Source organism: Bufo gargarizans, chromosome 1 (genome assembly GCF_014858855.1).
Source record: "Bufo gargarizans isolate SCDJY-AF-19 chromosome 1, ASM1485885v1, whole genome shotgun sequence".
Lineage (NCBI taxonomy): Eukaryota > Metazoa > Chordata > Amphibia > Anura > Bufonidae > Bufo > Bufo gargarizans.
In genome coordinates, this window is record NC_058080.1 from 714537995 (window position 1) to 714682173 (window position 144179).

The window sequence follows — 144179 nt, forward strand, 5'->3', positions numbered from 1 at the left end:
GAGTCTGGGAAAGCTGGGTTATAGCCAGTATGGATGTCACTACTTCTCCCGCAGGGTTCGTCACCCAGCTTTCCCAGACAGCAGAAGAGCCATTCTGCCTGATGATGTCATTTTACATCATTCCTGTAGTATCGGATAACAAGGGGCTGTAATGGCTGCCAGATCTAACAGTCTGTGTCCATCCTTCTCTGCAGATGATCACGCTTATGCGTCGGTGGGCGATTTCAACGTGTATCAATAGCAGAGGAGGTGAGTATCCAGTGAGCCGTCCTCACCAGTTGTATGCAGAGATGTGACCTGGCCATAGGTGTAGGAATATTGTGTGACCACCTGACTGTCCCCCCCCAACATGCCCAATCCCATGGAGATGAGCGGCACCACATGTACCTGCCACCTGCTCATCCACTATCTGCGAATGGACTTGGATTTTTAATAACAATGATTGACAGGCACTGCTACGGTAATGGCCACTTTAGACAATCTCTACTTCTTAGAAGGGTCCTTTTATAATAAGCTGATCACAAAGTGTCTCCTTGCTAGGACCGCCAGTAATCAGCTGTAATTCAGAGAGTGAGGGTTTTCCTGCAGCACTCCCACAGGGGAAATTAGGTATTACACAGCGCCATTCACATCAACAGGTTGGCTGTGTAATGCAGGATAGGGACAGGTCCTCCAGCCCGAGAGACGCTCTTTGTCTTAGAATCCTGACCAGATGACCCACCATTAACCCCTTTAAGCATCTGTCAAAAGAGGTTTGCTCAAATATGCAAATGAGATGTTTGGAGCACTAAGAGCAGGCCCTAGCCTCTTGGTGCACCCTAATTCCGTTTCTCTTCACGTTAAGCACCTCCTTTTCCTTGGAGATAGACAGGGCCAGGCGTCTGAATCCTGCCCTCACCTGGGGACATAACATTATGGGAATTTCAGTGCATGCATGGTACAATTCATCTCTCCAGAACGAGATGCTGTACTGTGTACACACCGAATATCTAGACATGGTGGAGGCACAAGATTATGGTGCCATACGAGAGCAGGATTCAGAAACCTGGTACTGTCACTTACCACAGGAAAGCAGGGGACCTGTGCAGAGGGAAGGAACATGTGTGCACTGAGGGGGTTAAGGCCCGCCCCTGGTGCACCAGACAGCTCATTTGCATACTTGACTAAAATTATTATTTTTCCCTGAATGCATCGATGGATTTCCCAAGAAAGATAATTATTTGTCTCTGCAGACATGCCATGCCACTGTGCTTAGTTTTGATAGGTAAAGACTCGCTGATAGGCTGCCAGTCTGGATGGGCACTCCAGATATCAGACAGGCTGCAGTTTTGGGTCTAGTGACCTAGTCAACTTTTATTACTTCAACCAGCCTTTGATCTGGGTCGGTGGTCTTAAACCTGTACTTTTTAAGCTGCAGCAAATTAACCAGCATGCCCTAGCTGCCGGCAGTTTAGTGCTGTAGACCAGAAATCCGCAACCTCCAGCACTCCATCTGCTGTGAAACTACAACGCCAAGCATGAACACTTACTTGGATTCCCATGGTAGTGAATGGAGCATGCTGGGAGTTGTAGTTTCAGAAGAGCTGGAGTGACGGAAGTTTTCACCCCTGCTATAGACCATTCAAACTCAATGTAGTGCCCAGCTGCCTAATGCTCCCGTGCATTTAGCGTTACAGTTAGGGCACTTTCACACTAGCGGTTTTCTTTTCCGGCATAGCGTTCCATCCTAGGGGCTCTATACCGGAAAAGAACTGATCAGTTTTATCCCCATGCATTCTGAATGGAGTGTAAGGGTACTTTCACACTAGCAGCAGGACGGATCCGACAGGCTGTTCACCCTGTCGGATCCGCCCTGCCGCTATTTCACCGTGCCGCCGGACCACTGCTCCGTCACCATTGACTATAATGGGGACGGGGACTGAGCTCCGGCCCAGCACGGCAGTTCGCGGTGAGAGGCCGCTGGACTAAAAAGTCAGACATGCAGTACTTTTAGTCTGGCGGCCTTTCGCCGCGCACTGCAGTGTTTGCACCGGAGCTCCGCCTCCATCCCCATTATAGTCAATGGGGATGGAGCGGCAGTCCAGCGGCACGGCAGGACGGATCCGACTGGGTGAACAGCCTGTCGGATCCGTCCTGCCGCTAGTGTGAAAAAAGCCTAATCCATTTAGGATGCATCAGTTATGTCTTCAGTTCAGTCAGTTCAAAGACGGATCCGGCATTTTAATGCATTTGTAAGACTGATCTGGATCCCGATCAGTTGGCATAGGTTTTGACGGATCCGGCAGGCAGTTCCGGCGACGAAACTGCTTGCCGGATCTCTCTGCCACAAGTGTCAAAATACCCTTAAAACTTCAGTATTTTGAGTCCGCAACCAATCTGCATTTTTTTTGCAAATCACGCGCAACCCTATTTATTTCTATGGGTCTGCATTTAGCGAATTTATGTGATGCACACGGAAGGTATCCCTAATTGGCAGATCAGCGGTTTGCAGACCGCAAAACAGATACACTTATGTGCATAAGGCCTAGCAGGTTCAAAATTCTGTCCTCATTTAAGGGGTCCGAGATTTTGATATTGATTGCCTTTCCTCAGATTAGGTAATCCGTATAAGCTTGGCAGTGGTCTGACTCCCGGCACCCCTGCTGATCCGCAGTTGGAAGAGACCACAGCGCTCAGAAGAGTACTGCAGCCTCGTCCTAGGCCAGTAACATCACATTCGTCAGTCACATGGCCTAAGGGCAGCTCAGTCCGATTCAAGTGAATAGGGAGGAGCTGCAGTACCAAGTACAACCACCATAGAATGGACAGCGCTGTGCTTGGTAAACTGGCAGGAGGGCACGCCGCAGCCTTCTGAGACAAGGGATCGGTGGGGATGCGGGTGTCAGAAACCCCTACATAGACATAGATTTAACCCCTTCAGGACCTCCTGTGGGTGGTCCGGGTGGTTTAAAGCCTGCGCCATAGTATGTTTATAGGGCGGCCTTTAGCTGACTGCCTGAGATTGCACGGCTGAATGTCACAGAGAGAGAAGACAGGAGTCGCCACTTGTGTTCTCACCACTCACTGAGAGACGGTGACCGATCACATGATCGCCAGGATCTACCTGTACAAACTGTCACTGGAACGGGGCATATGTCAACCTGTAACTGGGTCTTTTGTGCATCCCCAGTTAAAGTGGAAAAGTATAGTGTAAAAAAATATATTATAAATTCTCCCAATATTTTTTCTGACGTCTGAGGGACGGGGAATAATAAATTAATAACTATGCAGTTAAAAAAAACACAAAAAAAAAAAAAAAAAAAAAACACACAAAAACTTCACAAGCATTCTTTAGTACCAGTGGTCCAGACCCAATTACCTGAAACTGGATGTGTAATATATCAAAACTTATTGTAGACACTGATCAACACAAATAAAAAGTCTAGGGTAATGTTATATTAAAGGGGATATCCAATCAGCTGTTAGAAGAGGTGGGGCCCTCCATGAGCCTCTTCCTTGGTCAGTGACATCACTGTACATCAGTCACGTAGCCTAGTCACAGCTCCGCCCAATTCAAGTCAATGGGGCTGAGCTGCAATACCAAACCCAGCCACTATACAATGTACGGCGCTGTGCTTGGAAAGTTAACGGGAGCCCGCAGCGCTCACCAGAACACCCAGTGGGGGTGCTGGGATTCGGCCCTCCGGCGATGTGATAATGATGACCTATCCTGAGGATAAGTAATCATTATCTTTTCAGTTATAACCCCTTTAACAGAAAAGATATAGCTAAAATGTAAAAAAAAAAGAAATTATAATGTATAAGCCTAAAAATTATAAAATGAAGCATACACACATTGTGTAAAAAAATGATATGCAAATAAGCCTGAATTCTCCCCCCCCCCCCCCCCCCCCAATAAATAAAGTTATAACCATTAAACAAATGTGTGAAAAAGGGCTAAACTGTTCCTGGCCCCGAAGAACAAAATTATTATTCTGGCAAGGCAGCAAAGAAAGAGAAAGATCCCAGTTGGAGAGGGTCCTCATATACTGGGACTGTGGGAGGAGCTGTTGTCATGGTTACTGTTCTTCATTCTTTTTCTTTGCTGCTATGTGGTTCAGTAAAGAAAGGGTTAATGCAATATGAGCCTCCGTGTCTTGATATAAAATTATTATTCTGGTCATGAACTGCTTAAAAGATATCATGCTGGCAATATGCAACCACCACTAGAGGGAGGTAACTGCATAATTTTATACATTGACCTCCAATAACAGCGGTGTATGCAGTAAGCTCCCCCTAGTGGTGGCTGCAGGCATTCAAAATTTTATCATCCAACTATGGGGGAGATTTATCAAGACTGGCATTCCCATATGCCAACCTGGTTCCCTGTGCACTGGAGAGAAATGTGCCTACTGTACGAAGAGGCAGAGGTCTCTTCATAAAATTAGGTGCATCTTCTAACTCTGGAAACTCAAACCTACGCCAGCTAGGAGTTAGCGTGGACTCAAGCTATAATTTACTCCAGTTTCTAGCACAAGGGCCCTGTTCTTTTCTCAACACTTTAAAAAAAAAGTGGTGAGCAGTTCCAAAAGTTGCAAATATGGTTTGAGCCATAATTTGTGGATTTTTAATACAATAATAGTGACGTAAATAGATTGATAAATCTCGACGTATGTCTATGCGGAGCTTGGTATCAGAAAAAAATAACTAACCAATATAAAAAGGTATCAGATCTCTATCGGGTGCACCCTTACACCCACACCCAAAACCACCACTTTTTTTTTTAGACAACTTTTTGGCGCAGACACATTAGTAATCTGAGCCGTTAGGCATGGTTGGGGGATAACCCGTTCTAATCTATTCTCTCTTTTCCAGGTTACGCTTCTCTGAGGGAGGATGAAGACCCTGGAGTTTTTAGGTTTAACACTTTAGCTAGTTATTTATATTGAGGCTGTAGGACCTCCAATAAAAATGTGTGGACACGTCCTTCTCCTGGCTTGGACTGTATATGAAACATGCTGTATCTGTACAAGAGATAATGGACCACCTCCCCCACCAAGTTCTTCCCAGTATGAAGGACATTCATTTCACTTTGTGTAAAGGCCTCCATGTACATTGTGTACATAAAACCTATAGATCAGTGATGTGCAAACAGAGGCCTGTCTGTATGACCACCACCAACCAAGGACAGGACAAGCTATGTTCTCCAGGCTCTTCATCCCATTCACTTGTATAGGATCAATATCAGATCAGTGGTGATCTGATCCTCGGCTCCCCAACCGATCTGATATTGATGGCCTATCTGATCGATACCCTGATTGCATAAAACCACTTTGACAACATGGCGATTTTCGGTTTCCATTTTTTTTTTTCTACTCTCAGCCTTCCCAGAACTATAACTTTTTTTTTTTCCATATCCATAGCTATATGAGGGCTTGTGTTTTGCAGGACAATTTGAACATTCTAATGGCACCATTCACTGTTGCAAACAATGTAGTGTAAACTGGGGGGGGGGAAAAATCCAAATCGGGTGAAATATTTTCAGCTATCTTACATTTAATTTTTTTTCCCTTATGGCATTCGTTATGCAACAAAACTGACTCTGTTCCATTCATTCTCGGGGTTAGTACGATTACAAGGATCCCACATTTGTATAGTTTTTCTTGTGTTTTAATACTGAAAAAAAAAATAGGCTGTTTTACAGGCTAGGGCAGTGATAGGCAAACTGCGGCTCTCCAGCTGTTGCAAAACTACAACTCCCACCATGCCCTGCTGTAGGCTAAAAGCTGTAGGCAGTCTTTGCATGCTGGGAGTTGTAGTTCTGCAACAGCTGGAGAGCCGCAGTTTGCCTATCACTGGGCTAGGGCATCGCTAAAGCCCACCCATTAGTGCCGGTGACATCACCGGGCTCACTGCTAGGTTAAAGCTGCTAGATTTCCCCTTCGTCACCATACGAAATGTATCACCGTATATCCAAAAAAAAAGCCCTTGACCTGTGCGATTTAGCTGCTAGGTGGAAGCCTCCACCTAGCAGTGTAAAAACAAAAACAAAAAAAACCTTGTCCTGCGTGATCCAGTGCAGGGCAAGGTAGGAGAATCGGAGCATGGAATGCTCATATAAGGGGGGCTGGAGGGGTGAAAATGGGGATAAGTACTTTATTACACAGGCCCAATTGAGCAAGTGATTGTCGGAAGGGAGGCGTAACTCAGGATCAGTAATGTATGTACACAGTGACTGCACCAGCAGAATAGTGAGTGCAGCTCTGGAGCATAATACAGGATGTAGCTCAGGATCAGTACAGGATAAGTAATGTATTTACTAAGTGATTTAAGTTTTTATGCAGATGAATTCTATATGTAATATAATATAAACAAAAATGTTAAAAGTTTGTTATATGCATTTCAAAAGGCATTCTAAAACAAAGATGGACACTTCCATGGTATCAGACACCACTCTTTTTAGCCAGGAATGATAATGTGAAAATTTTTAAATAAAATTTAAAAAATAAAAAATGTTAAAAAAAATTACAAAAAAAAAATTAAACATGTACCATACAATGCAGTTTATTATATTAGAGGGGTTGTCCAGCCACCTAAAACGTTTAAAAACTGTTTACAATGGTATAAAATAAAGTAGTAATACGCACCATACCGATCCCACACCAGCAGATGGCTGCAGACACTTCTAGGGGGAAGCATACGGTTTTATTATATAAAAATGAACCAATACAGAAACAAACTAGAGTTGAGGATAAACATTTATTCTAAGTACAGCGACGTGCTGCCACAACTCCCCCTAGTGGTAATGACATGACATAACTATTATAGTAGTTATATTCTTGTATATAGGAGCAGTATTATAGTAGTTATATTCTTGTCATAGGAGGCAGTATTATAGTAGTTATATTCTTGTACATAGGAGGCAGTATTATAGTAGTTATATTCTTGTATATAGGAGCAGTATTATAGTAGTTATATTCTTGTACATAGGAGCAGTATTATAGTAGTTATATTCTTGTATACAGGAGCAGTATTATAGTAGCTATATTCTTGTACACAAGAAACCGGATTAATAATGGCAGAGATCTTGTATGGACCAATAAATCTCGGACCTAACTTCCAGGATGACACCTTCAACTTAATGTTCTTAGTGGACAACCACACCAAATCACCCACCTTCATGTCCGGACCAGACACACGTTTTTTGTCAGCCATACGTTTATACCCATCGCCCATCTTTTTTTAATTGATTTGAATTTTCCGCCAGATAGATGACCAGGAAGAAGCAAATCTCTCATCAGGTATACCAGAGGAACTATTCCTAGAGAACGTACCAAACTAAGGGTGAAACCCATATGCACCAAAAAAATGGTGACTTATCAGTGGACTCCTGACGACGGTTATTCAAAGCAAAATTCAGCCAAAGACAAAAATGAGGACCACTCAGAAACATAGAATGTGTCGGCAGATAAGAACCATTTGGCCCATCTAGTCTGCCTATCTAGTCACTCCTCCTGATTCTCTGTGACAAAACATCTCAAATATGTCTCCAGATTCTGGTTAGTGCGTTTAGTTTGTCTGTTCGACTGAGGGTGAAAAGCCGAGGAGAAGGACACACGAATCCCGAGGCGAGTACAGAAAGCCTTCCAGTATCTGGACACAAATTGAGTCCCTCTATCAGACACATCAGAGGGAATGCCATGTAATTTCACAATGTTATCAACAAAAGTCCGAGCCAAAGTTTTGGCATTGGGTAAACCAGAAAATGGAACAAAGTGTGGCATCTTATTGAAGCATTCGACCACCACCAAAATCACAGTTCTCCCCGAAGAACTGGGCAAATCAGTGATAAAGTCCATAGACAAGTGCGTCCAGGGACAGGATGGGATGGACAAAGGAAGAAGAGATACTGAGGGCCGAGTATGAGTCACCTTGGCACGTGCACAGGTCTCACAAGCTGCCACATAGCCCTCAACACTCTTCCGTAAACCCAGCCACCAAAATCTCTGAGAAATAAGATCAGCAGTGGATCTGCTCCCAGGGTGTCCAGCAAAGACAGTATCATGAAGTTCCTTAAACACCTTGTGACAAAGCTCAGAAGGAACAAACAACCTCCCTGGGGGACAGGAATCAGGTGCCTCTCCCTGAACTCCCAACACCTCCAGTTCAGGATAGAGGGCGGATACAACCACCCCACCAGCCAAAAGTGGACCAGGATCCTCAGTATCACCCCCCCCCCCCCCCCAACGACCCCATGGAAGCTACGCGACAAGGCATCCGCCTTGACATTCTTGACCCCAGGGCGAAAAGTGACAATGAAATTAAATCTGGTAAAAAAACAAAGACCATCTGGCCTGCCTTGGGTTCAAACGTTTAGCCGACTCCAGGTAAGCCAGATTTTTATGATCGGTAAATACAGTAATGGGATGAATTGCTCCTTCTAACCAATGACGCCATTCCTCAAAGGCCAACTTAATGGCCAGCAACTCTCTATTGCCAACATCATAATTTCTCTCGGCAGAAGAGTTTTATTGAGAAAAAAAAAAAAAAGCACAAGGGCGCCATTTGCCAGGAGAAGAACCCTGCGACAGAACTGCACCAACTCCCACTTCTGATGCGTCCACCGCAACAATAAATGGCTGAGACACATCAGGCTGCACCAAAATGGGAGCAGAAGAAAAACATTTCTTCCGACCAGACAGAGAAATCCACCCCTTTCTTAGTCATGTCAGTGAGAGGTTTGACAACAATGGAATAATTCAAGATACATTTTCTGTAGTAATTGGTAAACCCCAAAAACCTCATAAGCGCTTTTTGATTCTCGGGCAGATCCCATTCCAAGACAACACAGACTTTTTCGGAATCCATGCGGAAGCCCGAATCGGAAAGCAGGTAACCCAGAAAAGGAATCTCTTGAACAGCAAACACACATTTTTCTATCTTGGCATATAACTTATTCTCCCAGAGGATCAGCAAGACTTGTCTCAAATGATCCTGATGACTCTCCATATCGGGCGAGTAAATCAATATGTCATCCAGGTATATGACAACAAACCTTCCCACCAAATGATGAAAAATGTCATTGATTAAAAAATACTGCCGGGGCATTGGTCAAACCAAAAGGCATGACCAAGTTCTTAAAATGAACCACAGGAGTATTAAAAGCTGTCTTCCATTCATCCCCCTCTCTGATTCTTACCAGATTATATGCCCCTCTTAGGTCTAATTTAGAAAACACCTTAGCTCCAACAATCTGGTTGAACAAATCTGTGATCAGGGGAAGGGGATAAGGCTCACGGATAGTGATGTGATTCAACTCTCGGAAATCTAGACACGGTCTCAATGTCCCATCTTTTTTTTTCTTTACAAAAAAGAACCCCGCCGCCATAGGTGACTTAGATGGTCTGATGTGTCCCTTTACCAAACTCTCAGTAATATACTTTCACATAGCAACTCTTTTGGGTTCAGAAAGGTTATACAACCAAGACTTTGGCAACTTAGCTCCAGGAATCAGATTGACAGGGCAATCATATTATCTATGAGGGGGCAACTCCTGATCCACACTCTCAGTGAACACATCAGAAAAATCTGAGAGAAACGGGGGTAACATCTTTGTGGATATCCCAGCAAGAGATGTGACGAGACAGTTGTCCATACAGAAATCACTCCAGCCCTTGATCTGTCTCACTTGCCAATCAATGGTAGGGTTAGGTTTGGTCAACCATGGCAACCCTAGCACCAGAGAAGCCGGCAGACCCTTCATTATAAAACAAGAAATGCCCTCAACATGAGAATCCCCCACCCTTAACTGGATATCCTGCACCATGTGAGTCAACGATTTTTGAGAAAGGGGAGCAAAATCAATAGCAAACACTGAGATCTCTTTTTCCAGTGCATTAGATTTAAAACCATGCATCAGGACAAACTGGTAACCCGCAAGGTTAACCCCTGCCCCGCTGTCCAAAAATACCTCCACATCAATATTTTTGGAATCTAGCGCCACCCTGGCAGGCAGGAGAAAACGGGTACTACTGGTAAAAGACAAGAGCATGTTCTCAGATTCCTCAACTACTCTGCCAAGAGTTAGAGAACAAAACTTATTAGTTAGGGCTCTTTCACATCTGCGTTCTTTTCTTCCGGCATAGAGTTCCGTCGTCGGGGCTCTATGCCGGAAGAATCCTGATCAGTTTTATCCTAATGCATTCTGAATGGAGTGAAATCCGTTCAGGATGCATCAGGATGTCTTCCGTTCCGGAACGGAACGTTTTTTGGCCGCAGCAAATAGCACAGCATGCTGCGCTTTTTGCTCCGGCCAAAAATCCGGAACACTTGCCGCAAGGCCGGATCCGGAATGAATGCCCATTGAAAGGCATTGATCCGGATCCAGCCTTAAGCTAAACGTCGTTTCGGCGCATTGCCGGATGCGACGTTTAGCTTTTTCTCAATGGTTACCATGGCTGCCGGGACGCTAAAGTCCTGGCAGCCATGGTAAAGTGTAGCGGGGAGCGGGGGAGCAGTATACTTACCATCCGTGCGGCTCCCAGGGCGCTCCAGAGTGACGTCAGGGCGCCCCACGCGCATGGATGACGTGATCGCATAGCACGTCATCCATGCGCATGGGGCGCTCTGACGTCACTCTGGAGTGCCCCGGGAGCCGCACGGACTGTAAGTATACTGCTCCCCCGCTCCTACTATGGCAACCAGGACTTTAATAGCGTCCTGGGTGCCATAGTAACACTGAAAGCATTTTGAAGACGGATCCGTCTTCAAATGCTTTCAGTACACTTGCGTTTTTCCGGATCCGGCGTGTAATTCCGGCAAGTGGAGTACACGCCGGATCCGGACAACGCAAGTGTGAAAGAGGCCTAACTCATTTTTCTTTTTTATTCTCGCCTTGATATTTTACATATAGGGACAAACATTAACAAAATGACCCTCTCCACCACAAAAACAAACAAAGTCTCTTTCTAGCCCTGAAGTTCTAATCACCAGGGTCTGGAGAGACCCGTCCCAATTGCATAGGCTCATCTCCAAACATGGGCTCAGGTGTCTCAGGGGACCGACCTCGCTTCAGGCAATACGTCCCGAGAGAACAGAGTCTTGCACCTTTCCCTCAGACGTCTATCAATTCGTACCGCAAGAGACATGGCAGCTTCTAATGAAACAGGATTTTCATGGAGTGCTAGGGCATCTTTTAGTGTCTCAGATAGCCTCTGACAGAACTGACTCCAGAGAGCAGGGTTATTCCATTCAGAATCAGTTGCCCACCTCCTGAATTCAGAGCAATAGGACTCAGCAGACCGATTTCCTTGTTGCAAGCCGCGCAACATAGATTCAGCCAGAGAAACTCGATCTGGGTCATCATAAATAAGTCCTAGGGCTCTGAAACAATCCTCCACTGACCGGAGGGATTGGGTTCCGGTCGGCAAAGAAAAAGGCCCAGGATTGAGCGTCACCTTTCAATAAAGAAATAACAATCCTCACCGTTTGACTCTCGTCACCAGAGAAGAGAGGGCGTAAGCAAAAATAAAGTTTACAAGCCTCCCTGAACCGAATGAAGTTGTCAGTTCCTCCGAAAAAAAAAAAAAAGAAAAAAAAAAAAAAAAAAAAAATCGGTCCAGGAGGGCGATCTTAGGTTCAGAGCAGGTCTGGACCCCACAGGCGGAGACAGACGCCTGACACCTTACAACAGATTCACAGAGGTCTGCTACCTCCAGCGACAACCCCTGGATGCGATCCTCCAGTGCAGAGACTGGATCCCTGACAACACAGAGCAGGGGAAACCGTAACGGTATATGGCGGCTAATAATGTCACGAGTAGTACGGGGAAGGAAGGACAACCAAAGGGAACCACAACAAAACAACAGACTAGGCCCCAAACCTAGGGAAAAGAGGTCACCTCCTAGCAATCCCTGAATATCTCTCCCTAAGCTGCTAACAACATGTGCAAATCTCAAAAAGGTAGAAATGCACATGCACCGGAACCTGAGACTGCTGAAACACAGCACCAAACCCTCAGCTTAGGGAACAGGGAAAGAGGCAAGCGGCTCCTTCCAAACTGAAGGAGCTAGTTTCTCCCTGAGGCCTAGTCAGAACAGACACAACAGGAAAGGGGAAAGTATTTAGCTTGAGAAGCAACTGGAACAGGAGAACCACCACACAAGCAGAGCGCTCCACAGAAGAGCTATCAGCCGCAGGGAAACAAGTGAGAGGTGGAACATATAAAGAGCCACCTGACTGATAATGAGCAGCATCTGCAAAGGGGTGGAAACCTGTCAGCAACAATGAAAACAAGAGAGATCTGTCAGATAGATTCCTGACAATTATAGTAGTTTTATTCTCGTACATAGGAGGCAGTATTATAGTAGTTATATTGTTGTACATAGGTGGTAGCATTATATAAATAATAAAAAAAAAAAAGTGGATTTGGGTTTCTTCTTTTATTCCCCACCACAAAAATTCATCCGTTATCTTTGAAATTGGGACGTTCCCAGAGGTGGAGTTTTGAATGCCCTGATTTTACCAACCTAAATGTTGGTAAGTATTCATATAATTCTCTCACAAACACATTGGTCAACAGTAGCCAAAAGTGGCTAAAGGGGTTGTGTCACCACAGACATTGGCGGTAGCTTGCTAGGATATGCCACCAATGTCAAGATAGATGCAGGTCGCACCCCTGGGACCCGCACCTCTCTCTAGAATGGGGTCCCCAAAATCAACAAGTGCACTGTGCATGTTGTGTGCTCTCCATTCACTTCTATGGGAATTCTGAAAATAGAGTGCAATTTGCAGAAGTCCCAAAGAAATGAATGGATGGCAGCTGCACATGCGCAACACACACTCATTCACTTTGGGACCCCGTTCTAAAGATAGGTGTGGGTTCCACACCTATAGGACATTGATGGCAAATCCTAGGAATATGCCACCAATGTCTGAGGTGAGACTACCCCTTTAATGGTGCCATAAAAAAAATTAAAACAAAACATAACTTTGTTTTGAGCACCAGAGGGCAGTGTAGCACTACAAAGTGTAGGTTGCAGAGCCAAATCCATTTACCCAACTGCATAGATGCAAAGAGGGAGATTTAGTTTTAGGGGAATTACTTTCACATCTGCGTTTTTGCTGGATCCGGCAGGGCTCAGCAAAAACGCTTCCATTACTGATAATACAGCCGTCTGCATCCGTTATGAATGGTTCCGGTTGTATTACCTTTAACATACCCAAGACGGATCCGTCATGAACTCCATTGAAAGTCAATTGGGGACGGATTCATTTTCTATGGTGTCAGAGTCAAACGGATCTGTCCCCTTTGACTTGCATTGTGGGTCATGACGGATCCATCTTGCTCTGCATCCCAGGACAGAAAGAAAACCGCAGCTTGCTGTGAAACGCTAGTGTGAAAGTCAGTTTTTCTTAGAGTGTGCGTTGCCATTATTTGCGCCAAATTTTTCAAAATTGCACGTTGTTTTGCCACCTCTTCTAAAATGACACTTTTGTCTAGAAATGTTACTCCTCTTTCTACAAGACGCAAATTGATGTGGACAATATCGTGCCAGAATTAGTGACATTTGTGTGCTAGAAAACCGGTGTACAGGGCTTCACAGATTGCCCCCGCCATGCCCTAGATTTTATGCTCTGTTAAAGGGGTTATTTAGGAAATGACAATGATTACCTAGGATATTCCTCAGGATAGGTCATTATTATCAAATCAGGGGGGTGCGCAGCCCGCTCCCGCCAGCTGTCCAAGCACAGCGCTGTACATTGTATAGTGGCTGTGCTTGGTATTGCAGCTCAGCCCTATTCACTTCAATGGGGCTGAGCTGCAACTAGGCCATGTGACCGATGTACGGTGACGTCACTTGCGGAGCACCAGCCTCTAACAGCTGATCGGCGGGGTCCCAGCCAATCTGATATTGAGGACCTATCCTGGGTATAGATTATTATTTCAAGGATAACGCCTTTAAATCCTTTGATCCAACTACTTCCACTACCACCGAGTTCTAGCAATCAGCTGATGTCATATTCCCATGTATTAGGGCTCATTCACACGAACGCTTGCTGCCCGATACCGTATTGCGGTCCGCAAATCCGGAGATACGAAACACTACAGAAGCACTATGGAGTGCTCTCTGGGGTTCTATTCCGTGCCTCCGCACCGCAAAAAGATAGAGCACGTTCTATCTTTTTGCGGAACTGACAGATCGCAGACCCATTCAAGTGAATTGGTCTGCATTCCCCACGCAGCTGCCCCACGGACGGTGCCCATGCATTGCGGACCACAGCACGGTCGTGTGAACAAGCCCTTAGACATCGGTGTCACATCCTAGTCAGACACCACCAATATCACAAGTTGCCGCAATCGCTGACAGTCACAAGAAATCAAATCTTGATGAATTTTTCTGGACTGTAGGGCTTGCAGTGTCACCCAGTTCATGCTCACAATTTGCGCTGCAGGCTTAGGCTACTTTCACACTAGCGTTCGTCGGTCCGCTCGTGAGCTCCGTTTGAAGGGGCTCACGAGCGGACCCGAACGCAGCCGTCCAGCCCTGATGCAGTCTGAATGGAGCGGATCCGCTCAGACTGCATCAGTCTGGCGGCGTTCAGCCTTCGCTCCGCTCGCCTCCGCACGGACAGGCGGACAGCTGAACGCTGCTTGCAGCGTTCGGGTGTCCGCCTGGCCGTGCGGATCCGTCCAGACTTACAATGTAAGTCAATGGGGACGGATCCGTTTGAAGATGCCACAAATGGCTCAATCTTCAGGCGGATCCGTCCCCCATTGACTTTACATTGAAAGTCTGGACGGATCCGTCCGAGGCTATTTTCACACTTAGCTGTTATATGCTAAAATAATGCAGACGGATCCGTTCTGAACGGAGCCTCCGTCTGCATTATTATGATCGGATCCGTTCAGAACGGATCCGATCGAACGCTAGTGTGAAAGTAGCCTTAACTACACGGCGATCATTGGTTGCGCAACGTTTTCAAAGTCACAATTTTTTTTTTATTTGATGGTTGCAAGCGTCTTTTTGGCATAGATTGCGATGTAAGTGGCATGCGATTGCGGATCACACACGTCTCACGCACATGACTTCCTGCTAAGCCACCCCATAAAATAGTCGCATGAGAAGATGCGGATGAACTGTCCCCCATGCTTTGCTGCGCAACTTCTACATTAAATGCTGCTGCTGCACGACCAAAGCTGGCGTGGTCTAAGGGCTCATGCACACGAACACATGCAGCCTGTCCTGCGGTCCGCAATGCACGGGCACCGGCCGTGTGTCAGCTGTTTGCGGACCCATTCACTTTAATGGGTCCGCAATTCACAATAGACCGTCCGCACCGCAAAAATAAATAAATGGACATGCCTTATGTTTTTGTGGTGCGGAGGCACACACCAAAATCCCAAGGAAGCGCTGCTCCATGCTTCCGCACCGCATCTTGCAGATTCATTCAAGTGCAGTTTGCGGGCCCGCAAATAGTAAGGTGGCCCACCATGTGAAGATTTCGGCATTTTGGGACATACAGTACCATAGCAGATTTACCACAAACCATCAAGGTTTTCCTGTAGGAGATGAAAAAGTTGCTAGTGACCTATACACCCGTCGGCGCCACACGTTCCTTCCTATACACCGGGGAAGCTGTACGACCAAGTGTCACTGCAGATTAAAAATGTGCATTTGCTGAGCTGCATATAATATACACCAGAGGTCAGTAACCTCCAGCCGTTGTCAAACTACAACTCCCAGTGTAAGGCCCCTTGCAGACGAGCGTGTCCGGATTAGGTCCGTATGCGTCCCGATGCATTGTGCCTAACCCGCGCGAGTGGGTACGCAATTGCAGTCAGTTTTGACTAAAATTGCGTTCAGTTTTTATCAAGCAGCTGCAATGTGTTTTGCACGCGCGAGATAAAAAAAACAACTGTGGTACCCAGACCCGAACTTCTTCACTGAAGTTCGGGTTTGGGTTAGGTGTTGTGTAGATTGTATTATTTTCCCTTATAACATGGTTATAAGGGAAAATAATAGCATTCTGAATGCATTGTACAATAGCGCTGGAGGGGTTAAAAAAAATAAAAATATCATAATTTAACTCTCCTTAATCCACTTGTTCACGCAGCCGGCATCTCTTCTGTCTTCATCTGTGAGCAATAGGACCTTTGATGACATCACTACGCTCATCACATGATCAATCACAATTTTTTTTTTGACAAAGATAAATCATTTCAGAACTTTTTCCACCTTTAATGTGACCTATAAACTGTACAACTCAATTGAAAGACAAAATGAAATCTTTTAGGTGGAGGGAAGAAAACGCTGTTTGAGAAGGCAGCGGCGCTCCAGTAGCACCGCTGCCTTCTCACTGTTTACCGCCGGTCCATTCTAGTGAACAGAGCTTAGCCCCGCCCACGCTAGTTGATACTAGTCGTGACGTCACTGGGCCGGCGGTAAACAGTGAGAAGGCCGCTGTGCTACTGGAGCGCCACTGCCTTCTCAAACAGCTGATCGGCGGGGGTCCCGGGTGTCAGACCCCCGCCGATCAGATGCTGATGTTCTATCCAGAGGATAGATCATCAGTTAAATGAAAGTGCAGAACCCCTTTAAGCTATAGGGGGATTATGAACAGTTCCAAGTACCAGTCAATATTGGCACAAAACCTTCAGGTTTCTGCTAGAAAGATGAACATGAAGAGGAACGTCATCTTTCAGCATGACAACGACCCAAAGCATACATCCAAATCAACAAAGGAATGGCTTCACCAGAAGATTAAAGTTTTGGAATGGCGCAGCCAGAACCCAGACCTGAATCCAATTGAAAATCTGCGGGGTGATCTGAAGAGGGCTGTGCCCAGGAGATGCCCTCGCAATCTGACAGATTTGGAGTGTTTTTACAAAGAAGAGTGGGCAAATATTGCCAAGTCAAAATGTGCCATGCTGATAGACTCATACCCAAAAAGACTGAGTGCTGTAATAACATCAAAAGGTGATTCAACAAAGTATTAGTTTCAGGGTGTGCACACTTATGCAAACATATTATGTTATTTTTATATTTTTTCTTCCTTCTACCTAAAAGATTTCAGTTTGTTTTTTAATTGAGTGGTACAGTTTATAGGTCACATTAAAGGTGGAAAAAGTTCTGAAATGATTTATCTTTGGCTAATTTTTTTACATCACAGAAACCTGACATACAGAAAGGAACGGGCTGGTGTCCCGGGGGAGGGAAATAAACTTACCCTATATCACCCTACTGTACCCCTCAGCCCAGAGAAGAATCCCAATGGTGGAGACTCTGTCCACGTTCCTCAGCTAGATAGGCCTAAATTACCCTAAAGGTGTATATGGGGGGGTGTAGAACAGCTGGAGTGCCGAAGGTTGCTGATCTTTGATATAAACTATATCGAGAAAAGTATTAGGACACGACGCTTAATTATTTAATTCAGGCGTTTTATTCAGTCCCATTGCCACAGGTGTACAAAATCCAGCCCCTCGCCAGGCACAGCAATGAGAGCTCTGCCGTTTCCCAGCCTGGAGGTGGTTAAACCGTGTCTCATCTTGCCTTAGTACATTAGTAAGTGCCTTGTATTAAAGGGGTTGTTTCATCTCGCTGTTACTGTTATTGTCCATATTGCCTCCTTTGCTGGCTGGATTCATTTTTCCCCCCATCACATTATGCACTGTTCGTTTCCATGGTTACGACCACCCTGCAATCCATCAGCAGTGGCCGTGCTCGCACACTATAGGAAAAAGTGCTGGCTTCTCTGGTGGGAGCACACATAGGCTGGTGCTTTTTTTTTTTCTATAGCGTGCAAGCATGACCACCGCTGGATTGCATGGTGGTCGTAACCATGGACACAAGCAAGCCGTGTATGATGCGATGGAAAAAAAATGAATCCAGTCGGCAAAGGAGGCAATATGGACAATCACAATACATTAGTAAGAGCCTTGTATTAACTTTCTCTACATAATCAATGCCATTTGGCTGAAGTGACACAACCCCCTTTACTGCTTCAGCACACCAAGACATGTTGAACAATTATACGCTTTCAATTTTGTGGGAACAGTTTAAGAAAAACCCTTCTCAGTTCCATCATGACTGCGCCCAAAGCAAGGTCCATAAAGACATAAAAATTAGCAAAACGGAGTGGCTCTACTACTCCGTAGGATAGAGAGGTGCTCAATATCTAGGTGTGAACTCCAAACACCAGAAAGTAAAAAATTTAAGTAATATTGGAGATATGGCACTTAATATCTGGAAAGTTTGCTCAAACAAGTCACTTTATTGATGCAATAACTTTTTAAAAGAATAATTAAAATGTCATACAAAGTACGTAATTTGTACAGAAATTAAATAACATAATGATAAAACGTCACAATTGACAGTATAAAAAAATCACTTAGTGTATATATATATATATATATACACACACACACACACACATCAGACAGCGAATGGGTGCTTGTCTGTAATCTTATTGAATGGATCCAGAAAGTTAAATTCCCAACACTAGAGCACTGAATGTGTTATTGCTCAGTAGTTTTCAATTGAGAAATTAATCGAATGTCACCATTAATTCGGTATATAATAATCGCCGATTATCATTCTTGTGGTGCAGTCGCAGGATTTTCGGATTTAATTGTAGAAGTTATTCCGAATATACATATGTCACAGTTCATGGAACTTATCGGGTTAAAGTTCAGAAGTTGTTAGCTCTAGGTGGCGTCCCACCTTTTTTTCAAGCTATTTAAATCCCTTACCTCCACTTCTCAATACGGTTTGTTCAGTCACCGTTTCCTCAACGTCCCAAATATTCGATTTCTCCTTACTTGTAAATCAGAGTGCATCACTCTGAGGAGTTTTCGAGCTTGGTGTAGGACGAGTTGGTCACTTAGGAGGTTATTGGTAAGGGAGGTGTAGCTGTAGATCTCCTTGCGTACGCCAAAAATGGTGGTTATGTGGGGTCCAGATTCCTTCCAGACGCGTTTCGAAGTCCCAAGGGGTGCTGACTTCTTCCCCACTGAGGAAGTCAGCACCCCTTGGGACTTCGAAACGCGTCTGGAAGGAATCTGGACCCCACAACTACTGAGCAATAACACATTCAGTGCTCTAGTGTTGGGAATTTAACTTTCTGGATCCATTCAATCAGATTACAGACAAGCACCCATTCGCTGTCTGATGTGTGTGTGTGTGTGTGTATATATATATATACACACACACACACACTAAGTGATTTTTTATACTGTCAATTGTGACGTTTTATCATTATGTTATTTAATTTCTGTACAAATTACGTACTTTGTATGACATTTTAATTATTCTTTTAAAAAGTTATTGCATCAATAAAGTGACTTGTTTGAGCAAACTTTCCAGATATTAAGTGCCATATCTCCATAAAGACATGGTTGGGGGGAGTTCGGTGGAAGAATCTGACAGGCCAGACACAGCCCTGACCTCAACCCCTTCCAACACCTCTGGGATGAGCTAGACAGTCAGAAAGACTGACTGAGGCTTCTCTCACCCCTAGTCACTAGAGCCCTCCGACATGGCCCTCTGTGGCCGACCGAGGGTGAGAGAAGCAGTTCCTTCCCCCCCCCCCCCCCCTTTTGCAGGAATCGGGGGGCATGGCGTACAGCTTAGCGGAGCTGGGGGGGGGGGGGGGTCGTGGCCAGTGATGTCCAGCCTTATGTGGTGAAGCCGGTGGCCACCCTAAGGCCGTCTCCTCCATCAGTGTCTGACCTCACAAATGCTCTTCTGGATGAATGGGCAGAAATCCCCATAGACACCCTCCAAAATCCTAGAGAGGAGCCAAACTCCATATTAATGTCTATGGGTAAAGACTTAAATTGTATGTGCCCGTACACTGGGGGAGATTTGTCAAAACCAGTTGCCCATAGCAACCAATCAGGTTCCACCTTTCATTTCTCACAGCTCCTTTGAAAAATGTAAAAGATCGAGCTGATTGGTTGCTATGGGCAACTCAGCCAGTTTAGAGACACCCCCCCCCCCACTGTGTACACAGACGTGACTGATACGACATACACATGTAATATGCACGGAGCATACACCACATCCTACAGCCAAGCTCAAAACATAACAGTAGCCGATCCTAGCCCTAAGAGCTTACAGTCTACACAACCTGTGATGTAATACAGTCACTTGGGTCTTATGATCGCTCTAAACGTCCGCAGTGTCACTGTGCTCTGTCTGTAGTACAACCCCCACCATGTACATAACACCCCAGGAACCAATCCTCTCCTGCTGCGGTAGTGCGTACCAACAAGCAGCGCCTAACCAGGACGTTTGTTCCTCGCCGCTGCCCGTACTCGCAGAAGACGTCATCCCCTAGTTTGCGATTGGTGCAGGATCCTTATCACGTGACCTCCCTCCTCCCCCCTCCAGGCAGTGCTCAAGATTATGTCGTGTTTACGGGCTCTTCCACAGATACGTCCGCAGCCTCGGCACCCGTAACCGAGCTCCCCGGGATGGCTGAGGCGGCGAGGCCCCGCAAGTCCAAGAGCAGGACGAAGCATGACAAGGTATGCTGTCCGAGAAGTGACCGCTGACTGACAGGACCCCCTGTCACCTGACCGCACCTAAAAGACCGCTACCTGCATAGGGGCGGAGCTTTACCCTCTGACCAATCAGCTCTTTTAGCTGGAACACCCTGTCAATTAACCAATCGCCTTCGGGGGTATTTTAACCCTTTCTCTGCCTTGACTATTTTTGGGTCCCTATAGAATTGATGGCTATAATTGGTAGATTGGGGCTAACCATTTCCACTCCCCCCCTCCCCCTATTGGATTCCTATAATCCATTAGAGGGGGTTACCCATAGTATCCAATCACCTTCCTGCTCTTATTTTCCTAAGGCCTAGTGGAAAATGAAAGCAGCGATTGGATTGGTTGCTATGGGAGACTAACCACTTTTCTGGGGTTTGAGGGTGGCGTCAGTGGTCTTGCAGTCTGTCAGAAATATTGCCCACTCCTTGGGCAGAAAGTGAAGGTCAGGGCATATGGAGGCAATTGAAGGGAGGGGGACAGTGAAGTTTTTTTTACCCCCCTCTTAGGGAGGAGGAATCGCTGCAAAGAGCGGAGTAGAGTTGCCCTTTAAGTGGCCATAGGCAGGACATAACTGTTCTCCTATAGATGATTTTAGGGCAGGGATGCCCAACCTGCGGCCCTCCAGCTGTTTCAAAATTACAACTCCCAGCATGCCTGGACAGCCTACATTTATCGGTCCACAGCAGGGCATTGTGGGAGTTGTAGTTTTATACAGCTGGAGGGCCGCAGGTTGGGCATCCCTGTTTTAGAGGTTTCAGCAGCTCCATGTGGTATAGAGGAAGTGTATGCTCAGGTAGCGCTGGGGATATCAAAGACCGGGGTAAAATGGCGGTCTTTCATAATTGACCCCCATACTTTTTATCATGCTGTTTTTTTTTTGTTTTTATTTTACCCAAAAGCATCCAAAAACTCCTGTCTTCCTGAGTGTTTTTGTTGCTTTTTATTAGACGTTTTAGGGCTCATTCACACGACCGTATGTGTTTTGCAGTCCGCAAAACACAGATCCGCAAAAACTACAGATGGCGTCCGCGTGACATCTGTATTGCAATGCCTGTCCTTGTTTGCAAAATGGACAATTCTATTCATGCCTATTCTATTTTTTTTTACTGGAAGCGACTTGCGGACATACGGAAACAGAATGCACACAAGTCATTTCCGTTTTTTTGCGGCCCCGTTGATATGAATGGTTCAGCATATGGGCTGCAAAAAAAAAAAAAAAATGACAAAAAGTGACGAGCCCTAAGGTGATGTTTGCCCATATAGTGTGTTTTACCGCCTGACGTGTTAATGGTGTTTCTCTACGGTTTTGTCAAGCAGGGCAGAGTAACCAGTGGAGGTCTATGGGACAATATGGTGGGCGATGAGAAGGAAAAAAAACGCCAGAGCGTGCTGTGATTTTCAAAAAGTACAATTGACACAAAAAACACAGTAAAATGTCACTGCAAAAAAGCTTTTTGTCCTGTGATTGATAATTCCCATAGACTTCATGTAACATCTGGAGCTAGTGACTTTTGGCTAAAATACACCAGCAAAAAATACACCAAAAACTGCAAAATGTCTACAAAAAAAAACGTAAAAAGAACCTGTAGTGAAAGTTCTGTACTGTTGTCCTTTGTGTTTCCATTTCTTGCCTTTTTTAGGGACAGTTCACATCTAATCTGTCAGAAGAACAGAAAAAAAAACAGGATTCTGGAAAAAAAAGCCATTTCCATCTGAGATCCGTTTTTTTTTCCATTTAAAAAAACGGATCTGAGACGGAAATGGCTGAAACGGATGCTAAATATGCAACAGGTTCTGGTTTTTTTTCCAGAATCCAGTTTTTTTTCCTGTTCTTCTGACAGATCAGAAAAAACTGAAAACGAAAGGGAGATGTGAACTCTCCCTTAGGCCTATTGCACACGGCCGTTTTTTTTTCCCGTTTACTGGCCGTTTTTTGCGTTCCGTATACGGTCCGTATACGGAACCATTCATTTCAATGGTTCCGCAAAAAAAACGGAATGTACTCCGTATGCATTCCGTTTCCGTATTTCCGTTTTTCCGTTCCGTTTTAACATAGAACATGTCCTATTATTGCCCGCAAATCACAGTCCGTGGCTCCATTCAAGTCAATGGATCCGCAAAAAAAACGGAACACATACGGAAATGCATCCGTATGTCTTCCGTTTCCGTTCCGTTTTTTCCTGAACCATCTATTGAAAATGTTATGCCCAGCCCAATTTTTTCTATGTAATTACTGTATACTGTATATGCCATATGGAAAAACGGAACGGAAAAACGGAACAGAAACGGAAACACAACGGAATCAAAAAACGGAACAACGGATCCATGAAAAACGGACCGCAAAACACTGAAAAATCCATACGGTCGTGTGCAATAGGCCTTAAAGGGATTTTCTGGGAGTTTAATATTGATGACCTGTCCGTCTGTCCTGTTGCCCTGCTGATTAGCTGTAGAAAGAGGCAATACTCCACTAGCGCTTAGATCTCTTCCTAGGACAGTCACGTCATGTTCATCAGTCACATGGCCTAGGGGCAGCTCAGTCCTATTCAAGTGAATGGGACTAAGCTGCAATACCTGGCCCAGCCATTATACAATGTACGGCGCTGTGCTTGATAAGCTGTGAGGAGACAGCGCTGCAGCCTCTTCAGCTGATCGGAGGGGGTGCGGGGAGTTGGACCCCCACTATCCTGAGGGTAGGCCATCCATACTGCACTCAAAAAACTTCTTTAAAGCCTGGCCCCTCAAACGCATCTTAAAGGGGTTGTGTCACTTCAGCAAATAGCATGTATCATGTAGAGCCTTGTATTAGTGTCCTCTACATCAGTGTTCCTCAGCTCCAGTCCTCAGGGCCCACCTGCCGGTCATGTTTTCTGGATTTCCTTAGTATTGAGCAGGTGATATCATTAGTGTCAGTGCCTCAGGACTTTCCACAGGTGTTCATTCATGGAATATTCTAAAATCCTGACCGGTAGGTGGGCCCTGAGGACTGGAGTTGAGGAACACTGATGTAGAAGAGGACGATAATACAAGGCACTTACTAATATACTGTTATCCATATTGCTTCCTCTGCTGGCTGGATTCATTTTTCCATCACATTATACACTGCTTGTTTCCATGGTTACGACCACCCTTCAATCCATCAGCGGTGGTCGTGCTTGCACAGTATAGAAAAAAGTGGTGGACTATGTGCACTCTTGCAATCCCAGACACCAGAGAGGCCGGCACTTTTTTCCTATAGTGTCCAAGCACGACCACCGCTGATGGATTGAAGGGTTGTTGTAACCATAGAAACAAGTAGTGTATAATGTGATGGAAAATTGAATCCAGCCTGCAGAGGAAGCAATATGGACAATCACAATACATTAGTAAGTGGCTTGTGTTAGATATCTCTACATGATAAATGCCATTTGCTGATTGAGACAACGCCTTTAATTACTCACACCTCATCTGTGAAATAAAGGTTCTAATCATACTTGCTTGGATCGGTCACTTGAGAAACCCACCATGTGATGCTCCTCTTCTGAACATCCTGCTTTCGCCGACGTCCCTTTCTTTACCAGGTCTCCAGTCTATTCCCTGGTCACAGACGAGGTCAGAACTATTCCCCTTCCTGGCGCGTGCGCAGATGAGGTGGATTCAGGCGCATGTGCCAGAGATTGGAATAGTTCTGACCTTGTCCACAATACCTCCACATCCATCAACCGGACCAGAACTAGTAAAGGACGTAAGGTCGGCAGATGCTGAGTTTTCAGAAAAGGAACAACACGTTACTGGGTTCCCAAATGGCCGATCAACACAACTTTGGGACAATACGTTTATTACACAGGCACGATATGTGTAAGGCTAGTTTCACACTAGCGCCAAAATGATCTGGCAAGATGTTCTGGTAGAGGAACAGTCTGCGGGAGAGGATCGCATCGTGGAAGGGGCCGGAGCATTGACTATAATGGGACCCGCTAAGGATCCAGTCAGTTTCCGGCATTAGCTCCGAGATTCGCCTGGACAAACACAGTTTTTTAGTCTCTCCGAATCTCGCCACTAATGGTGGATACAGGCCGGGTCCCATTATAGTCAGTGGGCTTCGGTGGGGAAAGTAGTCTCCGGCTATGCCAGATACCCAGAACTCCGGAAGGCTGTTCCTCTGCCGGATCATTTTAGTGATGGTATGAAGCTAAGTAAGGCGGCTTTCCAGGGCCTGCTGGGTCAGGGAAACTCCTTTCACATCTCAGCTTGTTGTCAGTGAATGGAAACATTTCTGTTTGTACCCAAGGACTAAAAACCCATCACATCTGGTTGGATGTAGACGCTAGATGTGTTCATAGGGTTACATCAGCCTGGATAGAGGCCCCTCTGACCCCCTAGGCATGGATCCGCCATCTAGGGGCTGCTATTCCGTTCAATGGTGTCCACATATATATACTGTATGGACAGTGTGTTTTCTGGGAGCCTATGGGCGACAAAGACCCCTGTAGGTATTTGGGGCCCGACAGGTGTCAGTGGTGTCTGACAGAATGCATCATGATGAGATGTAAAGAGACCACGATGATGAAATACATTGTCACAACCCCTCAGCTGTGGACATGCTTTCATCCTCATAATGTAAAGACTGACGAGGCAGAAGTGGTGAACTGAAACAGAAAGTATATTAGAGAATTCCTCACACAATGATATGACTGGAACGCCCCCTCTAAGGCCTCGTTCACACTTCAGTGTTTGGTCAGTGATTTCCATCAGTGATTTGTGAGCCAAAACCAGGTGCAACTGTAAACACAGAACAGGAGCAGATCTTTCCCTTCTACCTCATGTCTGTGGAGGCTCCACTTCTGGTTTTGGCTCACAAATCACTGATGGAAATCACTGACCAAACACTGAAGTGTGAACGAGGCCTAAGGCCTCCTGCACACGACCGTATGTATTTTGCGGTCCTCAAATTGCAGATCCGAAAAATAAAGATACTGTCTGTGTTGTATCTTCATTTTTTGCAGACCCATTGACTTCAATGGGTCCGTGGTCCGCATTTTGCAGTCAAGTATAGGACATGTTCAGACATACGGATGTGGGAAGCACACGGATCATCCGTACGTCCAAAATGTGGACCACGGATCTGTTAAAGATCTTTTGTCTCTGTTTCACACGGTCCCATTTGGCGATTTTATGGATTTCCAATCGGTCGCTGATCTGGATCTGAGGGATTCGCCCCCTGAGAATCCTGTCAGGTCACATGATTAGCAGGTTTGTTGGGGCGTCTTCAGCCCGATCAGTGACCTCATGTACCCTGCACCTGCTCATCTACCTGACTGTGTGATTCGTCACCCGTCAACGTGAGCAGCCTGCCCCGGTGATTCAGCCGCACGCTCCACGTTCAGTGCTATAGTAATTACATTCCTGTGACACATGGCGGGTGTATTCACACACACCGTGCTCTAATCCTACCATTATTTTACCTCTCAGCGCACTGGGAAAGGTGGGTGATGACCAAGATGGCCAACATTACCCCCCTCTCCTATGTCCTCAAGCTTTCCTAGACTGCTAAAATCACATTTGTAGACAGGGGTATGGAAGTAGGAGACTGGTGATTGCGTGACTAGGGGCATTTGCCTTTCAGGTGTCTGGGAAAGCTGGGTGCCAACCAATATGGCCACCATTATGCCCGCCAAAAACATCTATATACACTCTGATATGAGAATAGGAGATGATTTCTGCATACCTTGATTATTCAGGTGTTTGGGAAAGGTGGGTGACAACCAATATGGCCACCATTACATCTGTAGGAGACCCATTGCTTCATAGCTAGGCACATTTGCCATTCAGGGGTCTGAGAAAGCTGGGGGGCATCCAATATGGCAACCATTAAACCCCGTGGGCTTTGTCTCTTCTCTTTCCTAGAGTCCTGAAGGGCAGACACACCTCTTTACTAAGTGATATGAAATTACAACATAACTTGGGCATTCAGGTGCCTGGGAAAGTTGGGGAACAGTCAGTATGGCCAATACTCCCTACTCCTATGGGCCTTGTTACTAGGCTTTCCATATCTCCATACACAGGGGTATGGCAGCAGGACGTTGTTTACTGCATAACGTGGCCTTTCAGGTGACTGGGAAAGCTGGGTGATGATTAACATGGCCACCATTATATCATTTAGCTTTCCTAGTGTCCCCAATGCCAAATGCATCTGTATACACAGGGCTATATGCGTTAGTAACCATTCAGGTGACTGGGAAAGCTGGGTGACCTCTCCTATAATATTGATCATCCATAAATACTGGTCATCACTCAGCTTTCTAAGGTCTCCTGCCTCATGTAGGAGCGGATGTCTGAGTGCCCCCACAACCTATTCTTTATTCAAGATTGGGCAGTTGAAACTCAATATGTCCGTCCCTTCCTCTCCCCTGACAGCTGGCATCAGGCAAGAGTCTGCAGGCCGCAATGCACATTAAATGGTTAACTTGACATTGATTTGGCTAGCATACATCTATTGCGCGCTCTCTTGGTTATTTTCAGAAGTCTCATAGCTGTGAATGGAGAAGACTCCATGCATGAGCGGCACATTGTCCATTTAGGGCAGGGCCGCATCCTTTAGATAAGAGCAGGTCCCACACCTATCGGAGATGGCATATGCCAAAAATGTCCAGATGGGAATAGCCTTTTAATTCACCCAACCTAAAATGATAGTGAGGTAACTCTGCTCATTCTGTCTAAGTCTATACAGCAAAGCTGACAAACGAGCTGTGGAAGTCAGGAAGTGTCAGCATATTGTGTGCACTCCTGTGGTCAAAAAACTAAACTAAAATTAAAAATAAATAATGTTTAAAAAAAAAAGGTTCTAGAAAATATGTTTAGAAATGAAACCTCGCTCTGTTGTTTTCGGGGGATGTTTTCCCTTTAGTTTCAGTGACGGTAAATCTCTTCTGTTTCCTCTGTTGCTGGAGGCGCCGAGTCACAAGTCAGTCAGCACTGGCAGGGATCTGGACAGATACGTGTGAGAAGTCGTGGTAGCCCAGGGTCACATTCTCATCCGGGATAGATAAACCTCAGCATGGTGCTGTGCACGCCCCCTGCTAGAGAGGATACAGCAGAGAGCTCTAACCTCTGAAAAATACAACTCCCATGAAGCAGACTGTCAGGACATGCTGTGAGTTGTAGTTTTCTCACAGCTTAGGCTGGGCCACGGGCATACACAGATCTCATAGCAAAATCTATTGCTGAGCCTGCTCTCCCCCCACTCCCCAAAAGGCAATTCACCCTAGAAGCCATGGCTGATCAGGTCATTGGTACATGAAATGCCGGGTGATTTCAGCTCTGAAGTCACAGAATTCAGTACATGTCGTGTATTTACAAGGTGACTCAGCTTTTCACATAGTTAATTCTTTATGTAAACAGTGAAACTGTGAAATTGCGAGCATTGATATCAGTAATTCCTGCTTCAGGCGTTTCAGATTACTTCCCTGGTAGGTCCCGCCACCAACAATAACCCTTTGCCCCCCGTAGCGGCTCCGTCCGCAGTGCCCCCCGTAGCGGCTCCGTCCGCAGTGCCCCCCGTAGCGGCTCCGTCCGCAGTGCCGTAGCGGCTCCGTCCGCAGTGCCCCCTGTAGCGGCTCCGTCCGCAGTGCCCCCTGTAGCGGCTCCGTCCGCAGTGCCCCCCGTAGCGGCTCCGTCCGCAGTGCCCACCGTAGCGGCTCCGTCCGCAGTGCCCACCGTAGCGGCTCCGTCCGCAGTGCCCACCGTAGCGGCTCCGTCCGCAGTGCCCACCGTAGCGGCTCCGTCCGCAGTGCCCACCGTAGCGGCTCCGTCCGCAATGCCCCCTAACGGTGCCGGCCGCTGTGCCCCGTAGCGGCTTTGTCCGCAGTGCCCCTTAACGGCGCCGTCCGCAGCGCCCGCATAACGGTGACATCTTGACAGCCATAGCCACGGAGCCCCATGGTTTATTAGCATGTGACATATTTTAGGTTTCATGACGTATATCAGCGGCGTCATCACATAGGACGGCCATCATACACACGGTGACATCCGCCTGGTAGTAACCTAGCATTAATCGTCCTGGTAAGAGTAGACCGAGCCGCCACTTGTGAGGAGACAGCCGACAATAATTATGGTGCTTTCATCGTTACCATGGAAACACCTAATAGAAAGACAAGCCGGCCGTACTCCCATAATGCTTCGCTCCCCTCACCCCCCACCACACACTCTGAATTTCACCTTCATTACTATTGGTATCTGGGTTCGGATGTTTAATCTGCAGAAATGTCCCTCTGCTTATCAACTACATCTCCCAGCATTGCCCTGCCAGCTAGGAGTTGTAGTATCATAGCAACATATTAGGGGGATCAAAACTGGTGTGAAGGAAAACTGGCTGAGTTGCCCATAGCAAGCAATCAGATCGTTCCTTTTATTTTTCAAAGGAGCTCTGAGAAATGAAAGGTGGAATCTGATTGGTTGCTATGGACAACTCAGCCAGTTTTCCTTCACACCAGTTTTAATAAATCTCCCCCAGTGATTTTTTGGGTGTATCAGCACAGAAAACGCGCCTTGAATACACATGAAAATGCATCATGTGAATAAGTAGAAGAAAATTTTGACCGCTTTGATTTGAAATCCGCATTGCCACACATGTATTCTACACGGATCACACGCCGAGTTATCCCAGGCAATAACATGCTTCAGAATACACACGCAAAACTGCAACAACAAAAAAAACTGCAGCGCTGCTTTATTTATGTACATCTACTAGAAGTTATGAATGAATTGCCAGCAGCTTGTAGTAAAGGTACAGAGGGGTGTTATCAGTTGGGGGGGGGGGGGGGTGTCCCTGCACAGTCTGACCCCAGCAGACACACCCATTCCTGGTAACACCAAGCAGTACCTTTACTGCATAATGGCAATTTATTTTTAACCACCAACAGGAATAATAGAGGAATTTCACAACATAGAGCCATGAGAATAGATGCTCCAGAATTGGTACTACTCGAGTAATGCAGGTAGTTAAAGGGGTTCTGCAGACTTTTTCATATTGATGACCTATCCTCAGGATAGGTCATCAGTATCAGATCGGCGGTGGTCCGACCCCCGCCGATCAGCTGTATGATGAGACGGCGCTCGCTGTGCGCACGTGCCGTCTCCCTTCTCTCTTCCTGTCCTCTGCTGCTGTCCCATAGACATACAGCAGCAGAGCAGGAAGAGAGAAGGGAGACGGCACGTGCGCACAGCGAGCGCCGTCTCCTCATACAGCTGATCGGTGAGGGTCCCGGGTGTCAGACCCCCGCCGATCTGATATTGATGACCTATCCTGGAATTCCTGCCACACTATTCGAGCAGTGCCGACCTTTTTTGGACATGCGCTATCCTGAGGATAGGTAATCAATATGAAAAAACCCGGAGAACCTCTTTTAATAAACTAGCTGTCACAAGAGTTGACGGGACCTCTTTTAATCGGTTAGTTATATGCAGAACTATTATTTCTAGAAGAGATGATGTGAAACCAGAAGAATCTTAAATGCAGCTCTGGATGTGAGTGGAGTATAAGTCATGATTTAATTTAACCTGTTATTTGCACAGCTGTTTTTTTGTAGATTTCATCTTGAACACTTCACGTTAATTGTATATATATTTTTTCCAGACAAAGAAGAAGCAGCAAAGCCTCGTGGACGTAAGAGCAGAGAAGACTCTGGTGTTGGAGGAAGAGAGCGACATCCATAATGTACTGGACTCCTCCTCCCAGAGAACGGACAGCAATCTTCCTGATAGTTTCATAGAAATCCAGCTGAACGATGAAACCTGCGGAGCTGATAACAAACGACTAAGCAGCTTGTCTGAGGCGGATGTCCTCGCCGTCAGTGGAGGCGCCTCGGAGGACAAGAAGGAAACCGAAAATCATGACTGTCGAGAGCTAGAGTCTGGAGGAGCAAACCTTTCCTGCCCTTCACAAAGCTGTGAGTTGCAGCCCGAAAAGACAAAATGTCCTGAAGTTACAAGCCCCTCCATAGAGGAACAGCACCCGGCTGAGGACGTCGAAGTCCACCCTGCTGTCCTGTCTCTGAAGGAACCAGATGTAATGGACACCCAGCATTTTGTGGAAGCCAAGGAGAAATTGCATCTTTCCAAGGTGAAATCCATATACCCAGAGCTGCCAGTGCAGGTTCTTGACCACAAGAGAGATATGGCGACCATCAAACCTCTGGTTCCTAATGAGAGGCTGTATCCTGAGCTCCCGCAGCAGCACAAGCCCATCCCTTTCTCCAGGGAGCAACTCAAGATATTTGAGCCTTGTTCCTGGATAGAGAATGTGGACTCCTTCACCGAGGAGTTTGAGAGGATCGCCCACCAGGACAGGCATGAGTTCCATGAACTTCTCATGAATTACGGCCGATGCAGGAAGCAGCTCCTTCTGGCCGAAGCCAAGCTCCAGATCATGATCTCCGACTGGAAGAATATTAAGAGCAAAGTCTGGGACTTTAAGGAGGAGCACATGACTGTACAGGTGATTCATACAAATCTTGATTGCTTGAAAGGAGGGAGACTCCTGCTGCAGCCACTTGCCTTACAGTGAGGAGGAGGAGGGGGGACATGGCTGATCTCCACAGATAGATGATTTCTTGGTGTATTTCTCAGCTTTGGTTGGAACATGATTCCCACCTAGTGCTTTATAGCCAGAATCTCCTAATCATCTGGGGTGCAAAAAGATTTATCTAACGCCAGATTAACAGGAATTTATCTGATAGGGCAGTACTTGGCAGGTCATGGTGCCAAAGGTGAAGTCTCACACACATTGGGGTAGATTTACTATTGCAAATGTGCCAGTTTCTGGTTCACGGGCCATGCACCACATAGAGGCTTAGTAGTGGAGAAGGTGATGCATTAGATGCACCAAAATTCAGGCGTACAATTCTACCACGGAGTAAGCCATCTAGTAGGTGGTAAAACTTCTCCAGATTTATCATCCTGCATCAGCTACTTTACTTTTTAGATTCTAGTCTAACTTTGCAAATCTACCCGATCCAGCTTTTGTTTCCTCTACCGTTGGTTTGTAGTATCCTACAACCCGGGAACCAATGATGGGGAGCTATTCCTTTAACCACCTGTTTTGCCCCAGCTCAGTTCGGGCAGTGGAAAAAGTACTTAGCTGTTCTTCTTGAGCTGGGCTTGGGCAGAAGTGGAGGGGGGTGGGCTGCTTTAGCTGCTGATATCTCCTGATTGGTAGCAGCTAGAAACATGCAACTGGTCTTGTTGGAAATATATATAAAATAGTCCCAAATACGTTGCCTGTATCTTTGTGCTGCAGGTCCCAAAGTGAAGTGGGTTCTTCAACATGTAAACATGGTCTTGTTTGAAAGCTGGTATTCCAGACTGACAGCATTAGCCCAAGATAAGCAGGAGATATCACTGTTAGAAATCGAGTCAGGAATAATTGCTTTTACTTTCAGCTGCATTCACTGCATCCCGATTTCTAACCGTGATCTCTTCCCATGTACTGAAGATATTGCTGTCATTCTGGTATTGTTTGAAAGCTGAGAATACCCGTATCTCTAGCTGCTACCAAACCAGAGATATGAGCAGCCAAAGCAGCTGACGCTGTCCCCTTCAGTCTGGAGGAGGAGGAGGAGGAGGAGGAGGAGGAGGAGGAGCAGTTGCAGAGCTGACAGGCTGCAGGAGGAAAGGAAAAATAGTAAAATAAGATATAGAAATGTGCCATTATCATCAGTGTACTGACCCACATAATAAAATTGTGTTGTTTTTACCACACAGTGAACGCCATAAATAAATTCCACAAAATAATGTTAAAATTGCAGTTTTTTTAATATTTCTCCCTAAAAATAATATAATAAAAATTACGGTATTTACTACACTATATATACCCCAAAATGGTTCCTAAAAAACCTACAACTCATCCCGCAAAATTAAAAAAATTATTTAGAAGGAAAAAATAAAAAAGTTATGACTGCTGGAACACAAAGGGGGAAAATATTATTGGTTCTTAAGGCTAAAATTAATGATGTAACTAGGGCTGAAACGATTATTCGAATAACTCGATTAAATCGAGTCAAAAAATTCATCGATGCAGTTTCCCTGCATCGAGGAATCGTTTACATCACGTGATCACGGAGCGGGAGTGAAATTAAGCGTCTCACTCACCGCTTCCGTGTCCTCCGGAGGCCAGAGAGGCAGGACTGAGCCGGCACAGCGGAGGGAGGAGGGGGAGGAGGAGGGAGTCTCTCCCTCCCCACTGTGCGCGGCTGCCGCTGAAGACCAATGAGGACAGAGTAGGAGGAGGAGGGGAGGGACTGTGGCCACTGCGCCACCAATGAATGTGCCGGCCATATCCCACAGGGTCCCCCTCCTCCCCCCCATCATTGGTGGCAGTGTCAGTTCCGATCGGAGCCCCAGCAGTGTAATGCTGGGGCTCCGATCGGTTACCATGGCAGCCAGGACGCTACTGAAGTCCTGGCTGCCATGGTATGTTAGTGAGCAGAGAGCAGCGCATTATACTCACGTGCGCTGTGGCCGCCGGTCGCTCCTTCTTCTGTCTGTGCGGCGGATTGCTAATGCTTACAGCATTAGCAATGCGCCGCACAGACCTATGAGAAGGAGCGACCGGCGGCCACAGCGCACGTGAGTATAATGCGCTGCTCTCTGCTCACTAACATACCATGGCAGCCAGGACTTCAGTAGCGTGACTCCTGGCTGCCATGGTAACCGATCGGAGCCCCAGCATTACACTGCTGGGGCTCCGATCGGAACTGCAAACTGCCACCAATGATGGGGGGGAGGAGGGGGACCCTGTGGCCACTGCCACCAATGATTAATACTGGGGAGGGAGGGGGGGGGTTGCGTTACCAGAGGGGGCAGGCAGATCAGAGGCTGGGGGGAGGGGGGGAGGCAGATCAGAGGCTGGGGGGAGGGGGGGAGGCAGATCAGAGGCTGGGGAGAAGCAGATCAGAGGCTGGGGGCAGGCAGATCAGAGGCTGGGGGGAGGGGGGAGGCAGATCAGAGGCTGGGGGGGAGGCAGATCAGAGGCTGGGGGGGAGGCAGATCAGAGGCTGGGGGGGGAGGCAGATCAGAGGCTGGGGGGGGAGGCAGATCAGAGGCTGGGGGGGGAGGCAGATCAGAGGCTGGGGGGAGGCAGATCAGAGGCTGGGGGCAAGCAGATCAGAGGCTGGGGAGAGGCAGATGGAGAGAGAGAGTGGTTAATGGAGGCTGCAAGCACCACCTTGGCATGTATAAAGTTATTGGTTTAGAGAGGGGTTAATGAAGGCACCTCCAAGGTGCTTTCATTAACCTCTTCAAACCAATAACTTTATACATGCCTAATGCCAAGGTGCTTCCATTAACCCCTCCAAACCCAATGGGCATGTATAAAGTTATTGGTTTGGAGGGGTTAATGGAAGCACCTTGGCATTAGGCATGTATAAAGTTATTAACCCCTTCAAACCAATAACTTTATACATACCTAATTACGTACGTTATTTTAAGTAGCTTTTTCTTATTAGATTACTCGATGAATCGAGAAATATAATCGATAGAATACTCGATTACAAAAATATTCGTTTACTGCAGCCCTAGATGTAACTAAGGGGTTCAAAATGCAATAGTGTCCCCTGAGTTATGCGCCAACAAGATTTACTGCAGACACATATAAAAAATCTACAATAAAAAAAAGTTACATTTTTGGGAGGGTTTTTCCAATTTTAATGTGACTGTTAGGAGGTTAAACATTGGGGCAGATTTATTAGTACTAGACAGCTGGTGCTGGATGAAACCTTAGAATATTTAGGTGCTCCTGTCTGACTTTACACCATCTCTTGGTTTGCTTACTTTAGACCTGTTTTTGCACCCAAATTTAGGTGCAGTGGGGCACATTTTAAGCTGTACTCATTTCCTCTAAGCCATGCCCCTTTGTTTCATGAGGTAAAGGTTAAGGACACATAAACTCTGTAAGATATCTCTGTGTCTGTCCTCACAGCTATAAAAATGTACGGTTAAAACATGCTTATGGTGTATCCAGATTGCTAGAAGAAGGGGGTCCCTAGTGCTCCCATAGATTTTAGTGGGGCTGTAATGCACATGGATCAGATGTTGCCAGCTGCTCATTTTCCCTGTAGTAGCCCCTACAGGTAAATTGTGGTATTACACGTGTCTAGTAAATGGTTGTCCTATCTGGACATATATGGCATATCCTCTGGATGTCTGATAGGTGTTGATCCCACCTCAAGAATGGGACCCTATCAGGAATGCAGAATACGCTGCCCATGTCTCTCTGGGACTGCTGAAAATAGACAAGCCCGCTAGCTAAGCTATTTAAGGAAGTCCCATTGCAGGGCATGGAGAGATCCGTTCATGCATGGTGTCCTCTTCATTCCAGACAGGGTTCGTTCTTGAGTTAAGAGCGGGTCCCAGAGGTGGGTCCTGCACCTATCAGGCATTTATAGCATATCCTGTGGATATGTCACAAATGTCCAGATGGGGACAATGCTTTCAATACATGGATGGACCAGGTTCACCAGAATAAGGCCTCATGCACACGACCATTGTTTTGGTCCGCATCCGAGCTGCAGTTTTTGTGGTTTGGATGCGGACCCATTCACTTCAATGGGGCCGCAAAAGATGCGTTGCTCCGTTCCGTGGTCCGCAAAAAAAATATAACCTGTCCTATTCTTGTCCGTTTTGCAGACAAGAATAGACAGTTATATCAATGGCTGTCCGTGCCGTTCCGCAAATTGCGGAACGCACACGGACGCCATCCGTGTTTTGCCGTTCTCAGTTTGCGGACCGCAAAACACACAACGGTCGTGTGCATGAGGCCTAAGAGAGGCTCTCCATAGGTTGTCATAATAATAAATAACGTCTTTACAGGTAATTAGAGGCCCCTCCAACTCACACACAGCCCACTACGATCAGTGGCACAGGAAGCCAGTAATCCTTTCTATATGTTTTTTGTGGAGAACATACACCCTCCAAGCAGGTTTCACATCTGCCCAAATTCGATCCCGGTCCCAGTTCCGCTGAGCCCCCGTGCTGTCAGATTGCCTCATCCCTGCCAGTCTGGTCACAGCCTCAGTTTGGCCGCATCCATGGAAAAAATTGCATTTTGGGTTTGTGTCCTTCTAGCTGAACATTGGATGCCCTTCAGGCTGATGAGGTCCCTGCACACTCAGCACATTTCTCTCCATTATACTTTCTGGGCTTAGTGTTTTTTGCCAGTCACCGGGTCGATGTTCACATTACCCGCATCTTTGGCATGGAGTCCTTAACCGTCATCATAGGCACTGCCAGGCAGCAGATCCAAGGCTCCGACTATGAGGAAGGAACATCTTCTTGTGTATTATCCGACCAAGACGTAACACTTAAAACTAGTGTCAATATCCAAGTTTTCCAAGCTTTGCCACCCTTTTCATAATCTGCACTAGGGTTGTCACAATACCATAAAAAAGTATCGGCAAAAAAATAAAAAACAAAAAAGCTGCGTGCATTCCGCATTTTATGGAACGTACGGCCCATTATAGAACAGTCCTATTTTTGGGGGGAACAAGGTGACTCAAAAATGGCGAATCCTTCTTCCTTCTCCCTTGTGCTACTGAGGAGAACATGGCGGGCACTGAGAGCAGCGCACGCTATGTTCTGTAGTATCGTAAGAGGCAAATCCCAGTATCAAATCGATACCAGTACAAAAGTATCGATTGGGTATCGATAATTCGATACCCGATGCAACCCTAATCTGCACACATACCCAACTTTCCGGTCGAGAATGGTGGGCATCCCAGAGGTCAGACATTCACCTGATCTGCCTCATAAGGTGCCCACCTATAACCACATGTCACACAATGAAGTCATTAAATAGCTTGTCCCATTGCAAGGTGGCAGTGATGCCATTGCTTGGGCCCTGCAGTGGCCTCTGCTGGTTAATATGTAGTATTACATGCCAGAAGGAGACCCATTGTGGATCACATAGAGGGGGCCGAGCAGTATCCCCCTCTAGGAACAGCTGGGGAAAAAAAGGTAAAACATGGTAATAACTAGTTCTTATCATTTTCTGTTACCGCCAGGGACTTTGTGAAGATCAGGCCAAAGTGGTTGGATATCACCACTATCAGACAGCAGAAGTCAACGCATCGGCATTAGGAGACCTGAAGAGACTCTTCGAGCTGAAGTCGGACCACTTACATCAGACATTTGCCCTGCACTCGTATACGTCAGTCCTGTCCCGCCTGCAGGTCGAATCTTATATCTATGGGCTGGTGAACAACTCCCCTTTCTTGAAATCGGTAGCAGTGTACCATCCGGACCACGGTGAGTGCTCCAAATATGAGCTCAATTTATTCATGGACACCTAGTGACAAAAAAAAAAATAATAATAATAAAACACCCAGATAGAAATGTTGACTTGCTGTAAATGATTACAGGTGTGGTCTGATTACACACTGACCACACAAGAGGACATAAAAAAGCGCTTCTTGCGCGGCTCTGTAGAAAGGCTCTCAGAGGCTACTTTTGGGTAGTGTGCAGGTAAAGAATTCATGGCCAGGTCACCCTTCCTTATGCTCCCAGGATCTGTGCTGCACAGACTCCACTTGTGAACATGGAACTCAACTAGAAAATAGTCTAGCATCTCTGGATACAAAAAAATCAGGGCTTTGTTCAAGAAATTCCTTACATAACACGTTTCAGACAGCTACTGTGTCCTTACGTCCAGTTGACAGACTTTAAGAGGGGGGCATCACTGGACTGAGAGAAGCAGGATGGTCGTTATGATGAACTGCCTGCCATCTACGCTGATCTGACCTCGCTGTTGGGGCAGTGGTTATATGAGGGTGTGCACACACTGCCTCGGGACGCCCCAGACAGACACCAGTAGAGAGGATGATATGATCCGCCGTCAAACATGAGCAGCTTCCACAGTTTCGTTGTCCACCATCCATGCACTATTGGCACACTCCTGTCTCTGCCCAGACCATTTCCAGGTGCTTAGCAGAAGGAAATTTGGTGTCATGGCACCCATTACGTGTCCTGCTATTGACAGCCAGTTATCGTTGCCTTTGTTTGCAGTGGTGTTGTGAACAAGAAACCTGGACTGCTATGGACCAGAACCATATTGTCTCTAGTGATGAATCCAGGTTCTGTTCGGGATCCAACGATGGTGAGCGCTATAATCCTGCCTTTGCCCTGGAGCGACACTCTTCCCCAACTGCTGGTGTGATGATCAGGGAGCCATCACATAGGACAGTCGGTCACCCCTAGTAGTGATAGGAGGGACACTAACAGCTCAGCGATACGTGCAGGACATCCTGCCACCACGTGTGCTCCTCTCATGGCAGGGCTTCCAACTGGATTTATCAGCAGGATGATGCTCGCCCGCACACAGCAAGGGTTTCCCAGGAACGTCTCCTCCAGATTACAGCACTTCCTTGGCTGCCCGGTCACCAGATTTATCACCAATCCAGCATTTATGGGACCAGCTGGAACACCATCTTCACCAACCTACCAGTGTGCAGGATCTACAGGCCCAGCCGTAACATCTGTGAGCAAATGTGCCGCAGTATACCAGGAACCTGTATGCCTCCATACCCAACAGTATCTCATCTTGTATCCAGGCTAGAGGCCGTATCTCATCTTGTATCCAGGCTAGAGGCACCCAACAGGGTCCTAGAGCCTCCTGCCTATTGTACGGTTTTCCCCCAATAAACTTCTCCTTTTGCTCTAATATTGTAATCACTTACATATATCATCATTACAATCTCACAGAGAAAGCTGCAGCTTTCAAATATATTTAACATTTCAGTTCTGAACCACTTGAAGATCTGTGATTGCTTCCGGTGAATGGCATAACTTGAAGCTCCTGTCTACCATGTGCCATTTATAATACTGCTACCTTCTTCTGTGGCAAAAGACCTTGGAGTCCTCTCTAACACCAGGTTATGGGTCCCCTGCTACCTCGGAACCCCTGACATTTCACAGCTGAAGGTTTACTGAGGGTTTTTGGCCACTTTCACACATGTGAGCTCAACGCATTGAACTCGCAGCGTGAGTATGCGGCAGCTCCAGTCCTGACCTCCATAGCACTGCCGGGGTCGCATAGAATTATATTGATTTATTATACTATGTAACCCTTAGAGGTTTGGAATGTATTGGATAGCACTGACAGCATTATGTCAGTGTTATCCAATACGATTTAGACCTCCAATGGTTATATAGCATCATAAATCAATATAATGCTATGTGACCCCGTCATTGCTACGGAGGTCAGGACTGGATCTGCTGCCGACACACGCTGCGAGTTCAATGAGTTGAACTTGCATGTGTGAAAGTGGCCTTATTCGGTCTAGGCATTTTTCTGTGAGCCAAAGAGCCAGGGGACACAATGTTCATAATTAAAGCAAACTTCCTAAAGCTGACACATTGCAGCAAACAACAGGTGAGAGATTTGTGCTGCTGTCCTCTGGGGTCACTGAAAAGGATTTACCTACCTCTTTAATGCCTGTTTTTCATTGTATTCTTTATATTAGATCTAATTAATTTTCTTAAGCATTTTCTGTTTAGAATACTGATTTATTACAGGCTTTTAGCCCACAGATTACTTGTTAAGTATTATTATTTTCCACAGCCCCTCAGAAGCTAGAAGGGACTCACTCAGATCTGATCCTGCTGAAGGAGTGTATCAGTGTCCTGTTCAGCTTCACAAGGAGAGTTATAGAAGACACTCAGTTCCAGAACGATATTCTTCTCTGGCTTCAGAAGCTGGTGAGGCCTGGTCTATTCATGTGACTACATGAAACTGTGTAATATATAGTATCCAAGAAAACCGGCATCTTCCTCTCCTTCTAGCATCTTGTAGATTTCCTTTCCTGCCTACAGTGTTCAGAAACAGTCCGAAGCACAGGAAAGACAAGGGGAGAGAGTGTGTGTGGGGTGGGGGCTGCAGTCTATGTGCACAGTTACAGAGAGAAAATAAAAATTTGCAAAAATGACACATAGGGAAGAAAAGGTCCCAAAATATTCACGATACACTTAGCTATTACACATCATCAGATAATTAAAGGGGTTCCCCAATCCTTCAAAATAGGGACAGGTCAGCAATGTGTGATCGGTGGTAGTCCATTAAGATTTGCACCTAAACACTAAACCCACTCTCCATGCTAGTGCAGAAAATGTGCTGAAGGGCATAGCTGTGGGGGTGCTGGCAGGGCTCCCAGGGCATGGTGCCAAGTAAGGCACCAACAAGTCACTCTGCTTTGACCAGCATGCAGGGCTAGTGCAAACTGAATCCCTGGAGAACAATATTCTAGCTCTGATTTTGCTCAGGATAGGTCATCAGTATCTGACTGGCGGGGGTCCGACTCTCAGCACCCTGGTCGATCAGCTGTTTGAAGAGACATCACGTTCATTGGTCACACGGCCCAGATGCAAATCAGTCCCATTCAAGAGGGTAGGGCTGAGCTGCAATACCAAGAACAGCCACTACCCATTTGATGGCACTGTGCTCTGTAAGCCGCGAGCACTGCAGCCTCTTCAAACAGCTAATCAGCGGGGGTCTGACTCAGATACTGATGACCTATCCTGAGGTCAGGCCATCAGACAACCCCTTTAAGTACAAAGGCATTATATATGGTAGGCTTGGGGAATTAGTTAAATTAATTCGATTCATTCGCCCTTTCAGAGTTTGGCAATGTTGTTTTTTGAAGTTTTAAAAGTCCATCGATAAGTTATATGTATGCCACAATGGTGTCACTAAAGAAATACAACCCGTCCTGCAAAAAAAAAAACAAGCAGCCAAAAACAAAAAAAAGTTATCGTCCGAGAAAAATCAATAATCATCTTTAAATTGAAAATAATCACGATTATTTTTTATTTTTGGAATAATCACCCAGCCCTCGTATATGACTAGCTCAGACTTGTGAATAATCTCCTCTCATAGGTTTCTGTGCTGCTGAAAGTTGGATGCCTCGGGGACCACCTGTTCCTCTTGAATCACGTCCTGCGCTGTCCAGCAGGTATCAATAAATGGGCCACCCTGTTTGTTCAGGTGAGTAGCAAATCCATGTGTGGCACTGATAGAATATATATATTTTACCCTCATGGGTACAAATAACAGGGTTCTATGCTCCTGTATCCCCCCTTCCCTATAAGTTACTTTTGGATGTTTTAGGTTCGAGTCTTGCACAACCCGGCCGGCGTGTTTCACTTCATGCAGCAGCTGGCGGTTCTCATGTGTCCTGTAAGGTGAGTCATTTTACCTAGGATTCCTGATTGATTTTTCGCTGTTCCTATAGCATTTGAGTTGCAAATTTGTATGGATAGTAATGACCTCTTGCTCATGCATGGGAAATCCAGACAATCCCTGTGAGGTAGAAATGATGGCGGCCCCCCGGTCTATGAAATAATTTGCCCTCCTTCCTCCTCTTTCGCTAGTTACTTCACCTATTATCGAAATGGTGAAAGCAGGGGGGGTGCTCCGTTTTGTTTGGTATTTTGTATGGATAGTAATGACCTTGTTGCTCATGCATGGGAAATCCAGACAATCCCTGTGAGGTAGAACTGATGGCGGCCCCCCGGTCTATGAAATAATTTGCCCTCCTTCCTCCTCATTCGCTAGTTACTTCACCTATTATCGAAGTGGTGAAAGCAGGGGGTGCTCCGTTTTGTTTGGTATTTTGTATGGATAGTAATGACCTTGTTGCTCATGCACTGGAAATCCAGACAATCCCTGTGAGGTAGAACTGATGGCGGCCCCTTCGTCTATGAAAAACTTTGCTCTCCTTCCTCCTCTTTCGCTAGTTACTTTTCCTATTATCGAAATGGTAAAAGCTGGGGCGCTCCCTTTTTTTTACAGGATACCTACCATATGGTGGCAGGTGTTCGGACTGGAGCAGTGTGGCTGATGCTATTATGGGAGGGAGTATTATGCGGCCAAGGTGGCTGGGGACATTTAACCTGTTCTACGCCCCTACAGCTTGTAGCCCAGTGCTGTGATTCAGCACTGCAGCCCCTTCACTGGTTTTCCCTGCGCAGCAGTACTCCAGGCCACCCGGCTTAGCAGGGAACAGCAGTGTGGTCCCATTCCCTTGACTGGACCTGTGCTGCGGTTCCCTGAACAGTGGGTGGTCAGGGAGCAACGTAGGGGAAAAGCAACGTTGATGCCGTGCTGAATCAGCGTAGCAATTTGTTTCTCTACACAAATGCAGCGCTGTAACTACACTTGCACACTGTGCGGTACAGTCCTATTCTGCCACATTGCGACTCACTCAAAGAGGATTTACTTTATGTACAAATTGATTGAATACCCATTGCAGGTACTGTTCCAGAGTTGAGACGCTGATGTGCGTAAAGTCGTTCTGTTTTTCCATAGGAATCGAGTGGACTTTCTTTGCCACATGAAACCCAACGAAAGAAAATGTCCTTCTTTAGGAAATGAGTCGGGGAACTGGACTTTGGTGGATGAAGGTGGTGAGGAGGTCAGTGCTTTAGTAGAAAGTTAGTTTTCGGGGCCCCTTTAGAGATCATCAGTCTGAAATAGCTCTGTAGAGCATCTACAAAGTGCATTGCTGAAGGGGAAATAATGGATGTCCTTGACCTTCAAATTAGGAGGGTGAGCATGCAAATTAAGCCATACAAGCTTTCTCAGTGTCTCGTACTGGCCATAAAGGGACCATATAGTGAGTGCAGGTGCACTTACCATCTTCCTCTTAGCAGAACATCTTGTAGAAAACTGTCCAGTGATAGGAACGTTTCAGATTAGGGATGTGATATTTACAGGATCTTAGAGCTGTAATCATTCTGATATTTTATTCTCTTTTCCTTGTGTTCTTTGCAGGACGAGGATCCGGAGACGAGTTGGATATTGTTGTCAGAGGACGACCTCATTTCCCTTTTGGGGCAATTCCCTTTTCATGAACTTTTCAAGAATGTTCTAGGATTTAACTCTAGAGGTGAGCTGAACATCAGCCCTGTTTAGGTGGCTCTTTAATCCACCTATTCACCTTTTTACTGCGGTCACTAAGGGGCCTTAGGCTCCCATTCTGCACTTTCACGGTGGGCTAGTCTAAGCGCTGTACGGGTCTCCTGTGCAGTGGAGAGTGGGGTTTCAGCTCTCACATGAGAGCTGTGCTCCTGCATTAACAGCCAGGACCAGCAGGAGCGCTGATCTGGGATGTTTAACCCCTTACATGCTGCTGGCAATGGTGTCCGCTGCATGTAAGCGGTTACAGAGGAAGCAATCTTATTTGTAGGGTGCTGTGCATTCAGGCCAGGACCTATTGTAGGCCTCAGGCCTGCCTCCAGCGTTTCCCAGCAGGCTGCAGCCCTCTGGCGCAGCATGCTGGTGAATGTCAGTATAGCTGTCACGGACGGTGTACAGGAAACAAGGCAAAGCAACATGTATAAACGACTCGCTGGATCCAAAAACTAAGGAACCAAGGGAGACCCCTGCAGAAGACCTGGCACTTTCCCTGGCTGCTCAGCCTATGCAAAGATCCGAATGGTGGAGGTTTTCATATCCACGAATCTTGACTATAAAGCCCTGAGCACCCTACAATAGTGAGGGGACACGACCACCGGCTCCCTACACAAGATACGGAGGGAGTCAGGGTCACCTGGGATCCAGCAAACAGAAAATAACAGATAAAGGTACAACACTTAGCTTTGAAGCAAACAGGAGGACAGAGTCAGCGTGCACACACACTCCAGGAAGTAGTATAAGCCGCCCAGAAAAGCCTTCTGGGGAAGAATTTAAAGGGAAGCAATTAGTCCAACACATGACAGCTGAGAGAGGCTAACGAGAGGAGGAGCTGAATACCACAACACAGAAACTCAAGGAGGAGGTTCTGAAAGGCCTCTGTCAGAGCTTCTCAGCTGTCTGGTTGTGACAATAGCACTGACATTAAAATGCATTGCACTATAGTGCAATGTAGTTTAGAAGCAATCAAAAGATCGCCTAATATAATTCCCTTGTCGGACTATTAAATGGTTAAAAAAAGGTTAAAAAACAACATTTATTAAATAAAAAAATTCCAATAAAAAAATGCTTTTCTTTCCATTGAAAAAATTATAACAATAAAATCTCCTCCACATATTCGGTATTGCTGCGTCTGTAATGACCCGTACTACCCAATTATCATGTAATTTATCCCGTACGGTGAACGCCATAAAAAAATAAAAAAATATTCCAGAATTGCTGCTTTTTGCTTATTCGCCCTCTTAGAAAGAGTTAATAAAAGTTAATCAGTTAGTTATTTGTGACCCAAAATTACACCATTAAAAACTACAACTTGTCTAACAAAAAACAAGCCCCTGTACGGCTACATAGTTGGAAAAATAAAAAAGTAATAGCTCTTGGAAGGTGATGATGAAAAAATGAAAAAAAATCGCTTAGTCAGTAAGGCCCAAAGCAGGCTGGTCACAAAGGGGTTAAGGGGATGGAAGACTGCCATGCTCATTAGATACAGCCTTTGGCCGACACCGACAGCTTTCACTCCAGATCCTGACAAACGCATGCTTGCTTGACATGGCCGAACGTGCATGTGTTCTCAGTAGGGAGAGGGGAGTAGGCTGCCGCCAGACACCTCTAGCGGTGGCTTATCTTCCTAGAACAAAAGAATTGGACCCTTCAACCCGAAGCCTCTCTGCCTCAACCTCTGCCATCAGGGGAGAGTTGGGAGTCCTCAGACACATTAGATGGCCGGCTGGGCTGGTCCCATGGGTTTGTCCAGCAAGTAATCATCTACATATAGGAGCACGTTTATTAAGAATGGTGTTTTAGACGCCGGTCTTAATAAAGGCCCATAGCTGGCGGTGACTCTGCCAAAGTTATGAAAATGCTCCGGCCTATCCATAACTTCGGCGCATCCAGCGCCAGTTCTAAATGTAAGACAGCTTCAGAGCTGTCTTACATTTAGACCGTTTTCTACGCCAAAAACAAGCATAGAAATCGATGAATGAGACGGGCCTTCCCCGCCCACGCCATGCCCACAATTTTAGACCTGCGTGAGCCGGGCAAAGCTGCAGATAGCGGCGCAACTAACAGTTGCACTGCCATCTGCACCTGAAATACGCCTAATTTAGTAAAAGACCCCCATAATGTCTATGGCGTGCTTTACATATTGTATATCTGTGACCATTGCTAAAGATCCCTTTGGGAATTCCAGCCTGAACAAATGACCGCCTACTGCTAGGATATACCGTCACTTGTCGATTGGACGGATCCCCCACCAAATTCTAGAAGGAATGGGTTGCGGCACAGCTTCTTCACATTTTGCCTGCACAGCGCCACATAAACCGGGCTTATTTGTAGCTCTTTGCACAGCACTTAGATGGCAGATCTGAGATGACCTGGATGAAAGGGTATTTGGGGGGGGGGGGGGGTGGGTGGATGAAAAAGACAGGTTGATTTAGGGATAGGGGAGGAAAAAATGAAGCAAGTAGCCTCTGGGGACAGCAAAGCGAGCCACAAATCTGAATGCTATTTTAATTCCACCAGGTGAATATTTTCCTGATAAAACCACTCCCCAGGAAATGATGAAGATTTTTGCTTTTGCTAATTCTTTGCTTGAGCTTCTGGCCCTCGGATTGGAGACCTTTAACAGGGCGCGGTACCGTCAGTTCGTCAAACGGATAGGATGCATCATACGGTAAAATCTCATGCTCTGCTGTTGTGGTGCAGCTCTTTATCTTCACCTGATGTATCACAACTCTGTGCCGTGCCATTCCTCCCAGACATTCATGAATAAATTGACAGCTGGGCGTTACCAGTAGCGGGTGCGTCCCTACACAATATGGCGATGTCCAGCCACTGCTGATAGTGTCACACTGTGTAGGGGCACCAAGCGGAATGGTAACCCCCAGCTGACAATGTATTCATACATTTCTAGGAGGAATAACAATTACTAAACCAGAAATATCAGGTGAGATGACAGGACATTTTCAGCCGGCCACATACACAGTGATTAATGTAAATGATCCAGATGATCTACGGTACCAGAAACAACTGGGTCTGGCAGAAGAAGATTATCTCCACTGGTCAGAACACACATCATTCAGGCCTCAGAATTCTTCTCATTTATGGTTCTTTAAGTCACCAGTACAATGGTATTCTAGTTTACCTGCACCACCACCGTGCACTAATATACCGTACTTGACTGGCATGCCGCCATCTTTTGACGTAGATCTCTCTGGCCTTCTGACCTTTGGGAACTAATGTAGGTGTCTATCTGATATGTATCTCCATATGAGCACCCAATCTGTATATTATATCATTATTTATTGGAATCATGTGAATGAGTAGAGCAGTTAATGTCGATGGTCACCACGGCTCACCCATCCAACAGGTCATTCATACGCAATGTTTTCGGCATGCATTGATGTGTTGCCAGGTCCATATGGGGGTTGTATTTTGCAGGATGACCCTGTGTTATGTCAGCGATCACTGGGCTCTGTACCTGAGCAGTAACCGTGGCAGAGAACACAGCTCGGAGCTCTACTCACTGGAGAAGCTACAGGCCATTTATGATGAGCTCTTCATGACTGCTGTCCTCCATGTCCTCAAAGCCAAGAGGTAAGGTCCTTCATCGGGAGCCCGTCACCTGGATGTCGTGTCCAGTACCGTCTCTCACATCTGACACACATAGTGGGAACTGCGCCAAACTTTTTGAAGATATGCACTTTTTAAAAATAATTTGCACCATTTTCTAAATACACGCATCACACAACGCTATTGTAAGTCTCCCCCTATGTGGCTCTAAAGCTGGCCGTTTACATTAGATAAAGGTCAGCCAAACCCTACAGTTTCTTCAGGACCGGCTGGCCATCTAAGGGTCAATGTTAGCATCTAAGTGCTGACGGTGCACAAGTAGTCCTTGCACTTTGTCATTGATCTTGTGATCTGCCTTTGACTTCACCCCTCTCATGCTCTTCAGGTTGGGCATTTGGCTCTTCATGTCTGAGATGCCGTACGGGACTCTGTCAAACATCATGCTGTGGAAGCTCTTGTATCTCATGCACTATGCCGAGAGTGAGAACGTGGAGAACCTTTATTCCAGATTAGACGCGACCACCTGCCAGTCTGCACTAAATGGTATCGTACATTCAGCATTAACGGCGGTGCCTTCTTGTAAAAGTTATTCAGTGCCCAGATAGGATAGTTAGATGCCACCCAAAAGTTTTGTTTTGAAATTTGTATGGACTTTCTCCTGTCCGCCATCTCTGCCACTAGGGGTTGATCTGTTTGCAACCCCTTATAGGTGATTAGTTGTATACAGATCGCCCCCTGGTGGTGGCAACAAGAAGATGAGATTTTGAGAAGATGAGAAAATGCTCCAGATAATTCACGCTGCAGCTTTCTGATATATAAAACCAGTATGCTCGCCACTTTGCCGGTGACCACTGCTGCCTTGGTCTGAATCAGCGATGTGATATTTACCCGTTGCTTTTTCCCATAGATCCCGTGAACCGAGAAAAGTTTGAAGAATACTTTTCTGCAATGAACAGCTCCGAAGGAATCAGCCTCCTGACCACGTTTGCTCAGATGGCACAAACCAAACGGGACGACGTGGACGAGGAGCTGATGAAGACCGTCGCTTTAGAGATTTATGAAGTGAGTCCAGATGGGCTCCAGCAGGGGGTGATTACTACTTTGCAGTTACAGATGAGTTGCCCAAATGCTGCCATGATGTGCAGTTTCATTTGAAAAATCATGCAAACCTTCTCAATCACTACAAAAACCGAACCCATTTGCATTAAAGCTGCATGACGGCGCAATGTTAGTCTCGTCTCGTGCTCTGTGTGGCCTTCGCCTTAGTTGTCATTGACTAAACACCTGAAATATTCTCCATACGTGCCAAATTGATTGTATTATGGTGCCCATACACATAGTTTTCCGTGATTTGCTGTGGTTTTCTGATATGTTTTTTTAGTTTTGCAGCAGGTACATGTAAATAACTGGGGGGACCCACCTATGAATCCAGGAACAGTTATGAAATAAGCCCCCATTTCTGGGGCTCAGTTTAGAGGACACCTGGTGATGTCCATAAAGCTGGAGGTTTTTGAGGCAAGATTAGCTTTAAAGAGACTCTGTCACCAGGGTCAACCTTAATAACAGAGCAGAGTTTTTGCGCCTGTGCAGTTGTTATCAAGCCAGGTGCCTGCGCACCCCATCTTCTGCTGCTTGCCGAGTAACTAAGATGTTCAGTGCACACGCGCTATTGAAATAATTCCATCCGGAAGTGGAGGCGACTGCAGATGAAGCTGATGGTGCCTCCACTTCTGGCTGGAATGGACGTTAACAGCAAGCTGTCTGGAGCCTTAAACAATCTAAGGGGAGGGGGCCGTGTTTGGAGCACTGGAGGCGTCTGTAGTCAGCACCAGGGGCATCGCTGGGTCGGTGCTCAAACCGCATAAACCCACCTCCTGGTGCTCCAATGACTTATTTGCAAAAGAATGAAAGTCTAAATTTCTCCACAACGCCAGCACCTAGAAAGAAAAGACAGGTATCGTTTTACTAGATCAACCCTAACAGGCTATATGCCTGGTTTAATAGGGTTGATACTTGTGACGGAGCCTCTTTAAATAGTAAAATTCTGGCTGCATGTTTCCACCACTAGGTGGCACTTAACAAGAATAGGTTTGTATTGCTTCCATTGAACTCAATTTTCTATATAGCCCCAGCCTCTGTAAACGTAGATCTCTGACATTGAAAAAATATCTAGAAGAGCAGCTTTTTAGCCACACATGTAAGTGGCGCTGGTGCACCAGAGCAGGAAGACTGGTGTAGCAGAGCCGGTAGATCCAGAGCAGAGAGGTTGAACAGAAGACTGGGTAGATGTAGCAATGTTGAGTGAAGACCATTGAAGTGCAGTGATGTAGCAGAGTTGCAGCAGTGCACTGGATATCGGTGTAGCAGAGTGATTTAGCAGAGTGGTAGCAAGGAACTGGAGACCGGTATAGTAGAGAAATGTAGCATAGCTGTAGCAGCAGACTGAAGACGGATGTAGCAAAGAAATGTATTAGAGTTTACTATAGCAGTGTTGATGTAGCAGGGTACCGTATAGCAGGGATGATGTTGCATAGTTCAGTATAGAAAAGCTGATGAAGTAAGATTTAGTATAAAAGAACTGATGTTGCAGAGCAGATGCAGCAGAGTACTGAACACCAGTAAACTAGGACAGCGATCACAAAACTGAATAGTTAGGTGGCATTTTGATGCCTAGGCCGAGTTTAAACAACCTGGCGAGATATACTATAGGTGCGCACAAGAGAGGAGAATGGACTGGTCAGAGGAGGGGAGTGTGGAAGTGATTTTATTGAACTTCATGCTTTGTATATTTTTTAGGTTTCCTATGTCAGCATGTCTACAAGAGAAGCATTCTCTAAAGTGGGCCGCGAGCTTCTTGCCACCATTACCAGCGCTCACTCCAGTATCATATCTGTCCTCCTGCAGCGTGTCCGGGAAACCATTGACAAAGTGGGGATGGTGAGATTTGTTTCCTACTAATGATATTTGTGAAAATGGCAGATGGTGCAAAAACTGCTACAACCTACAGGACCCATGTCCTTACAGCTAAAAGCAAATGGTGCAATGTATACATCAGCATCAGTTCGCAGCATGCGCCCTTCTTGTCTCTTTTCCATCCAAAACTCATTCAATCGAGTCAATGGAACCAGAAAGAAAATATAGACGGCCTATGGACGACATACAGCGGTGTTTTGCAGATCGAAATCAGAATGGCTGTCAGAATTCACCCTAATACAGCTGCTTATTTGCCTTGATACACACACTAATGGCAGTTATATGGTTCTTCCTTTCTAAGGTTTCACTGTACTTATTTAAAGAATTACCCCTGCTCCAATGGAGACCGAGCACCTCAGAAATAGGCGTCATCAGGGACTGGCTGATCAATTACAACCTGTCTGAGGTGGAGAACAAGCTGGCCTGCATTATCCTGGAGGGCATGAACTGGGGCATCACTGACTCGGTAAGCAACAGTAACTGGGATGTAAATCTGCAAAATTAAAGGGGTTGAATCATCTAGGTCAGGGACACTCAACCTGCGGCCCTCCAGCTGTTGTAAAAACTACAACTCCCACAATGCCCTGCTGAAGGCTGATAGCTGTAGGCTGTTCGGGCATGCTGGGAGTTGTAGTTTTGCAACAGCTGGAGGGCCGCAGGTTGAGCATGATTGATCTAGGTCATTGATGGCATATCGCTAGGATATGCCATCCGTGTCAGATAGGGGCAGGTCCCACCTATCTCTAGAAGGGGACCTCCGAAGTGAAGGAGAGCACTTCACACATGTGTGGCATGCTCTCCAGTCATTGCTATGAGGGTTCCAAAAAGAGCTGAGCAAGCGCTCCCATAAGACAATGCGCCTGGAGTCTGGATTCCATTTTTAAGATCAAAACTTGAACATCATGTAGTTTATTGGGATGATTATTATAATTATTTGAGCTTTATCATTTAGGCTACTTTCACACTCGCCTTTGGTGCGGATCCGTCATGGATCTGCACAGACGGATCCGTTCAGATAATACAAACGTCTGCATCTGTTCAGAACGGATCCGTTTGTATTATCTTTAACATAGCCAAGACGGATCCGTCTTGAACACCATTGAAAGTCAATGGAGGACGGATCTGTTTTCTTTTGTGCCAGATTGTGTCATAGAAAACTCAGGCTCAGTTTGGCTCAGTTTCGTCAGACAGACACCAAAACGCTGCAAGCAGCACTTTGGTGTCCGCCTCTAAAGTGGAATGGAGACGGAACGGAGTCAAACTGATGCATTCTGAGCGGATCCTTTTGCAGTCACAATGCATTAGGGCAAAACTGATCCGTTTTAGACCGCTTGTGAGAGCCCTGAACGGATCTCAGAAACGGAAAGCCAAAACGCCAGTGTGAAAGTAGCCCTTTATGTGGACATAAACATAGCTGAGTATTCGGTATATTAGGTTTCTGTTGAATAGAACCTCATTTTTATGTTAACAGAAGACCCTTCATCTGGACCATGCTCTACATGTGGAGGTCGCACTCATGGTCCTGGAAGCTTATCAGAAACACATCTGTGACAAACCCTACACCGGGATCATCTCTGAGAGCATTAAGCAGGTAATCTCTCCGGCTGGGAAACCTGATTATCCTTTTTTAGATTTTTTTAATTTTTTTCTCTGACCATGTTTCTCATTAATCATTCAACGTAAACTGATAGTAAGGGATGAGACAGTGGGAGTCATAGACTGCATCACGCGATCAGCTACTGATGGATCATGCGAGCTCTGTACTCAGCTATCTCCGATGCTCCCATAGAAATGAATGGAGCAGCGGCGCGCATTCCGACCATCCGATCCATCCATTTCAGGGGGAGCTTCACGGGCTTTGGGGCCCCCGTTCTTGTCATCAGTGGGGCGGTAGAAGCGCCTCTGATCTAATAGTTATCCCCTATCCTATGGGGAGGGGATAACGTTCTGTAACCGGAATAACCTTTTAATGACTGTCTCATTAGAGACAATTCTATTCAAAATGCGGCCACTCAGGCGATCAGCTGAACACCTCAAGTCCTGCTTCTGACACCCCCAGCAAACAGCTGATTTCTCTAGGGAAACTGTGGGGAGCCAAGCATTTGCCCTGCAGTAGGCAGGTAATACTTGGGTGGCCGAGTCTTATAGGGCAGCAGTCCATTCTGGCATGTAGAGGTGGGTCCCCCACTATAATATGACCTAATAGGACATATAAACAGGAAATGTTTTTATGAGACTACCCCTTTAAGGTGTCTCGCCGAGATTGGACTAAGCAATAGCGCTATGTGGCCGGGCTTACGGAAACAGCGCTCCACTGTTTTTTGTAACCCCCATTGTAGTGAATGGAAGCTACACAAGCAGCGTAGCTTGTTTACGTAAGGCCTATTCACTACAATAAGAGTTACGGAAACAACAGAGCGCTGACCCGGTCAACCTGGGTCCAGAGCTTAGTCTCATCTCTCCATGGAAACGGCGAGATGGGACAACACCTTTTAGGAACAAAATCACAAACTGCGTACACGTACAGGCTACTCTTGCTAATTCTTAAGGTCTCTTTGGTGTCCTTTTCAGGTATCTTACTTGGCCAGCATAGTCCGAACTGGACAGACTCCGGAAGCCTCCTTCAACCAGTGGTCCTGGGATCTAGTTTTGCGGCTTAAGTTGCACAGAAACGATCGCCCGGAGCAGATCTGCGATTCTGTTCCTGATCTAACAGAGGCTAATGTTTTGCACCCCGTGTTGAAGGCCGTGAAATCCGGGGTCCCTATAGGCTGTTTCATCGCTCTGGCCTCTGCTTCAGTGGGACACAGGTAATTCATCATAGCTCGAAACGTTGTTCTATGTAGATCTATTTGTAACATAATAAGTTGATATCTCTGTTCTTCACTGACCTCTATGTCATGTTTTCTTTGCAGTGTAGATAAGTTTTGTGTGGAGGGTGTGACTATGCTGGGTGAGATGATACAAGCCAAGCATCTCCGGGCTGTGGTTCACATCTTGGATAAAGTTTTACCCATGTTTTATCAATGCCCAAGCTATCTCCTGAAAAATGAATTGTAAGTCCACTTTACCTCCTATAATGATTTTTGCTTTACATAACATGACATAAGGCTGCTCTCTGCCGGTCCAGCTTCTGAAACCTCTGGCAGAGGGGAATCTTAAAGTTCCTGGCCCCCATTGCATAATATGTAACTGGCTCCCCACCTGGCATGTGCTGTTTATAAAGTGGTGCCTCCTTATGTGGCAGAGTAGTCATTTGGATCTCACAACCCCAGACGTCCCTCTCCACTCTGGCCCATAAATCGGAGTGGAGGATCCCTTTCTATTATGCTATTCCCTAACAGGACATATGGACAGGAGATGCCCCATTACAGATGGCAGGTCACACAATGGTTGGTCTGGAGCCACGCAGTGCAAGAAAAATGTGGCTGCAAAGCTAAACCATTGTTACGTCCCCTTCAATCTCCAGATTGTGGAGGTCCTGGCAGTTGGACTCCAACCAGTCAGGAAATGATGGTATACCCTAGCGATAAAGCTAAGGGGGCACAACGTGATGCAGCTATTGGACTCTATCTGGAAAAATACTAACTAGTTTGTCATGAGGACAATTCATATGGACTTGATTTGCGGGGTACTATCTCTCCTTGGGGGGAGAGAGAGAGAGAGCGCCTTAGTCGGCACGAGGAGATTTTTAGGCCATACGTTCTCCTCTGGAATTCTGGGAAGAAAGGGATGCAAATGAGCTCTTAACAAGTGCTGCCTCTGATGCCACCAGATGTAAGGCAGCTATCCTATAAGTCATTGTTTGACCCTTTAGGGTACTTTCACACTAGCGTTTTTCTTTTCCGGCACTGAGTTCCGTCACAGGAGCTCAATATCGGAAAAAAACTGATTTTTATCCTAATGCATTCTGAATGGAAAGCATTCCGTTCAGTATGCATCAGGATGTCTTCAGTTCAGTCCCTCTCACGTTTTTTTGCCGGAGAAAATACTGCAGCATGCTGCAGTTTTCTCTCCGGCCAAAAATCCTGAACACTTGCCGGAATGCCAGATCCGACATTAATTTCCAATGAAATGTATTAATGCTGGATCCGGCCCCAAGTGTTCCGGCAAAACGGATCCGGTTTTACGGTCTGCGCATGTGCAGACCTTTAAAAATGCAAAAAATATATATAAATACCAGATCCGTTTTTCCGGATGACACCGGAGAGACGGATCCGGTATTTCAATGGATTTGTCAGACGGATCCGCATCCGGATCCGTCTGACAAATGCAAAGTATAATAACGAACGCCAGCTTCTGCTCTGACCTCCGGGGCACGGATGGTGCAGGACTGCACTCCCACAGCAATAAATGTAAGCAATTTCCAGCCACCGGTACTGGTAAAATCCATTCAACTTAATTTTTTCTTCATTAAAAGCAGTTACAAAAGATAAAAAACAAAACAGGCCTCTCATCTCTCTGACGCGTTTCGGGTACACGCTTGTAGCACCCTTAATCATAGAGTCTGACAAATACCATCCATTTGCGTCAGGATTGCCGGATCCGGCAGGCAGTTCCGGCGACGGAACTGCCTGCCGGAATACTCTGCCGCAAGTGTGAAAGTACCCTTAAATAGGCCTTGAGACATGACTCGGATAATAAATAAGCCAGCGTCTCATCTGCAGACAGCTGTTTCGGGGTGATCGTCCCCTCATCAGTGCAAGGCAGAGAGTACTGGCTTAACTGGGTGAGAGGCCTAAATCAGGATTTGGGAGGTACTATCTCTCCTTGGGAAGAGAGCGCCTTAATCGGCGTGAGGAGACTTATAGGCTATACCGGCTCCTCTGGCTCAGGACTGAAATGAAGTTATTGACAAGGGGTAGGGTGGCAGACCGTTCTTTGGATGGAGGTGTCCCATGTAAGGAGGGCCGGGCCTAAACAGTACAACCCCTTTGAAAGATCTCAGAGACCATGACATTCTTCTTGGCTACGAGGGATTATCTGTCCTTAGTAAGAAAGATTGCCGTGTATGCCGCGATACAGGTCATGCTTCGCCACGGCACTTGCACACGGGATGCCGCTAGGCTGTCTTTTAGGGCATATATCCTGTGCCATAATTTGAAGGCATATTCCGATCTTATAAAATGATTGACACATTGCTAAGAGATGGTGTCACATTAGGATTATTTATGGTCACAATCATACGTCCTGAAAATGAACAGCGCTGCAGTTCCCCACGTCGCTGGGGGGCTGGGAGCGCTGCTGTTCTGTGAAAACTGCATTTGGGGTTCCCAGAGGTCAGACCCCTATCGTTCATAAAAAGATGGCATATCTTAGGCGACGATATGTCATCGCTTTCTTAGATGAGAATTTCCCTTTCAGGGGGTACGCCAAGATATTTGAATATTTTACAAAGCCTGACAAATTTTAACAACTCTTGGAGAACCCCTTTAAGGGGTTTGTGACAGTAGCAATATTATCTCTGGTGCAGTGATTACTCTTATCACAGTGTCTAATACTATTGCAGGTTTTTGTCCTACATTCAGCTCTTCCTCCAGCTTGACGGCGGGGTCCCTCAGGGAATGACCATGCAAATGACCCACAAAGTTACCCAACATTTGACCTCGATAAACTACGGGGAAAATGTGAAACTTCTTACAAACATGGTCCAGGTAATGGGAATCAGATATCAAATATATAGGGCATTGTTTTGGGAAATGTGCTAGGAGGGAGAAGAGAGGGCATATGAGATTTGTGTTCTGCTTAGGCTACTTTCACACTAGCGTTCGTCGGTCCGCTCGTGAGCTCCGTTTGAAGGGGCTCACGAGCGGACCCGAACGCAGCCGTCCAGCCCTGATGCAGTCTGAATGGAGCGGATCCGCTCAGACTGCATCAGTCTGGTGGCGTTCAGCCTCCGCTCCGCTCGCCTCCGCACGGACAGGCGGACAGCTGAACGCTGCTTGCAGCGTTCGGGTGTCCGCCTGGCCGTGCGGAGGCGTGCGGATCCGTGCGGATCCGTCCAGACTTACAACGTTTGAAGATGCCACAATATGGCTCAATCTTCAGGCGGATCCGTCCCCCATTGACTTTACATTGAAAGTCTGGACGGATCCGTACGAGGCTATTTTTACACTTAGCTGTTATATGCTAAAATAATGCAGACGGATCCGTTCTGAACGGAGCCTCCGTCTGCATTATTATGATCGGATCCGTTCAGAACGGATCCGATCGAACGCTAGTGTGAAAGTAGCCTTAGATGTGTACATAAGAGGCGATCCACGCTAGTAAAATGCCACGTTCAAGGCGGGAAATTCATGTGCAGTGTCACATCCTAAAGATCATACTGGAGGCGGGATGAGCTAGAATTTAAAAGCCTGATGTAAGTCTCATTATGTTGTGTTTGTTCTGTACAGTCACATATTGCTGCTAGTACTAAACCGAATGAAGTAGGTCCAGTGGCGGTTCTGGAGTTCTGGACTCAGGTTCTCATAAGCCAGCAGCTCTGGCACCGGGACAAAGGCAGCCTTCACCTTATGGACCAGCTGTGTAAAGCAGCGTTCAGACACCTACAGGAAGATTGTCTGCACAAACTGCTTTACCAGCAGCACAAGGTAAGACCCAGCATGGTATACTGGAGTATAGCATCGGAGCAGAATTAAAGGGGTTGTCCAGGATTACAATAACTTGGCTGCTTTTTTCCAAACAGAGTGCCACACCTGTACACAGATTGTGTCTGATATTGCAGCTTGGCTCTGCTACAGTGAGTAGGGCTGACCTGCAATACCACACACAACCTGCGGACAAGCGTGGCACTATTTTTGGAATAAAGCAGCCCCTTTAAATTTCAGCAAAGGATTTTTTTGACAGTATACTTCTCTAATAGCATTTTTTGATTTTTGGGGCCTGACTGCCGGAAGAAAAGCCAGTGTTTTAGTAGCTCACGTTCATTCCTGTGGAGAGTGGCCATATATGCAGGATTTGTTCTGCTGAGAATAGAGACCCCTGACATGTAACAGAAAGCTCCTGATTGAAATCCCTTACAGGACCAGACCCACACCTATTTACCATGTGACTTTTAAAATACTCGTGACTTTTGGGCCTAAGACACCAGTGCCGGTAATAACAACTATCCCTTCACATCTCAGTAGCTTTGCCCCTGCTTCATCCCCTCCTTTTTGAATCAGGAGAACCCCAACAAAGCTTGGTTCATGACATGTCTAAGTGATCAGGCCGCCACCTTCAGTAGCTGGTCTGCCCTGTGTCATTGACCTGATGTGTATGAGCAGTTGCCACATTAGACTTACAGACATGACGCCTGTTTTGTCAGGATGCACTGGGGTATCACTGTGACCGAGGGATCCTCTCCTCATTTGTTGGATGGATCGTCGCAGGAAACGTGACTCCTTCATTCATAGACTCCAACTACAACCCCTCACAGGTAAGCCTTAAACTGTCTGTACACAGCGTAACCTCTATCCATATCCGGTTTTGGGACTGAATAAAATGCTGTCAAGATGATACCATAAATTAATGGATTGAGTGGCTCTTAATTATTGAGAATTCAGAAAGGACCCTAGTTTTCTACTTTACATTGAGCCACTTGTCCTTATTGTAAGTAGCCCCTTCCCCCTTCCACACCATCTTACTTTTATTGAGTTCAAACTTGAGGGTGTAAATGGTATACAGTAAGGGTACTTTCACACTTGTGGCAGGACTGATCCGACAGGCTGTTCACCCTGTCAGATCCGTCCTGCCGCTATTTCGCCGTGCCGCCGGAATGCTCCGTCCCTATTGACTATACTGGGGACGGGGGCGGAGCTCCGGCGCAGCATGGCAGTGTGTGGTGAGAGGCCGCCGGACGAAAAAGTCGGACATGCAGTACTTTTAGTCCGGCAGCCTTTCGCCGTGCACTGCCGTGCTGCGCCGGAGCTTCACCCCTGTCCCCATTATAGTCAATGGGGATGGAGCGCCAATCCGGCGGCATGGCGAAATAGCGGCAGGACGGATCCGACCGGGTGAACAGCCTGTCGGATCCGTCCTGCCGCTAGTGTGAAAGTACCCCAAGTCCCCTCTAGTGAGTGGCGACTACTTTGAAGCTCTGTATGAAGCCACAACACAGACCACAGGTGGTCCATGGTGCTATGTAGAAGCAAAATGTGCCCTGCTACGTCATGTGACTGATGGGGATCACTGAGTGCCACTCCTTTCTCATGATCGGTGGGGTTCCCAGCAATCATACACTAATCGCCTATCCTGTGAAAAGGTAATCAGAGTTGATTAAAGGAAAGCTCTTTTTAAGAGTTTCTCCCAACTGAGACATTGGTAGCATATCACTATGTCAGTTGTCGGTTCCACCTCTGGGACCTGCACCTATCTCCAGAACGGGCCCCTGAAAGTAAAGGAGAGCACCTCACATGTGTGCATTCATTTCTATGGGAGTTCCGAAAATGGCTGAATGAGCGCGCTCTGCTATTTTCGGAAGTTACATAGAAATGAATGGAGAGCGCACGGTGCAAGTCTGGCCACGGCTCTATTTCTGTGGTACTTTTTGGCAGTCCCATAGAAATGAATGGTGGGTGGCCACACATGTGCGGCTGCTCTCCGCTCACGTCGGGGTTCCCATTTTGTTCCTGCACCCATCTGACATTGGTGGCATATCCAGGCGATATACCACCAATGTCTCAGATCAGACAGCCTCTTTAATATTACATATTCATAGGTGGGCACTCGTTTTAAAGAGAGTTCACTACAGACAACATGACCCCCAGTGCTTTGCCACCAGTCACTCCATACATACAGCAATAAAAGAAATAGCATGGAGGTTCTGTCGCCTACAGGCTCTGTCCACCATTGCCCAGGAGTAGCACAGCTAAGAAACAATTCATCCTAATTCTTAATAGATCATCACAATGGAAAATTATTTATTTGTGGAAGAGGCTAATAAAAAGTAAAAAGATATTTGCAGTGCACCCCATTGTCATCCCCCACCATTTACTTTCCCATTGTCACCTCCTCTGAATAACTCGCTGTATTGTGTTTCTGCACATTTGGAGTATGACTGACCCTGTCATTGAACTGTCATTCAGATCTGGTTTTCATGGACCGTGCTTAATACGGAGTCTTTGTTTGAAGAGGATTCCCAGTTACGTCGTGTGCTGGAATATGAACTGCTCAGCCATTCTTCTATGAGTCCAGACCAAGCTCTGAAGGTATCTCCCCCTCCTGTCATCACCCTATTCTACGTAGCTAGCTTGTTCCAAATCTTAGGTGATTGTCTTCTACATTACTTTTTTTCTTTCTTTTTTTTAGAAAGCCCAGCATCAGTTGAAGTTGCCCATTGTGCCTTCTGTACAGAGGTTGATGATTTACCGCTGGGCTCACCAAGCCATGGCCACCCCAGCAGATCACCCACTTTTACCTCTGTTTTGGCAGAGGTTTTTTCTCCTGTATCTGAACCGTCCAGGACCACAATATGGGTATGATCGCTCTGCAGATACACCCAATATTAAAGGGTTTGTTGCATCTGGGCATTTATGGCATGTCCACATATGATATGCTATGAATGTCCAGTAGGTGCAGGTGCCACCTCTGGGTCCTGCTCTTTCTTGAAAACGGGGCCATATTTCATGTCGCTCTTTCTTCACTTTTTCGTGTCGCTCTCTTTCTTCACTTTTTCGTGTCGCTCTCTTTCTTCACTTTTTCGTGTCGCTCTTCTTTCTTCACTTTTTCGTGTCGCTCTCTTTCTTCACTTTTTCGTGTCGCTCTCTTTCTTCACTTTTTCGTGTCGCTCTCTTTCTTCACTTTTTCGTGTCGCTCTCTTTCTTCACTTTTTCGTGTCGCTCTCTTTCTTCACTTTTTCGTGTCGCTCTCTTTTTTCACTTTTCAAAATAGCCGAGCACGCTTATTCAAATATTTCTCTAACTCCCATAGAAATGAATGAAGAGAGCCACACATGCGCGTCTACCTCTCCTAGGGCTAGTCCTAGAGGTGGGACCCACACAGACATTTAAGATATATGCTGTGGGTATACTATACTGACCTCACTCACTTGAATGGATAGGGGAAAGGAAAAGCATAGAAGGGGATGCCGAGCTGCAGCCTCTTTGTGCGAAGGTTTGGTGGGAGTCTCAAAGTTCATAAAGTGATGGTATATCCTGGGGGGGGGGTGGAATATCCTTGTAAATGGGAACACCTCTTTAATTCTGGATGCTGGTTCCCAGATCTTATATCCATGTATGTGGCAAAGGCTTTACAATATTTGTAAAGTGCAAACAAACATAAATGTAATCTATCCTTCTTTGTATCCAGATTGCCAGCAGAGGGTTGTATCGGGAAGAGGTTCTTTAGCAGCTCAGCCCACACGCACCTCCTTAAACAGATGAAGCGTCGTCTGATGGAAGTGGCAGATTTCCACCATTCAGCCAGCAAAGCGCTGAGAGTACTTGTCCCTCTAGATGGATCCCCAGTTTTTTCTGATTCAGGGAGCTGCTCACAAGACTGCCTGTCTTCTCCAGATCTGCACAAAGAGCTGGTCAAGTAAGTGTTCCCAGTTGGTGAATCTGAGATTCCTGGGTCTGTTTTTGGGTGCTGGTGATTGAAGAGATTTTCAGCACTTATGCCTCCAGTGCCCGGGGTAGGTGTAGATGATGGCCATTTTTTTCCCTGTGTTTTGATGACTGTTTGTACAGTCCCGATGCGATAGTGTAGTCACATTGCTCATGTAGTCTCAGATATCCCCTACCATGTTTGTCCCTTGGTAGGGGATATCTAATACACATGGTAGTTTGCTTTAAAGAGAATCTGGCACCTCTCCTGACATGCCTGTTTTTTTAATAGCTCCATGCACTCCCCATGTAATAACGATTCTGGAGCATCTATTCTTATGGCTCTATGTTGTGCCATTCCTTTATTATTTCTGCTAGCAGTCTGCAGTAAGGGTACAGAGGGGTGGTAACAAGTTGGGGGTGGGGGTGTACCTGCATAGTTCAAAAATGGCAGCACTGATTGGATAGAGTGAGTCTGTGCAGGTGTACACCCCCAACTGGTTACCTCCCCTCTGTATCCTTACTGCTGACTGCTAGCAATTCATTCATAACTTCTAGTAGAAATAATAAAGGAACGGCACAACATAGAGCCATAAGACTAGAGGCTCCAGAATTGTTATTACATGGGGAATGCATAAAGCAATTGAAACAGGCATGTCAGGAGTGGTGAAAGGTCCTCTTTAAGTTAACCAGGTTTTGGGATAGATTTTTGGCCCCCTCCAGAGTGTGTTTTATTTTCTATACACAGAGACCCTAAAGTAGCTCTATACCTCCCCCTATACTCTACAGATTTTTTTTCCTATCAATAAGACATTTGTTGTGTTCTCCTAGGTTATTTAACGTATTTATTGTTTGGCTGGAAGATGACAAGTTGCAGAAGGGAGACGTGTATATCCCATCCCTGCCCAAGCAGTATGACCCACATCGACTGGCTAAGATCATGCGAAATGAGCAGGTGAGAAATGAAATGGTCAAAAGGAATCGGGCATCACATTTCCAACAGGGTTCCTCATGACGGAGAGATATGTCTTAGGCTACTTTCACACTTGCGGCAGGACGGATCCGACAGGCTGTTCACCCTGTCGGATCCGTCCTTCCGCTATTTCGCCGGACCGCCGCTTCGTCCCCATTGGCTCCGGCGCAGTACGGCAGTTCGCGGTGAGAGGCTGCCAGACTAAAAAGTCAGATATGCAGGACTTTTAGTCCGGCGGCCTTTCGCCGTGTACTGCCGTGCTGCGTTGGAGCTCCGCCCCCGTCCCCATTATAGACAATGGGGACGGAGCGGTGGTCCGGGGGCACGGCGAAATAGCGGAAGGACGGATCCGACAGGGTGAACAGCCTGTCGGATCCGTCCTGCCGCAAGTGTGAAAGTAACCTAACACCACTGCATTTAGGAGGAAACATGGCCTTAAAAATGAGCCAGGCGTCGGGAGAAGCGTCCGGGCATGAGTTGAAGAGTCCGCTGTATGGCTTCTGTTTTCTTTGTTTGGCTTATTGACAAAGTCTCTTCCTGTTTGTCTGTGGGGAGATATCTGACAATGAATCAAGCAGGGTGGTGAGAAGTGGCATGGTAGATTCTTCGTCTTATGGTCAGATTCTTCTCTGTGTCTGGCTTGTTTTTAAAACCGTGGGGAAAAATGTATCATGAGGGGAAATTTCAAAGTCCGTTTCTCATGAGTCCATGGAAAAAATATCCAGCTCACGTCATAATCCACAGCCCTGTGCACGGAACGAGCCAAGCAAATCTCTCAGAAATAGAATAGGAAAATCTGTTCCTGCACCAATGATGAAGCTTCGTTGCACTTTACTTCTTCTTGTAGCAAATAACACACACAGACACAATCCTCCACCCCAGCATAGTTGACGCGTTTCAAACACAGATGTGTTGTTAGTCGTAACCAAATGAGATCTCCCTTGTTAGGCTTTAAATACATATCCCACCTCCAATCAAATTAGGGGTGGGAATACATAAACCCAACACTGGGAGGAACTCATTAACTTGCCACATATAACACATAAAATCCACATATAAAATTATATAAAAATGCGTCCCATGTTTTAAATTAACAATCAGTATATAATGCAGACCTCAAATTAAGGCCTCATGCACACGGCCGTTGTTTGGGTCCGCATCTGGCGGCTCGGATGCGGACCCATTCACTTCAATGGGGCAGCAAAAAATGCGGACACCACTCCGTGTGCTGTCCTCATCCGTTGCTCCGTTCCGAGGCCTCGCAAAAAAATATAACCTGTCCTATTCTTGTCCGTTTTGCGGACAAGAATAGGCATGTGTACAATGGGCCGCCAGATCCGTTCCGCAAATTGTGGAACGCGCACGGACGACATCCGTGTTTTGCGGATCCGCGATTTGCGGACCGCAAAACACACCACGGTCGTGTGCATGCGGCCTAAGTCTGAAAACATGAAAAACACAAAATGTAAACAGAATAAAAAAGGAATAAACAACCATTCTGTTAATTTTATAAAATCACATTGTCAGGACAATATCATAAGTTGTATCAATATCCTTTCAATAACGGAGGTTGCTTGCTGTTTGTACAAGGGAAATATAGGGAAGGAGAAGGGAAAAAAATGATTGATAATAGATATCAACAAAATTCAATATTTAATAATAATACATTGACCCCTTTCTCATATTTAATCCCATGGGAGACCTGGTATTTACCCTGAAGATCCAAAATGCCTCTCCTTGTAAAAAAAAATTTGCTGTGTTATTTTCTCCGTCCTGAAATGGCAAAAAGACTGAACTGAAGACATCCTGATACATCCTGAGCGGATTGCTTTCCATTCAGAATGCATTAGGATAAAATGGATCAGTTCTTTTCCGGTATTGAGCCCCTACTAGGACGGAACTCAATGCCGTAAAAAAATAACGCTAGTGTGAAAGTACCCTAAGCCAAGTATTAGATGTCGTTTTGGCCGTAGTTGAAAAAAATGAAGGGGAAAGAGATAGTGTCCGTGAGCGTCTTGACACTATCCTACAACCATCCTTCAATACATTGTGTAAAAGTCATCCTCATATAAAATAGGGAGACATTTGAGTATGGCATTTTTTATTTGCCAGGAAGCCCGGTGACCTCACCGGCACTGATGGGCGGGCTTTAGCTCTGCCCTAGCCAGTAAAACGGCTAAGGCAGCGCTAAAGCACCTCCATCTGAGCCGGTGATGTCGCCGAACACACTGCCGGGCGGTAGCCTCCGCCGGGCAGTGTGTTATTGTAAACAAAAAAGCCCTTGCCCTGCGCTATCCAGCGCAGGGCAAGGGAGCGGATCGGAGCATGAGATGCTAACATCAGGTGGGCTGCCTGGGTGAAAATATGGGTATGTCTGGGTTCAGCTCTGATCCCCGACAACACCTTTTAAATTGTATGGATTATCATTTAAATACAACATTTTATACCACATTTAGGAAAAAATGTAATGATTTTTTTTTTTTTTTACATTATGTCAAGATTTTAGCCCTTCCCTCCCCTTATACTCTATTCGTAGAATCTGTGGATGGAGTTCATTAACATGGAGCGCATCATATTTGAGATCCAGGAATGTGTAAATGCTTGGAACCAAATCAAGGTAGAGATGGACACGAGCTTGCTGACTCCTGCTGTGACTGTGAACATACCGTCTCCATCAGCAGGTACTGTTACCCAGATGGTACTCCCATGGTGCTCTGTGCTCTTCCGCTTTCTGAAGGCTGAGATTTGTCAGTGTCCAAGCTGAAAGCAGAAGAGGCACGGTGCTGGGTAGGGCATCATGGAAATGTCTCTATTTCTCACATTTAGCACTTTTCTATGTAGCTGCTAAAGAGAGAATCCTTCTGAATTTAAAGAAGCATCCTGCACCTTGCCCGGGCATCACCCTGCAGCTTATGAAACCACCTGTTTCTGTCATTTCAACCTCATGTTATATCAACACCCAGGACGCCATGAAGCTTGTGCACAAAGACCTGACTGTTCTGCAGCAGCATGCCAAGTAAGGACCATGGTTTTATCATGTCTGTAGGGGCATCTCATTAAAGGGGTTCTCCGAGGCTTTTCTACCGATGACCTAGCTTCTGGCATTCCCATGATAACTATTCTGCAGGCCAGTACGATTTCAAAGTTACAAAATGTCCAGCGTTTTTTATGTTTTCTACTTTTGCACTTATTGGCTTTTTTTTTTTTTATAATTTTCAGTGTAGACTCTTAGTTTTTTAAACTTTTTCCAAACACTTTTTTTTCACTTAAAAATATATATATATTTTAAAGCCCCAATAGGGGAATTGAACCTGCAATTGTCTGATTGCCCATACAATACAGTGCAATACTTCTGTCATCAGAAGTCTATCAGTTAGAGTAAAACTGGTATACTTGGTGCGTGGCACGGCCATTGTAAGGCCCATGGCTGCACAGCTCCTGAGCCCGCTGTACTACAGCGCTGTAATAGTACAGGAAGACTAAGGCCCCTTTCACACGGGCGAGTTTTCCGTGCGGGTGCGATGCGTGCGGTGAACGTATTGCACCCGCACTGAATCCTGACCCATTCATTTCTATGGGGCTGTGCACATGAGCGGTGATTTTCACGCATCACTTGTGCGTTGAGTGAAAATCGCAGCATGCTCTATATTGTCCGATTTTCACACGACGCAGGCCCCATAGAAGTGAATGGGAAGCGTGAAAATCGCATACCATCCGCAAGCAAGTACGGATGCGGTGCGATTTTCACGCACGGTTGCTAGGAGACGATCGGGATGGAGACCCGATCATTATTATTTTCCCTTATAACATGGTTATCAGGGAAAATAATAGCATTCTGAATACAGAATGCATAGTAAAACAGCGCTAGAAGGGTTAAAAAAAAAAATATATCATTTTTTAACTCACCTTAGTCCACTTGATCGCGAAGCCGGCATCTCCTTGTGTCTCCTCTGCGCTAAACAGGACCTGGGGTGAGCTGCTGCTTTAAATACCGGTTAAGGACCTTTGATGACGTCACTCCGGTCATCACATGGTCTTTTACCATGGTGAATCACCATGGTAAAAGATCATGTGACGTACCATGTGATGACCGGAGTGACGTCATCGAAGGTCCTTAATTTTAAAGCAGCAGCGAACCCCAGGTCCTGTTCAGCGCAGAGGAGACACAAGGAGATGCCGGCTTCGCGATCAAGTGGACTAAGGTGAGTTAAATTATTATTATTTTTTTAACCCCTCTAGCGCTGTTTTACTATGCATTCTGTATTCAGAATGCTATTATTTTCCCTTCTAACCATGTTATAAGGGAAAATAATACAATCTTCAGAACATCAATCCCAAGCCCGAACTTCTGTGAAGAAGTTCGGGTTTGGTACCAAACATGCGCGATTTTTCTCACGCGAGTGCAACGCATGACAATGTTTTGCACTCGCGCGGAAAAATCGCGCATTTTCCCACAACGCACCCGGCTCTTATCCGGGCAAAAAAACTGACGCCCGTGTGAAAGAGGCCTAAGGGTCCATTCACACATCCGTGTGTGTTTTGCGGATCCATGGATCCGCAAAACACAGACACTGGCAATGTGTGTTCCGCATTTTGCGGACCGCACATCGCCGGCACTTAATAGAAAATGCCTAATCTTGTCCGCAATTGCGGACAAGAATAGGATATGTTCTATTTTTTTCGGGAACGGAAGTGCGGATCCGCATTTCCAGATCCGGGCAGCACGTCGTGGGGCCCCATAGAAATGAATGGGTCTGCAATTCCGTTCTGCAAAATGCGGAACAGAATTGCGGACGTGTGAATAGAGCCTTAAGGTGGATTTAGACGGGGCAATAACCGGACAGATTATCGGGAATGAGGGTTCCTACGAAAGCTTGTTCTGGACAATCTGCCCATCTAAACGTGCCGCTGATCACCCAATGAACGAGTAAAACACTCGTTCAACAGATGAAACTGTCATTAGTGCAGGCAGATCTGCTGCCCAGAAACAGTGCAGCTGTATCAGGACAAGCGATTTCAATAGCCATCCCTCATACTGTGGAGGTGATCGCTGCATTCACCTCCACTTAACGAGCAGCCGACTGTCAGAAAGGACCGCTTCCTTCCCGACAATCAGCTGCTCCTTGGCCCATCTAAATCCAACTTTTACTATTGCCGCTCAGGGTGGGAAGGGGTTGAAAGATAATGACATGATCTAGGAGACTTACTGCAGTGTTATCTATTGAGCTCAATAATAGCACAGGCCTGTTTCACACTTGCGTTGTGGCTTTCCCGTTTTGAGATCCTATGCCGGAACCGTGCCATCCGGATGCATCTGTTTCGGCTGGCATGAAAGTCATTGTAAGTCAATGGGCACCGAATCCGTTTTTTTCGCTAACAATAAAAAGCTTGCATCGGTTTTGTGTCCGGTCAAAAAAATCGGTACAAAACTGAACAAAATGCATCCTGACAATGAATGGGGACAAAACTGATCAATTTTGGACCGGTTTTGAGATCCACTGCCGGATCTCAAAACTGGAAAGCCACAGCGCAAGTGTGAAACAGGCCTTAATAGTTTTCAGCTTTACACTATTTAACGTGCATGCACCTAATGGAACATAGAGATTGCACACTAGTGAATATACAGTTGCAAGAAAAAGTATGTGAACCCTTTGGAATGATATGGATTTCTGCCCAAATTGGTCATAAAATGTGATCTGATCTTCATCTAAGTCACAACAATAGACAATCACAGTCTGCTTAAACTAATAACACACAAAGAATTAAATGTTACCATGTTTTTATTGAACACACCATGTAAACATTCACAGTGCAGGTGGAAAAAGTATGTGAACCCCTAGACTAATGACATCTCCAAGAGCTAATTGGAGTGAGGTGTCGGCCAACTGGAGTCAAATCAATGAGATGAGATTGGAGGTGTTGGTTACAGCTGCCCTGCCCTATAAAAAACACACACCAGTTCTGGGTTTGCTTTTCACAAGAAGCATTGCCTGATGTGAATGATGCCTCGCACAAAAGAGCTCTCAGAAGACCTACGATAAAGAATTGTTGACTTGCATAAAGCTAGAAAGGGTTATTAAAGTATCTCCAAAAGCCTTGCTGTTCATCAGTCCATGGTAAGACAAATTGTCTATAAATGGAGAAAGTTCAGCACTGCTGCTACTCTTCCTAGGAGTGGCCGTCCTGTAAAGATGACTGCAAGAGCACAGCGCAGGCTGCTCAATGAGGTGAAGAAGAATCCTAGAGTGTCAGCTAAAGACTTACAAAAGGCTCTGGCATATGCTAACATGCCTGTTAGCGAATCTACGATACGTAAAGCACTAAACAAGAATGGATTTCATGGGAGGATACCCCAGAGGAAGCCACTGCTGTCCAAAAAAAACATTGCTGCGCGTTTACAGTTTGCACAAGAGCACCTGGATGTTCCACAACAGTACTGGCAAAATATTCTGTGGACAGATGAAACCAAAGTTGAGTTGTTTGGAAGAAACACACAACACTATGTGTGGAGAAAAAGAGGCACAGCAAACCAACATCAAAACCTCATCCCAACTGTGAGGTATGGTGGTGGGGGCATCATGGTTTGGGGCTGCTTTGCTGCGTCAGGGACTGGACGGATTGCTATCATTGAAGGAAAAATGAATTCACAAGTTTATCAAGACATTTTGCAGGAGAACTTAAGGCCATCTGTCCATCAGCTGAAGCTCAACAGAAGATGGGTGTTGCAACAGGACAACGACCCAAAGCATAGAAGTAAATCAACAACAGAATGGCTTAAACAGAAGAGAATCCGCCTTCTGGAGTGACCCAGTCAGAGTTCTGACCTCAACCCGATTGAGATGCTGTGGCATGACCTCAAGAGAGCGATTCACACCAGACATCCCAAGAATATTGCTGAACTGAAACAGGTCTGTAAAGAGGAATGGTCAAGAATTAGTCCTGACCATTGTGCACGTCTGATCCGCAACTACAGGAAACGTTTGGTTGAAGTTATTGCTGCCAAAGGAGGTTCAACCAGTTATTAAATCCAAGGGTTCACATACTTTTTCCACCTGCACTGTGAATGTTTACATGGTGTGTTCAATAAAACATGGTAACATTTAATTCTTTGTGTGTTATTAGATTAAGCAGACTGTGATTGTCTATTGTTGTGACTTAGATGAAGATCAGATCACATTTTATGACCAATTTGTGCAGAAATCCATATCATTCCAAAGGGTTCACATACTTTTTCTTGCAACTGTACCTAAAAAGATCTAGGATTTTTGAACTGCCTCTATCCTTGCAGAACTGCTTCTATGCGGGAATCCCAGCAAGTGGCCCTGGACAGTGAGATGCTCGATACAATTCCAAAACTTTACATCAATAGAGAGGAACAGATAGAAATGAAGATGGAGTGCCGGGGAAATTCGAATAAGACGTGCAGCGGTCCTGCAGTGGTGACAGTCAAGGTCAGGGATCATTCTGGTATCCGGTTCAGTGATGGCCATTTCGCAGTGTTCGCCAGCGAACACATGCGGGCTGCCATCTTAACTCACAAGTCCGGCGATGCACAGGTAAGCCCTTACCTGTGCCGGGAGCCGGTCTGAAACAAATGCGGTCACCAGGAGCAGGCAGTTCCAAGAACATCCCGATGAAGGCCCCCGGAACTGCCTGCTCCTGGTGACCGCATTTGTTTCAGACCGGCTCGCGGCGCAGGCACAGGTAAGGGCTTACCTGTGCATCACCGGACTTGTGAGTTAAGATGGCAGCCCGCATGTGTTCGTTGGCGAACACTGCGAACTGGCCATCACTGATTAGGTTATCCCTGCTTTACACACCTGCTGATATAAAAGCGTAATTCCAATTCAGATGTATTCTACATGTTTGCATTATAAAGTACTGAACCTCCCGGATTCCTGCTCCTCTCCCTCCTGTCCTAGCTGTCAGTTCTCTGTCACTTTCCTATGTCTGACTCCTTTCTCCTTAAAGGGATTGTCTGATTTAGAGAAAACCTTTTCACACACTGCATTTAGGCATTCTGAATTAAAAGGGTATTCCAGTCCAGTTAGTAGAAGTTATCCCCTCTGCACAGGATGGGGGATAACTATTAGATCAGTGGGGGTCCGACTGCTTACTACATTGGGGACCTTTTGCCCTCCTAATGAATGGAGCAACTGGTTGAGCATGTGCACTGCTGTTCCATTCATTCCTTATGGCAGTACCAGAGATTGCCAAGTGCTGTACTCTGCTATTCCCGGCTGTCCCATAGAGAAAGTGTGGAGCATTAACATACGTGCTTGACCAGCCGCTTCGTTCATTCGGAGGGCAGTGAGGTTTCAACCTCTAGGACCCCCAATCAAGCGAACGAGGACCCCCTTGCCCAGGAGTGAACTAAGTGGCTGTTCCGTTCATTCGGCATGGGACTGCCAGCGATAGCAGAGTACAGCACTTGCAATCTCTGGCAGTCCCATAGAGAATCAGTATAGCAGCGGTGCATATGTTCGATCTGCTGCTCCATTCATTCACCCTTTTCGTGATCGATGGGGGTTCCATCAATTGGACCCCCATACATCATATACTAATCTGTGTACCGTAAATGATGTATGGAAATGTTGTCTTCTGCAGTTTGAAGGAATGCAGATGGACGAAGCCATAAGCCAGCAGCTTCATATGCTGCGGAGGGAGATGAAGCAGTTACAAGCAGAAGCCACCAAACCTACTCTGCTCAACATTATAGAAACCGCTGTCCATCTCGAGAACTTCATAACGTAAGTTATATAAAATAATTTTTCTCGTGCGTGGCATTGGGGGACACAGCACCATGGGTATATGCCCAGCTGCCACTAGGAGGCTGACACTAGAAACAAAAAAGTGTTGGCTCCACCCAGGTGGGCTATACCCCTCTGCTAGAGCCAGAACAACTCAGTCTAGTTCTAGTGTCCGTAGGAGGCAGACATGACCTGCTAGCAGGTCCTTTTTCTGCTAATTTTTTATCTTTTATTTTTATTTTTATTTCTTTTAATTTTTTCCTCTACAGGTAGCAGGGGCGGCTCCATCGTGTTCCACCTTAGTTGTCCCCCTGCGGGCGCGTACTCGGTACCTTGCAGCCACCCAGTCCCCAACGTGACCTGCTTCCGCAGTGGATTCCGGCGGACCCACGGTTTCCGTGTTGAGTCCGCCGAGGGGGTGGTCATGCTGCGCCTGAACTAATCGGAGGGTGAGTATGTGCTTCAGCCCCAACCCCCTCCCCCACCCCCCCACCTCCACTTAGTAAGCTGGGCCTTTGGGGGGGGGCACCTCTCCTTCTTGGGGTCTCCCCCGCTCTCCTCTCAGGGGGGTCGCCATTCTGGAGCCTTTTTTAATGGTGTCGGCCCCTTTAAGACGGCCGGTTTCGGCCCTCGCTCTCCCTACCTCGGTGGCTGTGTCCCCTCCTCTGCCTTCCCTCGGCGCTGGCTGTTTGTTAGCCGCTTCCGCCTCCTGCGCTGGCGGGCGGGGGCCTGCCGGCGGCGGCGCTTTTCTCCTCCGGCGGCACCCTGGCATACTAGAGGCCGCGGCTTTTGCCTGGCCTAGGCCGCGGTCACGTGGGCGGGCGTCGTCTCCGCCTCCTGGGCTTCCCGGGCTTCCTCTCTGCCTCTCCCCTTGTGGGCGTTCCTCCGGAGGCCTCTCTTCTTTCCGCCCAATCCTGCGCCAGCGCGGGCTGCTAGGGGGGCGGTTCTTCTGCCGGACGCTCTCTCTCTCTTCTGCCTGAGCTGTGCGGCCGCGTGCGTCCTCACTCTGTGCGCTCCGGATCCTCCAGCTTCGGTTTTTTCTGGGACACAGCACCATTGGTCGTGGTAGGCAGCCTCTGGCTGACTCCTTCCTCTTCTTTTCAGGTTCCACCACCGAGAGGCCATCATGTCTTCCTCTGGTCAGGCCCCCACTCCCCCTGCCGCCATTTCCACTCATTACGCCTGCTCTGTGTGTAGCAGGAAGTTCCCATGCGGCCAGCCTACGTCCCTCTGTGTGCAGTGCCTCACCCCCGGGCCCGCCCAGTCCGCTCCTGCGGCCTCTACCTTGTCGGTTCTCCCGGAATGGGCTGCTACCCTGTCCCAGGCCATAGGTAGCCTTGCTAGCCTCTCCCAATCCCTGGCGCAGTCTCTGGACAGTCTCCCTGCCCAGATTGCGGCCGCCTCTGGCAGGGCCTCTACCGCTGGTGATACGCCTGGCGACAGTTCCCAGCCTCGCTCCGGCTCTCGGTCCCGCAAACGACCACGTACGGTCTCGGCTGGGTCTCACTCCTCCTCAGTTTCCCCGGATCACTCCCCGGCTAGGTCTGAGTCCGGTGAGATTTCTTCTTCAGCCGCTTCCGCCGCTCCTGGGGACTCCTCCGCTTCAGATTCTGAATCTGAGCGGTGTTCGGCGATGTCGGCAGCAGTGCAGGATCTCATCAGAGCCGTGCGGGACGCACTCCACGTGCAGGATGTCCCCTCGTCCTCCTCCATGGAGGCAGTGTCCTTCCGACGCTCTAAGCGGTCCACTGTGGTTTTTCCCAATCACGAGGATCTGGACGCTCTCCTTGCCAGGGAATGGCGTCACCCTGATCGGCGCCTTCATCTCACCAAGGCTTCTGATGTTCCTTATCCTTTCTCTGAGGATTCGGTCAATCTCTGGACGATGCCCCCCCTGGTGGATCCTCAGGTCGCTCGTCTGGCGAAGGCTACTACGCTTCCCCTGGCTGATGCGGCTTCCTTGTCGGATCCCGCTGATAAACGGGTCGACTCCTTGGCCAAGTCCGTTTTCATCGCAGCGGGCGCCGCCATCCGTCCTGCGTTTGCCGCCTCTTGGGTCGCCAAGGCATGCGCCGATTGGGCAAAGCAGCTTCTCCGTGCTTTACCTGCTGACTCTGAGCAGGGGGACTTGGCAGTGCTTGCCTCCCAGATCTATCAGGCCTCCAAGTTTCTTTGTGACGCCTCTATGGAATCGGCTCGCCGCTCTGGGCGCGCGGCCGCCAACTCTGTGGCTATCCGCCGCACCATCTGGCTTCGTTCCTGGGCGGCGGACGCCGCCTCTAAGAAGGCTCTTATCTCTCTTCCCTTTCTTGGTGGAAAGCTCTTTGGGAAACGCTTAGAGGAGCTCATCTCCGAGGCCACTGGAGGTAAGAGTTCTCTTCTTCCTCAGAATCAGCCTCGCCGCCGTCGTTTCCCCGGATCGTCCTCCCGGACGCAGTCCTTTCGGTCCTTTCGGGCCCCTCCTGCCCGATCTGACAAGAAGCCTTCCAGGCCTTCCTTCAAGTCCAGGCCCTCTTGGCACGCCAAACCCAAGCCCGCTCGTCCCCAGCCCACTAAGCCTCCTTCAGCATGACTCGATCCCCGTCATGGTGGGAGGGCGCCTGCTCGTCTTTCGGGATGTTTGGCGGGCAAACGTAGAAGACGCTTGGGTTCTCGAGGTGGTCTCTTCGGGGTACAAAATCGAATTCACCGACCTCCCACCCAGTCGGTTCTTCTTGACGTCCCCCCCCATGTCTCCCGCCCGGGCAGACAGTTTTTTTCAGGCCATTCATTCCCTGCGCGCTCTGGGGGTCATCGTTCCGGTTCCAGAGTCAGAACGTTTTCGGGGCTTCTACTCGAACCTGTTCACCGTCCCCAAAAAGGACGGCTCACTCCGTCCTATCCTGGATCTGAAGGCGCTCAATCGGTTTGTCCGGGTCCGTCATTTCCGCATGGAGTCCCTCCGGTCCGTGATCGCCTCCCTGGAGTTGGGCGAGTTCCTGTCGTCGGTCGACATTCAGGATGCCTATCTCCACGTTCCCATCGCCCTCTCCCATCAAAGGTTCCTTCGCTTCGCGGTGGGTTCGCTTCATTTCCAATTTGTAGCCCTTCCCTTCGGTCTGGCCTCCGCACCAAGGGTTTTCACCAAGGTGTTAGCTCCCCTAGTGGCTCTTCTTCGTGCCAGGGGGGTCGCCCTGGTGCCTTACCTGGACGACCTTCTGATTCGGGCCCCGTCTCCCGAGGACAATCTGTCCAGCCTGAGCATCACCCTCTCGGCTCTTGCTCGGTTCGGGTGGCTTGTCAACCACTCCAAGTCCTCCCTTGTCCCACGCCAGAAGATGCTCTTTCTGGGAATGCTGTTCGATACTCGCCTCGGGCGGGTGTTCCTTCCCCCGGAGAAGGTGTCTTCTCTTCATGCGGGGGTACATCTTCTCCGCAGGCCGTCCTCTCTGACCATCAGGACGTGTATGCGCGTCCTGGGGAGGATGGTGGCCTCATTCGAAGCCATTCCTTATTCCCAATTCCACTCTCGGGACCTGCAGATGTTCATCCTGTCCAGGTGGGACAAGTCCCCGGAGGGTCTCGAGCGCCTCGTTCGTCTCCCTCCTCAGGTTTGTCTGGATCTCTCCTGGTGGTTGCTTCCCCGGACGGTGTCCCTGGGCCGGTCCTTCCTCCCCCCCAGTTGGCGCGTGATCACGACCGATGCCAGCCTCTCGGGATGGGGAGCGGTGTTCGAGTCCCTCACGGTTCAGGGTCTGTGGTCTGTTCAGGAATCTTCCCTGCAGATCAACGTTCTCGAACTCAGGGCGATTTTCTTAGCACTGTCGCACTGGACTTCCCGTCTGCGCGGCCTCCCGATCCGGATTCAAACGGACAACTCCACCGCCGTGGCTTATCTGAATCATCAGGGGGGCACCAGGAGCGTGATGGCCCTGCGAGAGGCCTCTCAGATCCTGCGATGGGCGGAGGAACACGTTCCCGTTCTCTCCGCCGTCCACATTCCCGGGGTCGACAATTGGGCGGCAGACTTTCTCAGTCGTCAGCTCGTCGACCCGGGCGAATGGTCTCTCCACCCGGAAGTGTTTCATCAACTGTGTCTCCGGTGGGGAGTTCCGGACGTGGATCTCTTCGCGTCTCGCCTGAATCACAGACTTCCGCGCTATGTTGCGCGGTCCAGGGATCCGCAAGCTCTTGCGGTCGATGCCCTGGTTCTGCCTTGGTCCCAGTTCGACCTTCTGTATCTCTTTCCGCCCATCCCTCTTCTGCCTCGAGTGCTCAAGCGTCTCAAGGCGGCCCGGGTGCCGGCGATTCTGGTGGCCCCAGATTGGCCCCGCAGGGCGTGGTACGCAGATCTCGTGTTCCTGCTCGCCGACGTTCCATGGCGTCTTCCCCTGCGTCGCGATCTCCTTTCGCAGGGCCCTCTGTTCCACCCGAATTTACCGCAGCTTCGTTTGACGGCGTGGCTGTTGAGACCGCGATCCTGAAGGCCCGTGGTCTCTCGGACTCTGTCGTTCAGACGATGCTTCGCGCTCGGAAGCCCCAGTCGGCCCGTATTTACTATCGGACCTGGAGGGCGTATTTTGCTTGGTGCGAGTCCGCACGTTCTCGTCCTCTCCTTTTTTCGGTCCCTAATATTCTGGCCTTTCTTCAGGCTGGTTTTGATAAGGGGCTTCGCCTGGCTTCTCTCAGGGGGCAGATTTCTGCCCTTTCGGTCCTTTTTCAACGTTCTGTGGCCACGCGGGCTCAGGTTAAGACTTTTCTGCAGGGTGTCGCTCGCCGAGCCCCTCCTTTTCGTCCTCCGGTGGAGCCGTGGGACCTGAATCTTGTTCTTGATGCTCTTCAGTCCTCTCCCTTTGAGCCCTTGGCAGACATCTCTCTGTCGTTTGTGTCATTTAAGGTTGCCTTCCTTGTGGCTATCACCTCTATCCGTCGGGTTTCCGAACTGGCGGCGCTTTCCTGCCGGTCGCCTTTTCTGGTGTTCCATCGGGACAAGGTCGTTTTGCGTCCCGTTCCTTCTTTTCTCCCTAAGGTTGTCACCCCGTTTCACATCAATGAGGAGATTATCCTTCCTTCCTTCTGCCCTAATCCTTCTCACCCTCGGGAGAAGTCTCTCCATTGCCTGGATGTTGTTCGGGCTCTCCGCTGGTACCTTCGCCTCACGGAACCCTTCCGTCGTTCGGATTCTCTTTTCCTGGTTCCGGCGGGTCCTCGTAAAGGTCTGCCTGCCTCCAAGGCCACCATCTCTCGCTGGGTTCGGTCGGCTGTCAAGGAGGCCTACGCCGCGAAGGGTCGCGCTCCCCCTTCCAGGTTGACCGCTCATTCGACTAGGGCAGTCGGAGCTTCCTGGGCGGTGCGTCATCAGGCTTCGGCTGCCCAGCTTTGCCGGGCCGCCACCTGGGCGTCAGTTCACACTTTTGCCAAATTCTACCACATTCATTCCCTGGCTTCTGCTGATGCCAGCCTGGGGCGTAAGGTTCTGCAGGCAGCGGTGCTTTAGGTTGCCGTCTGGCGATCTTCTTCCCTCCCTCAGGGACTGCTTTGGGACGTCCCATGGTGCTGTGTCCCCCAATGCCACGCACGAGAAAAATGGATTTTTTGTACTCACCGTAAAATCCTTTTCTCGTAGTAGGCATTGGGGGACACAGATCCCTCCCTTTCCTTGGAGCATCTGTTCTTGTTCGTGGTTCCGGCGTTTGCTTGTGGTTGTCGGGTTCCCCAGTTCAAGACTTGTTGGCACTCCGTTTCTTTTTGGTTCAGGTGTGGCGTTCCTACTGCTTTTGGTACTGACTGAGTTGTTCTGGCTCTAGCAGAGGGGTATAGCCCACCTGGGTGGAGCCAACACTTTTTTGTTTCTAGTGTCAGCCTCCTAGTGGCAGCTGGGCATATACCCATGGTGCTGTGTCCCCCAATGCCTACTACGAGAAAAGGATTTTACGGTGAGTACAAAAAATCCATTTTTTAAGGCACATAAAAAATTGATGTTTTCATGTGTCACAATAATATTTATGAGCCTTTACAGCACCTCATTGACCTAAAAGTTTGAATTTGCTTACTGGCAGATCCCCTTGAAAGCATGCTCCCATACCTTCCCATTGGTAAAAGTGAAATAACATGTTTGTTTCCCCACATAGGGCTTTGGTAAATGCATATAAAGTGCAGTCTCCGCCTGAGATACAGAAGATTGGAATCGGGACCTTCTTCGCTGTGGTTGAGTTTGTGTGTGATGAGACTCAGCGCCATCCTCCATCTCGGCAATTCTTCACCTCCTGCATTGAGATATTGGGACAGGTACGTTTTTAGCCTAGCTGTGAGCATCTCACTTTCACTTTGTGCTGTCACTCGTTCATCTGATAACCTTTTACCTCTGAACTACTAACAGCTCATAAACACTTATTTAAGGCAGTAAGATAAGAATTGAGCTATAAAGAGTGTTTATGAGCTCCCAGGAGATCAGAGATAAGCTTCACATGAGCTGAGCTCCCTGACAGGACACGGTGTATACACAGAGCCTGGTACTAGAGAATCTCAACCCTGTACAGAGAAAGGGGCTGAAAATAAAGCACTTATTTAAGCCACATTTTTATCGGTAAGATAAGGGTTGAGCTGTAATGAGTGTTTATAATGTGAGAGAGCAGAGATAAGATCCATCTGCTCCCCAGATGATGGAAAAGACAAAATCCACAGGCAGCTAGTAGAACATATCAGCTCTGTATGCAAAAAAGAATTTCATATTTTTTATAAAGACCAACTGAAAAAAGGATTTTTAGCTTAAAATGAGTACAATGCAGTAATAAAAAAAGGTATCCATAGCCTTTAAATCCTCACTGTCTTTATGACTAGCTTTCATATCCAAAGCTCATAATCTTCCCCTTCCCCAAGGTGAGTAAAAATGATTAGAAAATGTCTCAGCATGGTGGCCTTTTTATCCCCTGGGCAACTTCCTAATTTTTTTTATTTAGATGTGGGTATAGCCTTTATAGCATATGGGTGACCCTGTTGGTTTGCAACTGGCAGATTTTAAGTTCAAATTAAATCAGGGGCAACATGTCCGTGATATTTCTGTGTTCTCTCTTGTTTCCCCCCCTACTCCAAACACTTGAGATTAGGAATTTTGTGTCGGTGTAAGCCGATACTTTCTGTGTTCATGGACACATACGACATACATCATACAACATATGATAAGTCTCTTTGTTAGCAGCCCAGAGAGTTGTTGCATCTGTCTGTAAATTGCCTTATTGTGAAGTGAATGTAAAGGTCCCCTTGTTTCTTCACATCATAGGTGTTTATAAGTGGAACCCAGTCAGAATGTCGGCCGGTCCTGCAAACTATATTACAGAATCGGAGGTTGTGCAATCTGCTGTCCCCGTATTTCACCCCAGCCGCCTCTCCTGGAGAGTTTGTGCATTTGTATGAAAAAGTGGTGGAAGCCATATCTGAAGACAATAGTGATGTGATCTTTATGCTGCTAACTAAGGTAGGTTGTGTGTCAGAAACCGAGACATAGCAGAGCTGAATTTGACTAGGTGCCCCCCCTACTAGCAGATACTCAGGGTCCTTTAACATCAATGGGTTGTCTTTGTAATGCAGGACGGTACAGGTCCTCCATAACGAGATATGTTTTTTATAACCGCTCTCCACTCTGACAGTGAGGATCCTGAAAAGAAGAACCCTTCTAACTCCATATTTCCAAATAACATATAGAGTACAGTGTCCCCATTTGAAGCGCCCTCTTCTCTAAAAAGAATATGTTAGATGGGGACTTATCCATGTCTCAAACAACCCCTGATCGCAGCAGCATTCCGAGAAGCCGTTCGTTCCCTATAGTAGTCTTGGTCCCTCTAAAGGAACTGTGGCTACTACAGGAGTAGTTCCTTCCTATGGAGGCCTGCAGGTGGCAGTCGCTTTTTTAATTCCCTAAGGGGACTTAAAATGTGTAAAAAAAAATATAAAAATAAAAATATTTTAAATTAAATAAAGTCAAATCACCTCCCTTTCCCCGTTGTAAAAATAAAGATCATTTGCACTGCCGTGTCCCAGAATACCTGAACTGAAAAACCTGAAAAAAAAATCAAAATGGCGCATTCATTGTTTTTTTTGGTTGCTTCATTTTGCCAAAAAATTGAATAAAAGGTGATCAAAGGCATACACGCTAAAATGCTATCACTGAAAACTAAAGATCATCCCCCCAAAAAGTTATGGTGGTCAGAATATGGTAATGCGAATCAAAAATCATTTTTTCAAAGTTTTTATTTGTTTTAAGTAATAAAACACATGAACCTGGTTGAATTGACCCAGAGAGTGAAGTTAACAGGCCAGTTTTACCGCATAGTGAAAGCTGTAAAAACCCATAAAACTATGGAAAAATTGTTCCCCCCCAATTCTACCCCATTTGGAAAAGAAAAATCTTCCCACTACCTCATATGCAATATTAAATGGTGCCATTAGAAGGTACAACTTGTCCCGCAAAAAACAAACCCTTGTACGGCTATGTGAACGTAGAAGTAAAAAGTTATGGGTCCGGGAAGGCCGAGAGTTAAAAAAAAAAATGAAATGAAAAATGGAAGTAGCCTAAGATGATTATAATACTCACGTTACAGAGCTTCTCATATTGTTGTTTTCCAGTTTGATCTCAACCACTGGTTGAACTCTGCAAAGCCCTCCATGTCTGAGCGGAGCAAACTTCTGGAGTCCGTGCACCTGGCTCTGACCCTGTGTGGCCTGACACCTGATGAAGATCTGCTGATGCCTTTCAATATTTTCTGCAAGCACTGGAGCTCGATCCTACGCTACCAGTTCCCCGACCATTACAGTGACTGCCTGAGGCTGCTCATGCAAAGTGAGCCTCTCTCTTTTTGCCTCCACTATAGCTATATAGCGGTCATTTGTTGCTATAGCATGCGGTTGGCTTTATTAATCAGTGCAATATCTATGAGGGAATAAAAGGCAGAAAACTGATTATGGGCCTAATGGGCAGATCACACATACATGCATACGTGGCCTTAAGGTATATTATTAAGTATGGTGCCAGAAGAAGCAGCACTTCAGAGGGGCAGATAAAGCTTTCAAATGCTGTTTTCCTATAGGAAAGTTACCAGAGGTTTTGGCAATTTTTAACTTAATTGGATATTCCCATCTCATGGCACTAAGATGTGTCCAGAGGTTTTACCCCACCGATCATGAGAATGAAGGGGCCACTTAGGCGCCGCACCTCTTTCTAAATTTTCCCTGCACCGCCACACCCTGACCACCCAGCTGAGCTGAGAACTGCAGCGTGGCCCCATTCACTTAGCAAGGGCCCATCTGTGCAGGGAAAAACAGAGGGATATAATACTGTTTCAGCTCTGCATCCCCTTCGATCTCGGGATCGGTGAGACTCCCACCAGTCATGAAGTGATGGCTGCAAAAGCGCCTTGAGGCGATTTAGTTCGCATTTGTAGCGCTATACAAGTTATTCATTCATTAATTCATTTACCTAGTGATAAGGGAATACCCCTTTATATGCATCACTTTGCAGTACAGAAGTTCTGTCTAAGGGCTCATGCACACAACCGTGCCGCAAAAAACAGATGCCGCCCGTGTGCCTTCCGCAATTTGCGGAACGGAAAAGGAGGCCTATTATAGAGATGCCTATTCTTGTCCGCAAAACTGACAAGAATAGGACAGGTCTTTATCATTTTTGCGGGGCCAGGGAACGGAGCAATGGATGCAGACGGCATCTTTTGCAGACCCATTGAAATGAATGGTTCTGTATATGGACCGTATACGGAATCAAAATACGGCCTGTTAGTGGCACTAGTGGCCCTAAGTTAGTGGCACTAGAAATCTGTGATGAATTCAGCGTGTGTTTCTTCTGAACTCATTCCAATGTCAAATGACTTAGATTCTATCTCCTCTTATGTCTTGCAGGTTCCTCAGAGCAGCTGCTCAGCCCGGAGTGCTGGAAAACCTCCCTGAAGGCTGTGGGATGTTACACCCCAAGAGTCCTGCCAAATACCGTGAAAGTGGATTCCAAGGATCCCCTCGTCTTTCCGAACTGCACTAACAAGATGTTGCTGTCAGCAGAGCAGGTATCGGGCTGCTGGTTGTCAGATAGTCCTGCATCTGCTTGAGCGCAGTCACTTCGCATTGTGCAAGGACACCACCTCTCTTTATTCAGAAGGTCATTCTGGAATAGCATGTCCATGTCCAATGTCATTTTCCTCAATGCAATTACACTAGAAAACAGATGCGGGTGCATTGAAAAATCTTCCACAAAGTCTTTCATACCTGCATGGCTTCTTCTGGGGCTTCAGGAGATGTGGGCAGATATCATTTTGGCATTTTCATGCCTGTAGTCTATAGTGAGACATTCAGAACTGCTCGTAGATCCTGCTGGTCTGCTGACTCCCTGTTTCCGCCACTATTTTTGCATCTTTAGCTGATGGGTGGAGATATTACAAGCTGCTAAAACTATCTTCATCATCATCATCGCAGTATTTTTATGCAACATACTGGGGCACATTTACCAAGAACGGCTTTTTACGCCAGTTTTAGTTTCCCGACTTACAGAAAAATATATGGCAAGAAGAATTTATCAAAATTATATCACTGCAAAGGAAATATTCCCTTCTAAAACTTGACTTTTATTAAATATAGGTTAGAAAACAAAAAAATATATAGGAAAAAAAAAACTATTGAATAAGTAGATAATCAAAAATGTTCTATTGCCCGCATAATACACCTGTGTGGCCATGCAATACCAAATATATTAGTGACCTTCAATCAATGGGGGAAAAAAAAGAGTTGGACATAGCAAAGCAATTTTCTGTTGCGTTTTTAGATATCCTGTACAACTCGCGGTTCTGTAGTACCGGATAATACTTGAAAATGCTGCCACCTTGAAGAATGGAGTCGGGAGTAGATCCATCCCTGAGGTGCCCCTGCAGCTACCCCTGCCTGAAAGCAGAGCACCCGCCCAAAAAGTGGCGACCCCACTTATCGGTGGATAAGCCCTGCTATGTCACCTGGAAGCCTCTAAAAATGACTCTTCATATGCTTTGTTAAAGCCAGTCTTAGTTTCCCTCTCTGTACTGACGCTAGATATGTCTATTTTATGACATCGTCATAAATGAGGCACATTTGTGGCAGTCTATGCCCCTGAAGTAAAAACTACGCCAGCCCCTGTCTCCATACGTAAATGTAAGACCCAGCTCCAGCACGGCCCCCGGCATGCCTCCACCCCTGTCACGCCCAACTGGCGTATTAAGATGCAAAACCGGCCGTGCGCCAAAATTGTGTCGCACGGCCGGACAGAAAAGGGGACTTGTGACACTTTTTACGTCTAAAAGTGTTGCACGACCATTAGTAAATGTGCCCCACTTGTGTTATCAGCATGCGACATGCAGCAGAGCCCTAAAGCAGAACTGTCAATCACACTGCATCTGGCCCACTGTTATTGTAAAGGGATTGACTGGGCATATTCTACCATCCCAATCTGACATCGAGCCTGCACAGACGCAACGGTACGCTGGACAAGACAGTTGACGAGGCACCCGCCTAAAGGCCAGCGGGTATCGTGCACGTGTTGTCATGCTTAATGCCCCCAGCATGCAGTTGTCTTTCCATGCCCGATGTCTTATCAGACGGGTTGGTTTCCCTTGACAACCCCTTTAAGACTATTTTCTCAGCATTGTATTGCATGCAGAAATCACCCTGGTCTTCAAAAGCAGGTAGTAACATCATTACCTACGATCATTAGGGGACAGATCACACAGGTTGATGCAGATCGTATGTTGTCACCCATTGCACGTATGGTCAAAACATGGTAAAGTACCAGAAGAAGAATCGGGCATGTTGAAATCTATCATGCCTGATCCTGCTTTGTCCCAACATCTGCTGTCAGGGTAGAATCAAAGAACATCTACACAGTAGATTTTCTTACTTCGATGTAAAATTGTCTTTGCTGTTTCTTTACAGGTTCTGGAGACTATTAAGTGGCTTTCGGAATTTTTCAGCAAGTTGCGTCTATCTAAACCAGACTTTCAGAGCTTCGGTTTGCTGTCAAAATGGAGTCCGTACATCCCTGAGGTGAAGACCTTCCTGGAGTATCTAGTGAAGAGTCACATCGACTTTGAGGTGCTCAGCATCAAACAAGAATTAATGGGAAGTCCCACAGTTCATGCAGGTAATACACAAGCTGGATGAGTAGCCTTTTTTGCTTGGTGCGCGGGCATCAAGCTGGGTTTGTATGGCACCAAGTAACAGATGTACAATATATACAGATGCAGTAAAGCCGTCATATAGTTCAGCTTTTGCCAGTAGTGTACTCAATAAGATAGAAGTGGATTTCCATATAAGACATTTTTCCTGGTGTTGCACATGACGTTCATCTGCAGTGTTGCTTTTTCTGTTTGAATCATTAAAGGAAAGTTAGGTGAAGGTTCCATTTAATAAGATTCCTTAAAGGGATTGTCCACCAAGGACAGCTCCCTTTCCTAAGGCTGCTCCACTAATGGTGGACTGGCTGCAAGGAATCAGCTGGTATCACAGAGGTAAGTTGTGGACATTAAAGTGTCCTCCAATGCTAGAGCCAGTATTTGCAGTCACTCTGGTTAAAGAGGTTCTTCAGGAATTAAGAAAGAAAAAAATACTTTATTATAAATGTATTCCCAAATACCTTTCATTAGTTATAATGTCTTGTTTGGTTTAAGGAGCAATCATCAGGAGAAATAAAATGGCCACCACCCTATTAGTACACATAAAACCTGTCCTAATCACACAGCAGGACAAGTTACTTCAGAGCACTGAGCTAAAGGTCTGCCTCATCCTCCTCTCTGCTCTGCTTGTCAGGGAATATGATCTTGAATACAGCTGATAAGATCTTCAGCTGCCTCTAAGTAGGAATGGAGTTCATGAGGAGACATGATGTACAGAGAGGAGGTGGGGATGTGGCTGAGCAGCAGCTCTTGTATGCAGTCTCCATTACCACAGCTCCACATTACCACAGTCTGTCCTGTCCGTCCTCTCTGCACATCATGTGTCCTCGTGAACTCCATTCCTAAAGAGATTCAGCTGAAGATCTTATCAGTTGTATCCAGGATCGTAATCCCTGACAAGTAGAGCAGAGAGGAGGATGAGGCAGCTCTTTAGCTCAGTGTTGTGAAGTAACTTGTCCTCCTGTGTGGTTAGGACAGGTTTTGTGTGTACTAATATATAGGACGGCAGCCATTTTATTTTTCCTAATGATTGCTGCCTAGACAAACGAGCCATTATAACTAATGAAAGGTATTTGGGAATATATTTATAATAAAGTAATATTTAAGTATTTTCATTTTCTTAATTCCCGGAGAACCCCTTTAAGAGAATGAAATCTTTAGCAGAGACCAAGGGGCAGCCTACAGAAATGACTGAATCTGCATGGGTTTGTACAAATATCCTACACGGGAACACGGCAGCAGACACAGTGGTTCACATGTACTAAACACAAAAAAGTGCGTCAGATTTGTGTAAAAAGTTTGCAGTTTCTCTGGTCACTTATCATATTTGAAGGCAAAGAGAACAGAGGACTTGGTCTCCAAGGGGAAGTAGTTTAGGTAAAATGTATTAAATGGAACAAATTTGAATGCAATTCTACACGTGCTCATAGCAGCCATTATGTGATTTTCTGACTGGTGTAGAATCCCAAATGCGCCAGGTTTTTTAAGAGCTGGTTGTCTTTTCATAAATTTAGCCCACATCACCCTGACTAGCTCTTTTAGTTAGACTGGTGTAAAGCTGGCCATACACTTGACATAACTGCGGCCAATAGTAATCTCTCCTGATCCCCAACGTACATGCATGCTCAGCCAGATAGGAGAGGGGAGAAAGCCGCACCTGCAGCGACTTATTTTTCCTGACAGCAAAAGGGTCGAGCATGTTGAAATCCAGATGCCCGATCCTTCACTCTCTGTACCTCTGCCATCTACGGAGAGTCAGGAGATGAGGGGACAATGGCGAGAAGTACATGATTAGTGACCTGCAGAGTCTTTCTTCTCTGAAGTATTATTTATGTTTTAGTGCTCTGTATTCACCATCATACAGATTATTAGGTTCAGATCCTTTTGTATATGTGGTAAAGTTACTGGCCCAGATTTACTATCCCTATAGATGGTGTAACCTTAGACCGGCCGTCTAGATCTATCACAGGGGTCAGGCCGGAGGATACATGCGGTGCCGGGACAGACACTGTTCTCTGACTCTGTACCAGATATTGGTCGGCTTAGCTTGTGACATACGTTTGCATCTCAATTGTGGTGCAAAGCCAAATGGGACACTGTGGGCCCACCCCGTTCTGCTACGCCCCGTCCCCTTGAGCATGATGGGAAAAGTGTAGATTGTAGAATCCCTAGATGCTCCAAATTGCTCTGTGATTTTTGGTGCAGATACATTAGTATTAACTAACCAAACTCTTGTCCTGTTCTCCTCCTCAGTGCTGAAGTCTCTACATTCAGAAGTCACAGAGCTCTTCAAGCCCTGGATAATGGTCCTAGATAAGGATGATAACAGGTAGGATATCAACAACGACACTGCATTCTTCACCTGAAATAAAAGCGTAAGGGTGGGTTCACACTAGCGTTATGCCATTCGATTATAGGTTCCATTTAGAACGGAATTCGTGGACGGAATGCAAAACGGAAGCCTTTAAGAGACATTCCGTTTTGATCCGTCATAATAGAAGTCTGGGCAAGCATAACGGATCCGTCTGGTTTCCGTTATGCAGGATGGATCAAAACGGAAGGCCTCTTAAAGGCTTCCGTTTTGCATTTCGTCCAGCAATTCAGTTCTAAACGGAACCTTTAACGAAATGCCATAACGCTAGTGCGAATCCACCCTAACATTTCTTACAGTTAGGGTCCATTCACACGTCCGCAATTCTATTCCGCATTTTGCGGAACTGAAATTGCGGACCCATTCATTTCTATGGGGCCGCACGATGTGCTGGCCTGATCCGGAAATGCAGACCCGCACTCCCGGATCCGCAATTCTGTTCCCGGAAAAAAATAGAACATGTCCTATTGTTGTCTGCAATTGTGGACAAGATTAGGCATATTCTTTCATAGAGATGGCGATGTGCAGTCTGCAAAATGCGGAACGCACATTGCCGGTGTCTGTGTTTTGGGTCAGTTCACACGGCTGATTTCTAAAATACACCTGTAAGAATCCAAGCTGATTTTTCTGCCTCAGAATTAGGCACGTTTTTTGATGTGTATTTTTCTGTTTCCCATTAATTACAATGAGAAAATCTGCACTGATTCTGCCCCATGGTAGGGCATGCTGCTGCTTTTTTACACGTGCTGACTCTCATTGAAATGAATGAGAGGCAATTTACAGGCGTAGTACGCGTCAAAATACGCCCAAAAACAGTCTTGTGAACTGACCCTTAAGATTACAAACGACTTCCATCATAATGAAGAATTTTCAAGCAATGTACGTACTCTCAGCCTTGTGTATAAAGTGACCCTTTACCCCCTACCCCCCCCCCCCCCCCCCCCATCCAAATGGGCTTATTGTTCATTTGTGCAAAAAAATGAATCGGTGTTCATTCTAGAAGCCGCTATAAACATAGGCGTATTTCGGCAAAACCCGTAGTTTTTGGCAGCACCCGCTAACGCTCTCATTTGAATGGTATGAATCTTTCAACAGCGGAGGCTGGCTGCAGGTATCAATTAAAACGTAGGGATTCCCAGAAAAGCCGTCTAAGCCTAGGTGGCATTCCTTGTTAGCAGCATGGCCAGGGTTCATGTGAAGCTGATACACCCTATAGTCAATGCTGTGCACCATGGGATGAAGATAAAAGGGCTTCCTGGGCAATGAAGGGTCTAGCTGACCAGACAAGATGGAGAATCAGTTTCTCAGTCTTGCCAGGGCCACTGAAATTCCAAAGAATGTTGGGGAATCTGTAGTGCAGCATGTGTACGGTGGCGTGTGAAACTTCTTGCTCAGGAGCCCACCACGGGATTCACATGTTCCTCTGTGGGTCTGAACTCGTAAAGAGGCTTCCAGAAAATCATTGTAATTAAATGTATGAAAGATTTTTTATATTTTCTGTATCCGTTCAAAATCTCTGCTGGCAGTCGTGGAATGAAAAATGTGTGATATTGTCTGCTCTGTACAGTCAGCATGTTCTCTGTCCTTTTCCTCAGTAATCAGCGTTGCTATCCCTGGCTGGAAAGTGACACCCGCACCGCGGTCATATTGGTCCAGCTATTCTTTGACTGTATTTTGACGCTGCATCACAAGTTTCAGGGTGAGTGCAGGGGTTCTAACATGTGAGGACAGTGATTTTCTTGAATTACATGATTTAGCGGTTTATGGTCATGTTTCCATCAGTTTCATAGGCTTTGAATGGAGGGGCAGTGCACATGCTCGATTGCCGCTCCTTTCCTACATGTGCCATGAGGAGGAGCAGTGAACTCTGAACCCCTATTCTAGTGATTGTTGGGGAGACCTCAAGCAATAATGCATTAGGTGATGGTTTACTAGCCAGTGGCGTTGGACGTGGACACCAAGGGGGCATGAACGTAGTACAGAACAGCATGTTGCATAAATGTTAACATGGCAAGACTGGCTGGAGGTACAACTTTGCAGGGGTAACTGTGAACGAGGGAAGATTACACGTCCACATGGAGCATATTCGTCCCTCCGACAGTAGAGACATCTTCCTACAATGTGCCAAGGAGAGCGAAAAGAAGAAATGGCATCTCGATGGAGCTGAAATGTCAGCCAGCTCGCTTTGTCCACAATTATGGAAAGGAGCGTTAATATGAAAACTCTAGGATAAATCATAGACAATGAACAACACCATAAGGTCATATAATGTCCCCCCTAATGCCCGAGCCCCTCATACTGGTCATACTTACCCCACTCCCTGGCACCTGCATCACTTCTGATGCCGGCAAAGTGGGGGGTTGGTATCAGCCAATAGCGCCCGTAATGCAACGAAACCGACTCGCCCCACCCCCACCCCCGGCCAGCTGTTTTGATCCGTGCGACAAGGAGATGCAGTATCCGGCATCAGAGGCGACACGGGTACTGGGGAGCGGGGCAAGTAAGTATGAGGGGCCCAGGCATTAGGGAGGACATTATAGGTGTTGGATAAGGGAATCCTTCACCAGGATCTTGGACTATTATCTGCAGGAATACATGAGGAGTACTACAGATAAAACTATTTTTTATTTTCCTTCTGTCGTTTCTCCGCATTTAAAGTTGCGCGGAAACACCTTGTCAGGACTGCTGTGCATGCGCATAGGAGTCCTCTCTATTATTATAGCACATCAGCGCAGCTTTGAGTGCTAGGTGGTGATCTGGACTCCTTATGTGCAGCACTACTCGTGTATTACTGCAGGTAATAGTCTACAATCGAATTGACAGATTCCCTTTAAAGAGCATCTCTAAGCAGGGTCGACCCTATTAATCCATGCATAGTGCCTGGTAGAGTTGATCTTGCTGAGTAAAATTTCTCATTCATGTTCCTTTGTTGAGCCATGTCTGAAAAAAAAAAACTTTTAATTAGGCTCCATTCACACGTCCGTGGTGTGTTGCGGACCGGCAATAGGAAATGTTCTATCTTTTGCGGAGCTGCGGACCCGAAGATCGGGGTCGCGCTCCGCAATTGCGGATGCGGACAGCACACTGAGTGCTGTCCGCATCCATTCCGTCTCCATAGAGAATGAATGGGTCCGCACTGCGGACCCATTTGCGGACGTGTGAATGGAGCCTTAATTTGTAAATGATGTTTTTGGAGCACCGATAGGTGGGACCGAGCCCCTTGGAGCACTTCTGTGCAATTGTGTCGCTGTCAAGCCCTGTTAGTCAAAGCAGCCAGGTGGAGGCAGAGCTTGGGTGCAACAACAGCAATGGTGATGCCCTTTTTGCGCCAAAAGCCCAATTTACATATTAAGAAAAAGTATCATAATTCGGGAACAGAGCCTCAGATCAGCAAACGAAAAACTGCATTTTAATGAGACAAATCATAACTGTGTCTATGCAAACAGCTGGATCAGAAGGTCGCTGGGGACAGATCCCCTTTAAGGCATAGGTTATTTTGCTGACGATGCGCAGTATAACCTTTTTAAGATCCTTGAGAACCTCAGTAGAACATTGGACGGCCAATGAAGTCATTATGTAGGGACTTGGACAAGATTTTCTGGCTTCTGAAGCAATGTTTGGGGGAACATCCATCACATCCTATAGTTTGGTATAAATCATCTCGATGCCACCAACCCCCAGTTTAGGCACAGGTCGGGCTTTACAAATGGCAAATGACTAAATTTCCATTGTTTCCTGTGTTATATCGCTATGAAATATCTTGAAGAAGACCTCTCATCTTAAATGTTCCAGCTTATTAAAATTTATAGGGTGTAAAGGTCTAGTAATTAGTAACCGTACATTACCTGCATTTTACAAACTGTCTTTTTATCTCCTTGCAGATCACCTTCTGCCTGGACAGCGGGGGGCGCTGTGGTTACATCTAATGCACTATTGCGAGTCCTGCACTGCACCCATGCACCCAGAGTACATTCTGTATACTTATCACACAGAGTACAATAAGCTGCCCTGGAAGGACATGTATCCTGACCAGACGCTAATGGAAGAGTTTTTCAAGGTGAGATTTTTCTTGTGATCTTTGGGAAGACTACATATACCCATCGCTCTGTCCTATCCTCGCGCTGTCTCCCCGTTCATCTAATCGGCGGGGGTGCCGGACCCCTGCCGATCTGATATCAATGACCTATCCTGAGGATAGGTCATCAATATTAAAAAGCCCGGACAACCCCTTTAAGTTGGCGGTACCCTCTTAGGGTTTGGAAGTATCCCTGCATTTCTTTTAGGCGATCTTCATGCCCGATCCTGCACTGCTGAGAGCAAAGCAATTATAGAAAAGCTTACGTAAAATAAGAAGAGTTTTAAAATGTTTTATTAATAAAGGGGGGAAAAATGTTTCCCATTATCATTTGCTCTGCAATGGAGTGGTGGTCACACATGGGCCGTCCATTTTTATGATTGCTGGGGATCCCAGAGGTTGGACCCCCAGCAATCGATCGCTGGGTAGGGGATATGTTTTGTTACTGGAAAAAAAAAAAAAAACTTAAAGAATTCAGCACCAGTTCGGACAGCTTATGCTCTAAAGCAGGGGTCAGCAACCTTTGGCACTCCAGCTGTGGTTAAACTACAACTCCCAGCATGCTCCAGTTATTTATGTGGGAATTCAGAGAATAGATGAGCAGGTCTGCATGCTGGAAGTTGTAGTTTCTCTACAGCTGGAGTTAGCCCATCTCCACAGGTAGCTGAGGCCGCCTCTTGCAGCTGCTTAGGTCACGCAGACAGGGTTTGACCAGTTTGGACTGAATTAACGGAAATTTAAATCGGGCTTCCAGTTGGGGATACGCATATTGATCATGGATGACCTGCACTAATTGTTCTTTTCCACTAGGTGGAGCGAGGGAGCCCAAAGAGCTGTTTTCTGTTTCTGGGGGGTGTATTATGTGATGTAAACTGGATGAACGTCCTGGCCGATGCCTGGGGTCCCATTCCTCGGCCAGAAACTCATCGCATGCTGGTTTGCCTCTTGTATATGTTGGTATTTCTCACCAAAGAGGAGCAGCTCATAAATGAACCGGTACGTTGCATCAAGACTTGTTACTCCAGTGGTAGAATTAAAAGAAAGATGTCATGAATGGGGAGGGGGTCTTCACTCTCTGAGCGGGTTTTTTTTTGTTTTTTTTCCTGGTCTTTTGCTATGGGCAATGGGGGAGGGCTCCTGCTGCAGCCAGTTGCCTTACACCTATCTCCTGGGCACTTGTAGAATAATGATTCATGTATTTCTCACAATTTTGATGGAATGAGAGTATATCAAGAGTGAGATAGTTGTGTTTTTTGGTGTATTTTCTGAACTGATTTCTCAATGCCTGTAATTCTACAGGGGGCCCCTCTAATTAACCTCTTGGGGCAGGCTGGCACATTGTCCTGGCACTTGGTGGATGCTGTATCTTACCAAAATGTCATAGGGTATTTCAGCAGCCATTACCCTCCCTCTGTAATCCTGAGCACCCACCTGGCGGATGAGTTACTCCTGAAGCTTCTTCGTGTCTCTGCGGGACTTTCCTCTTTTCCAGAATGCAGCATTTACTCTGTAAGTATAAAAGGTCATTGCAGAGATCAAGTGTAGAATAAAGGCTCATGCACACGACCGTTGCCTTTTGCATTCCGCAAATTACGGATCCGCAAAACATGGATGCTGGCCGTGTGCAAAATGCAAAACAAATGTCCGGCCCATAATAGAACTGTCCTATCCTTGACCATAAAACGGATAAGAATAGGACATGGACATACGGATGTGGACAGCACACTGTGAATGGGTCTGCATTGGATGCGGACAAAAAATACGTTCGTGTGCATGGGCTCTAAGTCATGTCTCTTTTGGGAAGTGATGGGGACCCATCGAGCCATTATGGATGTTGCTGTGTTATATGATAATATTTATATACAAATTTAAATCTTACTGAAATGCACCTTTTTTTTTTTTTTTTAAATCAGATAATTCTTATTTGACATATTTTGAAAATCACAAAAATACCAAGAAAGAAAATAGCCTGCACAGTATAGATGCAACAGTTGATAATAATAGAATCATAGCATTACATGATCGGCCAAAGAATTACTTCCATGAGTATGCAATATGTCAGCAGGCAAGTCATAAGATACACATAGGATCAAGTAATCTAGTTACACAGTATACCATGTACAAACCACATTTCCATCCATTATAATTAAATGAACATAGGACCAACCCACTCCCCCCCCCCCCATTTACCCGAGCGATGGAACGGATCCAGAACTCCAACATCGGTTATCTTATTAATATATCCTAAGCATAGCCATTAGTGTACTCTCCTATCTGTTTAACATCCCTCTTTACAGAAATGCACCTTTAAGTTAGCAGAGCTCTTATTTCACATGACTAGATTTAGCATTCATTTAAAATAATTGTGACTCAGACTTATCCAGTTCACAACATAAATAGCTCATGATGAGTTTAGTCTCCCCTATGTCTCATGTGTGTCCCTAATGCATAAGAATAGTAAACACAGTGATGTCACAAAACAGGGATAATAAATACAGTGATGTCACAGTACAGAGATAATAAACACAGTGATGTCACAGTACATGTTTAATAAATACAGTGATGTCACAGTACAGGGATAATAAACACAGTGATGTCACAGTACAGAGATAATAAACACAGTGATGTCACAGTACAGGTTTAAAAAATACAGTGATGTCACAGTACAGGGATAATAAACACAGTGATGTCACAGTGCAGGGATAATGTACACAGTGATGTCACAGTACAGGTATAATAAATACAGTGATGTCACAGTACAGGGATAATATGCACAGTGATGTCACAGTACAGGGATAATATGCACAGTGATGTCACAGTACAGTGATAATAAACACAGTGATGTCACAGTACAGGTAAAATAAACACAGTAATGTCACAGTACAGGTATAATAAACACAGTGATGTCACAGTACAGGGATAATAACCACGGTGATGTCACAGTACAGGGATAATAACCACGGTGATGTCACAGTAAAGGGATAATAAACACAGTGATGTCACAGTACAGGGATAATAAACATAGTGATGTCACAGTACAGGGATAATAACCACAGTGATGTCACAGTACAGAGATAATATGCACAGTGATGTCACAGTACAGGGATAATAAACACAGTGATGTCACAGTACAGGGATAATATGCACAGTGATGTCACAGTACAGGGATAATAAACACAGTGATGTCACAGTACAGAGATAACAAACACAGTGATGTCACAGTACAGAGATAATAAACACAGTGATGTCACAGTACAGATATAATAAACACAGTGATGTCACAGTACAGAGATAATAATAGGATTTTTTGTGCTTACCTGTAAAATCCTTACCTCGCTGAGTTTAGTGGAGGACACAGAAGACAATGGGTATAGCTGCTGCCACTAGGAGGCGACACTAAGCGAAAAAAGTGTTAGCTCCTCCTCTCAGCTATACCCCTCCTGCAGACACTGAGATAATCAGTTTGTGCAAAAATAGTAGGAGCGGCTAAGAGAAGCCAACAGAAAACAATAAAAAGGAAGAAAACCGGAGATGGGTCCTCATCAAGAACCAGAAGGACCTATCTAGGAGAACCAGTAATGTACATACAGGGTGGGAGCTGTGTCCCCCAATGAACTCAGCAAGAAAAGGATTTTACAAGTAAGCACAAAAAATCCTATTTTCTCACTCGTATCATTGGGGGACACAGAAGACCATGGGACGTTAAAGAGCAGTACCATGTGGAGGGAACAAGAACAGAACAAATCCAAGGCCGGTCATAAGGCCCCGCACAAAAATGCGGGGGAAAGACACACCAGGAACCCTGAAAAGGAACAGGAAGACCCATTCCCTGGAAGGCCAGCCAGAGAGCGGCTGAATACGCAGAGGCTCCGGCTGGGCAGAAGAAAGAACAGCCCAGGGAATATAAGTCACAGTTTAGCAGACTTCAGAAGAAGTGGAGAGCACACAGAATATCCACAAGATGGACAAGAATAAAGTCACCAGAAGCAACAGAGCAATTGCGGAAGATACAGGAGAGAAATATGTAGCCTGGAGTGATGCCCATGGATCAAAACCCCAGGAAAAGAAAAAAAAAAAACTCAGTGGAATACTGATTGGAAGAAGATGAACTGAAAATGACATCTGGATATCAAGGGCCAAATAACTGCAGATGTGACAAAATTTGCCCCCCATGGGGGAAGAAGTAGGGATGCCTGAGGCAAAAGCCCCACACACCATACCGGACTGCCAGAAGAGAAGAACACTCCAGCAGGACCATGACTAACAAGTCAGGGTTAGAGAACCTGGAAATCAGGCGTGAGAATGGCCCACAAGAAAAAAAATCTTGAGGGAGTGAAAAAACCCAAAGGGAACAAGGCAGTGGAACCGACCCAAAACTGCCCAACAAATTGGTGAGTAACCTGACAGGGAAAGAGTATCCTCTAGGATCAAAAACGTCCACTTCAGACCTACGGCCAAGTGGGTTTCTTCATAAGAATGTTTCCCCCGGAAAACGCCAATGTGGTAAACTGAGGCATGTAGAGGAGGACCTTAATTTCCAGAACAAGAGAGGAGAGAAGCCGTCTGATACTCTATGGAAGGCTGCCTGAACTGGCAGACCTAATCGGAAGCTGCAGACAGGAACCAGAGATAGGAAAAATACTGCGCCAGGAATGGAGTGTGGACCCCGAATGCCACAAAGCTCCAGAAAAAAAAACTGGTAACAGAACCAACACCACCCGCGCAGGCACCCCACAGCAGAAAGGGGGCATACGAGAACCCAATGGCTATGAACACTGGCCGAGCAGGCAGTAACAGTATGTGGGGGACCGCAACTACTCGCCCTGTGGAAGGGGAGAAGTAGAAGCAGCCGATGCGGCTTAGTAGAAAACCAGCACTTAGAGGTGACAACAAGGGCAGTACGACCACTCGACCCAGTGAGGGGAGCCATGTAGACAACTCACATATGCAAACTGAATAAGTGCATACCCAAACGCCACACAAAAGGAACGCTGATGCTGTCACCATAGTAGATTGTAAAGGCAATGCGGTACATGTAAAGAGAACAAGGCGCTAAGCCAGCGTTATAGAAATCGGTAGGTTATACCAGGTACAGAAAACATACTAATGCCCAGCAGAAGTGAGCAAACCCCTCAGCCACAGTGTGTCATGGCAGAACATAAGCAAAGTGCCCCCTGTGGAAGAAGGAAATGTAGACCCAATCACAATTACAACTAGCGAGATGGGACCATGCCTAGAAGGAGGAATGCTGTGTAGATACCGCCGGAATGCCAGGGCTGATACTCTACATGGAGAAAGAGGATGTGGAGAAAACCATAAATGTAGTGTCCCCCCCCCCCCCCCCCCATGCATCATGTAAGCCGCAGTTGAAGGATGAACACAAAAATTCCCCCTGGGAAGGGTTCACGAAGTAGTAGCCACGGAACCGGAGTAGCCAGAATATCTATGGGCATCGCAAAAACGGCCTCACAGGGGGGAGGCAATAGCAACAACTATGGCTATAGCCACCAAGAATTAGTGCCAGCGCAACACTCTACCTGAGAAGGAAGAAAACTGGCAATCGGAGCAGACGTTCCACCTACAGGAGTGTGGACGCCGGGCGTGCCAATGACAATCAGCCAAATGAGATTGCCCCTCACAGGGACTCAAGGCACAGGGAAAGGTATGAGGAATACCAATGGCCTGTTAGAGCTACAGGCCAACCTGGAAGACTAAGACTACCTGAGGAATGGGGTAGTGTGAAGTAGTCACAGTATCCAGGAGTAGTGCCAAAATACCACCTATGACGGGGGATAAGGCGATTGTAGGTACCATGTCTAGCCAATAGGCCACCCGTGGAACGGGATGCCATGCAACAAGGAACAAATGAGAGTAGTCGTGGTAGACAATGTTGAAGCAATTACTCTACCCAAGAAAGACAGATAATGTAATAGAAGGAACAGTTTCCAGTGGTGGTGGAATTACTGCGCTGACGGAAAGAGAAGAGCCAAAAAGATGTACAGGGTCCACTGGTAGTGCAAGCATTACTGGAAGTGCAATTACTCCGCCTAAGGAAGGAGGGCAATGCTACAGGCCGTACAGAACCCAGTGGGGGTACAATTACTCCTCCTACGGAAAGATGGTAATCGCACGGGCTGTGCAGTATCCAGTGGTAGTGCTATTACGCTGCCTATGGAAGGAGGATAATGCAATGGGCTGTACAGTATCCCGTGTTAGAGCAAGTACAGCGCCTAGGAAGGAGGGTAGCTGTACAGGCTGTATGGCATCCAGTGCAAGGGCAATTACTCCGCCTATGAAGGAGGGTAATGGTACAGAATGTACGGGGTCCAGTGGTGAGCGCACATATTCCGCCTAAGGAGGGAAGGGAATGTGACAGGAGTCACGGAATTCAGTGGTGGTGTAACTACTCCGCCTATAGAAGGAGGGTTAGCTACAGGGAGTATTTTTTTACATACAGCTCAATTCTAACAAAACAGAGCTAGGGGAACTGAACCCACATCCGTCTGTACTAATGACCAGCACTGTAAGCCTCAACAGAGAGCCCAGTAAGCACTTTCCTCAGCACAGTAGTACTGAGGCAAGGAAGAGGTTAAGCAGAAGGCAAGCGGAGCTTATTGGGCAGCTGGTGGGGCGAAGGGATGGGCGCAAAATTTTTGCACTCTGAAAATGCAGATCCTGCCCCTGAAACACACTGGGAGATGCGGCCTAGTAGGCCTCAGAGCCGGGGCCTCGAGTATAGGCGTGGCCGACCAGAAGAACTTCCGGTTGGGGTGGTGATGTAGGGATGAAGCGGAGTGCACTGGGAAACAAGGAGGCTGGGAGCGGGCATACCGATGCCCTGAGTAGAAAAGCGGCGGCCGCCCAAGAAGACATCAGACTGCCGGGATTGGCTCGCAGGGCGTGGATGGGGCCGGGGACCAGAGTTGGGACCAAGGCAGTGAGTCACCAGATACAGGGTCTAGGAGAAAAAACATATATTCCTGTGTTCACTTAGAAAACACAGGAGAAGGGGGGTTCAGGCACAGGGAGGGGCAGCAGGGGTGGTAGGTAATATACTTACCCAGACGGTTTCTGCCCACCCTGATTCCAGCAGTGTCACCTTCCTCAGTTTGCTGCCCCTTGGGGAGCGTGGCTACACCGGTAACAGGTGGGACTTCCAGAAGTAGTAGCCAAGGTGACACTGTAGCTGGCGGGTAACAGTGGATTTGAGATCCATTGTTCCTCCTTGTCTTCCAGAGCTGGGGAACGAACAGCAGGCTTGAGGACCTGCTGGTCTCCCCCCTCAAGTGTGGGAAAAATAGGTGGTGAGAGCCCACCTGCAGCCCGAACCTGAAAAATAAAACAAAAAGGAAAAAAGTTTGGCAGACCTGCAGAAAAAAAGTCTGCTCCCTACAGACACTAAGTCAAAACTGATTAGCTCAGTGTCTGCAGGAGGGGTATAGCTGAGAGGAGGAGCTAACACTTTTTTTGCTTAGTGTCGCCTCCTAGTGACAGCAGCTATACCCATGGTCTTCCGTCTCCCCTAATGATACGAGCGAGAAAAACACAGTGATGTCATAGTACAGGGATAATAAACACAGTGATGTCACAGTACAAGGATAATAAACCTAGTGATGTCACAGTACAGAGATAATAAACACAGTGATGTCACAGTACAGGATAATAAACATAGTGATGTCACAGTACAGGGATAATAAACACAGTGATGTCACAGTACAGGGATAATAAACACAGTGATGTCACAGTACAGGGACAATAAACACAGCAATGTCACAGTACAGAGATAATGAACACAGTGATGTCACAGTACAGGGATAATAAACATAGTGATGTCACAGTACAGAGATAATAAACACAGTGATGTCACAGTACAGAGATAATAAACACAGTGATGTCACAGTACAGGGATAATAAACACAGTGATGTCACAGTACAGGGATAATAAACACAGTGATGTCACAGTACAGAGGTAACAAACAGTGATGTCACAGTACAGGGCTAATGACCACAGTGATGTCACAGTACAGAGATAATAAATACAGTGATGTCACAGTACAGAGATAATAAACACAGTGATGTCGCAGTACAGAGGTAACAAACACTGATGTCACAGTACAGGGATAAACACAGTGGTGTCACAGTACATGGATAATAAACACTGTGATGTCACAGTACAGGGCTAATAAACACATTGATGTCACAGTACAGGGATAATAAATACAGTGATGTCACAGTACAGGGTTAATAAACACAGTGATGTCACAGTACAGAGGTAACAAACAGTGATGTCACAGTACAGGGCTAATAAACACAGTGATGTCACAGTACAGAGATAATAAACACATTGATGTCATAGTACCAGGATAATAAACATGGCCAGCACCCTGGCATCTGCTTCTTTCTTCTCAAGTCTCACCATTTCAAGGGGTTCCAGGGGAATCACCAAGCAGCTCAGGAGCAGCAGTCCGAGCCCTCACCGATACAAACGCTTCACTGTGTTGTGCCAGCAGTAGCACAACTACATTTGGTGAGTGTGTCTCATTCTACTGTGGGCCCTTGTGATTTTACGGGCTACACTATGGATGTCACAGTACAGAGATAATAAACACAGTGATGTCACAGTGCAGAGATAATGAACACAGCGATGTCACAGTACAGGGATAATAACCACAGTGATGTCACAGTACAGGGATAATAACCACAGTGATGTCACAGTACAGGGATAATAAACACTGTGATGTCACAGTACAGAGATAATGAACACAGCGATGTCACAGTACAGGGATAATAAATACAGTGATGTCACAGTACAGGATAATAAACACAGCTGATGTCACAGTACAGAGATAATGAACACAGCGATGTCACAGTACAGGGATAATAAACACAGTGATGTCACAGTACAGGGAAAATAAACACAGTGATGTCACAGTACAGGGATAATAAACACTGTGATGTAACAGTACAGGGATAATAAATACAGTGATGTCACAGTACAGAGATAATAAAACAGTGATGTCATTGTACAGGGATAATAAACACAGTGAAGTCACAGTGCAGAGATAATAAACACAGTGATGTCACAGTACAGGGATAATAAACAGTGATGTCACAGTACAGAGATAATGAACACAGCAATGTCACAGTACAGGGATAATAAACACAGTGATGTCACAGTACAGGGAAAATAAACACAGTGATGTCACAGTACAGGGATAATAAACACAGTGATGTCACAGTACAGAGATAATAAACACAGTGATGTCACAGTACAGGGATAATAAACACAGTGATGTCACTGTACAGAGATAATGAACACAGCGATGTCACAGTACAGGGATAATAAATACAGTGATGTCACAGTACAGAGATAATAAACATAGTGATGTCACAGTACAGGGATAATAAATACAGTGATGTCACAGTACAGAGATAATAAAACAGTGATGTCACAGTACAGGGATACTATATACATACTTGTAAGTATAGATATACTTCCGTACACATTATAAAGTTGAAAATGCCCCATCTAACAATAATTGTATTATGCCATGTCTCAGAGTATTGGGGATAGGCTCGAGTCACACGTAGTCTGGTGCAGTATTTTGAGTCTTTGCCAGAAATGGATTAAACAAGAATGGGATACATAAATGAAGGACTTATACTTCTCCTTCCTGCTGGATCCTAACATAGTACATAAGGCCGAAAAAAGACATTTGTCCATCCAGTTCGGCCTGTCATCCTGCAAGTTGATCCAGAGGAAGGCAAAAAACCCTGTGAGGTAGAAGCCAATTTTCCTCACTTTAGGGGAATAAAAATTCCTTCCCGACTCCAATCAGGCAATCAGAATAACTCCCTGGATCAACGACCTCTCTAGTAGCTATAGCCTGTAATATTATTACGCTCCAGAAATACATCCAGGCCCCTCTTGAATTCCTTTATTGTACTCACCATCACCACCTCCTCAGGCACAGAGTTCCATAGTCTCACTGCTCTTACCGTAAAGAATCCTCTTCTATGTTTGTGTACAAACCTTCTTTCCTCCAGACGCAGAGGATGTCCCCTCGTCACAGTCACCGTCCTGGGAATGAATAGAAGATGGGATAGATCTCTGTACTGACCCCTGATATATTTATACATATTAATTAGATCTCCCCTCAGTCGTCTTTTTTCTAAAGTGAATAACCCTAATTTTGATAATCTTCTGGTTTTGGCTCAAAAACGGTATGTGATTCTAGCCTTAAATGGGTAACCCCTATAATGACACCCCCCCCCCCCCCCCAAATGTGTGGCCGCCGCTGCATCTCCCTATCGCTCAGCTCAAAATATCCGTTGACGAATGGGAGCAGCCAATAGCAGGCCGCGATGGAGGGGGGGGGCGGAGCCTCCTTAGCATCTCTTTAAGAACTGTTCCTTTAAGTGAAATTCATCATTGTTTTTTTTTTTTTTTTTCACATGCTTCAGTTTCTCCAGACCTCATTTTTAATTTTCATCTTTGTTTTCCAGGACGTGACTCCTAAATGCCGCATCTACATTCAGCAGATCGTCCAGTTTATGGGATCTTTGGAACAGAATGGTAAAATCAGCATTCCTGCTCTGGAGCAAGAGCTGTCCAAACTGCTGGACGATATTGTCGTTTTCATCCCTCCAGGTGAGAGACCTGATAGGCCGCGTAACACCTCTAGTGTGAACTGTAGTCCAGTACATCAGAAGCACTTGGGCTCACTTCTATCACATACTAAGGCTCTTAATCCTGTGTTAGTGGCTGATTTCAGCTCTGAAGCCTGTGATTGCAGCTTTAGACTATAATACAGGCTGTAAATCCAGATCACTACAAGGACAGAGCAGCATCAGAAAGCCATTTGATCCTCCCAGGGCTTAGTACATGTCTGTAGTGCGCATTACCAACATCTATGATGGCTTTGCTGTCCACATGCCTGTACTGTATATATGGGACCACTTCTGCTCTGTGACTCACTTGCTGTTTTCCAGATCTGGAGGTCCAGAAGCGTCACATGGCTTTGAGCAGTTTGTTCATGGAGCTTCTGATGGTCATGAACAACGCGAGTGTGACCACAGCCGAGTCCCTGCGTGGAGCCCTGCTCAAGTGGATTGATAGCAAAGTGCAAGGCATGTTGGTCATGCCCCTCTTAACAGCAGCTTGCCAGAGCTTGGCCTCCATCAAACACATGGCAGAGGCGACGGAAGCGTGTATACTGGCATACTTCAAAGATGGTAAGCTCCTGCGGTCCTGGCGTAGACTACATGGCAATAGTTGTTGATGCAGCCACCTTGTTTTCTTCTCTTTTTTTATGGGGATCACTTGTAGCTGCCGTCCACTGTCCACTGTCACAAGGTGATGTATGACCCTGGTGGCATCGGTCTGAGTCACTCCAGGGAACCTAATCTGTATTCTCTGCATTGGAATATGCAAACTGGAAAGGCCATCTGTCAGCAGATCTGTACCTATGAAACTGACTGACCTGTTACTTGTACGCTTGGCATGCTGAAGGCATCTATGTTGGTCCCATGTGTATGTGTAGTGGCGACACCCTGTTAATCCTAGAGGCTCATTTACATATATTAAAACATCATTTTTGTCAGCAATGCGGGCACATATGAACATGGGGTCAACACAGACGCCTTCAGCTGCCAAGCGCACATGTAACAGGTCAGCCGGTGTCATAGGTACAAAACTGCTGACAGATGCCCTTTAAAGGGGTTGTACCTATTAGTGAATTCTGAGTTATTAGAGGAGGTTCTCTCTTGTCCAGAGTGGAGAGATGTCCAGTACTTAACCCATTTAAAATGGCCATTATGATCAACATTTAATGTTTAATTTGTAGGACCCCCGCCGTTTCCCAAGTGAAGGGGCAGCAGCAGCCACATGAGCCCCGTTCCCCCTTCATTCGTTGTGAATTGGTTACATCATCTGTCTGTCATCTATATAACAATTTTACATAGAAAGTTGCAGAACTTTGTATGTCGTTTGTATTACTGATCTTGGACTAATCCCGATTTACAGCTTGGTTTCTGCTTCACAGCTGCATTCACTATTCTACAGGCTTAACATTTCCTAGCATCCCTGCTTGTTCAGTATCACAGAGCTTGTATTTTGGCAAATGTCATCTTTATTTTGGGCACTGTGCAGATGTCAAGTTCCTTGACTGTTTCCAGTGAGGACCAGCAGAATTGTGAATGCAGCTCTGGACCGTAACACAGGCTGTAACCCAGGACTAGTACAAGGACTCAACTTTCACTGAGTATGCCTGCATTTAACATATAGTATGGTGTCTAAAGGTGAACATATGCTGTAAGTCAGCTGAGATCTTAACACCCTGAACTCATGAAATTTTACAGAAGTCTATAATTTCATGCATACAATGTCTTTGCTTTTTCTTCTCAGAGTCTCTGCACTCACAGAACCCAGGCTGGGGACCGATCCTGGCATCCTTGCAGGTGCCTGAACTTACTACTGAGGAGTTTCTCCAAGAATGCCTTGTCCTAGGCAGTTACCTGACCCTTCACGTATATGTTCTGCAATGTCTGAACCAAGAACAGACCCTCACCAACGAGCTGCGGATGCTGGTAAAAATTTCCAAGTGGATTGAACAGGCACAACCAAGGTAAAAGCCTTCTATTATGCCACCAGCATTCTCTAGACAATCTGATCCCTATGTAGCTACGTGTTTGGATCCCTCCTGCTGCAAGAATATTAAAAGTATTAAAGGGGTTGTCCAGGTTCAGAGCTGAACCCAGACATACCCCCATTTTCACTCAGGCAGCCCCCCTGATATGAGCTCTCCATGGGATAAGCTAGGTGATGAGTGTTTATAAGGTCAGAGAGCAGAGATAAGGAGCCCGTCAGCTCCCCAACTGATGGAAAAGAGAGAAAATTCAGATCCCTCTATTAGAGCTTCTCAGCTCTGTACAGAAAAAAGGGCTCGATATTTGTAATAAAGACCAATTTAAAAAATGATTTATAGCCTAAATGAGTACAATGCAATAATACAAAAAAACTGCCCCTAAACGGGGTCTAACTTCTGTGATCTCCACCAATCCTGAGAACATAGTTGCAGGGAACTGGAATATTGCTCCATTTATGTAATTAAAACCTATAGACCTGGGAGTGGGGCTAGCTCTGTGGTCAGAGAACAAGAGGACACTGAGGTTTGTAATGGGCTCCCATCTGAGACATTTATGGCGTGCCAACGGGATATTCATAAATGTCTGATAGGTCAGGTCTCCCCTTCGGGGCCCACACAGGCAAGGTGGCTGGCAGTGGCCACATCCAACCACAGATTGGTAGTCAGGCATTTTACAGGTTAGTAGAGTCTAGTTATTAATATTTACTGCTTCATTAGATGCCATGTCTATATGTATATTTTATATACAATTAAATTTTTCTCTTTTATTTACTTTGTTTTTAGCTCTGTCAGTGAAGAATCCAAACTCTTCTTGTGGTTCCATAAGGTTCTGCAGTTGTCTCTGATTCAGGTGGAGCAGAATGACAGCGAAGTCACCGAGAACGTTCTGCGGATCCTGCTTTTAGTCCAGACCCGCCTCTGCCTCCTGGGTGAAGAAAGAATGTCTACTGGGATCCTGGGGGCTATCGGCCTTGGAAGGAAGTCTCCACTCTCTGCCAGGTTGGAGTGGCCCCTTCCTTTCCTCCCAGCAACTTGTAGTTCCCCTTTCCGTGCCTGAAGACATCTGCAAATCTCACCAAAAATCATAGCTTAATCCAATAAAAAAAGGGAGGGAGGAGGGGATGCAGCTGAAATGTATTATTTTATTGCATCTGTGAGATTGGATGCTGTGGGAGGGGAGAAAGAGCAGCAGTAAGAAGACCTATGATTGACTAAGGAGCTGAGCACTAGCATCAAATAAAGAAAAGTCTGATCACACATCACAGTTTGGAGAATCAGAGGCAAAAGTCCCCCCAAAAAACCAAATATATACAAATATTTTTTATGTAGCCTTGAGAATTTCTAGGATGTGGGTGTTGTAGGCCAACTGGCTTCCTTCGATATTGGTCCCAGAGTGTGCCTGAGATAGGGCGATTAGGTTGTGAGCTCCCCCAAAATTCTAGTTTTGCAGTTTCGCCCCGTTGTGTGATGCATAATATGATGACGTTTTATGTTTATTTCAGGTTCAGGATTATCTCTCGCAGTTTGGCCGCCTTCATTTTAGCCCAGATCCCCTCTGAAAACCAAGTGCGCCTTAAGGCAGGGTCTGGCCTTCATCTGTCACCAAGAGCTCAACAGGTAAGTTTATAAAACATAAAACCTCAGCGCAGATGTTCTCAATTATGTCACAATGTGGGAATGTTTCTGTGCGTCCTCTTTGTACTACTCCTCAGGCTTTAGAGCTGAAATCTCCACTATGACCTCAGTTCTAGAATGGGACATCTTCACACTAGCTACAGGCCAATAATTTCATGCCTCCTGCGTTATAGCTGCTTAGCTAAGCTTTTAGGGGCTTGTGACAACTAGCTTGCTGACAGTTTCCAATGACAAGCAGCAGAATTGTGAATGGCCCTCTGAAGTATAATACAAGTATAATGGAACTCCGGATAAGTTTTTTTCCATATAGATGTATTGCTTCCATTGTTCTCTCGTCTCTGAGCTCATTGACCGGTTTCCACAACCGCACATCCATGTTTGGACCCTTCTGGTGAATTTGCTGCAGATTTTATGGGTTTCAGTATGAGGAAGTAGATGAGATTTTACAAATCTCACTCACATGCTGTAAACATTTCCCGCACACAGAAAAATGTGTATTCTCATTCTATTGCAGATTTGTTGTGGATTTTCACAGCAGATTTTACAATTTTCAGTGAAGCAGGGGTGAAATGTGGATTTTGCTGTGGATTTGAAGCAAAATCCACAGCAGGATCTGGTCTGGACATAGCCTTAAAGGGGTTTTGCCACCATTAAATGTGATGTTAATATAATTCAGCATGAAAAACTGGTAATTTAGGGATTTACTTTCTGTTCCAAAAATATTTCATTTGTAAGAAGTTCTCCTTCCTTCATTATAATGCGCCCCCTAGTGTTTAATCTGTAGTTATGTGCATGTCCACCTAATATGGTGGTATCACATGCTCAGTTCCATCCTTCACTTGCCACCAGCCATATCTGTTGTTAGAAACTCTGACAGTTACAGAGAGCTGCAGCAGTAAGGTCACACCCCCAGAGCTGTGATACAGAGAGAGCTGCATCAGAAAGGACACATGCCCTGAGCTGTGAAAGGGAGAGAGCTGCAGCAGAAACTACACATCCCCTGAGTTGTGATAGGGAGGGAGCTGCAGCAGAAAGGGTACACCCACTGAGCTATGATAGAGAGAGCTGCAGCATAAGGACATGCCCTCTGAGCTGTGATAGAGAGAGAGCTGCAGCATAAGGACATGCCCTCTGAGCTGTGATGGAGAGAGAGATGCAGCATAAGGACATGCCCTCTGAGCTGTGATAGGGAGAGAGCTGCAGCAGAAAGGACTTTTCCTCTGAGCTGTGATAGGGAGAGAGCTGCAGCATAAGGACATGCCCTCTGAGCTGTGATAGAGAGAGAGATGCAGCATAAGGACATGCCCTCTGAGCTGTGATAGGGAGAGAGCTGCAGCATAAGGACATGCCCTCTGAGCTGTGATAGAGAGAGAGATGCAGCATAAGGAAATGCCCTTTGAGCTGGGATAGGGAGAGAGCTGCAGCAGACAGGACTTTTCCTCTGAGCTGTGATAGGTAGTGAGCTGCAGCAGAGAAGACCACCACCACGCTGTGACATGGAGAGAGCTACAGAAGAAAGGACACACCCCCAAGCTGTGATAGGGAGAGGCAGTAGAACAGACACTGTGATAGGGAGAAAGCTGTCAGCCTGAAGAGAATCTAGCAGGACAATTGCAGCAATGAATGTGCGGATCTCTGGATCCAAGTGAGGTACAGGGCTGGTTCTAGCTTTGTTAGAAAGAGATTGTTAGGTACCTGTATGAGGGGGGAGTCAAAAATTATCCGCACTCTGGCTGTAGAATTTATTTTAATCATCTTTCATAAAAGACAAATACATCATTTTTTACACAATCTCCTCAGTCCCTACTGTGAAGGTTGAAACAAGTTACATGAGTTCATTTGTGAGTGCAATGCAAGTAAAAATGGCTGCCCCATATGTGATTTGCATGAAAGAAGAGCAACGTGCAATGGTTCGTTTTTCGTGGTCTGAGGGTGTCTAGTGCTGATATTCATAGTCCATGTCAGCCATGAAGAAGGAGCCAGACCCCCGTCCAATGACAGCTTTGAGCGTGCACGTGAACTGATACTGTTGGATAGACGAGTGACTGAGGATTGTGTGACCCTACGAGGATGAAGATTCACGTCTAATGTAGAGGTGAAGACAGCGGGGCATTCGTGGCTCCCAGCTCAGCCTAACAGGGGAATACGAAAGCTTGTTGACAGATGGACAAAGTGTATTGAAAAGCAGGAAGATTATGCCGTAAAATGATGTATTTGTCTTTTCTCAAAGCTGATTAAAATAAATTTGGATAATTTTTGACTCCCCCCTCATACTATATGGTGTCTGATCTTTATTTTTTACATCAGTCTTCGGATAACTCCTTCCAATCTCTTAGTACTACATTAGCGGAGTTTTACAGCAGATTGGTAAAATATCCACCTCAATAGTAAAAGTACCCCGCAGGTAACATGTATTTCTATATTCTAGGCGTTAAGTGCTGTGGAGTCCTTGACCTCAAGCAAACAGTACGTGGAGTATCAGGAGCAGATCTCGCAGGCGGTCCAGTTTATCCGGTACCCGGGGCACGGTCTTCAGGATGGGAACACACTGCTCGCCCTTCTTATCAACTCACTGTACCCAGAAGTGCATTATCTGAATATTATCCGATAACCTGGGAAGATCTCACATCTGGGACATTCTTTTTTTTTATTTTTTTATGCTTTCCCCCCCAGCCTGTTTTTGTGACCACTTACCCTTCATATTTCATGTCTGAAAAACAAAAATGATGTATTAATGTTTATCTGTGTGAAAAATAGGGAAGGGAAAAGCAATGGTACCCAGATGTCTAATCTGTGGGGTCGGTGGGGGAGGGGGGGATTGTAAGATGAATGGGGGAGTCCTGTGGGTGCTTTATAACACTCATCAGCTCAGGCTTCTGATAGGATATTGTGCACAATAGTCAAAATTACTTACTGCCTTAAAGGGGCTCTCCACCCAAATGCATTAAAAAAATAAATAGATTAATAATGCAGGCCGAGATAAGGATGACCAGGCGGCATTCTCCCCCTCCTCCATTGTCAGCACAGATTTGAGCTTGATAGCTGAATTATGTGCGGCAGAGGGGAATGTTTACCCGCCAGTTGCGGACAGAGTTGCCCTTTAATGGTGCATATAGAGTTCTTTATTATTACTTGATGAGAGTTTTTACTATCCCCTAGATGTAGAAGGACAGTGCCAAAAAATCAGCAGTGATCTGCCGTGCCTGAAGGACATACATGAGATGTAATAATCTAGTACATGTACATGGTATATACGTTGATCTTGAATAATCTCAGGCGGGAGAAGCTCCTTTCTTTGTATGGGAATATTCACATCTCAAGTGTACATTTGTATCTTTTATTGGATAGTTTGGAACATGGACTAAGGGCCTTGGATCAGCAGCTGAAGGGTTAATTGCCAAACAAGAAATGTATATGTGTATGTATATGTGTCTAGTGGAAGTGACGTATCTCCTGATGTACATGTGAGTTATTTATAAAAGGGCTTTCGTTATTATGTGACCCGCTTCTTAGCTATTGTTTGTTGGGAACACAATCTGTACAAAAGTGGAGTCACTGTGTACATACATTACATTACTGATCCTGAGTTACATCCTGTATTATACTCCAGAGCTGCACTCACTATTCTGCTGGTGGAGTCACTGTGTACATACATTCCTTATCCTGTACTGATCCAAAGTTACATCCTGTATTATACTCCAGAGCTGCACTCACTATTCTGCTGGTGGAGTCACTGTGTACATACATTACATTACTGATCCTGAGTTACATCCTGTATTATACTCCAGAGCTGCACTCACTATTCTGCTGGTGGAGTCACTGTGTACATACATTACATTACTGATCCTGTACTAATAGGACCAGGTGTGATAACATTTGCTCTGGCTGTCCCTGTAAAAGTACAGAGGGCTCAGCAGTTGCAGAGAGAGCAGATCCTCTAGGTGTAATGGTGACGCCCCCGTTGCTCCTAAAGGCTCATTTGCATATATTAAAACATAATTTTTCTCAGCAATGCAGAAACAATTGAACATGGGACCAACACATATGCTTTCAGCTGCCAAGTGCATATGCAACAGGTCAGCCAGTTTCCGGCATTGCCGGATTCAGCAGATCACTGACGAATCCCTATTGACTATGATGGGATCCGGTGGTGATCTGACCGCTTTCCGGCATAAATGCTGCATGCACTGGTTTCTGTCCGGCCCACAGCTGGCATTTATGCTGGATCAGGCTGACGGAGATGTGAACGCAGCCTAATACATCATGGTTATCACGTTCGTGTTGCACAGAGCTTACTCCGGTGATATGTGTTCTCACAAGTGTTGTACTTCCACCAGGCGCTACATAGTATTCTGAAAACTAACTAACTGCCCCCCCTGCATTATAGGAGCTCGGCTGCTACAGGTGGGTCTGACAACAAGCTTGCTGACAGTTTTCAGTGATGACCAGCTGAATAGTGATTGTAGCTCTGGGATACAATGCAGGTGGTATGTAACTTTGGAACATTACAGAATAAGATATATATTTGTGAGGATACTTACCCCTTTGTGTAGTTTCTTATTGAAATCTATACATAATAACAGACCGTGATATAATATGTAGTCAGTAGTGGAACTATTTTTTTAGTAGACACCAGATCTAACTCTCAGGGACTCATATAAAGTATATCATATGCATAGGTAATGTTATGGACAATGGTTGTGGAACTACTGTGCCAGGACTGATGTTGGATAAGGGTGTTGTCCTGGAGGTCTCCTGGTTATCACTATTTAACCCCTTTGCAGGGGTCTGGACTTTGTAGCAGGAGAGCCACCAGGCCACTGCCTCCTGTAATAGTTCCGCTGTAGCTGGCATCTGGCTCAACAAGTCAGAATTACCAGTGCAAGGCAATGGAAGCACAGGCAAGATCATAGACAGGACCAGGCAAGGACTGACAGGCAGAACACAAGCGAAACCAAGGCAAAACATGGACAGAATCAGACTGTGGGAAAAACAGGCAGAGAACATGCAAAATCCAAGGTACAGACTTCAGGACACAGTTCAGACATAGCAGATACATGTACAGAAACTTAGCAAGACAGAACAGGCACAGGACTCTAGGAAACAGTTCAGACACAACAGGATCAGAAGCAGGAACTTGGAAAGGCAGATCAGACAAGAAGTAGAACTTTGGAATTCTTTGGCAAACACGCATGGAACAGACTCAAGAGCATGGCCAACAGAACTAGGACAGAATTAAGACCACATATGGAACAGACTCAAGAGCTTGGCCAACAGAACTAGGACAGAATTAAGACCACATATGGAACAGACTCAAGAGCTTGGCCAACAGAACTAGGACAGAATTAAGACCACATATGGAACAGACTCAAGAGCATGGCCAACAGAATTAAGACCACATACGGAACAGACTCAAGAGCATGGCCAACAGAACTAGGACAACAGATAAAGTCAGACAGCCGACAAACAGTGAACAGACCAAACAGAACCTAGGCACAGACAGAACATGCAGTGATCCAACAGAATCAATGTTGCACAATCAGGGGCAGGACACAACTTTAGGAAATATGTAGCAAGGTATCAACTCAGGAAATATATAGCAGATGTAACAAACTAGTCAAACAGATGCACACAAGACCACGGACCAATGGGACTCATTTACAAAGATCGGCTTTTTACACTGGTTTCCCCTCTGCGCTGCCGGAGAATTTGCCTAATTTATGACAATGCATGCACCTCTTCATAAATTAGGTGCACCTCTGGCTATCTGTGCCCTTGGATGGCCCCCACCAATCCTAAATGGTGATAAAAAACGCCTGGGTGACAAAATATTGTCCCATGGCCGTTTAAAAAGTTGAAAAAGGAGTCTTGCAACATTTTTTACTCCAAAACTTGGCGTGAAAATGTTAGTAATTGACCCCCATTAACTCACTCAATACTGAACTGAGGGGAAATACAAGCACATTGGCACAAATTCACACCGACAAGTAACGGTGGCCAGGGCACACAGAACAGTGGCAACATGAACCGCCATTGAACACAACAGCACAAATTCAAACGCGCAAGAAACCGGCACTTGAAAGACACGGTATAATGGCACTACTAAAAAACGCCATTGTAACAGATAACACCTTCCTAAGTAAAAGATCTAATCACAATGCACACATATTATCACAATGCACTCATATAATGCACACATATTTATGATGCACTCATACAGTCACAGTGCACACATACAATCGCGATGCACTTATACAGTCACAGTGCACTCATACAGTCACAGTGCACTCATACAGTCACAGTGCACTCATACAGTCACAGTGCACTCATACAGTCACAAATTCACAAATGTCATCACAGTGCACACATATAATGCACGGATACAATTACAATGCACACATAAACGTAAAGAAGGGGTCTGTAGCCATTGTATCCTCAGCTCTAATTGAACTCTAAGGAAATGCTGGGAGTTATAGTTGCACAAAAGGTGAAAAGCCTTTAAGAAGTGTGTAGAGGATTTTGAGTAGAGCTTGTTGGATGGATGGCCTTTGTAGCACCTATTATCGCTGCAGTGTGGTCAGGGGCTGCGCAGTCATACACCGTGGTCGTAGATCCCACAGACTAGATCGGATCCATTGATAATCTTAGGGTACTTTCACACTTGCGTTATTCTTTTCCGGTATTGATTTCCGTCCTAGGGGCTTCCTTATCCTAATGCATTCTGAATGGGGAACAATCCGTTCAGGATGCATCAGGATGTCTTCAGTTCAGTCACTCTTACGGTATTTGGCCGGAGAAAATATCCCAGCATGCTGCTGTATTTTCTCTGTCCAAAATTCCAGAACACTTGCCGGAATGTGCAGACCTTTAAAAATCCCAAAAAATAAATAAATCCGGATCTGTTTTTCCGGATGACACTGGAGAGACGGATCCGATGTTTCAATGCATTTGTTAGACGGATCCACATCCGGATCTGTCTACAAATGCTATCCGTTTGCACACGGATTTCCGGATCAGGCGATGGAACTGCCTGCCAGATCTTCACAACGCACGTGTGAAAGTACCCTTAGGCTGTGTTCACACGTTGCAGCCGCAGTGCAGTTTAAGCTGGGGTTTTACAGAAAAACATGGCAGAAACCGCACTGTATTAACACTGCCTATTGTGTGTTGAACCCCCAACCAAAGTCTGCTTTAGAACCACAGAAGAACTTGACAGGATGAGTTTGTCAGATCCGAGCCTTTTCTTCCCCGGAGATAAGCAGCATTAGAGATGTCTGACAGCCGCTTATCCCTTGCTCTACTGAAAACACCTTCCTACTATCGTCATGCTTATGTCTGACCATTTTTAAAGTAATTGTCCCCCTTTAAACATGATTTTAGCGTTCACATATAAAATGAATCTTCAAAAAAGTTGAGTCACATTGTGTATACATGGTATTACTTATCTTGTACCAAGTTACAGCCTTTATTATACTCCAGAGCTGCATTCGTAACACTGCAGACTTCAGAGCTCAAATCTCCTGACACCCCCTGTTTGTTCAATGTCTGCACCTTTTGGAAAACGTAGTGTTACCTCCTAGATGTTTGTTGATAACCTTGCTGACTGTTTCCAATAGCATAACTGTGGCTGCAACCCAGATGATCAGCAAGGGTCCAGAGGATAGTTCATCAGTTTCTAAGAGTCAGGTAACCCCTTTAACCACATATTAAATTCTAGCAGGCGTGAATGATTTCTTCAGAGAACACTGCAATTAAAGTTTTTTTTTATTATTGCTCTGATGCATCTAAAGTGAAAAATTTAGCAACTTTGTAAATAGAACTTCATTTTAAAAAAAGATGTTTGAGCCAACAGCTCCTATGCAGATCTATGTATCTCCATGGTAACAGACTCCAAACAAATCCTTTGTAGTCTGATCCTGCAGCATTGTGTTACTCTCTTCTACCCCCTTCGCTTCTGTTGTCTATAGGTTTTTAAAGAAAGGGACTGCAGGATCAGACTTCGCAGGGCTTATTTGTAGTCTGTATCCATGGAGACATAAAAAAAAATTGTTGCTTCTTTATCGAGATGTGTTTTTTTTTTTTGCAGAATTGCTTCATGTTTTATTTTAGATGCAATAATAATAAAAAAACTACTGTATGCGTATTCTGTAACCCCACTATTCCCATGCAGACTGGCGGGGTTCCTGGAAGCTGAGATATGAGGAGCTGTCAGATAGGATCCCTGATCCGTGCTGCCTGTGACATGCTTACGATTGGGTTTTGCTTGCTTAGATTTTTCATGCTATCCATTTTATTTCTTTTAAAATTATCTGAAATATTTGTTTAGTTAATCATGGCCGCCACCGGATGCAAATGCGATACACACTGTACTAGGTGACCGAAGTCCGTGACTAGCAATGAACAGAGTCTGTGAGATCCATGCCTTAAAGGAGTCATTTGCAGCCAATCAGATTGGTGATTTACGGTTACAGCAGATGACCCCGACAATGGTGCATTATGGGTAATGTGTCTATGGTCATGTGATTCCTTCTCATGCCCTTCTGTACAGAATGTCTTGTAATGTAATATTGTGTATTATATGTACATCCCATTGTGAGTCCTTTGTGTGTCATCATGCAGCTGCTGCGTTCCAGACTATGTGCAATATTTTACAGATTTTTTGTTGTTGTTTTATGCTAAATGTATTTTTCTGCATGGGAAAGCGGATGAAAGAGCGGACGGCACCCTATGGCGGCAACCATAATGTGGGGTCAAGAGGATGGAGGTAAACGAAGGCTCTTAGGGCTCATGCACATGACCATGATCGGCCTGGGAAACAGAGTCCCTGGGTCGACACCAGGTCGGTGACTGAAAGAGTCATAGTGATGCAGGCGACATACATATTCCGTTTCCTGGGACGATCACGGTCGTGTGCATGAGTCCATAGTAATGCATTCATTTAGACCCAGTTTCTGGCAGTCTACATGCTGTCTATGGGTCCTAGTGAACTGAGAATCTTGTGTGAGAAAAGCATAATGGGCCAGGTGCATCCCAGTAAGGGCTTGTTCACACGAACGTGTGCTGCCTGTTGCCGTATTGCGGGCCGCATTTGCGGATCCACAATACACGGGCACCGCTCCGTGTGAATTCCGCATGACAGATGCGGACCCATTCACTTCAATGGGTCCGCAAACCCAGAAGAACGGAACACTACGGAAGCACTACGGAGTGCTTCCTGGGGTTGCGTTCCGTGCCTCCGCACCGCAAAAAGATAGAACATGCTCTATCTTTTTGCAGAACGGAGGGATCGCGGACCCATTCAAGTGAAAGAGTCCACGATCCCCATGCGGCTGGGCCACGGTCGGTGCCCGTGCATTGCGGACCGCAATTTGCGGTCCACAGCATGGGCACGGGCTTCGTGTGAACAAGCCCTAATGCTCAGGATTATAAAACAGCTCCACACCTGTCCACAGGTTGTGTGCGGTACTACAGATCTGCAAAGAGGTAAATTGGGTTGAGCTGTAATACCATGCTTAACCTGTAGGCAAGTAGTTTTGGAAGAAAGCAGCCGTGTTTTTCTAATCGTGGACAACCCTATTAAAAGAGCACCTCCAGGCAGGTACTACAACTCCTACAGTCCTTGGGTGCAGTACCTACGTGCTGTCATCCTCTTCTGACCTTAACTCCTTGGACTCAAGACTTGATTTTTTTATACACAAGAACAAGCTATTTCACATTCCCTATTAACAAGCTGCTTTTTGGCTTTGCCCACAATATGGCAGCCTGTCGAGGGTGATGGTGATAGTTCCTCTTTAAATATGTCAATTGAGCCTGGTATGAGCGTGCAGTGTAGTAGTGTTAGATTAGTGAGGGATTCTATAATATTCAATATGACCCTATGATAGGGGCCTCATGTGCTATGTGACCACAGGCTCCGTGGGGCAGTGCAGGAGACGATTGACATCATTTTCTCTTAAAAATTATAAATAAAAAAGCAACTTAATTATTACATTTGTTTAATTTTCATCTATTTGACATTTGTTTTCTGCTCAGTTTTCTATAAAAACAAAAAAATTATATATATATACTGTATAAATATATATATATTTATTCATGTATATATATATATATATATATATATATATATATATATGTGATTTTAGTCTCGTTACGGTTGTACCATGTCAAGAATCTGCTGTGTCTATACGCACCGGACAATGCAGAGACTGAACATAACCTTCTAGCTCCTTATCTGTGTGTGCTAAGCCAGCTCCTCCTCCCCTCTCACAGCAGGCAGTCTCAGAGATAAGAAACTGCAGCTGCATCCCCCTCCTCTCCCTCCTGTCACTAGTGACTTTTCTTTTTACCGTAGACTAGATTTTCTAGTGAGTTACGCACACGTCAGTGAACAACAGAAACGGAAACAGATAAATTCTAATTTACTTCAGAAAAGTGGCAAAAAATGTAGCTGTAATCTACGCGAGCTTACTCATTTTTATATTGGCGTGTTCCGATAACGTGCAAAATTTATTAAGGCGAGTTTGCATCTTGAAAATCTGAACATTTTTATTGACAGAAATTTGCAAACAAAGGAATGACAAATCAGTAACAAATTACTTAAATTGACCCCCCCCCCCCATCCCCCTCCCTCAGAGAGATATACTAGTGGACGATCTTAACTCGAACTCCTGAGATATGCAGGCTGAGGCTTTCTTCCCAGAAACATACCGCGAATGTATGAAACACCAGTCGTAGTAAATCTTGCCCCCTTGGCTTTATGTTTGCAGCACATTTATAGGAATATTCTTTATTTTAGGTATTACCTACTGAAATAATGCAATATTTTTCAGGTTTGTGGCCGGATTATATTAACATTTTCATTTACAGAAAGAGTCCTGGAAGGCTTTATATTTTAGACAGCTCCCTGATGTGATCATCAGAAATAAACAGGATATTTAAGGCAAAAATTACTCACCAGAGGCTTTTAACTGGAATCTGTCATCAGAAAATGACTTATTGTTTAAATCAGGTGTTTATGTTAATCATCATTTCCATAGAATGTTGGGTGATAAATATTTTTTTAAATATAGTGACATGGAAAATTAAAAATAACATTATTAGGTACCACTTCTTGGTCTGTAAAGATCACTTTTCAGCAGTCATCTCCTTATCATTACATGCAGGATTACAATGACAGATATCACAATAAGTGATATCACAGCTTATCTACTCCCTCCTGACCACCGCACCGTCACAGAGCATACCTAGTAAACTCTCCCATAGAAGTCAAAGAGGTCTCCTCTAGTGTTGTCTCTACGCCCTGTGGAGGCTGCTGTAAAGCATTTCTCTAAATGCTGTTAAGAACAGAAAAGATGGCCACCCCCATAATCATGTTCAGGAAATAGAATAAAAAACATCTATAATAGAAAAAATAAAAACAGCTTAGAAAAAAAGATATGGGTCGCTATCTGGTTTTAAGGGGCAGGAAAAAATTATAGTTGTCACATTCCCTTTTAATGGTGGAGCTACAGGTTTTATTAACGTCATCGGTCCTTCCTGAAGTTGCAGAATTTCGGCTGATCGGGGCATGTTTTGGCAAATTCAGTATCTCAATCATAAGACAAGAAGTGGAGAACAGCGGGGATCGGTGTAGGGGAGTAATGAGTCTTTTTTTAACATAAGTTTCTCTTTAGAAACCTCCTTTTATAGATAAAAAGTTCTACAACTTTCCAATATACTTTGTTTGCTGTCAGTGAATGAAGCTACAAACCTGTACGTACCTAGTCCTGTTCCCATCTGAGGAATTCCATGCCTATACATGGTAGCAAACTACCAGATAGATTTGTGCTGTGGATTTATTCACTTCTCAGCTGAGAGCAAGGCTAGTTATGTTCTGGTTTACTGTCCCTGAATGTACACACCAGTGTTTCCATTCACTGACAGCAAACAAATATCTGAAAATGGTGAAGAATAGAAACAAAGAGGGGCATTTACTAATTCTGTAGATGGCGTAAATGTAGATAGGCTCTCTAGACCTGCTTCAGATTTATTACAGGCAAGGCTGGATGATTCATTTGGAGCAGGGCTATACACTGTTGGTTAGCCTTATGCCAACTATTGCAAATTTTAATTTTGGTGCAAAATTTAGCATTTTAGGCCATGCCCCTTATAATCTAGGCAATTATAAAACTCCCTACAAACACAGGTTGTTTTTTTTTTTTGGGGGGGGGGGGGGTTGGTTGTGGTGTATCCTGGCGTGGTTTAGTCATTTGTCTTTTTTTTTCCACAACATGCTGCTGCCGGTATTTGGCATTTTTTTTTTCAGGCTTTTCCAATAGACTGTTAATGGAAAATAAAACTTGGAACTAATGGGATTTTTTACAAGCCAAGGAAATGCCCCACACCACAAAGAAAAAAAATGTGTTCAAGCACATGTGCTAAAGGGGTTGTGCACCTTTTGGGGAGAGGGGATTTGGCAAACCCCCCTCCAGAGCAGACCTGTGAAGGGAAGCATACTAAGGGCTCATGCACACAGCCATTGGGCAACATCTGTGTGGATTCCTCAGACGGATCCAGACTCCTTCACTTGAATTGGTCCGTGATCCGTCCACGGAGGCACGGAGAGAAACCCCACGGAAGCACTCCATAGTTCCCTGCCAATGTTCTGCACAAGACCTTCCAGATTGTGGACTTATTCAGGTGAATGGGACCGTGATGCGGTGTGCACACGGCCAGTGCCCGTAAATTACGGACCCGCTGTCTGCAGGCCGCAATACAGGCACAGTTAGTCAACGGCCACGTTCATGAGCCCTAAGAGAGTTCACATCTCCATTAGATTTTTGGTTCTTCTGATCCATCAGAAGAAGAGAGAAACTTTTTTTTCAGTCTAAAAAAAAAAAACGGATCTCAGATGGAAATGGCTTAAACGGATGCCAAATGATGCAACAGGATTTAGTGTTTTCTTTACAGGATCCTGTTTTTTTGTTGTTTTTTTTTTCATGGAAAATTAAACGGTGACGTGAACTCCCCCTACCTGAAGTGATTTAAAAATGTGCTAGTTAGGCCTCATGCACACTACCGTTTTTTTTAAGGTCCGCAAAAACGGGGTCCGTAGGTCCGTGATCCGTGACCGTTTTTTCGTCCGTGGGTCTTCCTTGATTTTTGGAAATCATGAAAAATGAAAAAAAAATCTAAGTCAAGTTTGCTATTGAAATGATAGGAAAAACGGATACGGATCACAGACACGGATGAAAATCTTGTGTGCATCCGTGTTTTTTCACGGACCCATTGACTTGAATGGGTCCGTGAACCGTTGGCCGTGAAAAAAATAGGACAGGTCATATTTTTTTCACGGCCAGGAAACACGGATCACGGATGCGGCTGCCAAACGGTGCATTTTCAGATTTTTCCACGAACCCATTGAAAGTCAATGGGTCCGCGAAAAAAACCGGAAAACGGCACAACGGCCACGGATGCACACAACTGTCGTGTGCATGAGGCCTAACACCATTCTCTATTAAATGAAATTGTGTGAAAGGACAGCGACTCTTTCAATGGGCAGATTTCTCGTCAGGTCTGCACTGTGACATCACTGGTATTACCAGACATTGCGTACATGGCAGGATCATCGGATTTTGCTCCAGGACGGACTTCTGCTGGTAAGTGACATAACGGAAATCCCTCAGTGCAGTTCTGCATTGCAGAGAACGAGGGATGAATCTCATCACAGCACGGCACATAAATCAATGTAACCTTCAGGAAGAGGTGAAATGGCTGATGTTGCCAGGGATCGATGTTCGGTCTCCCTCCTCGGACTGTTGAGTTAGCACTGCCACATTTAATCACAGCGGTCCTGAGTTCAAATCTGACATGGGGCCGTGTTTTTCCCCATACCCCAAAAACATATGTAGGTTAACGAACTTCCAAAATATTAGCCCTGTGGAGAAAGCTCCAGTGATGGATGTGAGCTGCACTGCAGACACAACGGCTCTATAGGTTTATCGGGAAGACACATTCACCTGGGCATCTTGAAGAGAGGTGGAAGAAGACCCTGACCGTATTATGAGGACACTACGGCTGGTATTGTTATTTGGGCACTATTAGTGGTAGCATATAGCAGCCAATTGTTCCATCCAGTAGGCAGATGAATAAGGGTATGGTCACATGTTCAGGTTTTCTGATGCAGTTTTTGAAGCCAAAACCAGGAGTGGATTCAATAACGAGGAGATGTCGTATCTGTGTTTAAAGGGTTTCTCTGGGATTTACATATTGACCTATCCTCAGCATAGGTCATCATTATGAGATAGTGGGGTTCCGATTCCTGGAACCCCCACCAATCAACTGTATGATGGGGCCACGGAGCACTGTGAGCACTTAGGCCTCTTCCTAGGCCATCTGGAGTCACGTTCATCGGTCACATGTCCTAGGTGCAACTCAGCCCCATTGAAGTGAAAGGAGCTGCAATACCAAGCACAACCACTTTAGAATGTATGGCGCTGTGCTTAGTAAGCTGATCGGCCGGGATCCCAGGAGGATAGGTCATCCATATGTAAATCCTGGAGAACCTCTTTAATACTTTCTCTCCTTTTATGATCCACTCTTGATTTTGGCTTCCAAAAACTTCATCAGAAAATCTGAACACGTGGAAGCACGCTAAAATCATCAGAATAACTCCCTGGATCAATGACCCCTCTCTAGTAGCAATAGCCTGTAATATTATTACACTCCAGAAATACATCCAGGCCCCTCTTGAATTCCTTTATTGTACTCCCCATCACCACCTCCTCAGGCAGAGAGTTCCATAGTCTCACTGCTCTTACCGTAAAGAATCCTCTTCTATGTTTGTGTACAAACCTTCTTTCCTCCAGACGCAGAGGATGTCCCCTCGTCACAGTCACAGTCCTGGGGATAAATAGATGATGGGAGAGATCTCTGTACTGACCCCTGATATATTTATACATATTAATTAGATCTCCTCTCAGTCGTCTTTTTTCTAAAGTGAATAGCCCTAATTTTGATTATCTTTCAGGGTGCTGTAGTTGCCCCATTCCAGTTATTACTTTAGATGCCCTCCTCTGGACCTTCTCCAGCTCTGCTATGTCTGCCTTGTTCACAGGAGCCCAGAACTGTACACAGTACTCCATGTGTGGTCTGACTAGTGATTTGTAAAGCGGTAGGACTATGCTCTCATTACGGGCATCTATGCCCTTTTTTAAGCAACCCATTAACTTTTTGGCCTTGGCAGCAGCTGCCTGACACTGGTTTTTACAGCTTAGTTTTCTGTTCACTAAAATTCCTAGGTCATTTTCCATGTCAGTGTTACTCAGTGTTTTACCATTTAGTATCTATGGGTGACTTGCATTATTCCTTCCCATGTGCATAACTTTACATTTGTCAGTGTTAAACCTCATCTGCCACTTATCCGCCCAAGCCTCCAATCTATCCAGATCGCTCTGTAGTAGTATACTGTCCTCATCAGTGTTAATTACTTTACACAGTTTAGTGTCATCTGCAAAAATTGATATTTTACTGTGCAAGCCTTCTACAAGATCATTAATAAATATATTGAAGAGAATAGGGCCCAATACTGACGCCTGAGGTACTCCACTAGTGACAGTGACCCAATCTGAGTGTGTACGTTAAAGGGAACCTGTCAGCGGCAAAACCCATCCCAAACCTCCAGCAGTACCTTCAAGTAGCCGGCAGTGAGTTTCGAATTATGATTTTCTTACTGGATTCTGATGAGGCAGAAGTATGAAAAACTATCTTTTATCCTCCATCCGCGCTATTTTCTAGTCAGGTTTGAAGTCAAGGAGGCAGCGGCCTCCTTGTTGCAATCAAGGTAACCACGTCCCCTTCCCTGCCCCTTCTCCTGTGACTGACAGCCGGCTGTTCGGCAAAGCCAGCCGGCTGTCGGGCATAAGCGCTGTCAGTCACAACGAAGGGGCAGGGAAGGGGGCGCGGTTGCCTTGACTTGAAGCAAGGAGGCTGCTGCCCCCTTGACTTCAAGCCTGACTGGAAAACAGCGCGGACGGAGGATAAAAGATCGTTTTTCATACTTCTGCCTCATCAGAATGCAGTAAGAAAATCAAAATACTTGAAGGTACCGCTGGCAGTTTGGGATAGCTTTTGCCGCTAACAGGTTCCAGTTAATAACCGCCCTCGGTTTTCTATCACTGTTACTTACCCACATACAGACATTTTCTCCCAGTCCAAGCATTCTCATTTTATATACTAACCTTTTATTCGGTACAGTGTCAAATGCTTTGGAGAAGTCCAGATATACAACATCCATTGATTCGCCGCTGTCAAGTCTAGAACTTACCTCCTCATAGAAACTGATTAAATTAGTTTGACATGACCGATCCCTCATGAAGCCATGCTGATATGGCGTTATTTGCTTATTTCCGTTGAGATCCTCCAAGATAGCATCTCTTAGAAAACCTTCAAACAGTTTACCCACGATGATGTTAAACTTACCGGCCTATAGTTTACGGGCTTTGTTTTTGGACCCTTTTTGAATATTGGCACCACATTTGCTATGCGCCAATCCTGTGTCAGTATAGAGTCCTTAAATATCAGAAATAAGAGTCTGGCTATGACATTACTTAATTCTCTTAGGATATGGAAGTGTATGCCATCTGGTCCTGGCGATTTGTTTGTTTTAATCTTTTTAAGACGCCGCTGTACTTCTTCCTGGGTCAGACAGGGCACTTTTAATGGGAATTAACTTTTACATTCCGCATTTCATCTAATAGTTTATTTTCTTCAGTGAATACAGTGGAGAAAAAAATATTTAATAGCTTTTCTATCTCCTCATCGCTCTCTGCAACTCCCCCCTCATTACTCTGTAAAGGGCCGAGACCTTCAGATTTATACTTTTTACCATTTATATAATTGAAAAACATTTTAGGTTTAGTTTTGCTCTCTTTGGCAATTAATCTCTCGGTCTCTAGTTTGGCTGCCTTTATTTGTTTTTTACATATTCTATTTTTTTCCTTATAGTTTTTCAGGGCTTCCTCGCTACCCTCCTGTTTTAGTGATTTAAATGCTTTCTTTTCATCCACATAGATTTTTTCTTGTTCCTTAAACTTTTATTCCCAGAAGTTATGTACCTCTCACAAATAGATTTTAGGATGCTTTTAAAAATATCACAGTTTGTGGCTGTATTTTTTATTTTTGAGGACTTTGTCCCAGTTAGTTGCTAAATATTTTTTTAGCAGCATGTATATGGCAAATATGCTTCCTTATTTATCACCTATAAAATGAATATGACATGCATTGGTGGAACAACCCTTTACGCCACACTCACCTACAAGAGGGCATGCTATGGGATCTCCCTGTATTCACCTCTTCCAGGTTCACTGCACTGCCAATTATATTACAGATCTATGGTTTGCATCAAACGCTGTTCAGTTTTTATTAAAAGGCTAATCCCACTATATGGACCCAGGGTAACCTTATTTAGGATGGGGCTTGGTTATTGAAGGTCGTGGGTAGCAGCTTGGGAATGTACTGGCCCTTCTTAAAGGGGCTATCCCCCCCAAAAAATGTAGCAATTATTATGAAATCTGCTGGGGTGTGACATCCGGGACCCGAGCTCATCAGCTTTTAGAAGCCTTGAGTGCTGCAGCCTCTTCCTAGGCCAGTGATGTCACCGTACATGAGTCAAATTGACTGAAGATAAGTCATCATTATCTTTTCCAGGACAACCCCTTTAAGGAGACCAGCTATGTATGGAAACTTGGTGGCAATGCTCAATGATAAAATAATATGCAAAGACGTATCTGCCCAAAAAAAATCTCACTAGCGCCACCTTTTGGAAGTGTCTCCCTATATCCTCTGTTTTCATAGCAGTTCAATATTCACTAGTACAGGAGCTTTACCCACCTTACTTTTGCTCACAATTGCACACATCGCATCAGGCCAAGTGTTTGGAAAACCAGTAACATCCAGAAAAACTAAACTATATTGGATCCAGTGCTTCCAAAGTTTAAATATCATTTACTGAAAGTCCATTTAAAATGGTTGTAAAATGCTAATAAAAAAAAAACGCTTACAGGATTCTAACATCAAGTAATCATCTAGTGTAAGTAATTAGATGTGCATCAATTGAAAAGCGTACCCCTTCAATCTCCGCAGTGACTCACAACATGAATCCAAGCAGTAAATCTGTTTAGAAGGAGGATATTTCCAGATGACTGCACTGAGCGGAATTTGGCAGCCAGACTCCATGTGAATAATTAATCGCTTTATTTTAATCTACAGTTCTGTTCTAAGTGTCAAATCCAGGGAAAAAATCTGATAAACAACAGATTTACGTTTCATATGGTATTTCATTTAGTAATGTTTGGCCTTTTGCTGCCATTAATTTTATCACGAACTACTATAACACTGCCCACAATGTACAAGAATACATCTACTAAAATACTGCCTACTATGTACAAGAATATAACTACTATAACACTGCCCACAATGTACAAGAATATACCTGCTATAATACTGCTCCTATGTACAAGAATATAACCTCTATAATACTGCCTACTATGTACAAGAATATAACTACTATAATACCGCTTCTATATACAAAAATATACCTGCTATAATACTGCCTCCTATATACAAGAATATAACTGCTATAATACTGCTCCTTTGTACATGAATATAACCTATATAATGCTGCTCCTATGTACAAGAATATAACTACTATAATACTGCTTCTATATACATGAATTTAACCTCTATAATACTGCTCCTATGTACAAGAATATAACCTCTATAATATTGCTCCTATGTACAAGAATATAACTACTATAATACTGCTCCTATATAGAAGAATATACCGTAACTACTATAATACTGCTCCTATATACAAGAATATAACTACTATAATACTGCAACAAATGTAAACGATTTCCAGCCACTGGTATTGGTTAAATCCATTCAGTTTTATGGTGGGTGCAAACCAGGATGTAAGGCCTGGTTTGTACCCACCATTTTGTAACTGCTTTTTAATGGAGAAGAAAAAATAAACTGAATCGTTTACATTTGTTACTATAATACTGCCCCTATGTACAAGAATATAACAACTATAATAATGCCTCCTATGTTCAAGAATATAACTACTATAATACTGCCTCTTATGTTCAAGAATATAACTACTATAATACTGCCTCCTATGTACAAGAATATAACTACTATAATACTGCCTCCTATGTACAACATAAAACTACTATAATACTGCTTCTATGTACAAGAATAAAACTACTATAATACTGCCTCCTATGTACAAGAATATAACTGCTATAATACTGCTCCTATGTACAAGAATATAACTACTATAATACTGCCTCCTATGTACAAGAATATAACTACTATAATACTGCCTCCTATGTACAAGAATATAAGAACTATAATACTGCTTCTATGTACAAGAATAAAACTACTATAATACTGCCTCCTATGTACAAGAATATAACTGCTATAATACTGCTCCTATGTACAAGAATATAACTACTATAATACTGCCTCCTATGTACAAGAATATAACTACTATAATACTGCCTCCTATGTACAAGAATATAACTGCTATAATACTGCCTCCTATGTACAAGAATATAACTACTATAATACTGCCTCCTATGTACAAGAATATAACTACTATAATACTGCCTCCTATGTACAAGAATATAACTACTATAATACTGCCCCCTATGTACAAGAATATAACTACTATAATACTGCCCCTATGTACAAGAATATAACTACTATAATACTGCTTCTATGTACAAGAATAAAACTACTATAATACTGCCTCCTATGTATAAGAATATAACTACTATAATACTGCCTCCTATGTACAAGAATATAAGAACTATAATACTGCTTCTATGTACAAGAATAAAACTACTATAATACTGCCTCCTATGTACAAGAATATAACTACTATAATACTGCCTCCTATGTACAAGAATATAACTACTATAATACTGCCTCCTATGTACAAGAATATAACCACTATAATACTGCCTTCTATGTACAAGAATATAACCACTATAATACTGCTCCTATGTACAAGAATATAACTACTATAGGGGGGGCGGAGCCGAGCCACGCTGCTGAATGGCTGCACGAGCTTGAGCTCCTCCGGCATTCCGGCTCATTTACCCTATAAAAGCTTGGATTTTACCTGATTATGGGGAAACCTGGCAAAGAAAAGACAAGAGGAAGCTCAGAGTCTACCCCACAGCGCTCCAGACAGCCTGAGATGGAGAAAGTTCTCCGAAAAACGCCGAGAGCTGCCGCACAGAAAGGCGCCAATATGGCGGCGTCTACTGCTCCAGACTCCGACGCAGGAGACCTATCGGATGCGGGCAGCGGCTCTGATATTTCAGATAGGAGGCCTAGAGATCCACCGCTGTCGGAACGGACCCTTCGACGGGTTCTTGAATCTGCCCTCACGCCACTCAAGCAAGACTTGGCAGACATTAAGGACGATATGAAACATCTCGGCCAGAGAGTGGTCACGCTGGAAAGCACGCAGGAAGCCATACTGACCTATGAGGGTAAAGCAGCGGAGGTGCTTGCATCTCACAAAGCCCTATTGAATGATGCCTTCTTGAAATTGGAGGATCAGGAGAACCGGAGTCGCCGGCGCAACATACGCATTCGCGGCCTACCTGAATCACTAGCGGCGGAGGCCTTGCCGAAAGTGGCGCGAGAGCTGTTCTCCATGATGCTTGGGCCTGATAGAGCGGAGGGGATAGTAGTGGAGCGCATTCACAGGGCATTGCGCCCTAGGCCTAAACCCCAAGATCCGCCACGCGACGTAATTTGCGGCCTACTGAGCTACGTAGACACCGCAGCTCTCCTGAAAAGGCAAAGAGAGATGGAAGTGTTGGAGTATGACAATGTGCCGTTACAGATGTTCCAGGATCTGGCGCCTTCTACCCTGGCAAAGCGACGCTTGTTCAAGCCTCTCCTTGATGTTCTTCGCAAGACGTCTACCCCATTCAGGTGGCTATACCCTTTCGGGCTGTCGGTGTCCAGGAATGGGAAACTACTCACGGTGCGGGCGCCTGCGGACCTGGAATCAGTCTGGAGGTCCCTAGATGTCCCTCCAGTGGAAATTCCCTCATGGCTGCCAGCTGACCAGGATGGCCCCCTGCCTTCCCCACCGCGAGTATCTGCTTGGCAGACGGCGTCTGCAGGCAGGTCGGATCGATCGGGACGCAGCAAGTCAGACAGGGCTCTCACCTGAGCCTGTGACAAGGTTTTTGGTTGTTTTTACGGGCATGAACTGCTAATGACATGCTTTTTCTCATTCCGTTACTGTGAGAAGTTGGTATCTCCTACCTCTGTACAGAATGTTCTGTTTTGCTGATTATGGCCTTTCCCTAATGGCCTTATGTTTTGCTGCTACCCATTTTGCAGTCTAAGGTTCTTAGGGGATGTTCTGTTCTACACGGGACGCTTTCCTGCTGAGGCGGGTTTTTGCCTCCAAAGAGAGGTTCCCTCTCCCCTCATGTGCAGGGTAATGACCGGATGGTTCCCGGTGCTGGATGTGTTTTCTTTTACTTTTTTCGTTCTTTTTTGGTCTCTATGTTATAGACCATAAGCGCTTCACTTGCCCCCTCGCCAGTCCATTTCTGTTTGGGCCGGTGATAAGTGAGGCGCTCATCACCTCTCGGATAGGTAGCGTGTCCGAGCAGGTCATGTGTCTGTTTAAAATGTTTCATGTTGTTCCCCTTATTTTCCGTTCCTTGACCTCCTCCCCTCCCCTCCTTCCCTTTGCTCTTTCTGTCCAGGTGCTTCTTTCTGTGACCTGGTGTACCATGTGCTCATGTACGGTTGTATGTATGCAAAAATGTCCTCCATAACTGTTGCCTCGCTTAATGCACATGGTTTGAACGAGCCATGCAAACGGGCCCAGACGCTTTCCCTCCTCCTGAAAGACAGGGTGTCAGTGGTCTTCCTGCAGGAGACTCATTTTAGGACAGGCAAAATTCCTAAGTTTCCTCATAGGAAATTTGTGCAATGGTTCCATAGCACACACGATTCGGCCAGTAGGGGGGTTAGTATTGCTTTGCATAAGTGCCTTCCTTTCAAGCCCCAAACTATTTCTGCTGACCCCGAAGGCAGATTCCTGTTTGTAAAAGGCGTCTTGGGGGATTCCCCGGTAACGCTCGCCAATCTGTATGCACCTAATAAAGGCCAAGTCCCATGGCTCGTTCAGACCCTAACTGCCCTCTCTTCCTTCTCTGAGGGGTTACTGATTCTGGGGGGCGACTTTAATGTTGCCATGGAACCAGCGGTGGACACCTCGGCGGGTAGACCCTCTGTGTCTTATAGATTATTAAAAAGGCTAAAATCCTCACTGAGGAAGCTAAAGGTTTTAGACGTCTGGCGGATCCTGAATCCCAATGGCCGGGACTATACGTTCTATTCGCACGCTAAGACGTCCTTCCATAGATTGGATTATTTATTCATGTCTGACTCACATATACGTAATGTCTCTGGAGCCCGGATAGGCAATATAACGTTATCTGACCATGCCCCTGTTTTTATCAGCTTTTCTCTGACAGGTCCACAAAGGAGGGAACGTGTGTGGCGCCTTAACGACACTTTGGTCTTAGACCCCGCACACGCCACCAAACTCAGGGCCTCGATCTTGGAATTCTTTAGTATTAATGACACCCCAGATTCCCCCCCCTCGCCAGCTATACTTTGGGAAGCCCATAAAGTGGTCCTTAGGGGAGAACTTATAGCCTTGGGAGCTTATGTAAAAAAGCAAAGGACGAAGGCCTTGGACACTTTGCTGGCTACCATTGCTCGTTTGGAATCCTCCCACAAGGAGTCACAGGCTGTACATACCCTAGCGGAATTGACTGAAGCCAGATCGCGTCTTAAGAACTTATTAAATGTCACTTCTGCAAAATTGGTGTTGAGATCCAGGTTCAGGGCCTATGCCCATGGAAATAGGGGAAACAAACTGATGTCGGCTATTGCCAAAAAGCAGTTCTCTGACTCCTTTGTTTCCTCTATTAAAGACTCCAAGGGATTGCTACATAAGTCCACCCCAGACATAGCTAAGGCATTTTGTTCCTTCTATGAAGCCCTGTACAATTTACCCCCACCGTCAGGGGCTACGCCTGGTGACCTGGCGGAAGCCACTGATAAATTCCTGCAGACCCTTAATCTCCCTTCCATCTCCTCATCTAAGGCCTCCCAATTAACTAGACCCATTTCAGAGTCAGAAATCCGCAAGATTCTCATGTCCATTCCATCAGGCAAAAGCCCAGGACCCGATGGTTTCTCCATCGTATATTACAAAGCATTCCAAGATGTTTTAATTCCTCGTTTTCAGAATTTGTGTAACTATCTCCTGACTGGTGGTTTGCTTGCTCCCCACTCCTTGTTTGCACACATTACTGTCCTCCATAAGGAAAATAAGGATCCGACTTGCTGCAGTAATTATAGGCCGATATCCCTGCTTAACAATGATGTGAAGTGGTGGGCGAAGATTCTCGCCTCTAGGCTTCAGGAAGTTCTTCCTGACGTGGTCCATGAGGAGCAGGTGGGCTTTGTCCATGGCAGACAGGGGTCGGAAAACACGGTGCGGCTCCTCCATCTTGTGAATTGGGCAAAGCGCTCTTCAAAGCCTTTGGTTCTGGTAAGTACGGATGCGGAGAAGGCCTTCGACAGGGTCAGCTGGCATTTTATGTCACGGACCCTGGAGAGGTTCGGCTTCCCGGACCAGTTTGTTACTGCTATCCATACCTTATATTCGGCCCCCTCTGCCATGGTCAAGGTTAATGGAGCATTGTCCCCACCATTTCACATCACTAACGGGACGAGGCAGGGATGCCCCCTCTCTCCCGCACTATTTGTTTTAGTGATGGAGACCCTACTGTGTAAAATTATAGATGATCCAGACATTATGGGCCTACGAGTGGGCTCTGGCTATCATGTTACTGCAGCATTTGCGGACGACCTTTTAGTTCTGACCTCCAACCCTTCGGAGTCCTTGCCCAAACTGTTGAATATATTTGAGGAATTCGGATTTGTATCCAATTTTAAAATAAATTATGGGAAGTCCATGGCTCTTAATATTTCCTGCCCCAAAACTTTGATTAATAATCTTAAGCAATGCACCCCGTTCACCTGGGCCTCCAGAGACATTACGTTCTTGGGGACGCGAATCTCGGCTAATGTTCAAGACTTAGCTTCTCTCAATTTTGCTCCGTTGTTGCAAAATGTGCGTACTCATTTACAAAACCTGAAGCTTCCATTTATTTCTTGGGTTGGAAGGAAAAATTACCTTAAGACATTCATCCTCCCCAAATTTTTATATATGCTGCAATCTCTCCCTATCTGGTTGCCGAACTCATATTTCACAGAGGTCCGCCGAGTGTTCACGCGCTTTCTATGGAATAGCAAGTCTCCGCGCATTGCTTACCATATCCTGACAAGGGATAGAAGGTTTGGGGGCTTTGGGATGCCAGATGTAAAATTGTATTATTCTGCTGTCCAATTATGTAGATGTGTAACAGCACTGTCTCGACCATCTAGCTCACTATGCTCACGTCTTGAGTCTGCACTGATCTCCAACCAGGAGTGGCTTACCTTGTGGGGTGTTAGGCTTTTCTCGGCCAATCACTGGGCCTCTTCTCCGTTTTTGAAGGGGATGCTGGTAGAGTGGTCCAAGATGGTCCAATCCCACCTGTTTAGCTTCCCGAACTCTTGCATGCCACTCAAATTTTTACAATCCCATATCCACCCTTCCGTGTCAAGTCCCTCTGGGATTTGGTCTAGGCTCGCTGACCTCACTTTGCGGGATGTCCTTCTCCCAGATGGTAGTTTGCACTGGAATCTGATACTGGATCGCCCTGAAGTCAAAACTGCTCCCTTCTTCCACCTGGCAGATTTTAAGAGGGATTCCGCTAAGTGCACTGGATCCTTTGCGGGGAGTGTTTCTCCTTCTTGGCTGGAGAAGAAGGTCTTAGCTATTAAGCCCCCCCTCAGGCAACTTTCCCTGATGTATAAAGAAATGCTCTCCTCCTACCCACCGGATCTCAGTTATATGACCTCCTGGGAAAAGGAGCTATCTCTGACCTTTAAAGAACCAGAGAAAGCCTTTGTATTAGCTCATTCGCATGGGTTCAACCGCTGTGTTAGAGTCCAGGAGAATTCTTTTAAGCTACTCAGTAGGTGGTATAAGACTCCTGAATTTTTACATAAATTGAACCCAGACATTCCTGAAACCTGCTGGAGATGTGGCATAGAAACCGGATCCCTGTCTCACATTTGGTGGCTGTGTCACAAGATTCAGCCGTTCTGGAAGCAGGTGGAGTCCCTGATTAATACTATATGTAAGACCAAGATTGTTTTGGACGCTAAGTTGGTTCTAGTATGGTGCCCTAATGATACCCTCACTCCTGCTAAGAATAATCTCCCGACATTGCTACTTACCGCTGCAAAGCTGCTTATCCCCTTTTTGTGGAAAAATGAGTCCCCTCCGTCTCTTCACATGTGGTCAGACAAGGTTGACCAGATCTACCGTTTTGAGGAGTTGGCGCACTGGGAAAGTAACTCCCGTGCTCGCTTCTTAACACTATGGTCCCCATGGAAAGTCTATAGACACTTTGCTTGATAGAGCAGAAATGTATCACTCCCTGTTTCCCCTTCCTCCTCCCCTTCCTGACTCTCCCTCCTTTCCCCCCCTCCCCTTTTCTCTTTTGTCATGTTCTCATGATGTGTTCATTGATAATGATAGCTTGTGATGCTTACACCTGACATGTATATTGGATAACTATTTTGTATTCTTTGCCACTGTATGGTCATGTGTGGGCTTTGGCCTTGATTTTTCTTTCAATAAAAAGAAATATGGTTAAGAATATAACTACTATAATGCTGCCTCCTATGTACAAGAATATAAGTTCTATAATACTGCCTCCTATGTGCAGGAATATAACTACTATAATACTGCTTCCTATGTACAAGAATATAACTGCTATAATACTGCTCCTATGTACAAGAATATAACCACTATAATACTGCTCCTATGTACAAGAATATAACTACTATAATACTGCCTTCTATGTACAAGAATATAACCACTATAATACTGCTCCTATGTACAAGAATATAACTACTATAATGCTGCCTCCTAGTTATGAGTTATGAGGACGTGTGTTGGTGGTTCTCCTGATGCCTGGAGCAAGCCCAGGGATGGGCCTCCCTGGACAGGGATGTTCCCCAAGCAAGGCCCAGGCTTACAGGCCTACAATGGGAGGAAACTCCTAGGCTCTTTCCAGTATGAATACAAGTCCCAAAGTGAATCCTGTCACAAGGAATGACCAGAATAGAAAAAACACCAGTGCATTAAGTGCAAGTAAGAAAGATGGAGTAACGGCTGTGGTTCCAGCAGAAAAGAAAGATTCAGCAGCAGTGAGTACACCTAAGAGATGTCAGGTGAATCAGACCTCCAGCCCAGGCATGCAGCGTCCAGTACAGCATAGTGACTCCCAAAAGGTATCTTCTGTGAAAAGTGGCAATCCAAACCTGCAGGGTGCACAGTAGGTGAGACAGGGCGCAGCACGTGCATCAGGTGTGCAGCTCACCCCTCCAGCACAGGCAGCGGAGGACATCTCTGGAGTGGCTGAGTTCAAACAGCCTGAGAAGCTGCCCAAGACTGGACACCAAACGAAAGAGACCTGCGCACCTGAGCTGCCGCTAGCAGAGGAGATCCCTGCCCTGGTGAGGAAAATGGAGGAGCTAAAGGGAAACAAACAGATGCTGCAAATGGAGATTGACTGTGTGTACAAGCTCAAGACTGCAAACCCAAACTGTATAGCCGTATACGACCGTAAGCTACACTCAGTGGCGGATTACAATAGGGACGTTCGGGTCGGCAGCCCCGGGCTGAGGGGCCCAACGCCGACCCGAACACCCACATACTGTGGCGGGGAACAGGAGCGCATAGCTCCCTGTCCCGTCGCTGATCACCGCCATAGGCTTTAGGCCTAGTAGGCCTTAGGCCTATGCGGTAGTGAAATCCCGACGCAGGCGTGCGTGATGATGTCATTGCGCGCCTGTGCCGGGACGCAGCACTGCCTCATCCCGCCTGGCCCTGGACATAGTTGAGTATTTAGCTTTTCCTTTTTTTTTTTCCTTTTTTTTTTTTTTATTTCATGTGCCTACTTTGGGGGACGTTGGGGGTGGGGGCCAAACAGTAGGACATATTAAGAGACATCGAGTACATGTGGGGGCTGTGGGGCCAAATTATTATGGGAGGGAATACTATGTGGGGGCAAATTACTATATGGGGCAGTGTGGGGGCAAATTATTATGGGACGGACTACTATGTGGGGGAAAATTACTATATGGGGCAGTGTGGGGGCAATTTATTATGGGAGGGACTACTATGTGGGGGCAAATTACTATATGGGGCTATGTGGGGTAATTGCTATGTGGGGACAGTGTGGGGTAATTTCTATGTGGGGACAGTGGGGTAATTGCTATGTGGGGACAGTGGGGGGTAATTTCTATGTGGGGACAGTGAGGGGTAATTGTTATGTGGGGACAGTGTGGGGTAATTTCTATGTGGGGACAGTGTGGGGTAATTTCTATGTGGGGACAGTGTGGGGTAATTTCTATGTGGGGACAGTGTGGGGTAATTGCTATGTGGGGACAGTGTGGGGGAAATTGCTATGTGGGGACAAATTACTATGTGGGGACAGTGTGGGGGCACATTACCATGTGGGGAAACTATTGTGTGGGGACAGTGTGGGGAAATTGCTATGTGGGGGCAAATTACTATGTGGGGGCAGTGTGGTGGAAATTACTATGTGGGGGCAGTGTGGGGGAAATTACTATGATGGGGAAATTACTGTGTGGGGGCAAACTACTATATGGGGGCAGTTTGGGGAAAATTACTGTGTGGGGAAAATTACTATGGGGGATTACTATATGGGGGTGTTGCTATTAGGGAGGCACTGTAGGGGTAATTCTATTATTTTTTGGGACACTATACAGGGATTATTGCCTGGAGCACAATAGAGGGTGGTATTATTACTGGGGGCACTCTAGGGGACATTATAGCTGCTGTGGACACTATAGGGACATTTGGGGTAATTTATCAAACTGGTGTAATGCAGAACTGGCTTAGTTGCCCATAGCAGCCAATCAGATTCCACCTTTCATATTTGACAGCTCTTTTGGAAATCCAGTTCTACTTTACACCAGTTTGATAAATGACTCCAATTATGTCTATTAGGGTCACTATTTTTTCAGCAGTATAGTACCTGGGGCATTGGGGAGCAAAACGGGCACAGTATTGGGGGTGGCAGCAGGATGACACTGTGGGGACACCAGGATGAGGAGGTTGATGGAAAAATTGAGAAATCTAACGTGTCTGTGTTACAAACTGTAGAGACGAGATGTGGCTGAAAGAATTTGCCATGGTGGTCTGGGTCAAATGGAGGAGAAGAGGAAAGAGAAGGTCTACATGGCAGGAGATGTCACTGGATGTAAGAGGTATTCTCCTCCATGTCTTTTTTATTATAATTATATGTATTTTAAATTTAGCGACCAAATTTTTCAGTTTATGACCCAATTTGTTTTTTGTTTTTTTAGTCTGAAGATGTCATATGGCCTAGGAAGAGACTGTGACGCTCATGAAGCACCGCAGCCTCTTCATACAAAAAAAAACTAAACTAAAATGGAGGGAGAGGCCCAAGTTAGGTAGACAGCTCCGGGCCTATCATGCACTTAATCTGCCCCTGGCTACACTCACTCAGTTTGGAACTTGGTGACCTGGTGAAGCAGATGGACACTGTCCTGGACAGGATGGGACCACTTGCTGAATCTTATAGAAACCAGGAACATTTTGACAGCCATGGATTGAGCTTTGAATCTGGATTTTCCAGTGATATCCATGAGGGGGCCCAGCAGGCAACAAGACCTGTGCTGCAAGCTGCAAAGTTTTCCTTTAAAACAGGAGAGATCCATAAACAGGACAGTGTGCAACAGCGGCCACAAGGATCTGCAGCTGTCCCTGAGGAGACACACAGACCTCAGATACCAGCACTACAAGTCCCAGGAGGCACGGGTCAGCAGCAGCAAGACGATGGACATGTATCCATCAATCTAGGTGATAGGGTAGCAGAACAGATCTCTACTGCTGGGGCAGAGACTGGGGGTGATGGTGGACATGTACCTGAGGGGTCAGTGTCTGAAGGGAATGTACAGTCTGTATGGGAGATATCTGAGGATGGCATGGAGGTGGATGGACTGGGGGAATCTCTGCAGAGTAATGAGGGTGATTTTTTACCTTTATCCTCAAGCACAGAAGGTTTGAGTGGCCCCTCTAGGCAGACTCGCCAGGTTCCCCCCAGTAATGCCTGGAGCCATTTTTTTCCTCCGGCGCTCACTATAAAGGTCAGGCCTTTAAAAGGAGCAATGTAGTAAGATTTAAACATCGAGGCGCCAAAGAAGACCTCCCAGATCAGAGGCTTGTGGTCCGGGAACTCATGTGTCGCTAGATGGGGTTTGTTCCAGCTGACATCTTGGCAGTCATTAATCTACCAGATAGACAAGGCTATGATGTCAGCTTCAAGCTTATGTCTGATCTGGATAGATTCTGGGCTAATTTCCCCAAGTTCAGAGACACTGACGATTGGAGTAAATTAATTTTTATTCCAGTATCCAGGCCAGATACCGTTACGGTTAATATCATCTTCTGGAATGAAGCCGTCCCTCCTCAGGATATTGTGGTGTGGCTCAGGAGGCACTGTGACATTGTCTCTGATCTCACCAAGAACAGAGATGATGATGGTATCTGGACTGGTGGGTGGAAGGTTTTGGTGAAGCTGTGCCAGCATAATAATGTCACGTGGCATCTACCAAACTCCTTCATTGGAAAAGAGAAAGGCGTCTGCTTCTACCCAGGTCAGCCTAGGTGGTTTAAGTGTGGCAGAGCCGGTCATGTCGCGAGTGTGTGCACTGTGGTCAAGTGCAACCTGTGCAGTGAGGTAGGCCACATAAGTGCAAACTATCTAACATTAGATGTAATCTATGTGGCACTATGGGTCACCCTTACAGGGATTGTCCAGATGCATGGCATAATATTTGTAAGGAGGTTCCTGATGAGGAATTGTTGGAGGCAGATGCTGTAGAGGAGGAGGCCTTAATCTCAGGGTCCATTCTAACCAGACAAGAAGTCCAGCAGGGATCAGGTACTGCAGCTCCAGAACATGAGGTCCCAGACAGTAGCGTACATACCAGGGTCGCAGGGGTCGCAGTTGCGACCGGGCCCGGCACTCCAGGGGGCCCGGCCGCCTGTGGACCCCCCCCAGGCCGCTGGCAGGGCTCCCGCTGTACTCACATGTAATGGAGCGCTCTGGTGGGGCCCGGCATGAAGTACAGTGGCAATTTCGGGCCCCATCAGAGCGCTCCATGCCACCATTACATGTATAATATGGGGGGTGGGGGGGCCGGAGGGTCAAGTAAGGGAGGGGGGGCACGCACTCACACACACACACACACGGCCGGCAGTTCCGTTTCTATAGTGAAGCAGGGAAACCTCTCTGCTCCCTGCTTCACTGATCTTCAGAGCTCAGGAGCTCCCCCTGCTGGCCCCAGATCGCGCTGCTGCCTGTCACTGTGGGAGGAGACCTAAAAACCCGGCAAGCTGCCTACTCTCATCAGGGAAGAAGGTAAGTATGTAAGAATTTTTTTTTCTAATGCTGCAGACTGGGGGCAGGGGGGCAGGGGGCAGAGGGGCAGGGGGCAGAGGGGCAGGGGGCAGAGGGGGGGGGGGATTGATGGGAACAACTAGAGTGAGGGGGCACAAAAGTTGGCATCTCTACTGAGGGGCACCTAATCTGCCATAACTAATTTGAGGGGGCACCTAATGTTGCATAACTACTGTGAGGGGGCACATATAAAGGCATAACTATGAGGGGGCACATATGAAGGCAGGGGCGTAGCTAAAAGCTCATGGGCCCTAGTGCAAGAGTTCAGCTTGGGCCCCTGTCCCTCAGTGCTTGTTGGCAAGGGGCAGGGGAGCACATAGCCTTCCTGCTGCCTGGGGCAAACATTGAAAGGGCACCCCTCCATGCCAAATTCTTGACCTAACCCCTTCCCTCCAGCCAGAGGTGTAAATTGACCAGCATGCACTTTCTATAATGCCAGTGTCTTATGTGGCACAAGGGTCTTTGGGCCCCTCAGGCTCCTGAGCCCGGTAGCGACTGCTACCTCTGCACCCCCTATAGCTACGCCCCTGTATGAAGGCATAACTACTGTGACGGGGCATGTAAGGCTACTTTCACACTAGCGTTCGATCGGATCCGTTCTGAACGGATCCGCTCATATTAATGCAGACGGAGGCTCCGTTCAGTACGGATCCGTCTGCATTAATAACTTAGAAAAAATTCTAAGTGTGAAAGCAGCCTGAGCGGATCCGTTCAGACTTTCAATGTAAAGTCAATGGGGGACGGATCCGCTTGAAGATTGAGCCATATGGGCTCATCTTCAAGCGGATCCGTTCCCATTGACTTACATTGTAAGTCTGAACGGATCCGCTCGCCTCCGCACGGCCAGGCGGACAGCTGAACGCCGCAAGCAGCGTTCAGCTGTCCGCCTGTCCGTGCGGAGGCGAGCGGAGCGGAGGCTGAACGCCGCCAGACTGATGCAGTCTGAGCGGATCTGCTCCATTCAGACTGCATCAGGGCTGGACGGAGGCGTTCGGGTCCGCTCGTGAGCTCCTTCAAACGGAGCTCACGAGCGGACCGACGAACGCTAGTGTGAAAGGAGCCTAATCTGGCATAACCAATGTGAGGGGCACATATGTGAGCATATCTAATGTGAGGGGCACATAATCTGGCATAACCACTCTGAGGGGACACATATCTGGGCAAATTTACTTTGAGGGGGCACATAACCGGGCATAAATACTGTGAAGGGGCACATAATCTGGCATTATTACTGTGAGAGGACACGTAATCTGGCATAACCACTCTGAGGGGGCACATATGTGGGCATATTTACTTTGAGGGGGCACATAACTGGGCATAAATACTGTGAGGGGCACATAATCTGGCATTACTACTGTAAGGGGCATATAATCTGGCGTTACTAGGTGAGGGGCACATAGTCTGGCATTAATACTGTGAGGGGGCACATAATCTGGCATTACTACTGTAAGGGGACACATATTTGGCATAACTACTATGAGGGGGCACATATCTGGGCATAATTACTGTGACGGGAACAAAGGTGGGCATAACTACTGTGAGGGGCCACAAGGTGGGCATTAGTACCGTGTGGTTGCACTTAGGGGAAATGTCCTAGATTACCCTGCTACACATTGGCATGGCTCAGTCTTACAGGCCAGCTGGTGATTTCACGGGGGCAGTCACCATCCCTTCCTTATGTGATTATTCTTTTTTTCTCACCACAGGGACCTTGTTCTGGATCCAGCGGACATCACGCCGACGCCAGCGACACCCTGGATGAGGTAGGACCAGATTTTATTAGGACTAGGTGAGTGTAGCCATGCATTGGGCTTAGGGCTCTTTAACACAAGCGGATCCCGTGCGAGGAATCCGCTGCGTAAATGAGAGCCAAGCCCCATTCCGGACAGCAGAGACACAGAGCATTAACATGATTGATAACGCTCCATGCCTCTCTGTGATCTCTTTACTACAAAATCACAGAGACATAAAGTTGTCACCGTGATTTTGTAGTAAAAAGATCACAGTCAATCATGTCACTGCTCCGTGTCTCTGCTGTCTAGAATGGGGCTTGGCACTCAGTCACGCCGCGGATTAGCCGCACGGAAAGAGCCCTTAGTAAAAAAAATCTGCCGGTTCTTTGAAAAAATGTTTGCACTGTGGCCCATAACACTATAGTTACACCACTGGTAGGGGAGGTAGTGGGGGGGGGGGGGGGGGGGGCTAGGAGGCAGGTTGGGGGGGGGCGACGGGGAGGGGGCCCCATAGATCAGTTTCGCACCGGGGCCCCATGGATTGTGTGTACGCCACTGGTCCCAGATACTTTACTGGGAGTATGGAGGTTGTCCCTGAGGGTCAGCAACAATCAGAGGTAGCTTCTTCTTCTTCATCACCAGCAGTATTTGAGGAAAGCAAAAATAACAAGAGGAAAAAAGACCTCCCGTAAGTCTGAGGGTGAGTATAGCATGACCGAGAGTGTCAGAAAGAAAGTCCATAAAGGGTCAGAGATAATGGTCATATCCAACCCAACCAAAGTACCTGATGCTAACAATTTGGACTTTTGTCCTTTAACATCAGAATTTTACAGTGGAAGAGGTTAAAGTGGCCATTGATAAATTATATCTGAATTAGGCCTCATACACACGACCGTTGTTGTATTCCGTGTCCGTTGTTCCGTTTTCCGTGATTTTCTGCAGACCCATTGACTTTCAATGGGTCAGTTAAAAACTCGGATAATGCACCGTTTGTCATCCGTGTCCGTGATCCGTGTTTTCAGTCCATCAAAAAAATATGACCTGTCCTATTTTTTTCACAGACAACGGTTCGTGGACCCATTCAAGTAAATGGGTCCGTGAAAAAACACGGATGCACACAAGATTGTCATCCGCATCCGTGATCCGTGTCCGTTTTTTTCCTATCATTTGCAAGGCAAACTTGACTTAGATTTTTTTTTCACTTTCCTTCATGACTGGTGATCCTCCAAAAATCAAGGAAGACACACGGAAACAAAAACGGAAACGGATCACGGAACAACGGAACCCCGTTTTGCGGACCGTGAAAAAATACTGTCGTGTGCATGAGGCCTAAGGCACCAGGTCCAGATGGTATAACAGCAGAATTCTACAAAAAATTTAGAGACCACTTAGCTCCAGTCCTCGTGTACGTGTACTGAAATTGTCAAGAACATCACCTGATGCCTCCATCCATGAGGGTGTCCTCGTTAATTCTGCTGTCTGAAGGTAAGGAGCCTAGTGACATCAAGAACTGCAGGCCAGTTGCCCTCTTGAATGTCGACAGGAAGATCCTGGCAAAAATTCTGTTTTGTAGATTAGTCTGTTTGTCCCAGACACTGTTGGCAGGCTGTCAGTTCGGCACAGTAAAAGGGCGGAACATCTCTGGAGTAGTCATCTCAATAAGGGAGATGTTTGAGAGATGGAAAGCTCTACGGTGTGGAAGATATTGTGTTGGTCTTGACCAGGCTAAAGCCTTCGACAGTAGACCACGAGTATCTATGGGCCACTTTGTCAAAGTACGGCATTCCGGGACAATTTGTTTATTGGCTGAAAACCTTGTATAGAGAGGCAGAGAGCTTTCCTCTGGTCAATGGTTGGCAGGGTGACACGTTCAGGGTTGAGGCAGGGGTGAGACAGGCTTGCCCCTTAAGTCCACTACTGTACGTGTTTGCCTTAGACCCGTTCCGGAGGTCGCTGCAGGAGTGTGATTTTTAGGGGGTACTGGTCCCCCACTGCTTGCCTCTGAGTGTTCTTGCCTACGCGAATGATGTGACGGTGGTGATATCTGAACCTCGTGAGGTGCAGATGTTGTCTGCAGCCATCAGAAGCTACTCGGACGCCTCAGGGTCTCTGGTCAACCTTGAGAATAGTCAAGCTTTCTAGACACTGAATTCTAATCCAGACTTTGATCTGCCACAATTCTCGAAAAGCCTCCACCTGAATTAAGATCTTAGGGGTTAAATTCGGGAGGGACGATAACGCCAGGATAAATTGGGAGGAGAAGTTGGAAGCCGGAAATGAAAGCTTCAGCGGTGGAAGAATTGGAGGCTGAGCTATAGAGAAAGGGTTACTATGTTAAAGACTTACCTGGTTCCTGTCTTATATGTTTCTGTCATTTTTCCTTTGCCAGAATCTTTCTCAGCTAGGCTATTTAGCTTCTTTAGGGAAACAGGTTGAACCCAGTAAAAAGAGGGATCTCCTACCTACAGAGGAGAGAGGATGGACTGGATATGATAAATCCAAGGGTGTCCTTTGACTCCTTGTTCCTAAAAGTTAATTTTGGTTGCCTGGACTCAGAGAACAACTCCCTGTGGGTAAACAGTATCAGGGACTTGATACTGCCTTTTGCAGGGTCTTGGGTGTGAGGCGGAAGTCTCAAGAGGGGTCGGTTGACTCGTGGCTTCCTCCCTCAGTACCTGGAATATGGTCTTAGATGCTTGAGATTGATAAATTGGAGGATTGATAAAGCGTGTATTGAGAGTAAGACCAGGAAAGAACTGTACCTGACCATATGTAGGACTTTCTTTTATATACAGCCAGCATTAAAAGACTGCACAAAAGTAACCTTAAAAGAAAGTCTAAGGTTTCTTAAAGGGAACCTGTCACCGGGATTTTACACAATAAAATCACACAAAGCTATGGGGACTGGGTATTGCGGATATGCTAGTGGCCATCTAGCAACCCATGTCCTCAGCTCTATACCCAAAATCCCGGTGACAGGTTCCCTTTAATGGAGTCAGGCTCCCCGCAATTTTTTTATCTAAAGCCTGGCTGTCCTTGCATGGAAAGCTTTATGTTAAGGGGAATCTGTCACAACCAGACAGCTGAGAAGCTCTGACAGAGGCTTTTCAGAACCTCCCCCTTGAGTTTCTGTGTTGTGGTATTCAGCTCCTCCTCTCGTTAGTCTCTCTCAGCTGTCATGTGTTGGACTAATTGCTTCCCTTTAAATTCTTCCCCAGAATGCTTTTCTGGGCGGCTTATATTTCTTCCTGGAGTATGTGTGCATGCCCATCTGGTTCTCCTCTCCTCTACTAAGTTAAGTGTTAACTGTTATCTGTTATTTTCTGTTTGTTGGATCCCAGGTGACCCTGACTCCCTCCGTGTCTGGTGTAGGGAGCCGGTGGTCGTGTCCCCTCACTATTGTAGGGTGCTCAGGGCTTATATAGTCAAGGTACGTGGATATGCATACCTCCACCATTTGGATCTATGCATAGGCTGAGCAGCCAGGGAAAGTGCCAGGTCTTCTACAGGGGTCTCCCTTTTGTTCCTTAGCTTTTGGATCCAGCGAGTTATTTATGCATGTTGTTTTGCATTGTTTCCTGTACACATTCCGTGACATTATAAGCCGCCATAACCGTCTCAAGCATGGATCCGGTTTCACTTTTGGCTGAACGCCTTCAGGGTCTTTCATTGGAGGTAGCTGATCTCCGCAGGACTTGTTCTCAGCTTCAAGTGACCGGTTCAGCTGGCGTTCATGGAGTTTGTTCTGAGCCTAAGATCTCGCTCCCGGATACGTTTTCCGGGGGTAGTGAGAATTTTGTGCGTTTTAGAGAGGCTTGCAAACTCCATTTTCGCCTTCTTCCCCATTCTTCTGGTGATGAGGAACGGAGGGTGGGGATCATTATATCGCTGCTCAGGGGTAACGCTCAGTCCTGGGCCTTTTCGCTGCCGGAGGGGGCACGGCCTCTCCGTTCAGTGGAGGAATTCTTTTTAGCCCTGGGTCAGATATATGATGATCCGGATCGTATTGCTCTGGCGGAGTCTAGACTACGTCTCCTATGCCAGGGTAAACAATCCGCAGAAATATACTGCTCAGAATTTCGGAGATGGGCAGCTGATACTGGTTGGAATGATGCTGCACTCCAAAGTCAATTTTGCCATGGTCTTTCAGAGGGATTGAAAGATGCATTTGCCTTTCATGAAAGGCCTATTTCTTTGGACTCTGCTATGTCTCAGGCCGTTCGTATTGACAGGCGTCTTAGAGAGAGAGGAGAGATGTCCCCTTCCTGTCATACTCCGTCCCAGGACAGTGCAGCGGTCCCATTCTGTGCGCAGGGGTCTCAGTCGCTGTCGGCCCCTTCTGAGCAGGAGCCCATGCAGCTGGGGTTGATTGCTTCTGACAATAGAAGATTCAGCTCGCATGGGAGGGTTTGTTTTTGTTGTGGAGGTATTAATCATTTGGCAAATATTTGTCCCTCTAGGAGATTCAGGCAGTTCTCTGGGTATAATAATGAAACAAAGAGGAAAAAATCTTTTAAAGATGTTCCGTCTGTTACTATTGGCAGGATTGAGGCGGAAATTGAAGGTTTTCCGTTTGCTTGTAGTTCCCGTTTTGTCCTGCCGGCTAGGGTGGCGCTAGAGAGCAAGAACATTTTTTGTGAGATTTTTGTGGATAGTGGAGCAGCGGTCAATCTCATTGATAATCAATTTGCGATAACTCATGGTTTCCAGGTGCGCACTTTGGGAAAGGATATTCCTGTTTTTGCTATCGACTCCGCTCCACTTTCTCAAAAATCATTAAAGGGCATAGTTCACAATATCCGTTTAATTGTGAGTGATGCTCATGTTGAGGATGTGTCATGTTTCGTCCTTAGCGGTTTACCCACCCCTCTGGTGTTAGGGCTGCCCTGGCTCACTAAGCATAACCCCACCATTGATTGGCAAGCGAGGCAAATAAATGGTTGGAGTGACTTTTGCAGAGAGAATTGCCTCATGACATCTGTTTCTGAGGTTGCTACTAAGACTGTACCATCTTTTCTCTCTGAATTTTCGGATGTCTTCTCTGAGAGTGGAGTTCAGGATTTGCCCCCGCACAGGGAGTACGATTGCCCTATTAATCTCATCCCAGACGCCAAGCTGCCTAAATCTCGTTTATACAATCTTTCCCAACCTGAAAGGGTCGCTATGCGTGCTTATATCTCTGAGAGTCTGAGAAAGGGACACATACGACCCTCGAAGTCACCTGTTGCCGCTGGTTTTTTCTTTGTCAAGAAGAAAGATGGTTCTTTAAGACCTTGTCTGGATTTCAGGGAGCTGAACAATATCACAATTCGTGACCCTTATCCGCTTCCTCTCATCCCGGACCTATTTAACCAGGTTGTTGGGGCTAAAGTCTTTTCCAAATTAGATTTAAGAGGGGCATACAACCTCGTCAGGGTCAGAGAAGGGGACGAATGGAAGACGGCCTTCAATACCCCTGAGGGCCATTTTGAAAATTTGGTTATGCCTTTTGGTTTGATGAATGCCCCAGCCGTTTTTCAGCATTTCGTGAACAGCATTTTTTATCATTTGATGGGAAAATTTGTATTGGTGTATTTGGATGACATTTTGATTTTTTCTTCCGATTTCAAAACTCATAAGGAACATTTACGTCAGGTCTTGCTCATCCTGCGGGAGAATAAATTATATGCGAAACTGGAAAAATGTGTGTTTGCGGTTCCAGAAATTCAATTTCTGGGGTTTCTTCTCTCCCCTTCTGGTTTTCGCATGGACCCCGAGAAGGTCCACGCTGTGCTTGAGTGGGAGCTTCCTGAGAATCAAAAGGCGCTGATGCGTTTTTTGGGCTTTGCCAATTATTACAGGAAGTTCATTTTGAATTATTCTTCTATTGTTAAACCACTCACTGATATGACCAGAAAGGGGGTAGATTTTTCTTCTTGGTCAGTAGAGGCGCGTAAGGCTTTTTCTGATATCAAGGAGAGTTTTGCTTCCGCTCCCATCTTGGTGCAACCTGATGTTTCTTTACCCTTCATAGTTGAGGTTGATGCTTCTGAGGTGGGTGTGGGTGCGGTCTTGTCTCAGGGTTCCTCTCCTGCCAAATGGCGACCGTGTGCCTTTTTCTCGAAGAAACTCTCCTCCGCAGAGAGAAATTACGATGTGGGAGATAGGGAATTGTTGGCCATCAAGTTGGCTTTTGAGGAATGGCGCCATTGGCTAGAGGGAGCCAGACACCCCATTACCGTATTTACTGACCATAAAAATCTGGCCTACTTGGAGTCAGCCAAGCGTCTGAACCCGAGACAGGCCAGATGGTCGTTGTTCTTTTCTAGGTTTAATTTTGTTGTCACGTTCCGCCCTGGAGTTAAGAATGTGAAGGCAGATGCCCTGTCACGTTGTTTTCCGGGAGGCGGGAATTTTGAAGACCCGGGTCCCATTTTGGCTGAAGGTGTGGTGGTCTCTGCTCTTTTTCCTGAATTGGAGGCAGAGGTGCAGGCAGCCCAGTCAGAGGCTCCTGATCTTTGTCCTCCTGGGAGGTTGTTTGTGCCTCTCGCTTTAAGACACAAGATTTTTAAAGAACACCACGATACGGTCCTTGCTGGGCACCCGGGGGTAAGAGCCACACTGGATCTCATCGCTCGGAGATTCTGGTGGCCTGCGCTTCGTAAGTCGGTTGAGGGTTTTGTGGCAGCCTGCGAGACTTGCGCTCGTGCCAAAGTCCCTCATTCACGGCCATCAGGTCCTCTCCTTCCCTTACCCATTCCTTCCCGTCCTTGGACACATCTGTCCATGGACTTTATAACGGACCTGCCTCGTTCCTCGGGGAAGACTGTGATTCTGGTGGTGGTGGACCGTTTTAGCAAAATGGTGCATTTCATCCCTTTTCCTGGTTTGCCCAATGCTAAGACGCTGGCGCAGGCATTTGTTGATCACATTGTCAAATTGCACGGTATTCCTTCAGACATAGTCTCTGATAGGGGCACGCAGTTTGTTTCCAGATTCTGGAAGGCTTTCTGTTCTCGCTTGGGGGTTCGGTTGTCATTCTCTTCTGCTTTCCACCCGCAGTCGAATGGCCAGACAGAGCGCGTCAATCAGAATCTGGAGACATATCTGCGTTGTTTTGTGGCGGAGAATCAAGAGGATTGGTGTTCTTTTTTGTCCCTTGCTGAGTTTGCTTTAAATAACCGTCGTCAGGAGTCCTCTGATAAGTCACCATTTTTTGGTGCATATGGGTTTCATCCGCAGTTTGGGACTTTCTCGGGAGAGGGGTCTTCTGGTTTACCTGATGAGGACAGATTCTCCTCGTCTTTGTCATCTATTTGGCAAAAGATTCAAGATAATCTAAAGAGCATGAGTGAGAGATATAAGCGTGTGGCTGATAAGAGACGTGTGCTTGGTCCGGACCTGAATGTTGGTGATCTGGTGTGGTTGTCTACCAAGAATATCAAATTGAAGGTTCCCTCCTGGAAGTTGGGTCCTAGGTTTATTGGGCCTTACAAAATCCTGTCTGTCATCAATCCTGTTGCATACCGTCTTGATCTTCCTCAGACTTGGAAGATCCATAATGTTTTTCATAAGTCCTTATTGAAACCTTATGTTCAACCCATTGTACCCTCGCCTTTGCCTCCTCCTCCGATTATGGTTGATGGGAATCTTGAATTTCAGGTCTCTAGGATTGTGGATTCTCGTCTTGTCCGCGGTTCTCTTCAGTACCTTGTTCAGTGGGAGGGGTATGGTCCTGAGGAGAGGATGTGGGTCCCAGTGACGGACATTAAGGCCTCTCGTCTCATCAGGGCTTTCCATAGGTCCCATCCTGAGAAGGTGGGTTCTGAGTGTCCGGAGTCCACTCGTAGAGGGAGGGGTACTGTCACAACCAGACAGCTGAGAAGCTCTGACAGAGGCTTTTCAGAACCTCCCCCTTGAGTTTCTGTGTTGTGGTATTCAGCTCCTCCTCTCGTTAGTCTCTCTCAGCTGTCATGTGTTGGACTAATTGCTTCCCTTTAAATTCTTCCCCAGAATGCTTTTCTGGGCGGCTTATATTTCTTCCTGGAGTATGTGTGCATGCCCAGCTGGTTCTCCTCTCCTCTACTAAGTTAAGTGTTAACTGTTATCTGTTATTTTCTGTTTGTTGGATCCCAGGTGACCCTGACTCCCTCCGTGTCTGGTGTAGGGAGCCGGTGGTCGTGTCCCCTCACTATTGTAGGGTGCTCAGGGCTTATATAGTCAAGGTACGTGGATATGCATACCTCCACCATTTGGATCTATGCATAGGCTGAGCAGCCAGGGAAAGTGCCAGGTCTTCTACAGGGGTCTCCCTTTTGTTCCTTAGCTTTTGGATCCAGCGAGTTATTTATGCATGTTGTTTTGCATTGTTTCCTGTACACATTCCGTGACAGAATCTAAAACATCTGAGTGTGTCAGAGGATGTCAACAGGAGGAAACCATGGCACATTTTATATCTGAGTGCGAGGAAGGGCAGAAAATATAGCAGGAAGTATCCTCCAGGTTAAAGATTCCAAGTCTGCTGTGTCTTACATCCCCAGACATCATCTATGGGGTACCAGCTAGTATACCTGACATTGGCAGGGGGACAATGTACCTGATTATAACAATCATTAAATACTACCACTGGCATACTAGACCAAAAGTGTCCGTACATAACGAGCCGTTCCATCACAGGCGAGCGGTGAACCTGATCCTGTCAGAGCTGAGGCTGATAAGGAACCTAGAATGTAGGAAAAAGGAGAGAAACAGGATGATATGGAGGAATGTACATATGGTGGATGTGGACTTATCTTAATAATGGAATTGTGTTTATTGCTGATCTATTTACTTTTTTTCCCCTTTAACCCTTTCTACCCCGGGCCATTTTTCACCTTTCTGCCCAGGCAATTTTTAGCAAATCTGACATGTGTCACTTTATGTGGTAATAACTTTAAAACGCTTTTACTTATCCAAGCCATTCTGATATTGTTTTCTCGTCACATATTCTATTTCATGACAGTGGTAAAATTGAGTGAAAAAATGTGATTTTTTTATTTATAAAAAAAATACCAATGTTACCAAAAATGTAGAAAAATTTGCACATTTCTATTCCCTTACGTCCTACCAGCAGCACAGATAGGGTTAACCCCCCCCCCCCCCAGTGGACTGGTAGGACCGGCAGAATTTAATAAGCCCAAGTAATAATTAAACACTTAAACCTCCCCTATAAGGGTTCATTCACACACCCGTGTGTGTTTTATAATTCCGCGGATCAGCAAAACACGGACAGCGGCAATGTGCGTTCCGCATTTTGCGGACCGCACATTGCCGGCACTAAGAGAATATGCCTATTCTTGTCCGCTTTTGCGGACAAGAACAGGACATGTTCTATTTTTTTTCAGGATCGGAATTGCGGACCCGGAAGTGCGGGTATGCAATTCCGGATAGGGGCCGCATGTCGTGCGGCCCCATAGAAATGCATGGGTCCGCAATTCCATTCCACAAAATGCGGAATGGAATTGCGGATGTGTGAATGGAGCCTAAAGGAGGGAATCACCTCCAGCCCATTGTGGTTTTTTTCTGTCCTCC

General features: G+C 46.0%; 2 protein-coding genes across 3 annotated transcripts in view; both read left to right on the plus strand.

The window, feature by feature from the left end:
- Positions 1 to 5321, plus strand: part of LOC122929939 (proline-serine-threonine phosphatase-interacting protein 2-like) — a 46654-nt gene extending 41333 nt beyond the window's left edge. The window contains exons 14-15 of the mRNA XM_044283441.1: positions 195 to 249; positions 4855 to 5321. Of these exons, the coding sequence (XP_044139376.1) occupies positions 195 to 241 (47 nt within the window). The 3' untranslated portion in view covers positions 242 to 249; positions 4855 to 5321. The remainder of the gene's footprint in view (positions 1 to 194; positions 250 to 4854) is intronic.
- A 15037-nt stretch (positions 5322 to 20358) lies between these two features.
- Positions 20359 to 105664, plus strand: EPG5 (ectopic P-granules autophagy protein 5 homolog). Of its 2 annotated transcripts, XM_044276301.1 has the most exons (45): positions 20359 to 20509; positions 30147 to 31007; positions 36568 to 36811; positions 39123 to 39259; positions 40434 to 40541; positions 40665 to 40738; positions 41865 to 41970; positions 42330 to 42444; positions 44991 to 45141; positions 45909 to 46064; positions 46426 to 46583; positions 46948 to 47102; positions 48837 to 48977; positions 49315 to 49479; positions 50485 to 50604; positions 51585 to 51823; positions 51929 to 52069; positions 54523 to 54667; positions 55409 to 55606; positions 56323 to 56433; positions 58082 to 58204; positions 58305 to 58471; positions 59304 to 59531; positions 60371 to 60494; positions 63049 to 63193; positions 63354 to 63528; positions 67801 to 67963; positions 69120 to 69262; positions 75373 to 75529; positions 76521 to 76715; positions 77864 to 78077; positions 79148 to 79308; positions 81197 to 81404; positions 83689 to 83764; positions 85402 to 85505; positions 87688 to 87863; positions 88692 to 88877; positions 89181 to 89390; positions 98388 to 98532; positions 98874 to 99116; positions 99211 to 99237; positions 100288 to 100507; positions 101312 to 101527; positions 102031 to 102145; positions 104592 to 105664. In XM_044276301.1, the coding sequence occupies exons 1-45, from the start codon at positions 20456 to 20458 to the stop codon at positions 104772 to 104774; spliced, it is 7683 nt and encodes a 2560-aa protein (XP_044132236.1). In that variant the 5' UTR covers positions 20359 to 20455; the 3' UTR covers positions 104775 to 105664. The 2 variants fall into 2 exon arrangements, with proteins under 2 accessions (XP_044132236.1, XP_044132237.1); XM_044276302.1 differs by lacking the exon at positions 99211 to 99237.
- Positions 105665 to 144179: the final 38515 nt, after the last annotated feature.

What these genes read in the sequence shown, in the direction of transcription:
- EPG5 (XM_044276301.1), top strand. Translation starts at nt 20,456, where the DNA reads ATGGCTGAGGCGGCGAGGCCCCGCAAGTCCAAGAGCAGGACGAAGCAT. An exon ending in GGGCCACCCTGTTTGTTCAG is followed by an intron (nt 40,542 to 40,664) that starts GTGAGTAGCAAA and finishes TGGATGTTTTAG; the next exon opens with GTTCGAGTCTTGCACAACCC. An exon ending in GTTCTGCAGCAGCATGCCAA is followed by an intron (nt 63,529 to 67,800) that starts GTAAGGACCATG and finishes CTATCCTTGCAG; the next exon opens with AACTGCTTCTATGCGGGAAT.